At 42.6% G+C, this 142,141-nt stretch overlaps 7 protein-coding genes and 1 non-coding gene across 8 annotated transcripts in view; 4 read left to right on the top strand and 4 right to left on the bottom strand.

Moving 5' to 3' along the window:
* Positions 1 to 44,223: 44,223 nt before the first annotated feature.
* Positions 44,224 to 52,512, bottom strand: SOD2 (superoxide dismutase 2). The gene is made up of 5 exons (XM_041423695.1): positions 52,356 to 52,512; positions 51,000 to 51,202; positions 46,817 to 46,933; positions 46,069 to 46,248; positions 44,224 to 44,734 (listed from the first exon to the last, which is right to left on the bottom strand). Exons 1-5 carry the CDS (start codon positions 52,382 to 52,384, stop codon positions 44,589 to 44,591), a joined length of 675 nt encoding a protein of 224 aa, XP_041279629.1. The 5' UTR covers positions 52,385 to 52,512; the 3' UTR covers positions 44,224 to 44,588.
* Positions 52,513 to 55,452: 2,940 nt separating this feature from the next.
* Positions 55,453 to 81,023, bottom strand: LOC121346132 (WT1 associated protein). The gene is made up of 8 exons (XM_041423640.1): positions 80,806 to 81,023; positions 76,658 to 76,695; positions 76,519 to 76,574; positions 71,610 to 71,668; positions 69,904 to 70,031; positions 63,374 to 63,552; positions 58,487 to 58,641; positions 55,453 to 56,676 (listed from the first exon to the last, which is right to left on the bottom strand). Exons 2-8 carry the CDS (start codon positions 76,685 to 76,687, stop codon positions 56,093 to 56,095), a joined length of 1,191 nt encoding a protein of 396 aa, XP_041279574.1. The 5' UTR covers positions 76,688 to 76,695; positions 80,806 to 81,023; the 3' UTR covers positions 55,453 to 56,092.
* A 6,499-nt stretch (positions 81,024 to 87,522) lies between these two features.
* ACAT2 (acetyl-CoA acetyltransferase 2) lies at positions 87,523 to 96,321 on the top strand. The gene is made up of 9 exons (XM_041423619.1): positions 87,523 to 87,936; positions 88,026 to 88,160; positions 89,312 to 89,493; positions 90,326 to 90,443; positions 91,208 to 91,351; positions 92,389 to 92,511; positions 93,197 to 93,351; positions 95,416 to 95,526; positions 96,077 to 96,321. The coding sequence occupies exons 1-9, from the start codon at positions 87,888 to 87,890 to the stop codon at positions 96,242 to 96,244; spliced, it is 1,185 nt and encodes a 394-aa protein (XP_041279553.1). The 5' UTR covers positions 87,523 to 87,887; the 3' UTR covers positions 96,245 to 96,321.
* A 186-nt stretch (positions 96,322 to 96,507) lies between these two features.
* TCP1 (t-complex 1) lies at positions 96,508 to 105,126 on the bottom strand. Its single transcript, XM_041423618.1, has 12 exons — positions 104,949 to 105,126; positions 103,341 to 103,426; positions 102,465 to 102,593; positions 101,989 to 102,086; positions 101,556 to 101,666; positions 100,707 to 100,888; positions 100,010 to 100,136; positions 99,501 to 99,676; positions 98,667 to 98,790; positions 97,542 to 97,734; positions 97,067 to 97,230; positions 96,508 to 96,812 (listed from the first exon to the last, which is right to left on the bottom strand). The coding sequence occupies exons 1-12, from the start codon at positions 105,019 to 105,021 to the stop codon at positions 96,596 to 96,598; spliced, it is 1,680 nt and encodes a 559-aa protein (XP_041279552.1). The 5' UTR covers positions 105,022 to 105,126; the 3' UTR covers positions 96,508 to 96,595.
* LOC121346326 lies at positions 103,998 to 104,133 on the bottom strand. The gene has a single exon (XR_005954064.1). It is a non-coding gene; the product is annotated as a small nucleolar RNA SNORA29 (small nucleolar RNA).
* A 1,323-nt stretch (positions 105,127 to 106,449) lies between the features above and the next one.
* On the top strand, positions 106,450 to 109,377 carry MRPL18 (mitochondrial ribosomal protein L18). The gene is made up of 4 exons (XM_041423620.1): positions 106,450 to 106,607; positions 107,037 to 107,217; positions 108,683 to 108,917; positions 109,175 to 109,377. Exons 1-4 carry the CDS (start codon positions 106,556 to 106,558, stop codon positions 109,244 to 109,246), a joined length of 540 nt encoding a protein of 179 aa, XP_041279554.1. The 5' UTR covers positions 106,450 to 106,555; the 3' UTR covers positions 109,247 to 109,377.
* Positions 109,378 to 110,011: 634 nt separating this feature from the next.
* On the top strand, positions 110,012 to 121,756 carry PNLDC1 (PARN like ribonuclease domain containing exonuclease 1). Its single transcript, XM_041423617.1, has 19 exons — positions 110,012 to 110,482; positions 110,982 to 111,039; positions 111,156 to 111,229; positions 112,149 to 112,182; positions 112,303 to 112,426; positions 113,051 to 113,139; positions 113,416 to 113,516; positions 114,817 to 114,896; positions 115,881 to 116,018; positions 116,622 to 116,691; positions 116,946 to 117,031; positions 117,258 to 117,313; positions 118,357 to 118,424; positions 119,270 to 119,323; positions 119,539 to 119,581; positions 120,109 to 120,208; positions 120,600 to 120,775; positions 120,941 to 121,039; positions 121,567 to 121,756. The coding sequence occupies exons 1-19, from the start codon at positions 110,407 to 110,409 to the stop codon at positions 121,631 to 121,633; spliced, it is 1,593 nt and encodes a 530-aa protein (XP_041279551.1). The 5' UTR covers positions 110,012 to 110,406; the 3' UTR covers positions 121,634 to 121,756.
* A 16,007-nt stretch (positions 121,757 to 137,763) lies between these two features.
* The window catches only part of MAS1 (MAS1 proto-oncogene, G protein-coupled receptor), a 7,182-nt gene continuing 2,804 nt past the window's right edge, over positions 137,764 to 142,141 (top strand). The window contains exon 1 of the mRNA XM_041424035.1: positions 137,764 to 137,784. Within this exon, the coding sequence (XP_041279969.1) occupies positions 137,764 to 137,784 (21 nt within the window). The remainder of the gene's footprint in view (positions 137,785 to 142,141) is intronic.

Genomic DNA, 142,141 nt, shown 5'->3' with positions numbered 1-142,141 from the left:
ATATACAGGTAAAGAAAAATGTTGTGTCAAGAAAAAAATATATGGTTATATTGCTGGTTAATTTTGTATATTTCTTAGATCAGCATGTCTTTTAAATCCTTTTACAGTCTTTCAAAAAATCACCTTGCACTAAGGGGAGTTAATTCTGTTAGATAAATGTGTGTGGATAACTTGCTGCTTTGTGGTTGATGGGTGAAGGTGTAGAGGGGTGATGCCATTAGACAGTACTTCTCCAGGGCTCCCCAGTCAAGGTCATGAAGAGCTCCCAATGATTCTTCATTGGCATTGGAGAAAGGAGAGTCATGACCCTCCTGACCCTTAAAGCAGAGTGTTTTTCATTTCTGCTGTTTCTCATGTTGATACCTCATCAATGCAGGCTGCAAGGCTGTGAGAGAGTACCAGCAGTTCAGAGACCTTTCTTCACCATGACACTTGACCCATTCTTGCTCAGACCCATAGTGCACGTGATGCCTTAAGGCTGGGTATGGAGCTGCTGCACTTGAACATCTCAGCTCTTCCTCATGCAAAGCCTTTTCCCTTCCCAACACTACACACCATCCAGGAGCTGGTATCCCATTCTGAGAGGGTGGCCACTGGGATCCAGCTTGACAGTGACTCCTACTTGATGTGCTCTCAGTAAAACGTGAGGGGACTGACCCTGCAGCCACACAGACCTTCTTACCATGTCATTATCAGATCCATGCTGTGGCTCGCTTAATTGACTGTGGTTGTGCCCTTGGGCTCAGTGGAAGTCCATCTGTTGGAGCAGAAATCTCTGGGAGGAGGGGGCTGGTTCTCTCATTTCTGGATTTCTTCCTCTGGCTGTGCCTTGCAGGATGTCTTTTCTTCAGGTCTCACTCTGTATCTTTGCAGCAGTTTCATGTCTCAAATTGTGATGATGCTCCTTCAGTTTTACCCCTCATGGTAGCAGGTTTGTTTTAGACACAGTTGGCCAAAGCTTTAGCAATGTGTTAATAGGAATGTGAAGCTGACATTTTCTAGAAACAAACTCAGGAACCACCTCATCTATTTTCAGTGTCTAAACTGAAAAAGAATGTAATGTGTAAACATACAGTGTCAACTGCCACAAGCTATTTATTTATTTTTTTTTTAATCTTTAAATGTTAATATTAAAAGCTCTTGGTCATAAGATCGCAAAAAATGTTTATTTTCTTTTAAAACAAAAGCATTTTCTGCATTCTTAGGAGATGATTTTTGTGACAACCTGTAGTCAAGCCTTGAGATATTCAATCCAACATGTTATAAATGCATATTCATACCGCTCTTAATAATGAAGCTAATCAGCATGTTATTCTTTCTCCAAAGGATTAACTTTTTCCTTTGTCAATTTGACTTTTAAAAACATCAGTCTCAGCACTGGGTAGACTGCATTAACAGAAAAGATGAAATCACTTCATGACAAATACTCAGTGTACTGTTATATGCTATTATTTAGAAGTCTAATTGCAAAATTCAGCTTTTACAAGCAGGACGCTGGCCAAGCTGCTTAGTTACCAAATGTGTTTGCATTTGTGTTTACAAACTGAACATCCCTCCCTTCTTTTAATTAAAAAAAAAAAAAAAAAACTGTTGTAGTTTATTAAGCTAATCCTGCACTTGCTCGCCAAAGGTTGAACGGGAATGTCTCTTCCAGTCAATCACCAAAATTAGCAGTTCTCCCCATCATCCCTTTGCCACACCCTGTGTCAGTGGAGACATCTCCACCCCACTCAGAAACGAGCCATCTCCTTCAGACAAAAACATGATGTATGCTAGAGAAATCTGCTGGGCTTTGGCAACTGCATATTTCTGGGCACTAGAAAAGCTCCCATGCTTTTGGTGTAAGGTGGGGGGCGGGGGGGGGGTGGTAATTCTTCCTTATCTGACAGGATTATTGTGAAATTACTTTATTTATGTTTGTAAGAAAGTCCGACATTCTGTGCAGTCCGGAGGAGAAGAGACTGACAGAAAACAGGGATGTAGCTCTGCAGGGGTTGCTGGGAGCTGCCTGGAAAGAGGGATGGATTGGTCCAGCAGAAAGGACATACCAATGGGATGCAAAGCTTCAGGAGAAAGTCAACATTCAAAGACTAATTTTTCTAAGAGCTGATGGAAAACTAGCAAAAAAAACCCCTCCGACCCCTCACCATTTGTTCCCCCCCCACACATAGCCAACAAACAAACAAACCAAAACCAAGCAAAACCACAAAACCAAACAAAAAACACGACCAAAAAAAATCCCAAAACTCCCAAACCCTCACAACTTGTTCATCACATTACTACAGGAGACACAAACCAAGAGTGACAGACTGACTGATTGGACTGGCCAACACTGTAACATCACATTTTCCGAGGAGGTAATGCTGGAAAACAAAAGTGAACACCGGGGGCAGTCAGCTGGGATTATCTGTACTGACACAGCTCCTTTGGAGAAAAACCACAAGTGTCACATGGCCCTAGGACCTCTTTGGCATGTGACAAACATAAATGAACAGAAAAAGGGCTCTTTCTGCTCCTTCCCTTCAGAGAGGCCTTTCCAGGCTTCTCTGTCCCTGAAGGAGAAACAACGCAGTATAGCTTTGCTGGAAAGCATGTAAACAGATGTAACATCAAATACTCATTTAGCCAAGCACTGAATTTTCCCTGGCACACATTACTACACAGTTGCAAAATTTCTTATGACTCTGTAGGGGAGATTCCTATACTGCATGATCAGAGACAAAATTCCCACCCACTTCAGCAGGGCTGGAGTTTTACCCAGTCTCCCATTCCTTCATGCCTTTTTCTGTCTGGAGGGGGAAGTTTACACTAATCTTTCATATCTTGGGCTGATTTCTATATACACTCAGTTACAAGTGCCACGGCTTGGCACTGCACCATCCTTCAGGTGCAGCTCCCCATCTTTTTGCCCTTACAAGAACAGCAGCCAGAGCTGAAGGAACATCCTATTGCTTTCAATAAAAACACTCCTGTGACCTTCAGATTTTTCAGGTTTTTTTATTTGAAGGGAGTCACTTTAATTTTGTATTATGTGACCTGTATTTCAAAGTACTTTGTACCCTTGGGGATCTGGAGTAAATTAAAAGTTATCATAAGCTAGAGGACTTATATAAGAAAAAGTGCTTGCACTATCTGAGCAAATATGCAGAAATCCAGACCATTGCAGGGTTCTTGCCTTACAGAAATCCCACCCTTGATGCGCAATAGACAACAAGGTTACCTGCCAGACATTTATTCTTCTTTCTCCTCACCATGCACAACAAAAATCAGGGGCTAAAGCACAGTGATAAGATAAGGATAAAGGTGACAGCTCAAACTACTGTAGCCAAAAGCTGGCAAGAGTCCCCATGATTCCCCATATCCAGGCAGTCTGGTGGAAGTCCTGTGGCACCAGATCCCTCCTCTGCTGCCCAGCACAGGAAGAATGAGCTAGAGAAGAGCCCTGCTGGATGCAAGTCCTGCAGTAGGGCAGTCCATGGGACTGCTGCATCTCATCCCACTGCTGGGGTGTCAGGAAGGAGTGCCCCATTCCCACAGGTTGGCCAACAGGGAAAACCACCAGTAAAGCTGCTGCAGCATCCCAGAGAGAAGGAGAAGTTCACCCTCCATCCCAAAGCACCCTGTGATCACAGCCAGGCACCAGCCCCTTCCAGGTGCTGACACCAGCAAAGCCATTTGCTGCTGGGGTCTGATCCAGGTGTCCTCACCACTGCTGCAGAGCATGTTCCTGGTGGAGCCCCATGATCTCCCTGCCTGTGGGAGCCATCACCCTGCACCCCTGCTCAACCCACCTGGTCCCACCTGGCTCCAGGCCAATCTCCTCGGGATGCCAAGGCCACCAGCTCCGATACCACCTCAGAGATGTGCCAGAGAGGGCTCTGCACTGCCTACCAAAGGTGCTCACCAGACTTAACGAGGGCAGGAGGTCCAGAATGAATGCATTTTTAGTATGGTTTCCCTAGGAGGAGAAAAACCACCACACTAAGAGAGAATTTGTGCGAAAGTTGAGCAGACACATGCAATGCTTTGCAAAGGAGGCTTGACTTTAGGATTAGATCATTTTAATAAGCCACAATAGCTGTGTCTGCCAAATTACTTGCCATGTTCAGGTCCATTGAAGGACCAAGCAGTGAAACCTGCATGCTGTATGGCAACCCTAATTACTTTCTACAAAATGACATTTACCTCCATACTTTACTTATGAATGGTCATCTGACCAGTTCAATTAAGCAGCACTTAACTGATGTTTATTGCATTTGCATGTCAGTGTTACTCTAATACACCAGCCAAAACCGGTGTGAAGAACAGTGAAAGCCTCAAACCACAAAAAAGGGGAAAATTTGTTTTTACAAAATGAAGTAAAATGAAAACTATTCTAGACATAGGATTGAAAGTTTTTTGACACAGGGACAAAAACTACTCTCAGACAGTGTTTTAAATAAAAAAACTATAAAGAAGGACTGCATATCTAACAGAATAAAATGCTAGCACAAGAATTAGTGTTACCATAAAAAAAGGGTAAGCACAAGGAAGCACAGTCTGTAGGGCATAGGAAAGATGAATTAGTCAGTAGAGAAGCTTATAGTTAAAAGTTCACAAGTATAGAAATTAAAAAGGCAAGTAGTTGTAAAGAAATGATTTTTTTTTTTACCATATATAGAAGGTAGAAGGATAAAAACTGTGGCTGATGTGCAAAATGGAGAAGGTTGAAATGAGGGGTAATCTAGACAACTCTTACAACCTGAGCTTTTAATGAAGATGCTGGTCTCGAACATGGGAACAAAGATGTAATGGTTGACCCTACTTGGAGAGAGCAGGTTCCCAAAACTAGGATGTAAGTAAATTTGAAAGAAGATGATGCATGAAATGTCAATGGAACATACATTCCTTCCCCCGTAACCCTGGAGAACCTACAACTGGCAAAGGGTGAAGGCAGAGTAACTAAGGGCGCTGTGACAAGCAGAAAAGGCAATGAAGCCTAAAGTATATTTAGTAGGGCTAACATTTTGGGGTACAGGAAAACTGCTTTCTGGAAGAAGAAAATTCAAAAGACTCATTCTTTTTGACCTCAAGTAAAATATTTCCCACTGCATTTCTTGTGGGGATAGCTGCAAGTGACAGCAGACTAAAAGCAGAGAACAGACTGTGTTGGAAAGGATTGGTGAAGTTCATCCAGTGGAAAGTGCTGGATCTCATAGCAACACTTTCAGAAATGACCTGAATGACCTCTTACAGTTTTTCATGTGTTAATGAAATTTTTGCTAATTCAACATCGAAAGGAACTGCCAAGAGGCAAGGACTGCAATGTCATTTGGGAAAAAACTGGATGACCTTGAAGTCCGGAACAATAGAAATTAAATTACAAGTACAAAGTCATATAGTTAATTCTAGTAGGAAGGATCTCTGCTATATCCCAGATGTGAGATGATGGAGGAGACAGACTGAAGTGTATTATTTAGGGTGATGTCAAGCCAAAAATGTGGTGCATCCATAAGAACAGCAGATATGATCACAAGAGGAAACAGATATTTTGAATACAAGGACTCATGAATCAGTGGGATTACACAAAGTTCTTGTGACACCTAATTTGTACTGCTGTGCACCATTTTTTTGTAAGGAGTAAATTAAATTGGAGTAGTGCTAAGCAAGGTTACTGGGGGGATGAAATGACCAGAGAAGTTATTCTACACAAGAAGAACAGAAAAATAAGGCTGAATGTGTGCAATCGCTCTCAAAGCTGTATCAGTTAAAACACACCATGGATGGAATATACCTTTTTTTAAAAGAAAGGTAAACTGCACAGAACCCCAAGTCAATAAAAATGATCCTTAAGTGACAGGATTTACTGCAGACTGCTCTGAAAAAAGATTTGGGACAGGCATGTAGGCTTGAAGCAAAGCTGATTCACTGATTCTACTAGTTGCTTTCAACAGCAGGAGAGAGGGAAGGGGAGAGGAGAGGAGAGGAGAGGAGAGGAGAGGAGAGGAGGTTAAGATGCAGTAGGAAAAAATTTACCTCTGAACTGCAGCTCTTACTTCACTGTAGAGGTCATTAGGTTCCAACCCCACCCAAGGCAGCTGTGCTCAAGTTTTTCAAACCAAGCCCAAAGCTTGTGACTGTATTTGGCTAAAGGAGAGCACAGAAGGCTGCCTGAAAGGAATTCTTGGAAGGAACAGGGAGGGTGGAAGAAGAAAGCTGCACATGACGTGCTGGTCAGGGAGGATGAAAAGGGGCATCCACCAGAAGCAGAATAATGGAGATCCAGCAATGGCTGGAAATACCTGAAAATCAAATGGATAAATTAAAGGCATCCAATATGCAGCAAATGGGCATGCAACAAGTGTGCCTGACAGAAATAACCCTGAATACCTCTTCAAAGGCACTTTTTTTTTAATAGAAATGAAATTTATGATTCATCTGGTATTTATTTCAATGTTATTTTATTTTGTAAGGAAATGCTCTACATTTCATCTAATCATTTGCAAATGGATGGAAAAGGTAGGATGTGTTTAGGAATCCCCAATACATGCTTTACAAACAATCCTGCGACTCACCTCTGTCATTCCTCTGCTCCGGGTGAGTCACCAGCAGACATAAAAGACAAGGAAGGAAGCACTGGGGTTAATGAAAAACAGCCTGCTTGCAGACTTAATTCTTATGTTAACAATCAAAGAAAACAGAAGATACAGTATTCCTTCCAAAGCAAAAACACTCCATTTGTTCAGAGCAAGCCAAAACCAAAACAGGAATAATCTATTCCCCACAGTGTTGCAGAGGAAGAAAAATATAGAATGAATGTGTTATGCATAGGAAAAGCCCTGAAATTTCTGTAGCACTGTCAGTGGTAGCAGGAGCTGGTATGTGGGTAAGGAAAGCAACTCCCAGCCATGGTTATTCTTTGAGTGGGTCTCCATGTGCACAAGCCACGGTCACTGGGTGACCCTGCAGATTTTCTCAACATCCAGCAGTGATGGTGAGTGTCCAGCAGAGTGGATGTTCATTGGATACTGCTATCATCATTCCCATTTGAGCTGCCCTTTTAATTTATTAGGGTCCTTCATTTCAGAGATGTGTTTTTTCTAGTTTGCCTATATCTTCTCACCCAGTAATGGTGGGTATACTGGAAAACACAGAAACTGGAAAAAGGAGACCTTGCAGAGGAAAAGGCAATGAAGGCTGACCACCCAAGAAGAGCTACTGCATCCTGCGGCCCTTATTCTCATTACGATGTGTTAATCAGTACTCGTATCCTTTCCTCTGTACTTCTCCTCACAAGCCTTATTTAGTCAGAGGATCCCAGATAATTTCAGCAGCATAAAGAATTGCCCTTTCCAAACAGGCCTGCCCTGGGAATGTATGCCAGTGTAAGGTTGTCAGGTGCTGCTGATGCAAGTACAACACCACCAGCTGTTGGGACAGCTGGGCCCTGCTCCCAGATGGAGCACAGGGCTGCCTTGGTGGCACTCTGCTGGCATGGTCAGCAGTGCCTGCCTAAAATTACTGCTGCATGGTGTGCTCCTTCCTCAGAATTCCCAAAAATGGCTGTGCTGGCAGAGCTCTTCTGTGTAGAAACCTGAGCTTTACATCTCACCCTGTTACATTCCCTACACCAGTCAGAACAGGATTTCATGCAGCAGGAATAGGTCCAACACCTTGGGCCATCTCTTTCAAAATAAATCTACAGATCCTGTCTGTAAACTATCTTGTGTGTCTACAGCAAGACAAAACTCAATCAATCAATCAATCAATCAATGTACCTATCTCAATCAGCATCTCCCATCCTTTATCAGCTGCTCAATTGATAAAATATTCACCTGCAGTCAGGTCATTAAAGGGCAGTCTCTACTTCAAGCCTACATTGGACTCACACCTCTGGATCTACCACCACTGCTGTGCTTCTATCACATCTGGCCAAGTGTGACTCTTAATTACACACATTCTGTCAGAATGCATTGCTGCTAACTGGAAAGGAGGCTCCTGCAGATGAAAGACAGAAATTCAGATGCCAAAGGAATCATGCCTAGAGAAATTTCCCCAGAAAGTCTATTTCTTAGCCCACAGGTCATATTATTTGAAAACTTGAAATTTATATAATCTTCTGAAATTGATAAAATGTCCTTTCCTAAAAGGCAGGTTACTTCAGGGCCAGGCAGTGAGTTAACTTTCTGTAGTGCAAGTTACTTCTCCTCCTAAAGTCCTGAACCATGAGGCTTTGCGCCCAGTATCTATTTCACTTACTGGCCTGCTCAAAGGTCTTTATTGTCTGTTAGAAAGAGCTTCAGCTTGTTGAAATTATACTGCATCATAGCTGCCAGTAAATTCCTCATGCCTTTCCTCGGCATTCAGTCAAATAAGCAAATGTGTGAATAAAAACCTTTTCCTTCTTAACAAGAAATCTTATAAACATTAGAAAAACAAATTACATCTTTACAAGTACCAGATAAATAAAACAATATCTTAAAAAAACTGTACTTCTGTAGGAAATATTATGAGATGTTTACCCTGAAAAACAATTGAGAGCATTGACTTGTAAGTGTTTCACTAGGCTAAGAGTATGGAAAAAAGTTGCAGCAGTGGAAACTGCAATGTGCATCAGGTTTGTTTAAGCATAACCCACCCTAGAGATGAACACAGAAATCCAGACAGTGAGCATCCCTGCCCATTCTGCTCTGTGTCTGTCCATAGGACAGAGCAGCTTCTCTCCTGTGAACAAAGCTTTTAAGTGAGATGAAACCACTAAGCCTTTAGACAGTGATTAGCTCTCTTTTCTTTCACACTTAACTATGACCAAGCATCCACACTGTGGTAGGTGATGCTATTTGGACCTGGTGATTCTCCAATCTTTAAGTCCCTTTTCCAAAGGAATATAAGGCTTAGAAACAATATGGGCAAACCTTCCTCTACAGGGGTGGCTGCAACACTGGTGGGATAAAAAATGTTTTTCCTGATCTTCTCTCTCACACCAACTTCCACTCCAATATGCCCAGGCATCCTGGGATGAAGAAGAAGTGGTGCCTGCCACTGGTGTGGGATTGGGAGCAAGGCCATCCCTGCAGAGGAGGTCTGTGCAGGTGGCACCATCACAGTGGCAGAGAGGGGGACCAGGAGAGGATACATTTATGATTTCCATAATATGAAACACCTCTAGAAGAAACACCTGAGCAGGTGCTACGAGACATAGTACAGTTCAGCACCTGGCATCCCTCCATTAAGAACCCAGCAGCTCTGTGATGCTGATGAGAAGTGCTGACCTACATCTGCTGAAAGGCTGGCACTTTTGTTTTGTCTCTGAAGCAGCTCCAATTCAGAGTGATCAAAAACATTCACAGACAAAGCCTGTGTGTCCTTTTTCGGGGTAGTGTTGATATTTTTGATATGTCACACTGATAGATCAATATCTGACTGGAGATTTCTCCTCTAGTTCTATTGATATTATAAACAAGAGGACAAAGTTCATTTCTTTTGCCTCAAAAACATAAAAGCAGACATAAATACATAGCAGAGAAGAGATCCACCCTGAAGCCTGTTTCCTTTATAAGTGCTAAAAATATTTGAGTAGGTCTTGATACAGTCCCACAGAGTTAAGTCATTATACGATATTGACTTTGATGTCATAAATTTACTATTATCTACTGACATGTTTTATGATAGTTTCATACCATGATTGACATAAACCACTACAAAACCTCATATCTGAACTCAGATCAAAAGAGATTATGCACTAGCTCAGACAGATGCTCTTTTATTCAGTTCTCTCAGAAATGCCTGGAATTTCTATGGCAAGCCTTCTTGGGACTTTCTGCAGATAGCTGGTCATGCACTGAGCATTCTGCAGATTTACAAAGGTTCCTGCAGAACTTATGAGACCTGGAAGGAAACTCATTTTCCATAGCTCAGGCCACATTTTTCTCTTGGAGAGCCCTGCATTCCATGGGTTTCACTGTCTGAGTTTAATATATATGACATTCAAGTTTCTAAATGTGTTCTCTATGAGGTTTTTGTTTTTTTTGTTTTTGGGGTTTTTTTTGCTACCACAAATACTTTAAAGCAGGCATCATGATAGGAAAAACACTGTAAGACAAGTGTTTGATGATAGAAGGGTGAAGTAACAGTATCATTATTTCCCAAAGGCCGATGCACTCAGAGAAGACTGCACAAGATGGCCATTCATTTAGAAAGGAGAGTTAATAGGAGATAACAGGCAAATTTTTTTTTGCTGGAGCCTGAAAGTCCCAACCCCTAGTGACCACCAGCTACCCCTGGTTTCAAGGCTTCTCAAGGTGTGGCACTCCTTCTGACACAAGAAACACCCTCTCTGTCAGGAGAGCAGAATTGGAGTTTCTGAGCATATTGACAATCTTTACATTTTCTGACAGACAATACCAACAATCACAGGAGGAGTTTCCCTTGAGCAGCAAAGCAGCAAGTGCCCTATTTCATAAGCCTGGAACACAGAGTTATTTAGATCAAAATTGGATCTTGACACACATTCCCCCCTACATACCAGTAGAGCTGGGGCTGAGCACTGGGACTCTGCAGTGACTTGCTTGACTTGTGCTCCACAGTCTCTATGGTTGCTTGTAAAAACTTACTGCTACCCTCTCAGCAGTGGTTACTGCATGTGTTGGTGAGATCTGGCAGCAAAAAATTGCTAAATGCACAATGACAGTGCAAGACAGAGTCTTGTTTTCTGTGCAGTGCATGCCACTAAGTTGATGTCACCCTTGGGGACAGGGACCTTGCTATGGCAATTCTGCGTGCAAACCTTTGTGGCCTTGCTGTGCCTCTGCACAGCCTTGCTGTGAGGTCCAAGAGCTGCAGAAGAGCCTTTCTTCTCCCTCCTCCTCCTCCTCCTCTTCCTCCTTCACACCTTGGTCACTTGGCCCCCTCAGCCAGCCAAAGGCAAACTCAGAATCCTGGGAAGATCCTAGTGGTACTCACTGTTTTCACAAGTACCCTTAAGTCACTGGCCACGTCAGCAAAGCCAGAAGGCAAAGCCCAGCTGCAGGAAGGTTTGCTAGAACTTGGCAAGTACTTGGTGATGGCTATCTCAGCAAACACTCAAAGCCTGACCCCCTTCCCAAACACTGGCAGCTTCCAGATGGAGGAGTGGCCATTCCAGGCTGTCCTGTGCCCAGCCCTGCCAGCATGGAGGGGAAAGCTGTGTGCTGGGGAAATAAGGTGTCCCAGGGCTTGGATTTGGTTGTGATCCATCCTCCCTTGGATGCAGGCAAGGGCACTGAAATAGGCAGAAGAGCAGTTCTACCTAAAACACATTTCTTTACAGACAGCAGTGACATGGAGAACAGTCCAGAAATATGATGTCATCCTTTTTATCATCCGTAAATCTCCTGCTTTCTGTACTCCTAGCCAACTCTATGACATGGATCAAAGTTTTCTAGAAAAGGAGTAGGAGTCTACTTGCTATTTCTCATTAAATACCCTGTGGGTCTGCTACAAAGGGGTATCAAACACCGTTTATCCAAAACTATAAATCCTGTAGGATTTAACATAGGGATTAAGATATAGTTTCAGTGCAACTCCATTACATGTGCTGTAAGAGAAATAATGTTACCCTGAAGGGATGGCACTTGCAAGTTTTGAGGAACCAGTCCCATAGAATATCTCGTTTGCTTCGTATAAATACACTCACTAAAGTCTTGAGCCTTTAGCTTTGCTGAAACCATCAGACAGATAAGTGTCCCTTTTATCCAGATAAACTTCCTGGGGGAGGAGGTGTCACCCTGAATTTTAGGACTGGTCTCATGTAAATGCAGCACTGTAAAGCAGATTGAAATATGATTCAGGAGACATGTAGGAAGACAAAGATAAGGTATGTCCCCAGTTAAGTATCTTTTTATATAAATATATTTTTGATCTAAGATACTGGTGTCAGTATCTAAATATTTAAATGCCATAGGATTATGAATAGTATTATAGTATTGAAATTGCACAGTATTATAGCATTTAAACCTCATAGCAAAAATCCATGTTTAGCCAAGGTCAAAGAGCAGTTGTCCACTACATGAAAAAGGAACACTCAAGAATGTGTTCATCTCTGTTGCAATATATTGCCTCAGTTTCATTGGCAAGTTAAAAGAAACATTTAACTGGCAATGTGAGTGCAAAATGTTTCAATGTGAGTGCAAAAATGAGAACCTCAAACATTCCAAAGCACAATGCATCCAGCCCAAAGGGACTGTCCTAGGGAGAGCAAGATGCTTATCTGAAGCAGAGCCTGAACCTATAGTCTCCAGCACTCCCTAAATTACCTTTGTATAGAAAAAAACACTGTGGGGATCCAATGTTAATGCCCTGATCCCACCTCCCTTCCTGTGGTACCTTGTATTTGTGACTTTTGCACATTTACGAAGAGTTTGCTAAAAGCAGTTTGTGGGGCAATTGTCGCTGTGGGTGTGATGTGAGGTTGATGTCTGCCAAGTGTGGGGCAGGAGGAACAAGTGTTCTGCTGCCCTTTCCAGACTGAAGCCTGATCTTTACTGCTGCTCTTGTGGACTGGGCTCGCCCCACCACATTTACACCTGCACTCACCAAATAAAGATGAAATTCAGGTTTATTGTTCTTCTTCACAATATGTGTGAACTCAGCCATGCAGAAAGGTGCCAAAGGACCTGAGCCTCAAGGTGCTCTCATATGTTTTAGAAATCCTTGAAAAACTGCTCATACTTATAAGACTACTAGCCTTAGGGGACTGCCAAAGTTATGGTTACCAACAACATAAATGGCAGATGCATTAGAGAAATGTGACTTTGCAGCAGGACTGGCTGCCAGAACTAACTCCTGGAAGCATTTTCTGACTCACTGGGTAGCCTCACCCTTGCCTGCCACGGTTGTCAGGCACAGCACATGACCAGCTTTCCATCCTGCAAAATCAGCAGAGTGACAGGAGCACAGATGAGGCAAACACTGGAAAGAACAGGTGTATTTTTTGGCTCCTGCTGGGTTACACACATCCATCCTCAGCTGGAATCTCATGTACAAAAACATGCTTGCCTTTGAGCCAGGAGATCTGTACCTTGGTAAGGACCAACATCAGTATGTGTGGGTACTAGCAAAATCACTTTTCCTTCCTCACTTCATTTCAGCTTAGTGGCCTTCCCTCCATTCAGAGACAGATATCTTTGACTCTTGTCATGTTTAAAATCAGCAGGAAAATCTATAGTGTTTATCCAGTCTTGTGCAGGAAAGGCATTTAGGTATTTTCTTCTGAAGAGCTGTGTGTATCTTTCAATACAGCGAAGGCAAAGATCATCCTCCAGTTCTCCACATGATCTCACAGCAGTTCTGCCTATTGAACATTAAAACCAGGCTTTTCTTTGAAAAGTAACACACCATGCACAAATCAGTCCTCAACAGAATGTGCATATCAATCTTTCTTTGCCTGCAGAAAGGATGGAACGGGAGATACCTGTGTTGTTGTGTGAAAAGGAAAATTCCATCTCCCTGCTTCAGGGAAAATACCTAAGACTGATCCTGAGGATTCTGTGACCCACCAGCATCCCCATGCCTGATGTATGCTGCCAGCACACAGTCCTTACCAATATGTGTGAAGTAATTTTAAAGGGAGATTGCTCTGTGGAGGAAGAGCTACAACACCGTGACGCCATGGACAGTCAATGGATCTGCTCAGAGCTCAGCGGGCATGACACAAAGGTGCTGTCTTGTGGGGGTGTGGAGTGGGAGATGCCTGTCCTTGTGCCCTGCAGCCATTAGCAGGTTATGCTGGATCAAATGCAGCACAGATGTAAGAGAAGGGCACAAGCAGGTGTTGGATGCAGGTGCTGGCACTGCTCAGTTTGGTTACAGCTCCCTCTCCCCCTACACCTCACCCCTTATCTCACCTAGCATCAGTGGCTATCCACAGCCATGTTCTCAGTAAGCAAATGGTGTTGAAAATCTGCATCACAGAAGGTGTAACTATTTAGGCTGTTACTTGTTGGTATTCCTTAAACAGTGTATCTGGCTATTCTCACAGCTTGTGAGGCTGGAGCTCTTCTGTTTTTTACTTAGGATGTTTACAGGAACATCAAACAAACTTTTTGAGAAGTATAGATTATTCATATTTATTTATATCAACTAGGTGCCCAGAAATTCTAGGCATGGACCAATGCACAGCTTGGTGGGTTTTATTCAAACATAGAACAAAATGATTTTCCACCCCACTTCAATTCTGTGACCAAAACAAAAGAGAAAAACAGAGCAGGCACACATGGACCAGCAGGAAGCAACATCTGTGTATGACAAGTGTTTACTGTACAACTTGCTGGGTTTGATTGATTAAAGACTGTGAATGTAATTTTGAATGAAACATCAGAATCAAACATAGAATGGTTGTGCTGGGTCAGTATAGGCTGCTGAGTTCCTTCCCAGTGTTCCCTCCTCACCATTGTGCATGTTCATCTCTTTGCTTTTCCAGCTCCAGGGCTGACACCTTTGCTGGACTTCTCTGTGCCAATGGGTGTTCATGCAAGAATGACAGCACCTTCCCATCTATCTTCCTTGCCCAGAACTCCACATTCAGAAGAAGCTTCTTGTGACTTAGACACCAATCCCAGAGGTGGTTCAGATCCACACACAACTCCCAGCTTGGGAATTTCCTCAGACCTGAGTGACAGCAACAAAGCCCAGGTTTTGGCATTTAATTTATATAAGCTGTACATCATAGTCAGGTGATGGTGGCTTAAAACACTCTCAGAGGAATGCAGAGCTGTTACTGATTCATACAGCTGCTCTGAAGAAAATTCTTTCCTTCCTTCCTTCCTTCCTTCCTGAAATATCTTATACCCATCTTTTGGCTCATTCACTTTAACAAGAATATTTAAACGCAGTAGAAGAAATGCAATTTCTGTAACACTGCTTCACTTCCAGAAAGATACTCATGGAAACAAGACACAGGTGTGCATTTCTGCCTGTGCCTACACATCAGCTGCTCTTTCAAAGATGAATCCAGCTGTTGTTCTTAGTTTTCCATTACTATTTCTTGCCCTCCCAATGGGTTTCAAAAGTTAATAGAGCTTCTGCAAAATGATGACAGTGTTCCCTTTTCTTGAATAACAGGAAAATCTGATATTCATAGTAATGATTTATTTGAAAAATCTTTCCACTCACCTACAGTTATGAGTAATACTTAAACATGCTGTAAGATCATCAGTCTGAGACATCTGAGCAAAAATTCTTCTTTCTCTTATATTTTACAATGCAACTGAGGCTAAGGAGATTTAATAAAGACATTTATTAAAAGTGAGCAGTGTTGGGGGTGAGTGTAAGAGCACTTTACAGGTGCAAAACGTCTGTCACCTGGTCATCCTCTCAGCAGATGCAGGTGGGTGGCTCCAGGGATGAAAATGCTTGCAAATATGGCAATCTCACCTCCTGAGAGTCAGAAAAAAGTAGGGATCCATTGCCTTCCTCTCAGGCATTTTGCTTGTAGTTAATTTCCTTTCTTTCTTGCACGTTATTGAAATAACACATTTAATCTGGAGTCAGAAGGGGTATTTCCTGCCAAACTGTGCAGATTTAGTTTGATTCTGCTTCACTGGGTGAGAAGTTTGATTCTGCTTCACTGGGTGAGAAACCAGACTTCCTTTTGTACACTACTTCAATCCAAAGCCAGATAATTTTTTCCTTTCATCTGGCTTGACATAGCCTCATGAAGAACAAAAAGCACAGCCATGCCCCACACCACCAACAGTTCAAGTGCAAGGGGAGAGGCAGGAGATGAGCACAACCCTCTTGACTCCTCCTGTCTTTGAGGAAGTGACAAGAGTGGACAAAGTCTGTCCCTGGTCCCCATATTTATGGCAAGGGCTGTTGTTCCAAACGCTGCTTGCCTTGGGCTTGTCTTGTCCCTTATTCCATTATGAACCTTTGTGTGGTGTCTGACATCTCATGGGCACCTGGGATGAGACAATGACTTGAAAGACCATCTCTTTTCAGATATGCCAGAGACCAAAACAAAACTGGCATACTGACTAAAATAAAGAGGATCTTGGTAGTAGTTGCTGAGTTTCTTACATCTCAGTAGCTGCCCTCCATCCTTTCTGTACCTTGGCATTTAACCCCATCACCAGGTGTTTCTCCCTTACAAGTGAAACACATCCATCTCAAGCTACAAGGATGTTTCTCTGGTGCATTGATGAGGAAGATACATCTCACACAAATACACAGCAGCATTACTTGCTGCTCAGCAGGTGTCCCAATCCCCTCAGGATCTCCAGCCACCCCAGTCTGCAAGCAGAACCTTCACAATGAGCAAGAGGAACCACAGGCAGCATCCTCCTGCCAACCCTGTTCTGTGTTCCAATTACCTTGTGGGTGCCTCTGCCCTGGCACAGGTACCCTGGTGTGGGCAGAAAGGAGAGCAACTTCCCCCCAGTGGTAAAACAGCAGCTTCCTCTCTTGTGTGCACATCTGGAAGCATCACTAGAACCACCCCAGCCAGCAGTGCAATCTCCTCCAGGCTGCTCAGGAGCAGCACAGCCATGTAGCCTGTGCAGGCACCTCATAAAGGGCAAAAGCAATTTCTATGGCAGTAGCCAATCTTTTCTAGAGGAAATCTCCCCCAAAATGCCTGTCTTGGGGTCTGAGTGCTTGGAATTTTGGTAGAGGGTGTTTAATTGATACTGAAGAGGAACGGTCAGTGAATTGAATGTTTGTGGCTAGAAGGGCAAGTGGTTTGGCTGAGGCAATCCCCAGTAATTATAGAGATCGCTGTAATTAGGAGGTTAATGCTGTCCCTGAAAAAGGAGCCTGGAAAAGGAGTTGTCTTTCTGCAGGGATCAGCAAGGAATTTCCCCTGCCATTCCTCGCCATGCAGAATTGCTTTGTGCAGAGGATGTCCTCACAGACATTCCAGCCTGGGAATCTGGTGGCTACCAGGGCAGCACAGCAAATGACCAGTGCTGAGCTCCAGCCCTCAAGAGGAACACCACAAACTTGAGACCACCATGGAAATGAGCCATGGAAAGCCTTTGTCTTACACCAGAAACCACAGCCATGCCATCACAGAGCATCATCTGCTCCAGCAGTGACCACCCCAGCACCCTGCTGTGGCTGCCCACACGGATCAGCATTGCTTGGCTTGTGGTACGTCAGTGCTCCAGTCCCCTTGGCAAAGTCACTCTGGTTTACCCAAACAGCAGTTCCAAAAATCTCCTCGCCTTCTCTTCCCCTGGCCCTACAGCAAGGCAGTGTTTGGGGAAAGTGCAGCTGAGGCAGGAGATGTTTGTCCTACAGCTGCAGAGCTAAGTGACAGCAAAGAGCTCAGGCAGCAAAGCTAGACCTGAAGACAAAGGTCTTGCTCATGGATCTCCAGCTTGCCAAGACCTGGTTTTGGGGTGGGAGATGACAGTGAGGAGGATGGCATGAGTTATCTTCAGGACCTCCTAGCCAGGTACAGAGCTGTAAGCATGGGCATATACTCTTGATTATACAGAATCATGTATGTATATATAACTATATACAGGTACCTAACTATATCCATGTGTGCCTAGAAGAGATCTCCATGCATGGCAAACCCATCAGTGAGCAGTTCTACTGTTGGAGCACGCTGAGACCTTGGCTCAGATCACATTATCTATAAAGAAGTAGAACATTATTTTTCCAACCTCTAGGCTGAGGTGACAGGCTGGGTTTCCCTCCTTCAGTTGAAGAATACTGAAATACTCAGAGGTCCCATGTGAAGGGTAAATATGCCAATTCCATTAACTACCTTAATCATTGTCACAGTATCACCATGAAAACACATTTGTCCAGAGGTCAATTTTTCCCTAATGGAATAAACAGAAGTATCTGTAAGAAGCATTGTGCCCCTTCCTCCTCCCACAGGAAGCTACATGAGAGACCAGCAAGGAGAGGAATCTAATGAATCCAAAAGAACCCAGTAACAAAAGCAAAGGTCTCTCTGCAGTGGCATGGATCCAGCCAAAACTTTCCAGCTCTTCAGTTTACCTTCAGCAAACACAAATCTGGCAGGTAAAAATGGAGAAGCACCTTGGGAGGAGTTGCTTCGAGTTCAGGTTTTCCCTTCCTCGTGCCCCACATTCCTTGGAAGCACACCAACAGAGATTTTGCTTTTTCCTGCAAGCCACCATCAGGCTACATGGACAGGACATGACAGCCAGCTCTCTGAATTAAAACAACAGGCAGAGGCTTCCCACCATGCTCCTAAATGCCCTGTTTTCAGTGTAATCACTTCAATTCTTCTTATTAAATTATCTGCCTACTGCAGCTAATCAAACAGGATAATGTTTTCTCTGTGAGTCAGGGAAGAGTTTAGTTTTGGTAACAATGAAATATGACAAACCCACAGTTTGCCTTTGGTAATTCAGGATGATACAGCCCAGAACACCAGTGAAATTTTTTGCCTGCCTGACAGTTACAGTCCAAATCTTCAACTGGGTCACTTAAAAAAAGATGGGGACAAAATTCCCCTCAGAAAACATCGTCAATGGAATTGATGAACAATCCCACACCATAAGATTGCTGCAGTATAATTCTCTAAACAGAAAAGGAAAACAAAAGAAGATGAAGTTGCTGAGAACCAATGGACAGACTGTGAGATTTTACCAGAAAATACCTGAGGGATAAATGCAGATGGATTTACAGAACCTGCTTCAGGACTAGCAGACGTACCACAAAGATGCATGTTAAATGAAAATAAATTGCAAGGTGAACAGTGGTGGAAAAGACAGCACTCACATAGTCTCCAAGGGAAGGCAGGTTGGAAGAGGTGCATAACAGGATTTCAAAGTATCCATATCAAGATTTCATTATATTAATGTTTCTGAATTCCTATTCCAGCCACTGAGCATAGTTGTAAAATATCAGTTAGCAGATGCTCTAAGTCAAAAAATACATCTCATTCCAACATTTTGGCAGCAAGTTACTAACAAGTTTGTTGTGTCAACGATATACATTCATGTTCAAATGTTTCATTTCATCTAAAGTTCACTTTTCACCCTCAAACAAGGATTAGAGTGTGAGCACTTTTAAACATCTAGAATAAAACCTTTTCCTAAAAACACATTCCTAAGCCCATTGCCCAACTGAACTTTCAGCTAAGCTTCAGCCAACCCAATAAAAGAAGTTATTGGCCAGTCACTAATGATTAATAATATGGTGTTGATAGGAAATATTTCAGGCAAAGCAGGTCCAGTGGATGTTCTTGCAAAGAGAAAGCCCTAAAAGTCCAGTTGCTGAAGCATTCGCACCCCCACACCACTGTGTCTCCAGACAGGACATCTCCTCTGCAGAAATGCTGCATTTTCAGCACTAGAGCTAAGAAACTTATTAGGCTTTTCTAAGTCTCATATGTTTTGAAGCAACAGGAATAATTGTTCTTGGCAAGCATTCTCTCCAAAATGTGCAGATAGTTCCTATACAGTAAAAACGAAAGGTAAAATTGCACTGTACAAGAAGGAAACTTATAAAACAGACCTTTCTAAAACAGAGGAGCCAAGCTAAATGTGTCTAGCAGTCTTCAGTAACCTGCTCTGCTTCAGCTCCTGTTGCCCAAACCACAGGGCAGTGCTGTGCCTGGCAAAACCCTGACTGCTCACGCTGTTTACCTAGGGATCCTAAGAGTCTGCACTCCCTCCAGATGCACCTGGAAGCAAGCACCATCATCTTTTCTGTGACAGGGCCAGAGGCTGCCCCCATGACACAGTTTGCTTGCAGAGCAGCACTTCCATCCATCTCCAGGCTCATAATCTTTCTTTGTTTTTCTAAAATCTCTCATGTCCTTTCTCTGAACAATTTCTTCCCTTCCCTATTGTCCTTAGGGGTCTCCAGAAAAAAACATATCTTCAGGCTTATCCTCCTTCCTACTTCTCCTGTGAGTCTACATCTTCTCTCTTTTTTTCTTTTTTTTTTTTTTCACAGGCCTCCTGCCCACTGTGCCTGTGACTGGATGAGCTCAAACACTATCAGGTCTTAGCTGCTCCATCAAAAAACTTCATTATGCATGATCCTTTGTCTGGCTGCTAGCAAGCTTATGTCATCCTCTTCTTTTTACTGGGTGGCACATCTCAAATCTGCCAAGGTGCATCTTCTTTCACGAACCAGCTGAAACTGCAAGTTTTTCATCATTTTCTCATGCAAGCAGAACAAATTTCTTTCACAACACGGCTTAAATTTATCCTAAGCATTCAGAGCAGAACTTTTTTAAAGAGTTTAACATAATACAGTGAGGTCACATGAAAAGAAGCATGACCAGCAGGGCGAGGCAGAGGATCCTCTACCTGTGCTCTGCTCTTGTGAGAACCTACCTGCAGTGCTCTTCCCACAGGAAGGAGATGGATCTATAGGAATAAGTCCAGAGGAGGGCCATAGGGATGATTAGAGGACTGGACCACCTCTCCTTTGAAGACAGGCTGACAGATTTGGGATTGTTCGTTCTGGAAGAGAGAAGGCTCTACGGTGACTCTTGAGCAGCCTTCCCATACCTGAAGAGGGGCTACAGGAGAGTTGGAGAGGGACTTTCTACAAGGGTGTGTAGTGACAGGACAAGGGAGAATAGCTTTAAACTGAAAACAGGCAGGTTTACATCAGATACAGGCAAGAAATTCTTTCCTAGGAGGCTGGTGAGGCCCAGTGGAGTTGCAGATGCCCTATTCCTTGAAGTCTTGAGGAGGTCAGGCTGGATGGGACTTTGAGCAATCTGAACTAGTGGAAGGGGGATTGGAACTAGATGATCTTTAAGGTTCCTTCCAACCCAAACCATTCTGTGATTCTATGAAGTGCCATGGCCAGATGTTCCCAGTGTTGTGAGGAGGATAGAGGGTACACAGCTTGTTGCACAGCTGCAGTTCCACTGAGGCCTGTCCCACCTGCTGCTGCACTTGGTGTCAGCAGCCATTGCTGGGTTAATCTGAACCATCTGGCTGCTGCCATCCTCTAACAGCCACACGTTTTCTGCATATTTTCTTGTCGTTGCAGTGCCGTGTTCCCGTGTCTTTGAGAAAACATCTGCCCTGAGGATCCCCCCTTTATAATACCTTTAAAATATGTCACCATCTGCTCACTCTTAAAATCTCTTCCTTTATCCCACCACAAGCACCTGGCCCCTCAGTGACCTACCATTTCATAGCAAGGTGCTTCAGCAGGAGCATTCATTTCTTTGCAGCACTCTCAGGTTTTGATCCGCTGGTTTGTTCAGTGTATAGCAGAGAAACGCCTCTGCTTTAGCAAATGCCTCTTCTCTTGACTGTTGCAGGCTCCTCTGCTTCTTGGCACTGGTGCAATGTCAGAACAAAGACCTGCCCCTGAAGCAGCCCAACTCCAGGCAGAAATTCCTTTGGTTCTTGCATTGTAACAAACCATTTTTTTCCACTGCCTCAAAACCCGTCTGCACACACACCAGACATGACCACTCTGACATCCTCACTGCTTGCTCTTCCCCTTGTTCCCTTGTTTCTCCTCTGCCATGCACATGCCACAATCTTTTGCTGCTCCCTCTAACAGCCCACCATGTGCTGTCTCCATTTACTTTCCCTACTTTCAGGCTCATTTTTCTCAAGCAGTAAAAGCCAAAATGCACTGCATGTCATGTCCTTTGAACATCACAGAGTGTCTGATTCTTTACACCACCCTGTTGAATGAACAGAATAGTTCTTCAATTCCCTATTCTGAAGAGAAAAAAAAAAAAAGAAAATTGATTGTGAGGGCCCAAAAGCTGTTTTCTCATGGCCAGTGGGCATGGTTTCCCATGTAACTGTTACTTTACAGCTAGTTCCTGATAAGAACAATTAATATCTGCTTTAAGATGAAAACATTATCCCCAGATCTTCTCCACAGCTCCGCTTTTAGCTGGAATTTTCTCATGTTTCAAAAGAAAGCCACGAGAATGTTCACAACTGCTAGGCAAACTGTTAGTGTTTTAGCTCCAGACTATCAGTATAAAGAAACACAACCTCTTTTTCCAAAGATTTGAGAGGCATGGAAATCTGTCTTGCTAATCTGTCTTGAAACAGAAAACAAGGAGTAAGCCTTCCCTTACATCTGTCAAAACACATACTTTAAAAAGTGCTAAATGATTTGGTTTGCATGCAAATTCAGAAAGATTGGAAAAACAGATTTTGATTTCCTCAAGTGAGTTTATATACTGAAGGCAACTGACTTAGCTAACTTGAAAATGTGAAGTATGGAAAGGATAAAACAGATCTGTAATAACATATCCTGGGCAAAAAACAGGGAGGAAGAACTGCCCAAAGAGAAGGATGTCATTAACACCAGCAAAAGGGTGACAAACTGGACTTAATACCACCAGCTTGCAGACTGGGAGAAATCCCTGGACTGGAGTGCTATGAGGATGAAGGACAATGCCCAGGCTGCTGGGACAAGCAGCTGACATGCAGAGGAGTCCCCTTGGCTCCCCAAAGGGGTCTGCTCTGGCAGTTGTGCTACACAGCCCCTTGGGCACCCCTCAGCAGAGCCTGGGGCTGATTTGTGGCAGGTGTTCACTTTCTGCATCTGAGAGCTGAGCCTAAGCCCAGCAATCCAGCTGGTCTTGGCTAACCAAAACATTGTAGAATTCTAGAGATAAATTCTAGCATCTCAGGGACTAGACGACATCACTGCTGTCATTGGACATTATTTTTGCTTGTTTGAATGCAGCATGCTACAGAATTATCTGTGTTACTGTGAAGATCTGAACCTGGAATCTTTGAGATAAAAAGAATAAATTGGTTGAGTCTTCCTTTCCTTTTTTGTTTTTTTTCATTTGCTTTTAATTTATTAAAATTCTTGTGAATTTTCCTGGAGATTCACCAGGAATAATTCCCGAGGGACTAATACTCATCATTTTTCTGGATCCAATTAAATCTAACATCCACTGCCCTCATCACTAACATATGTTCAACAGAGCTAAATATTTCATCTTATTGTAAATTGCATATAATTTGGCTTCTTTGTTTTTCTTTTGTGGGCACTGATAGCTGTTTTCTGCTCTGAATTTGTCATCAATAAACCAGAACTCATTCAGAGACAGCACTTAACTGCTTGTGTAAAGTAATCTATCAGAAGAGGTTCCCAAAGAATGTTTGTAATGGACATTACAGAGAGTTACAACTATTTCTAAAATGGGGGAAATGTTGCAGTTCCTGCCACTGTTCATTGCACAATTTGGCTTCTAAAAACACTGGCAAACAGAACTATGACACTGCCAACTTTTGCAATTGTATCATAGTTCCTAATACTGAATTTTTTTTATAAAGTCCCCACTCCTGAAAGCATATGGATTAGATGAAAATCTAAATTTTCATTTGTTATAAGCACACTGTCTTTCTAAACCACGTGGTTAGAAAAGCTTGGCAAAACATGGGTGTCATCTCATCTGGATATACTGTCTGTAACTTAGACACCTCACACAAGGAGGTCACCTACTCCACTCTACAGTCCATGAAAGAGGCTGATATCTCCACAGATTATCCTGTTGATACCTCTACAGATTATCCTGCCCTCTCTACTCACTGAGAGCTCAAAGTGAGTCTGAGCTCAAGGAGGTGGAAAGAACAGGTCTGCTTCTCCTCTCCTGTGTTCACACATGTCCTGCATTGAGCCCCTAGCAATTTGATTCAGCCCCCAGCAACTCGATTTCAAAGGGAATCCAGCGGTGGAACAAGAAACAAATGCATGTGGCTGTGTGGCCCCACCATCACCAGCATTCGCTCTCCAGATTGTGGTCTTGGCCTGAACCCTTGAATGCTGGGTGTTGCCTGACCCACAAAAACCATCTGCTGCCCTGGCAAAAGGCTGTAAGAAAATAGAGGTGGTGGAGCTGTGAGCCAAAGTGATGCCATGGGTGCCAAATCATATAGAAGAAGACAAGAACCACAGATTGTCACTTCAGAGATTTTTCTTAATATTAGGAAAAATCTTTTCCTCAGGAGGCACTGCAGTGCTGGAGCAAATCCAGGTACAGGTGTGCTTCCCTTCCTTGGGGGTTTCCCAAGGACTAATCTAGTCTGGTGTCAGTATAGAGTAGGGCTGAACTAGGTGACAGTAGGTGATCTTCAAAGTTTCTCTCCTGCCTGGGTCAGGAGATTTCATGATTTTCACTCAGAAAGAAGTGGATTTCCCATGAGTGATTATGCCAGCCCTCCCTAGAGAGAACTTCTGACACACTCCTCAGGTGCTGCTGGGAGTCAGCAGAGAGCCTGTTTTGAAAGGCTGAATTGTGAATGAATTGTGCTCCATGTGCTGGAACAGGCTCTCTTTTTATTTTTCATGCTCATTTTTTTCTTCACTTTCTTAGAGCAGCTGTGAAATAAGTCATAATGTTTTAAGAGCTCCCTTCAAAGAATGGTTGTGGCTCCTCTCCTCTCCTCTCCTCTCCTCTCCTCTCCTCTCATGTTTTATAGCCCCAGAAGGTTTGTTTGAGAGTTAGGGTTGTTTGATGATGACTGGAAATATTGTGTTAATAGAGGGAAATGCAAGTTATGTGAAAGAAAAGTATCGATGCTATGCAAATTTAGTAAAATACTATTTGAAAGAGTTTATCATAGGTAAAAGTGATTTTGAAAGTGATGGTTAAGAAAACCTAGCACTTGCTCTCACTTTCTAAGGAAGATATTGAAAATTTTAAAAACCCAGCAGACAAGTGGAAAACAAGATGCTTTTCTAGGTAAGATATAGTTAGACATGGAAGTTCCTTAAGTATGCTACTGAAAGAGCAGGAAATGCCATGGAGGAAGAACAGAGTAATTTCACAGTTTGAAGCTCAAAGCTTATCAACATGGGGAATGCCTCCCCATAGACCAAAAAATCACTGTATTCTGTTTCATGAAAACCCTAGATGCTCAAAATACTGTATTGAAAGAAAACACAGGGAACAAGAAAAATGTCATCACAACGCAGGTAGCAGGCATGTCTGGACCCAGAACTGGAAAGCAAGATGAGCTCTTTAAGGGCTGGCAGATCAGCTGCACAGGTTTTGGGGTGCAGCACCTGAAACACCACTAAAGACCTGCTGCAGAAAGCATGCAAGGCTAGCAATAAGAGGAAGATTTTTTTTTTTAAAGTCAAAAACTGGTACAAAAAAAGCAAACACAACCCTACCCCAGTGGAACAACAGCCTATCATTGTGCAGTCTTACCTCTCATTTGGCATCTCCACAGCAGCATTACCTCATCTTGGCTATTTTGGTTGTGGAAGAGCAGAGGCAGAAACATGCTCCTGAGGTCACATGCACACTTAGAAGTTACATTACAGAGTACCTGCGTTGCAGCCAGCAATAAACAACCTCTGTCCATGACAGTTTGCTTTCAAGTTGCCATGTGTCCAGCACATGGGGAATGCCCTGGGGAATCAACACACTTACGGGCAGAATGTGCAGGAACACACACCAGGGAGAGGCGTCAAGAGCAGTGAAAAATTCACCCTTAATCATCTGTGTGCTTTTCACAGGCTTGCAACAGAGTTTGTAAATGCAGAGCTCCCCCACCCCAGCTGCAGCAGGGTCTTGGTGGGGCATCCTCCCTCTGAAGGATAACTGGTGCCCAGGCTGGGCGGGAAATTAGTTTAACCTTTCATTTCTGAAGCCACAGCATTCACATTTGCTCAGGAAAAACCGCCACGGGAATCCAAAAGCCCTTCAGTGGTTCTCATGGTCAGCCAGGACTGAGACTAGGGAATGGTAATGCTACCCATCTTCATCCACAAAAGAGAGAGATGCTGCAGCTTTGGGGGCCATGCTGCCCTTCTCAGAGGGATGGGGCAGAGGCACCCTCGGGACACCCACATGGGCTTTCGGTGAGGAGCAAGGAGGAGGTCAAGCCACTGCTGGACAACGAGCAAAGTGAAGACCGCTTTGAAGGGTAGATTTGTAATGTTTTTTACATTACTTTGCTGGCTGGACGGCAGCATGGAGCATCTGTTTCCAGCTACAGAACTGCTAATGGAAAATACTCTGGTGATGGCAAAGGCTCCCTTCTCCCTCCCCAAAGCCTCCCCCCGAACTGCACAGGGCTGGATTGCAGGCCTCACTGCTCAGGGCATTTTGCCTGTAATCACTGGCAATGGATTTTGACTTGTAGTCCAATTATGTCCCAAAATTTGTGATTATAACAGAATGATTTATGCTGCAAATGAGAGAGCTAATGGGTCACAAGACTTGTCTTCCTGTGTTTCTATTTGTTTCCCCAATGTGGTTTTTTCCCTTTCACTTTTGGGGAGTTGGAGATTGGGTTTTGTTGCTGGTTTGGGTTTTTTTCCTACCAGAGGAGCTGCCTCCTCATGGCTTGACTGTACCAGGCAAGAGGGAGAAGGCATGCCGGTGGGAAGCAGTGACTCGACGTGTCTTGTATGGTTAATTTGTTTTAATTTATGAGCTGTAGGCAGATGGTGGCTGCAGCACATTAAAGCTTCTTTAGGAAATAACACATAGATTTTTCCCTCCGGTGCTTGAAAATTTTGCATCCTGAATAAAAAGTTTGAGACTGCACAGCCAAGCACCAGCACTGTGGTAGCACCTGTGTACAGATGATGAGCCTTAGGCTCCGTTGTTTTTGTTGCATGAAGGCAGCTAAAGAAAAGCACAAGAGCTCCAACAAAATCAGAAAAGCTGATGACAACAGATGCTTGCTCCCTCTCACCCTGTGCAACACTGTCTCCATATCTATTTATCTTCCTTGAACTGGTGAGAAACCTCAAAGGAAAAAGAGCAAAGCAAAAGCAAACAGAATCTTGGAAGAGAAGAAGAGCTGCTGCTATGAATAAAGGATGCCAGATGGGAAAATCACAGCACAGAAATGCAGCATGGATCACTACAGCAAGAAATATGGCTCTTCTGCTATACCTGGACCATGGGAGGCAGACATAGCTGCAGACACCGTGTGTCAGAAGCTTGGCATATACTATTACTCTTACTAAATATTTCATCACAGGTCACTTGGAACATCTGGTTATAGAAAATGTTTGCAAGAAGAATGAGAAGCTGTCTGGATCTCACTGCTGACAATGGTAGGAAGGCAGATAAAACCTTTAATTCTGCTCATGACATGAGGACTCCATCATCAATATCTTTCCACCGCAAACAAACTTGGCATGGGATGCTGCAGATATGAAAGTCCACTTGGGTTCAAGTGACAACTTTACACATTCTGAGCCAGAAATACATCAAGAGCCATTTCATACTTCTAACTTATACACAAATTTCTGGAGGACAGGGAAGCATCCCTGTGAATTTGTCCCAGTCTTACACAATTCCCTGGCTTTGAGTGTGAGTAGTGGCAGGGCTCGTTTTGCTGGGCTGGGTGAACCTCTGTTCTGACCTCTTGGATGGTCTACTGCTCCTGTAAGATGCATTTTATGACAAGTCTGGTAAATGATTGGTAGATCGTTTCCACATCTCCTCTAAGATCTTCCTTCCATGACAGAGCATATCAGATGTTACCTACACAGTAGTTTTCATTGGTATAGTAGCTATTAAATGTTTTAATGAGTCTGATTGAGCCAATGAAAGCCTATACACAGGCACAAAGTGCTGTAATACTCTATTTTAACTTGGAACTCTTTTTTTTTTTTTTTCATCAAATGAAAAGAAATCAGAATAAACCACTCTTTACCCCCAGTAGCCTACACCTATGCTGTCCTATATAGCCACACCAGTCAAACTATGCAATGTTAATTAATCCCTGATATTTTGCACAGAGAACAGGCCTTTCTTGCAGTTCCTTGGGCATGCTATGTTCAGCACCATGAAACTCCAGATGCAGCTGTGGACAGAAATTTTTGGGAGAATATATAGATGTGATACAATGTCTAGCATGTCACTCTGCATGCCACAGCGTTCCAGCAAACCCCTCTCTGGTTGTTGGGGCTTGAGATACTGCAGCATCAACACTCTGCACTCATGCCTCAGATTTGAGGAGGTGGAGAGATATCTTTTCCCTGGAAAGGCTGCTTGGAGTAACAGAATGCCTTCGAGGCATCCAGTCCCCATATGGGATGAGCACTTTGTTCCACTGCAGTAAGGAAATCAAACCTAACTTGGATTTTGGACTGTTTTAGAATACAAGTATAAATAGGAATTATACCCAACACATACTTCACTCCTTGCAGTGACAGAATGTGCTTAAAATTGTTCTTTCCATTTGTCTGTCCCTGCTTCCAGTAAAATGATTCAACCTTGCACACCATTCAGAGCTTGAACCTTGTGGGGGTTATTTTACGTGCACGTGTCTGCAGAGATGAGAAACTCTCCTGGCCATAAGGCTGTACTTGATGTGTGAAACAAAATCATATGGAAAATATATTGCAAAGAACCATATCGGGAATCTTAAAGCTTCAAAAAGGCAGTATTTAAAGAAGCTGACTTCTATTGAAGGGCAGTGCAGAAGAAGTTGGTAAAGACTCGTGTCCCAAACAAATCTCCAAACAGAAGACAACTCCCCTCATAATCCCAGCTTGATGTTAACCAGCCTCCTAACATTACAAGCAATATACACCCTGAGGTCAAAGCAACAGCTTTACCAGGTCAGCACATTCAAGCCAGCCTTGTGTTCAAGAAAAGAAAGCACTGAAAGCCTCCTGGGCTCATCACAAAGAGCAGGACTCTGCCAATCCACACCATCCAGGGCAAGAGCAGAGTTTTTGTTGGCACCACTTTGTGTAACTCCCTGCTCAGTGCCTGCTGCTCCAGAGCACGAGCACAGCCTCTGCGGGCAGGCTGCCGGGAGCCTGCTGCTGCTGCTGAGGGATGGTGACTCTGCCGGATGGCAGCACAGATCCATCCATGCCCTTGGCACCTGCAGGAGGCACAGCTGCCGTGGCCTCCCCCAGGCCGCAGCTGTAGAGCAGTGGGGGCAGAGGCCGGTGGAGGCTGATCCGTGTCCCTGCCCTGGATGCAGGGAGAGGGGAACAGAGCTCCCCCAGAGCCGTGGGGATACCTTTCCCACAGCCTGGGTTTCCGGGAGCAGCGCGGTCCCCATCCAGGGGCTCCTGCCAGCACTGCTGTTTTCTCTCTGGGCTCCTCTTGGCTTCCTCCTGTGCAGCTGTGCTCTCCACATCAGAAGGGACTTTTCATAGAAAAGTGAAATTAGCAAAAATAAAGATAGTTGAATGCACTTTGTCTCACCAGAGAGACTGCTTGTGGTTAGCAAATAGACATGAAATGTTATAACATAATTTCTAACAGTACCCTATAGAGATGACTTGTCTGTTAAACATGAAATGAAACTGGCAGGAAACCACCATATTGACTTAATAAAGCATAACATTAACTGACACCAAAAAGCAACTTAGTTAAGAAGTAGAAAACTTTACAACCTCAGTTATTTGAAAAATACAGAGGTAGCCCAGAAATTAAATTGAAAGTGATCATTAGGGTAATTTGCATTATTTAGTTCACTGCAATTAAACATGATGCCATGAATGCATTGGGTTGGAATTTCTTCGACTCCATTATTCTCCTGACTAGTCCTGATCAAAAACATATTAAAATACTAACTGCCAGTTGAAAACCATACACTTGGCAATATTCATTTAGAGATATTTCTAGCTGAAGCAATTAAGGCATCAGAGTTTATGAAGCAGACATCTTCCCAGTCCACAATGGTACATACATTCTTGATGTACTCTGTGGCTCAAACTGGATAACTAGAGGTACTGCCAGGGTCTAAGTGAGGACCAGGTATTGTTAAACCCTTCTGGTTTTTAACTGGGATTTTGCAGCTGGGATTATCTGGGATTAACTGGGATTTTGCAACTGGGATTTCTGCACCTGTGCCCAAAAAAAGGAGATAAATACAGTAACATGGTAGGAGGTAGTTTGTAGTTCATACCTGTGTTTCCGTACTGTGTTCACCCTGGTCCTGACTTAACTCCTTGTGCCATGGGGCCCAGAAGAGCCTCACAGTCTCCACTGTTCTGCCTGTCATGAGTAGCTTTGTGGAAAATCACAGGATGCTCAAATGGCTGGTGAGGTGGGATCAGTGTGAAATCACAGAGAGGTGAACATCACTTGTTCATGCTGCAAGCAAGCCTTCTCCCCTGTGGCAGTGCAGCTGTTACTATTTTAATTGCAATACCACACTCCCAATTCCTGGTTGTTTGGGAATCTAGAGTACCAGATCACCTCCTGATGGCTGGTGTAACTTCACCTTGAGGTGGTGCATGATCTCAAAGTATACCTTGAGAGCCTGTTCCATAACTGCACGGGCCCTGACGCTATTCCTCTCTATTGTCCCCACTGTCTGAGGTATCTCCTTTTTATCACATCTCCTCTAATAACACAGTTAGTCATTTGCTCACTTTTAGATGCACAGCTTCCCTGAGAGAATCAGCAATTACCCCTTTTTTTGCTTAAGACAAGCACAGCCCATGCTGGGGTATCAGGGCTGCTTCCAGCTGCCTCTTTGCCAGGCTGATGCAATACTTCAAACCCCCCTGGTGTGCAACAAGAAATGCAGCTACTGTAAACATTTCCCCAGTACCTAGACAGCCACAGAAAGAGAGAAAGGTGGGAGTTCTTTGGTAGTGTAAAGAGTAAGAGTCTAGTACCATGGATTATATAGCAAGTACCTAAGTCTCCTAAGTGGTAAAATATTATAAGGAAATTGGTTAGGAGAACAAAGAAATTATATGGAGTAATTGTGTAAGAGCAATTGATTCAGCCTTCCTCCTTAAACTCTAGAGTTGTGGTGCCATTTGTCTAAAGATAGAAGTCTTCAAATGCCAACACACAAACTTTTAATATGCTTTTTCCCTAAGGCTAAACTAAAGAAAAATTGGCTGCACTTTCCTGGAGTTAACAGGTCACATTTATCATGCTGCCACTTGTGCTCAAGAACTAGCAATTTAACTGTTCTTAACTGGCTTGGTTCAGCCCTCCTGAAACTGGAGATGGGCTGAGGTTTTTAAGCAATCTTATCTGCTGGAAGTGACTAATATTAGAATAACACAGGACTACAATCTTGGCATTCAGGAAGACTGGTGAGATCCTATCCCCAAATTCTCCTTAAATGCTTCTGCTAAGTTCAGTAGTGTTTGTGTTATTACTATGACTTTTATATATAGATCCCAGATAAGTTACCCACGAAGGAAAAGATAATTGACAAATTCTCCACTAGTCTTCTGAGTTGTTTTTTCCCCTCCTGGGATCAAAATTTCTTTAGAAAAAGGATGATTATTCTCTCCCCACAGCTATAAATTCCTCAGCCAGCTCCTCTGTTACCATGCAGTCTGCTGGGCATGTTCCAGAATTATTTCTGAAGTTTTCTCAAACTTCCATATAAGTCCAAAAATTCCATAGTCCCGCTCCATGCCAGCATGACAGTCGACCCTTACTGCTTGGTATAAATTCTTGAAACACTCAGTTCCGCTGATGCAGAACAGCCAGTTAAATTAAGGACACAAAATCCACATAGTGCTTCGGGAAAGCGCTGCCACAATAATCCCATCCATCTCTCCAGAAGCTGCAGTTCTTTGTTGCAAACCAACCTGCCCTAGAAAACATAGGGGCAGAAAGCATCCAGCCATCACCACATAGTCTAACACTGATCACCGCCAGAGGAAGAGGTGTTGGGAGGCAGTTATAAAAAAGAGTGGCCGAAAACCCCTGATATCTGTGCAAAAAATACATGAATGGTACAAAACAAAATAACTCTTCTCCACTGGAGGCAAAAAAATCACTCCCAGGCTACAAGTCAAGCATGACTTGAAGCACTTCATGAAAATAGATGCAGCATTCTCAGCACTGTGGTGTCCACAGTGAGGGCTTCCTACCAGAGCCTGGTGTCCCAGGCATGGTAGGCTCCCACACCTACCACAGGCTGGATGTGCAAGGCCAGCGTCTGCTCATGGCCTGTGCATCCCTGTTGCCTCCTAAAAGAGCAAGTTAGCCAACAATAACAGTGTCTGTTTGGTTGCCATCTCAGTAGACGCTCTAATAGAGCTAATAGGAAAAAGAAACCTCACCAGAGAAGGGAAAGGTCAGAAGGCTAATAAAATAAATGCAGCTATTGTGCGATCCCTTGGCAATTCATAAGAGAGTGTAATTTTCTCTTTTTTTTTTTTCTTCAACAGCATGAGAATCTTCTAATGAATCCAAAATGAAATTTCAGCTTTCATGCAAAGTTTGTGACTGTCAGTCGCACTGCAGAAGTAGGAATATTAGAGATTTAGGTCTATGCCTGTTAGATTCCCCCATTTCTTCTCTCTAGGTTTTTCTGAGTTTTTTCTTCCAGTCAGCTCTGTCTATCAGAGAGAAGCAGTGTCATACATGACAAAATGTTGGCCAAAAAGGTAATTTTACGCCAAGAGTCCTGTGTTGTTCTTGAAGGGCACAGCTGGCCAGCTGCTGCCCTTTTAATAGCACTGCCCATCTAGGTAAACCATGCTTGGTTGCTCTTTAATCTAGTGAGTGTTCCTCTGTTTATAGTCAAATACCTGCTAAAGTGTTTGTCTCTTCTAGGGCTTTGAGTCAACAAAACACAGTTTGATAAATGGTTTTCTTCCAAGCACACTCCTCTCCAGCACTATGCTGACACCACAGTGCTGCTGGATTCAGGGACTGCCATTCCTGAGTGTCTAAGGGAGAGTCTAAGATACCTATATCCTGTGTCCCTGGGAGTCACAAGCGACACACAGAGCTGGAAATTGATCTTCCTAGCAGTAGCAAAATCACTATAGTGCTGGAAAAGATGGCCCCATGCATAAGGGATTTAAATGCAGCTGCTGCCCCTTCTCTAGGAAGGATGTCCCTGTGCTCCTCTGCCTTCCAGGAAGAGTCAGCAACAGCAGCCTGGGTCTGTGGATGAGTGGGCACCTAGGGAAGGCCTCACTGGTACCCCAGTGGCTGCCCTGCATCCAGGCAGGACACACAACCAAGGCAACAAATCCTCCAAGGTGCTGCCAGCCTTTGGCTCTTCTCATGCCCAGAGGAGAGGGACAGACGTGACTCCAAAGCAAGGCAGCCGTTGTAAGGGATCTGAACACAGGCCATGGCATTAGAAATAGCACAGCACAAGCTCAGGGAGAAGGTAGCCTGAAAGGCTGAAAAATAAGTTGCATGGCCTCACTTAAGGAGGTTTGTTCCCAGGAAGCACAAGAGGAGGCCACCTGCTGCAATGACACTCTCTCAGATCTGCAGAAGGATGAACTCAGTCCAGCCCTCTTCTCGGCTATGGGCTCCTACAGAGGCGTCAGCTGAATCAGCAGCATCTGCAACTTCCCTAACAGCCCTAAGACACTGCCTAGTTTAAAAACCTATCAAACACAGGAGAAGGCTGCATCCCGGCTTCTTGCAGGCTGATGCAAGAAAACACCCAGGCTCCATGCCCTGGGGAGGAAGGAGGGCAGTGTTTTGGTGTGATACAATTCCCTTCCCAGCATACTAGGGGAGAAATTCACTGTACTAGAGAGGAAAACCCATCTGTCATTTCAGCCATCCCTCTACAGCAGTGGAGCTTTTTCCTAGGCAATGTTTGTTACTTTAAAAGGTCCACCTCATGGTTTTTCACAACAATCCTTACTGAAGTTATGCCAAGGTCACAAAAAACCTACATTTGTAGTCTCATCTGGTACACATGCTTCACAGGTAAAGATATATCCTGCCACAACTTAATTTTACTTCTTTTCTCTATAAAATCAACAGCCTGAGATTCTCCACAGAGTTAATGGGAGGCTGTGATCAATTAACAGGATATTAAGCATCACTCAGAGGTGCTTTTACCCTCTGCACACAGCTCTGGTGAAGGCAGGAGAGATGTAAGTACCAGGCTGATGACCATTCATTCAAAGAAATGCTGAAAATAAAGCAGGTTCCCAGATCTGCTACAAGAAAAATCTCATCTTTGGTTGAAGTCCCTGTTCATACAATTGGTGACAGAGCATGAAGGAGAGCTCAATTAAACAAAGCAAAGCATGGGAACATAAAACTGGTTTGTGAACATCTTATGTTTTTAGTCCACATAAAAACCTATTGTTCACCATGTGTAACCTATCCTCTTGGAAACCCAGGTCTCCTGCCTACATTAGAAGTACAGCTCCTTAGTTCTCCCTGAAAGTTTCCTATCCAAACTCTTCTATGGAAAAAAAAGAAATTATATTACATCAATGTGATTGAGAGGGAGATTAGTTATTGTTGCTTCTAAAACAAGATATCTTAATTTCTTTTTGAGGCTCTCTTGTATCACACAGAATTGGTTGGCCTTGGAAAACCTGGTTATTCCATACACTTCAGTGCAGAGGCTCAGACTAGCCACAGTCATCCTTCTCTACTGGATTATACACATTAGAAAGAGGAAGGCAAGAATTTGATCAAAGCTTTCAGCTTCTGCAAGGAGAGAGAACTCAACTTCTCATCAAGGAGGAAGACAGAAAGAGTAAACAAATGGTGTAGGAAACGGGAAAGGGAAGAAAAAGATTAAATTTACAGGCTTTAAAACACAAAGAGACACTGTGATCATCTATTTTGCATAAATATCTGCATAAACCAGGCCACAGCACGATTGATTACTTCCAAATAAATAGGTGGTTAGTTTCTCTACAGCTGTAATTACAGGTGTTTTCAGAAAAAAACCCTTACTTGTATGCAAATATAGCAATATTTTACCAGCATCACCCATTCACATTTTGGGAATATATTCCTATATCCTGTTCCAGATGATGGATGTGAACTTGTGCAAAAATACCTCAGATGTGGTTAATACATTCACTATGGAATCTCAGAAGAATATGGGATTTCCCAAAGCTCTTTGTTAGACAACATATATTGTTATTCAAACTACTTCTAAGTCAGCATCCTTCTGAGGAAGGGCTGTCTCAGATTTTTCTGCAAGCTCTCATTATCACAGCAGTATTTATGGCTGTGCCTCAGGGGAGCAAGCAGGCAGCTTCATCCATCCCACACACAGCCAGCAGTTCCTGGACCCTGCTTACACAGAGGGCTCTTTTAATACTAATTTTATCTGAGGCCAAGGGTTCAGGCAATGACCTTCTAGACACCACCACAGCCCCAGCAATAATTGCTTGGACTGTTATGCCACATTAAATTTCATAACCTTAATCTGCTAAGTGGAACTGAAAGAAGAGTGAGAAGCCATGAGGTCATAGCTGTTCTAATCCAGCCTTAGCAAGCAGACATTCACAGACCATCATCATGATGCTGGGGCTCCTAAGGACTCCGGCAGCTCCCAACAAAAAAATACAAAACACTTCTCAAGATACTCATGCCCTCTCCAAACACATACAAATCTGATGTGTTTTCAGAAAGCAGCAACATTTTTTCTGGTCTCTGCTGCTTATGTTCCTTCTGAAATGTATTGATGTCCTGTGTCTTAAGGAAATTGCAATTGAAGTTTCCTGTAGGACTTGTTAAGAATGAAAGTTTAACATGCTGAGGATGCAGGACAAGACCAGCAGGCATGACCTCAAGAACTTCAGCAGCTCTAGAGATGTCTTGAGATTTGCCTGGTAGAGAGTTCTCTGAAATGCAGCAGGCTTTTTACTCCATTACACTCTTGGCTATGAACACCACATGTAAACAATTTAATACAAATCAGAGAGAAATATATTTGTTCAGAATTTAGACCTCTACATACTGACATACGAGAGAGCACAAGAAGCAGATGGGGTTACCATTGTCTGCTCTCTCTTTTCCCACATGGCAAAGAAAGTGACAAAAAATGGATTATTTTGTTTCTATGGAAATAAATACCATCTCCTGCTGGAAGTGCTCCTCTCTGCCTGTGTAGACCGTGGCTGAACACAGAGCTGTGTGATGGATTCATCCAGCTGCCTGCTCTGCTTGAGTCACGAGGATCTGGGCTGTGCAGCTGCTGTCACTCAGGAAAGGTTGATGTTGGAAGCTGGAATGTCGACACATTAGACAATAAACCCCACAAAATGCTACAGGCTCTTCTGGGAGCTTTTCCTTTGGTGATAAGGACCAGCTACCTCTACAGAGAGCAGAGAGTCCCTACATATATTAATGCTGCCTAGTTTCATGTTACTTCAATTTGAGAGTGAAAATAATGTGGCTGTAGGATTCAGTCTGGTCTAAGTCAGGCCTCTCTGTTATTGACATATTTTCCTTTAAGATTGCTGCTAACAAGGCTAGGGCATGCTTGATAATCCTTGACTGCAACCTGAGAATTTGACAGATGATGGCAATGGAGGTGGTGGTTGTTTTGAGTGGATGGTGGTAATACTACTGACTTCTATGGCAGTTTTAAATCTCCACCAAAAATATCCTGCAACAGATAACCAACATAGCTTTCTACTAGCACCTTTTTTGTTTTGTTTTGTTTTATTGTTTTCCAGTTATATTATTTTTCTGATTCCTCTGTCTGGGCTTTTTTCTCAGAAAAGTTTTACAAATTTTTCATTGTTTTCAAGAACTTTGCACATTATTACGAAAGACAAAAACAGAGCCTTTTTCTTCTCTCTGTCTCTTCCACTGCATTTATTTTTCTGGTCAAGGTGAAGGATAAAGCCTGATTGTTCCTCCAACAGGAGGTGAGGTTATGTGGCTTCAAGAAAGAAAGTACTACCGCAATTTTCAGGCTATTGTAAATTTTTTTTTCCCTTGAAAAAAACCCCAAACTATAAAAAACTAGTGTTGGTAATTTCCAATAATTTTCTCCCTTTGATCTGCAGTCTGACAGGTAGTTCTTTCTCCTTTTTCACTTATTTTTCATGTTACTGGTTCCTACTTTGTGCTAAATTTAGTTTTGCACTATATTTAATTTTGCTCTCATTAACATAAGCTAAATGTCACTGCCAACTGCCACCAAGACAGTCATTCTGACTTGAGATGAACAAATTTTTTGTGAATTCCTTTGGAAAAGCAGCATTCCACAGCCTGAATGAATATCTGTGGAAGATGGAGTCTAAATTTGATCGTGACAAAAATCAGAAAATCAAACTTTTGTTTAGCTGCTGTTACATGTTCTCTGAGTCAGTCAACAAATTTATTTCATTCTTCTTCCCCTTTCAAGCCAATAGAAAATAGTTTCATGCAACTGAAAAATGCTTTGGGCAAGACTGGGAGAAGCAAATAACTTATTTACTGAATATGGGGTGTTGACTGATTCAAAATGTCTCGCCAATTCATCCGAAGTCACCAAATGCTTGGAGCTGGAAAGAGGATGTGGGGCTCAGTTAGTGGAATGACATCATGCTGAGGGCAGATGGCTCCACTTGAGTCAGGATCCTGCCCACAGTATTTTTTGGATATTCAGATTCTCCTTGTTAGGGGAGTACCTTGGGCACTGGTCTGGAGGGGGTCACCTTTACCTGACTACCTCAGCTAACAAGCAGTTCAGTCATTTTGGCTGCAGGAACTCAAAACCTCTGAAATGCTCCTGCCAGGGCAGACAGGGCACACCAGTGGGAGATACATGTTCGGGCCCATGTCAGCAGAGGAAGAATTCCATGCTGCTCTCCTGAATTTTGAAGCATCCGAAGTGCCTACCAAGACAGCAGAGGCTCCAGCACCCATGTCCTCCTTCTCTGTATGAACTGCACTACTATCCCACCCTTTCCATTCATCCACAAATAAATCAAAGAGGTAATACACAAGGTCTCATTTCCTTTCATGTGTGTGTGCGTGGTGTGTAAGGAAAGTAAAGCACATTTTTCCTGAATTTCTGTCCAGAGGCTAACCAGAAGCATTCACTTTTATTGCATCCATAGTGCAGGACTGACATTTCACCTCTACAATAGATCTGGGTAACTGCAAGCACAGTGCCAGCCCAAGCAAGAGCTTTTTAAGGCCAAGGCTTTAGTGATGAAGCATTAGGAGAGCCATGCACAAATGCTGCCTCTTGGATTACCCTGGAAACACTTCCATGTAAACAAAGTCTAATGGTGGACACCTTCTGTCCTTCCAACACATTGTCAGATCACACTCTGCCATGAGGGGCGAGTTCCTCTGCAGCACTCAGTCGTAGCGGGGAACCAAAGCATGGAAACCAAAGCATGGAAACCACATGAGCAGAGATTACATAGCCTCTCAAGTCTGGCAGCCAGATGTTGGCTTGCAAGAGTGAGTGCAACCAGATGGTTTTTCTGCCGTTTTTTTTTCTCCAAACATTCAGAAGAGGTTAACAGAATGACACACATAGAGATAAGTTTGTTATCGTATTTGGATATTTAGACACATACACATATTAGCCCCCTCAAAACTGTAATCCCTAAGGATTACAGGCAGGACTAGGATTTTCAGATGTCAGGTCCAGCTCAGACTCTGCAAGAAGCTCCAAGTGAGTAACAGCCAGACTAGGACTTCTCCATATTGCTGTTCTGATTTCAGGATCAGCCCAAGGGTGCCATCAACAGAATCCCTTTGCCACCACTTAAAAAACATGCTCCTGGATGCAGTACCTGGGGACAGCTCACCAGCTGGACATGGGCAGCTTTGCTTTTTTCTACCCATGCAAAACTGCCTTACAGTGAACTGCTTGGGATTTGGAATGAAAAAATACAGCAGGAAGATCACTGCATTGTCGTGACATACTGGCTGCTGATGCAAAATGCTCAGGCAAAGGAAAGAAGGCTTTGATGGGACAGTCCTGCATCCCAACATGATCTAGCTGTTGGATACTTCTCTGAGGCAACAGAAACATGCTACTTTCTAATGAAGCTGACATCAGAGCCCGCTGGAGAGAAATTTGGGCAGGTCAGCTCAGAATCAGTAGAGGCAGATGTTAATTTCAAGGATCAGTTTCAAGGCTGAACCCTCATCACCCGTCCACACCTCTATGCATTCCACAGTGTTTATGCCAGAAGCCACATCTGGAACAAAAACATTTCATTCCACTTAATGTCCTGTGCTTTTCCCTATACAAGACATGGGTTTGCCACTTACATACTCCATGTGCACTGCACAGTCTCACACAAGCTGGAGAGAATGCATTTGGGACAGCAAGAAATACCAGTAGATGGACAACAACCAACACTTAACTGCTATGACTTACATTCTAATGAAACAAAATCCAGGAACAACTCTAATTCCCAGCTAGATAATACAGAAAAGCAGCAATTCTGGCCCTGAGCTGCTTTGAACTGACCTGGATCTCATGAAGACAAGTGAAAACTCCCATTGGAGCATTTGACCCTCAGACAGGCTAATTCCAGCTGATTGTTCCCATTTTATTTAGTTATGCAAACAAGCACCAAGTCCTACATTTAAGCTTTTATAAATCATATCCCTTCATTCCCAAAAAGCCCAGGTGAGAGCTTTAGTTTTGTGACCCTTATTCTTTCATAAGAAAAATAAATAAGCAGAAACTAATTAATACATTTCTTTGTAAATACCAGTAAAACCTATCGCAATTAAACTCAAGAAGAGGGGGAGCCCAGATGGAAGAAAAAGTTTGAAGTCCTTCTAACATCTCAGTGACTTGGGAAACAAACTCAAACACTCAAGGGACCCAAGGGTCCAGCTCTTCTCCTGGCAGGCTGGCCAGGCTTATGTGCATCTTTTACAGGAGGAAGAAATCAAAGACAGTTTGATGATGCTTCCTTTGAAAGACTACATTTCCTCTCCTCCCTAGAGCCTCTTAACACATTTCTGCTAGAGGGAAAAGAGTGGCTGGAAATATCCCAGTGAAGCATTTAGTCAGAAGACAGATACACAGAGAGACAGAGAGCTTTCTTAGACAATACCTTTATGAGCCCAAAATGTTTTGTTTGAAACAGCCCTATGCGAATGACCTTTGGAGAAGCCTGAGGCTTGAAGCCCACAACAGCTGCCCTGACAGACAAGACACCAGACTTCCCTGACAGCTGTAGGGCCTGGGGAGCTTCTGGATTCCTGGAAACACTGACAAGTTGTCAATTCTATCCAGTTTTGACCACAGCCAAATTTCAAAATTCCTGAAAACTGGGAGCCCTTGCTTTTAGCTACCTCAGGTCTGAATTTCTAGAGGCAAAACAAGGGTTGCAACACCACCATTTCCTGTCAAGTTCAAATATTGTAATAGTACAAATTAGTCCTTCTCAGAATTGTGAGATTACCTTCAAATCATGACACTTAAATGAACAGATGTTCTTTTCTCTTGCCTTCTGATTTGCATACCTCTGATGCGTCTGTGGTATTTTTGTAGTAACTCCATAAAAACTTTCTCTTACAAAAACAAGGCAAAACTGAAAATCTTATGTAGTAATCTTCTGAGTGTTGCAAAGGTTATGAAAAAAAGTAGCTGCATCACCATGATACTTGCTTCTAGATCTGACATTTAAAACTACAGTCCTAGTGCCGGTAGCATAAAGGACAAGCCTTTAAGATGCAGCACTATGGAGCAGCTGGTGAGAAGGAACACAGCTGCAAGGAACACAACTGCAGAGCACACTCCAAAGGAAGTGGAGCTCAGTAAGGGACCTAGGAGAGGTAGGGAGAACAGACTTGGTTCCTCCTCAGAAAAAAAGGTGATGAAAATAAGAAAGGACTAAGGAACCGCAGTCTAACTGAAGATAGACCTGGACTTTTCAAAGTTTTTACCTTTCCAACTGGGACAAAACTCCCTCACAGGAAGTCAGATCCTGAAAGCCTCCAACCTGTCTGCAAATACCACGTGCAATAACCAGCAACTTTTGTATGTTTCCGCAGTTTCACAGAAATTAATAATTCAGAAAACTGTCGTTTCCTCCTCAAATTTCTGTGCAACAGGAGCCCATAACTACGGGGACTGCCAGTCACTTCACACAGCCCTAATGTCAAGACTTCCCAAGTTCTGTGCTACAGGGAGTTCTCTGAGTTCCAGTGATTTCCCATCAATCCAGACATGCTTTAAAACGCTGCTGTAGGACATGTCAAAGCTGCTTCTGTGGTGTCACAAGGCTGTGTGGGTCCACGGCAGGTCCAGGCAGCAGGTTTATTTTTGTGCTAATTTGTGCAATTTGTGCTAACTAGTCTATCAATCTCTTTAGGTGAGAAGATCCAGCGAAAAGCTGCTGTAGCAGCAGCCCTATAAAGCAGCACAGTTGTAACTGCAAAGCTCCATGCCTCAGGTTGTGTGTTCCCTGCAGACTTAGCTTAATTACAGCAATGTGACAGGCTTCATCCCCTGCAGTTAAATCTCTGGTCTCTGGACTTGAAAGACCATTCAGGATGTCAAGTGTGTCCCTACACAAACACACTCAGAAGCATCTTCACTTTAATTAGGAGTACCTCTCTCTAGCCTCTGCCTGCCTGGCTGTAGTTACAGTAAATTTTATATTTGACTGTATGTATTACCATAAACTGCCTACTGTAGAGCAGCATTCTCCTCCCCACATACTGTTCACTGAAGAGGATTACCTCGATTATTTAGAAAGTGAAAATCCAAACAGATCCCCTCCTGAGCAGGGAGAACACCCAGCCAGGTTCCTAACCTGACTCTTGGAAATTCAACTCAGACACCCAAGTCAACGGAGTAAGACAGACAGACACTCCCACCTAGTGGGGAAGGCACAGCTCAGGGTGTCCGGGACTGGAGCTGCTTCAGCTCTGCAGACTCACACACTCCTACCACAGAACCTTTTGCTTTTTGAATCAACAAGAGTAACAGCTATGACGAAACCTGAGAGCCTTACTTTTAATTATTAAGCAGAAGAAAAAGGCAGGTTAAGCCTACCAAGTTACCAGTACTTTTATCTCTTCAGTATTAGACATGACTGCAAACACAACTCTTTCACTCTATAGTAGGGTAATGATTAACTTCTGCAAGGTCAATGCAACAGGCATGTAAAATATTAGCAGAATGGCACAGTGGCATTTTACACCAACTTTGCGACCTAGAGAGAACTAAATTCTTGAATGCAGAATACAGACAAGTAAGTCTTCAGTAAACAAAGAGGCTTTAATATCTAGGAGAGCATACCAGCTCACAAGCTGTGTCACTGTCAGTATTTTCTGGAGACAGTCTAGGGGTTTACTGCTTTCTGGGGTTTTTAATACATGCTGTAGATAAAGGTAAAATAAAAAAAAAAAAAATTAAGGCAGCAAATAGAAGCTGGAGGGAAAAAGCCTCTTTAATCTATGTCCATTTCTGCATGCTCAGTAAAGACAGCCACAGACCCCTCCTGTTTCCCAGCAGGATGAAGGTGAGGGCTCACTGGGGCTGGCCGTGAATTACTTTAATCTGTTCTGGTACCGAATGAGATACAGACACTTTGTGATTCCTGTTAGCCTTCAAATGTCTTTTTATGGGTGAGCAAACGTCACAAACGTGCACTGGCATTTCCCAGCAGGGTATTGCCCTTTTGGACCCAACTGCATGTTTCTGAAAAACATTCAGCCACCAAAATCTGCAATGTGCAAACCAAAGTCTCCGTGTGCACCTGCAGGCATTTATTATGTGATCACACTGATGCACCCTGTTCTTTCAGCCCATGACACACTATCATTTCCCAAGTTTTGGCTTAGGTACTGCACATTGTTGCCCTCTTATTCCAAGTTTTTATTTTAACATCATGCGGCCTACACACAAATTAACTGTGTCTACAAACACGGCATCTTCATCAGTGACATGGCTAAGCCCTGGGGTCTGTCAGGATGCAATTTTACAACTCTTCTATTTGGTCCAGGTCAGACTAATCCAGCACTGTAATCTGCAAACTCAATGCTCCTGTCACGCAGATCAAGTCTGCAAATAATTCCATGCTCATTGATGATACTGTGCACAGTTCAGGTTGGAGATGACTTAACACACAGAGCTATTTTTACCACTGGGGTTAGGAAAGTCTAGACAGAACAAACTGTTAATTTCATGTTTGACTAATGGGTCTCACACATGTCCACACAGGGCATTTGAGATCAGCTGTAAGGCTTTCCCTGCCTGTTTCTCAATTCATGTAGGAGAGAGCCAGACCTTCCCACCTGCACAGCACCCACTGGAACACTAAGTGCTAGTTCTCAGCAGCAGTTCTGAGCTTACTGCCCAACACAGATTAGTAAGAGGTTTATGCACGTTCACTGCCCACTCAACAGCTTTGCCAGCACGCTTGCTAAATTACAGGCACGTATTTCACCTCATAGTGCCACAAGAACCACTTTTTCCAGATTTCACAGCAGTATGGAATTAAGACAGTTTAAGCAAGCGTTACTTCAAATGAACCACGTAAGAAATCTCTGTCCTTTCTGGTGGATCAGTTGTCCACCAGAACACGCATTAAATACTTTTCACTGCTTCACTGTCCCTACTATTTGCCTTCAACAGTTACTAAGTTCTCATCTTCCTATTCCAGACATTCCTTTTTGTATAGAGCTGAAGACTTGGCACATTCAGACCCAGACAGGACACCAGGTAGCAGGACTGACTCAGCAGCTGACTGGAAGCAGGAGACGAGTGGAGCTTCTTCTTAACCTGGTGCACAGCAGAAATTGAGCCTTATGAGCATGTGCTGGATCTCACACTACAGCCTTTAGAGCCTCAGTAAATGTTCGCTGTGTTTGAGGAGCCCTCTGTGGCTTAAAGCCTCACCACCTGGGGCTAACTCAAGCTTCCTCCACAGCTTAAGCACTCCTTTCCAGAGCACCACTCTACAGGCATATCTACCTCCTGCTCCTCTGGAGTGTGCAGAGTAGCAGGATGTCTGGCACACACCTTACGGCACTTGCCAAAAAAGCCCTGCCTCAGCAGTCACTCATAGTGAGGAGCACTCCACCACTCCACATCTCTGCTATGGGGTACTTTGATGTAGTTGTACTTCACCCTATGTAATGAGGAACAGACAAAACTCCAGTTTCCTTCACCTTCAAGCAGACACCATGATAAGCACAACATACCAACTATTTCAAGACCACGGGCATGCTCTGTTACACCACAAAGGTTACTTCATGCCTGCTTCAAGCATGAAGTTTGTTACTACTGCTTCAGCAGCACTGCTGTGCAGAGACAACTTCTACCTGATATATGCACACAATCAGCCCCTTTAGTTACAGGATGGTCTAAGACATACCTGAGCAGTTAGTATGAAGTGAGTGCCACATGCTGTCATTCAGGCCCTATGTCAACAATTTGCCTGAGCCAGTTTACAGTACTGTAATCTCTTACCCAAGGTAATGCTTCCAACGCTCATGCATCAGTGTGATACAAAGACTTCACATAAGAAATGCAGGAAGGGGTAGGGATGATGGAAGACAGTCAATTCAGGCAGGCAAGCAACACCTATTTCCCCTTTCATTTATCTTTCAACCTTTATGAAAACTCTGCAGCCTGTAATACAACAAACTACTAGACCAGATATTACTAAAAATGAGTCTCTTGTAGACAGTTATAGAAGATTCTTCTTTTGAGTTTTATTTGTTTATAGTAACAGTAGCACATATTTCCACTTAGGTATTTTAGTGCAACAAGGAAATCCATTAGGCTTCAGCAAGGTGACCTATGCTTCTATATGCAATGGAACAGATTGAAGTGCCTCTGTTTGTTGCACAACAGTTTAAAGCTTCAGAACTCTAAGTAAATACCTTTCACAGAATTAAACAAGCAGACACTTTGCTTGATTATGAAATGCTTTTTCTGGATGAGTGAAGTGCTTTCTGCAGTAGAACAATTCATTTGTAAGCCACAGGCACTACTACAAGAGTGGTATCAGAGTAGAACTGGTGACATTTTAGTAGTCTGTGCAAGAATTCCACTCTACTTTTTGGAAGTTGCATATCTTGAAGATACATTCTCCCAGTTGATCACATTCCAGATGGCTTTCAAATAATCAGGTCGAACATTTTTATATTGAAGATAATAAGCATGTTCCCATACATCAATGCCTAGCAAAGGAATGAGACCTGTGGAAAAAAAGAGGATAAATTTTGTAAATGTATGAAGACCCACTTTACATGTAAAGCTTTATACTGCATCCCCACATTGTACCCAGTTTCTGAGTCTTAACCTGCAGGAAGTCAAAGAGCTCTGCAGCACAGTGGTCCTTATTGCAATATTTTACAAAACTCTGCTCACACACACACTGCATAAACTCAAAGAGTTGTTTGGGTAAACACATCTGTAAATATTCTGGAAGTGCCTTGAAGACATAACTGAAATCAGATGAAGTAATTTTTGAAAGGTTTCTATCTTTTGCACACTTATGCAAGCACTTTCATGAAAAATTACATTACAAATGTTTCTTGCTATGCCAGCTTGCTTCCAATACTTTAATTACACGCTATTTGTTAAGTGCCTAATTACCTGCTTGCTTTTGTGCTAAAATACTCCTCACTGAATTTTTAATGGTAAATTTTCACAGGAGGGAAGGTGAAATTCACCCCCATTATAATCTATGTCCCTATACTAAATCTGTAATTTCTTTTCACCCTACTGATAGGCAATACACAGACTGCTGGCAATACATGAAATTCCTTGCCATTCTCTATGAATTCTGCAGAACATGTTTTAAAGGTATCTGCAAAATAATTTGGACAAACTGACACTACAGGCATATTCTCACTGGTCATGACCTCTTCCCTCTGTGAAGGGTGTCCAGCCTGCCATTACAACTTCCATGTCTCTCTAAGGAAGTAAGAATCTTGGAAAGAGATCATTGCCAGTACTATGCTGCTTGTCCAGCTGTAACACTTAACCACATCATAGACTAATTTGGTTGACACTCATTACTCTTATAAAGGAAGCAAATTATAAGGCTCCATTTTAAACCCAGTCTAGATATGAACAAGAGTTATTTTATTCATCTTCCCCTCTCCTGTTGTCGGGCCCCCACTGACAGCCCTGTGAATAGCTCCTCTGCCAGAGGGAAAAAAAAAAATCTGAAGGCAAGAGGCTTAATGTTGCTTGATATGTACAAGCTACTCCAGTTACTCAAAAATCCAAGGAAGCTAAAGCTAAAATATTCAGCAAGCAAAAAGCACTTTCACAATATGGCACATCTATCTTCCCTTGGACTAGGAGGACCCTTAATCCTCACAATTTTTTAAGTCCTGCTTTACAAATCCTGCTCTAAAAACTGAGTTCGAGTTTTCACTCCTGCTAGAAGAGACATTTGGTTTTTCACATCTATTCATCCATCAATTTCTTCTCAACATTGTCCACAAACCACTTTTCAGATGTCATACACTTGCCAATCAAATCTACAGAAGCAGATGGGAAGGAAGGAAAGAAACCTGACCTGTTGTTCCTTGCAAAGGGTCTTGATTTGCACAAGCTGCTATCTGTAGGCGCCCCTGCTCCTTGTTATAGCCAAGCCACCCCCAGCCTGATCCTTGGACACCAACCGATACAGCTGTCAGCTTCTCCTTGAAGTTTGCAAAGGAACCAAAGTCACGCTTGATGGCTTCCATCAATTCTCCTTTAACAGAAAAAAGCACAGAAAGATCACAGGCATATAAACCTCTTGTGAGCTCTGTACTAAAGGGCCTTTACCTTTAATTGCAGGTTAGTTTAGGTAATCAGTACTCTGTCCTCCCCAAGGGGATTCCTTCTTTTAGGCTTTAACTGTTTAACTATCCCTATCCAAACTGGAGCACAACTCAGCCACTAGACTGAGTGGGTCTGCAGCACATTTATTCCCTTCCTGTGATCAGAGTACATATGTAATTTAATTAGCACGGCTCTGTACAACTATTTTCTCTTATGAAGGTGGCAAGGGTATATACAGCAGTAGCCAGGTATTTTGCAGTGTATAGATAATCAGCTCTAGAAACTAAAAATACTTTGTACATTACTTATTTTTTATCCTTTTGGCTTAGATCCAAACCCCCACCCAAAATACCTCAGAATTTTTGTAACTGTCACATAGAAAGGTGAATTAACTCTGAAAAATAAAGATCCTTTAGACTCCTTCAAAGAGAGAAAAAAGCATCAATTCTACCTATTAATTAAAACTAAGGCAATAAACCACTGTAACATGCACTAACCTTTAGGTTCCCCTCCTCCATTAGGAGAAAGGTTTGTCCAGAAGATACTGTGATTGATATGACCCCCACCATTGAACTTCAGTGCAGGCTGAAGTGACACCTGAGTTGTAACATCACCTAAGGATACAGAAAATAAAAATACATAAATAAAAACATATTTTAATAATATCATCACCACAACAGGCAGTAAGTTTCTATTAGGCCTCCATTGATATCCAAAATCTTCCTACAAGCATATAACTTACCAATGGAAAACGTAAGGTTTGTACTGTTATCCATGTTTTAGACAGTCATAGACAAACTCTATTAAGGATTTATTATCTTTGACCTTTTTTATGCTGTAGTAAGTGATCTGCAATATTAAAACTATCAGGCAGCTCATACTACACACATAAGACCTACTGCCATTCTACAGCAGAATAGAGCAACAAGCACAGCCAGAACTCTTTGCAACACAGCACTTGTAAATTTGTCAGCATCATCACTACAAGGAAAGAATATTACTCATCCATCAGCTCACTGATTTGCAAACTAAGCATTTTTAAACTTCTTAAAACAATTTACAGGGCAACCAGCTTCTGCTTCAGAAAAGTTATTAGGTACAGTGAGCATATACACAAAGTGTTCTTCTCCTTCCTATATTTTGTTTCATTTGGGGCTTTTTTGGAGGGAGGTACTCATAGAAAAGTGATCCAAGTAATTTTACTACACATGACAGAATCCTGCATCTGAAACCAAGATCAAACAGCTCTGTACTTCCTCTCTGTCCACAAAATGCTGTATTCCTTGAAGAATTCACTGGTGCCTTGTGTCCCTGAACAGTGTTGCACAGCTTCAATACAAGTCTTGTCCTTACTATTTTGGCTTTTAAAAACACTGAAGCATTTCAAAGGTTTTTAAAGCTTTTTCCACCACTCCAATACATCCTTTAGTAAAGAATCAGTGGGGGACCTGTTTTCTCCACTCTCAGGACTGAGTGGTAGAAATTTTCTGAGTCACCTCAACACAGACATGAAGACAATCCTCAAAGTAGTACACCTCAAAGCAATAGCAATCTGTTACTAAGGTGATGCCTCAGGTTTTAACTTTTACATTTTTGAGATCCTGTGCTGCCTTAGTGTGTGGGTCTAAGCTTCATATTAGGGGATGGTGAGCTCTCTTCACAGAGCAGGTAGACAAAGCAATTCCTTCTCTAGCTGGGGACCCAAGGACAACTGATCCAGATCTCAGGCCCAAAAACATAATCAATGGTGGACCAAAGAGAGAAAAAAAAGAAGGATGGGACTTCATGGGCTAATGCTGTAATTGGACAATTAGCTCCAATATGCTAATGGACCAGAACTTATAAAAGTGAGAGACCCCATGACCAGCTGTCCATTATGACCATTTTGGGCTCACCTGGGCTGTAGCCCTGGCTGGGCTCTTGTGCTGCTCAAGGTGGATCTGTTGAGGCTTCCTAATAAATACCTACTTTATTCTTTAGCTCCATCTAGTCTCTGTTCTAGGACAGCCTTCACAAGACATCAAAGGTTTTAATTCAGGATTTCATGTTCTCAGCATTTCGTCACAACCTTCAGAGAGGAGTGTTGCACTGAAACAAAGCATGCAATGCTTTGTTTACAAAAACATTATTTGCTGGATTTAGGTATCAGGTGAAGGATACGAAGTCTCTCATGGCCACTCAGATGGCATCTTTGGGACATTTGTCTTGAATTTTGCATGCCTTAATAACACTTTCACATCCATCCAGAACATACAACATACAGGAAGCCAGAGAGCAATCAAAAAGTAACTTAGAATGCCTTTAATGTGTTCATCACTCTTTATTTCACCATTCTTTAGAAGAACCCACTCCTCAGGACCACTAGGAACCAGAGATGGCATTTCACCACTGTCCTTGAACAGTACTTGTGCTGCTGAACTTTGCACATTGGGGGGGAAAAAGCAATTCAAAAGAGGTAATTTGCAGAGGTAAGTTACAGCAAAAGTATACTGGAATTTATTTGTATGTAATCCATGGACAATTCAGTAAACCAACACAAGAAGCTCGAAGGTGCTCAAGAGAGCAGTCAGCTCAGTTTCTCAGCTTAAGTAATTTGTTTCCCTGTAAGAGTGCAATCACAGGTTGCAGGATGGTCAAAGAAGAGCAGGGAAAACTACGGCAGGAACAAGTTTACAATGAAAATGAGATTTGAGTTAATATCCTTCAATTAGCAAATCTGACACATTTTGATGGGCCAGTAGTGAGGACCAGTTTATGCTGGCACAAAGTCCTGCGCTGTCACAGAACTGTAAATTCATTTTCAAATGAACTGACAATGTAAACCAACAGGATGGCTTTGAGTTTTCCATGCAAATATAGATAAATGAAAAACATATTAAAGACAATCTGAAGAGAATACTTTGCTTCCTTTTGCTGAACAAGAGACATTGACAAGGTTCTGCTGTCCAGAAAAGCTGTTGGACAGTGATCAGATGTGCCATGTAATCCAACACTGATACACAGCCCAGCAAGATTTTTGACTGTGCTCAATTTTAGTATGAAGAAATAATGACAATATTGACAGAATGAGGTGGCAGTTCAGACTTTGCCTCGGTCTTAGAATTTTTTCTAATGAGGGTCAAAATACTGTACATGGTATACTGAGATACCAATTAGGAAAAAAACAAACTAAAAAAACCACATAATCATGAATATCCCAAGTAATTATTTGTCTGCTTTGGTGTGCATGACCACAACCAGTAAGTCATCCATTTGGAAAATAATCTCTGCAGAATCCTTAAGGAAAAATTAATCTCTAAGTAAAAAACATTCCAACACAAGTGATGAGATGCTATCAAAAGCTGTAATTCCTAAAAAATAACTCTAAGGATCCACAACACTGCAGGTGCTTCCAGAAATTCTGTGTCCATTAGTGGCTGAAGCTTTTGTAATTTAACAGCATCAGTAACAGCAGCAGCACACACACTGTCTTCTAACATTTCAGGTTCCCTCCCCAGTTGTGTTTGCACTAATTACATCTCCAGAATGCACCTTTCCTGGATCTGCTACTGTCAGGGCAAGGCAGCAGTCAGCTTGATCACCTGATTCTTAATCGAATCTCATTAGCTCATTAATTCAGACTGCACAAGTTATTTTTAGGCTCACTTAGGTAAAAAGTGAGCCTAAAAAGTTTTTTTACTTGAAAAGCCCCATTCTCTATTCAAATACACTGGCAATTAATTATCAAGGGACACATGGTTCAGGTTTAGTCAGATATCAGCACTTCTCACTTTCACCCAAGTCCAAGCAGTTAAATTACACTGTGAAGCCACCCAGCAAGCAGATAGAAGCGAGTCTATACAGTAATCATTTCTTTGAGATAAACTGATACTTTTCAAGATCATCACACCAGCAAAAAAACCCAGAAAATATTCCACCTTCTCTAAAAAGACATACATGTTATTTCACACACTTTTATCAGTCCAACTGAAAGACTCAAAGTTTAGAAAAAACGTATCTCATGTTTTAGCATAGTTCTGCCACCCCTGCAAAGTTTTTGCAAAAGGCAGAGTACCTCAAATTTTGGGATCGCAACAAAAAATTCCATCATTTCCTGCATATTTGTGTGTCTCACATGGGCTCATCACCTACACAACCCCTTAAATTGATGCAGTGATATAACTGACCCCAAAATCAGGTCTCTGCACTGTGCTGTACACATTAGCTGCATGTTTGTCCTACCTCCACTTGTAGGCAACCGAGATTATTTACCAACACTGAGGAGAGCATCTGATGTGAAAACTATCACAGCACACAAATTTCACTTTATCTAACTTTGCCACCAACCTTTTATTGCAAAGTACTTGTTCAGCAAAATGACTGCAATTTCCTAATTATACAGTCTTTGTTCAGTTCAAGTTACTAAGTATGGAGTATGGACTAAACCCACAACAATCAATTTTTTATTGAGTGGAGTTTTACAGCACTACAGAGAACAGAATTCATGCTTTTTACTTACATTTGATTTCCAATTATCAGCACCACTGAATCTACAATAAAAGATTTTCCCCTAATGATACTGCAATGACATAATCAAAAGCTTTTAAAAGAATATATCTCACTTCTTTTTTTTATTTTGTTCTTCTGTATCATCTACACCAATAAGCTTCCATCTCACCTGCTGACTGTGGAGATACAAACCTTTTGCCACTGCCTCTTTGTACTTCTCCTCGACAACGTTCAGGTTGTTCACGTAGGTGGCATGATGCTTGCTGTGGTGCAGCTGCATGATCTCTGCATTAATATGAGGTTCCAGAGCAGCATAGTCATATGGCAAGTCAGGAAGAGTGTGCTTTTGCCTAGAAACCAAGCACCCCAAAGGTGCTACCAACTTGGCACTGCTTCTAGAAAAAGGAAAAAAAAAAAACAAACAGAAGGAAGCAGTCTTATTCAGTAAAACTTGGGCTTTACCCATGAAATAGACTGCGTACACTGCTGTTCTGATCAACTGCTTTAAATACCTGGGGTGATATCTCAGCCAAGGAAATCATATTTCCATTTCTCAAGAGTTTAAAGCAAGCATACTTGGCAGCTTAACTGCAAAGATGAATTCACACAAAGGTCACATATACAGGGCTTTGCACTGCGAAGCTGCTGCTTCTCAACCCGAGCCTCCAGGCCACTGCAAGAGACTCATGTATCCTCCCAAGCGTGCAGGTCAGGGAAAAGCAGGGATAGCAATGCAACGCCAGTAGTAACCTGATGACATTCAAAGCTTCACCTAATCTTTATTGATTAAAAATAGAAGCAAAGATGTCACCTCAGTGTCCTTCCCTCGCTATCCACGAGGTCCGTGCATTGGGAAGTAAAGACGCTAAAACACCCGCACAGTCACCGCGCTCCCAGACTGAATCTCCCCAGCATTTACAGACATGCGTTTCCCTGTCCGCACAGGGGGAACCGGGAAACCACGCGAGGCGTCACAGCCGCGATGCCCGGCACAGACACCGCGCAGGCTGCGTTACCCTTCCCCATTTTAACACCTCGCACTCGTCATGCGACACGACAAGGGCCTCGACGAGAGGAGAATCGCCGGCCGGCAGCGGTCAGCTCTGAGGCCCGCCGCCGGATGGCTGGTGACCTTGATACGCCAGGGACACAATGCGAGCGAAGCCCTCGGGACCCTGAAGAGCGGCCGAGTGCGGCGACCCCGGCCAGCAAAAACTAGAGACTCTGGCAGCACCGTGCCAGGCCACCAGAGCTGCTCAGCGGACGGCGCGGGCAGAACCTGAGAGCGCTCAAGGACGACGGGCAGCAGCCCCCGCCCGGGCCGGCGCCGACCCAGCGGGGCAGCCAGCAGCAGCGCGACCTCCCTGCGCGCGAAATGGCGGGGGGCAGACACCGAGGGGCGAGAAGACGCCCCTCCCGCCGCGTCCTCTCCCGCTCCCGCCGTCCCGTCCCCGGCACGGCGGCGGAGGGCAAGGACGGTGCGGCCGCCGCCTCCCGGCGCGGGGCTCTGCCCAGCCCGCGCTCTCCCCGCCGCGGCGCAGCTCTCACCTGCTCGCGGCGGCAAAGCGGCACAACATGGCGGCGACTGCAGCCGGGCGCGACTCTCACGGCGCAGCCGCGGCCCGCCCGCCCTCCGCCCCAGCCGCGGGGGCTGAGCCCGGCCGAGTCGCCGGTGACACACCCCGCGGTCACCCCGTCCATCGAATTGCGGCAAATACCGCTTCCTAGCAATGGGTGTAGCTCGTCCTTAGGAACGTAACGCTCCTAGAATCGTTTATCTTAAAACTCAGGCCCGCAGTAGTTCCAGGCGAGGCGAGGCTGCCTCACCGCCCCGACGAAACAGATAAAATGCGGCCCGGTGCTGTGCCCTCGACAGGATACAGCAGCACGGCAGAGCGCGGCTTTGAAAACCTGCCGTGCAAAGGCATGGTTCTGGCAGCATAGAGACGGCACGCTACCGTTGCAGCTTTTTTGTCTGCGACTCGCTTTTGTTCGTTCGTTTCTGTTCTTTTACCCATTTTTTGGGCATCTAGTTTTCCCGCCTGTAGCAATTCAGCGGCCTCTGGTGCTCATGAAAATCCTTCACCCAATTTAATGCAAGTGAGTCCAAAGACCCATTAAAAACTGGCTCTCCAGCGAGGTCAGGGAGAAGATCATCCCTCAGAGATAGGAGGCACTCTGCAGGCAAGACAAACATTAGGTAAAATTTAAATGGCATGAAATTAATCACTGCTACCACAAAACCTTCAATCATCATATTTCACCTTTCTAAATATGTATAGCCTCAAGATTTCTAGCATCCACATTTACCAGACTACAAAAATTCAAATTACAAAAATTCAGTGGGGGCTAAGCCTGAACAATTTTGTGGGGAATAAATAACCTCATATTGCCAGTTGTGAAGAAATCCACCTGGAAAGACCCACAAAGGGAATCCCAGCGCCCAGAAGACACAGTGCTTCCAATCCCTCACTTCTAGAAGCATCCTAGAAAAGGACAGTAATTTAGTTCTTCTGATGAGCCAGCAGTGCTCATGGGAACCTGCGCAGTGAAAATAGCTGCTTTAGCAGCAGCTAAGATAGAAGGCAAATTGTCCAAAATCAGCAAGTTGTTTCTTCATCCCTGACTACTGAAAATACATTCAGAAAGTTATATAGGTTATATCTAATTTTAAAGAGGAATATTGTATTTATTCGATCAATAAAATGTCATTTTTTGTTAAAAAAAAAACAACTATATTCAGGATTATTAAGTGTCATAATACAGGCACCAACAGCCAGGCAAAACCATTAATATTACAGGCTTTTAGTAATTAGCATTTGCATATGCAGTATCACACTGCAGTTCACTAATGCTTGTATCAAGTGTTCCATGAAAACAAGTCAATTATGTAATTATATTAACTGGCACAGTTCCTGGGTTGTTTTCATTCTGGAAGAAAAAAAAAAAAAAATCACACAAAGCACCCCAGTCTGCTTATTTAGAAGACATCATGTAAGCAGAGGATGACAAGGGGAATGGCTTGCTTTACACCAGTTTTTTTTTTTTCAAAAAGTTAACTTGAAATCTGATGGTATAATTTGTATTTCTGATTTTTTTTTTTTTTACTATTTAAAAATTACATAAGACCCTTGAGAAAATAAAAACCTTATGTAAAGATAATTTTAAAGTCATGAATGTCCTGTAATAACAGAGTAAGTAAAAAGTCATCACCACCTAAGACCTATGCTTTTTTTTAACAACCACAGATTTCCTCACAAGGCTTTTTACCTTTATCACATAAAGCCTGATTACTATATTGCATTATCAGCATTTGAAGCTTCTTAAATATACTGTATTTTACCATGCACAGGATCCAGGATGTACATATATGCACATGCTACATAACAAGCAATATGATGTTAAGATGAAATAAAATTCATCATCAGGGACCTCTGTGATCCAAAAATTCCTTTGGGTGCCAGATGCTAGTACATTTTAGTATAGGTATTTGTTACTTCCCTTTCATGCATTCTACCCATTCAACTGCTATTTTTCAGGCAATAAGGCCTGAAGCAACATTGAAAAAGCAACAAAGTATCACCAATGGAATTTATACTTCCAGTGACCACTACCAAGTGATTTTAGAACATCGATCTGAACCCTATGAAATTAAAATAGCAGTGATGCTGGCTATGGTCGAGCATGTTTTTTAATACAGACAAGCACAGCTGGTAGCATTTTAATTACATCCATTTGTCTTGCAGATATTAATTTGTGCCACTTAAAAATACTACCACTGAAGCCCTTCTATAAGAATTTACTGTAAATTTACACCAAGTCAAGCGTGCTCTAGAACTTTTGAGAAATACTCCTTTCAATCAAGTTAGTTTCCACAGTGAACTGCAAAGCAGTTAAGCTACTTATTATTTTAGTAGCTACATATGCATTAATTTTATTAGTCATCTGGTAATTACCAGACTCACAGGTAGAAAAATGTTGTGGAATGGAAACTCTTCAGTCCACCCTAAAATATACCACTAAGGACCTTTGTCTTACCTTGAATAGTGCTTTTTCATCTTCCTGCCCATGTGCTACCAACACTAAACTAGTAGATAGAAAATAAACACCAAAAATCCAGGTTCTGAAATTCATACCTCATTGCTACTGAGCAATAAATAGATATACTGAGTATATTTAATTAAAGGGAATTCTTTCATTCTCTGCACCTGTTAAGAATGGTTTCCTCAGGCAGGCATTTAAAAACAAAGTTATCCAGTTCAAAAGGCTGAATTGCTAATTCCTTATGTTTTATAGTTTAATTTGTGCATTTACCATTAGGTACTTCAAGCTTTTGGTTTGGCTTGTTTTTTGTGTTTTTCTGTAATCATTAATAAAACCAAGTTCAAACTCTAAGGTTTACTTTTATTAACTTCTCCTTTCCACCTCCCCCCCATCCCCACCCTTTTTCTGCCAATAAGGACAAAACCTTTGGAACAAACACTATCAGGCTGTCTTGAAATTAGTACTAGAACACACCTACAACTTCACATACTGGGCATACGCTGTATCAGAGAGGATTGACACAAACTCAACTCAAAAGCAAGGACTATAAATACACTGCATACAAATAAACCATGTAAGCCAATGCAGAACAATGAGGAAATTACATTATTAAAAGTTTTTATTTAGGTTTGGTCAGTACAGGTAAGATAATATTGGAGTCACAGAGCAATATGCATCAACAGGATACAACAGTTCTTAAAAACTGAGTAACTATGCACACAATCCATAAACATTCGGTCACCTAAGGAGAAAATGCACAGATGTATGGTGGGAAAAACTGTAATTAACACTGAAACTACTACAGGACTCCTTCAGTAAGTCCATCTTTTTAGTGATAAAACTACTGTACTGGGCAAACTTGGCAGTCAAACCCACAGCTATTATGACAAATCTTGAAGGTGGTGTTAAGTATAACAGTATGAGTAAGAATGCCCTTACACAGCACAGGTTCTAGATATACACAGATTTGTACAGACATCATTTATGTTATACTTTATGGAAATAATTTCCATTTCAACTTCACATTAACTCATATAAAAATAACTTGAGCTACACAAACATCCTTTTAGCAACATTCAACGTAATTAACTGTTAAAATTTCCGAAGTGGCAGAGGTATTGAAGCAAAAAGAAACCCACAAAAAGGCAAAATTGTGACAAGTATGCACTAATTTAAACGGCTTCTGGACAGTATCCTCTCCCAATTTCAATGACACTGTATAAAAATTTTGCAGAAAAATGTTACAAAACTGAACCCTGCACATTTACACTGGAGTCCAAACCATTCTGGACATGACGAGAACCCACAGTTCTGTTACCTTTCATGCTCACTGTTTTCTCCTCTTGAGGATCATGATTGGAGTCTGTGTCATTTGAGTGGTGAGTGAGAGAGTTTTCACTGCCAGTGGGAGAGTCTACACTTTCATACCCAGTACTGAGCTGGTTTATGTAGCTACCACTTCCTCTACCAGTTCTATCTTCAGAGTGGTTGGATAGCTTATTACCATTCCCTGGAGAAGCTGGGAAGTCATCTTCCGTGCCGCTACCCTCCCTATAAAATCCAGGCCCAGACGTCCGCTGATGGGAGGAGCTGCCATTGCTTGGTCCGTTTGCCAGGCGGCTGCAGTCTTTGCCCGCAGCCTCTCCCTGCTCGGCGGGCTCAGAGGATGGAGTCCTGCTGGTACCTGGGTTGGAGGCCTGGGACTGCTGCTGCTGGTACTGTGCCAACTGCTGCCGAGTCTCCTTCAACTGCTGCTGAAGAACTAGAATGGTACTCTGCATACCCTCTACCTCCTCATCAAGCTGGATGATGAAGTCATTCAATTCTATGTAAAGAAAACACATTTGTTGCAAACACTTAATAGCCCATATACAGTTTAAATCTCAGACAAGAAATGAAAATCGCATAACTCAACATTTTATGCTGTAATTTTTCAATGAACTATTTTCAGCCATCAGGTATGCACTGGTTTTCATACTCTGCCTCTGAAGGAGAAAATGCTTAACAACTGTGGTATTGACCTATTCTCTGTACTGCTATTCAAAGCATGTGAGAAAGATAAAACTTCTGGGCAAGAAAGGAAGATATTTGGAAAAAAGCTCGTAATTAATATTTTGCAAGTAGATCCTAATGTGTCTACTTTTACTCAAATGTAAATCCCTGGCAGAAATACTGTAAAAGTGACCATTAACTATATCCATATATAAGAAATCCGAGTTACTGCAAAACCCCATTCAGTAGCCAAAAGTAGTATTTTTCATCATCTTTCAAGGAAGTTTCAATTCTTACTGTGTTTAATCCATTAAATCCTTCAAGAGAGGACACAAAAAGACCTTCTTACCAAGAAGAGTGTTAACAGATTTCACAGGTGTTTTGGTATTTATGTGTCAGAAAAAGGTTTTTACATTTAGTATTGCATTCTGGAACAAATTTGGCCCCAAAATAGTGTAATAAACACTGATTCAGTGTTCAGTTCAAGTGCACCATAGGTGTGCCAGAGGAAATAAAATGTGAACTGCTTAACACTGTAAAAATTTAAAAGAAAGTGTTCTTGCTGCTACAGAAAATAATCATTAGGAAAATTCTTACTGCAGGAGTACTGTCATCTTGATTCACATATGGGCAAGAAGCAACCCAATGCTGGAGATTACTACATTCAAAAGTAGCAGTCTTTAAAGAATGTCTACACTTCCTTCAATTATGTTCTTGGTAAATGAAGTGCACTATCAAAACAGTAGTTACTATTCCCACAAAATGACACTATACAATCATTTACTGGAAGAGTTCTAGTTATTTTACACTGCTATTTTCTCAAAGAGATGAAAATATGATTGGGGAATATATATTCTTAAAAACGCAGGACATCTCAGACTTAGATGAGATGCCATATTAAGTTTCTGGTATCTTACAATCTTCAGATGTAAAACAAAAAGATATTCAGGTCTACGTGATGTCTATATAGGTTATATCCCCAAGGATTACCCATATAGGTTATATTCAGATAACCTAATCTAACATTCTATGAAGAGTCACTGACACTACACAGAATTTGAGACTGAAGACTTTTAACCTGCATTTTCCCCTCCATTTAAATTGTGCAAGAGGTCAGAGTTTTTAGATCATTTCCATTTAAGTTTACAGTGTCGCAAAATTTTGACTATAAACACGATAAGACATTTTCATTCATCTGAGTTACCAAAGGGGGGGCAAAAAAATCAGTTTTTCATATTCTTAGGCATTGTTGAAAAGAATTTTTAAAATAAATTCCAAATGAGTCAGAGTTAACAAGAAGCTTTCTGTTCTCAGTGCATGCCTAGGCTATATGTTAACAGCTTTCATCCTGCCAATTCACCAGTAATGTGTGCAGTCTAAACATGCCCTATTAAACAGAAGACTTACAGTATAAAAATCTCTATTTCAAATACTGCATTCCTGGAGCTGTAAATCCCACCAGTGCCCCCAAATTTAAGGAATGTGTTTAACTAAGACTACCAATTAATACTTACTATTGTCATATTTTACTCAATACTGCCCTTTCAGTATGGCAAAGGTGATTTTGTATTATGTATATCATCACAAAATCAAACTTGCAGAAGTGCAAGGCAACTTCTATTTTCGTTAAAAAAATCCCTTACCATCCTGACTGCTTTTAAGTTCCTCACTATATTTCTTCTGTAAAGCCAATTCTGCCTCAAGCTGTGCAATACGTCCTTGGGACAGCTGCCTTCCAAGCTCTTGATTCTCCTGGATAAGCATTCGACACTTCGCCATTAACTTTTTCCCTGTTTGGCTGCAAAGGAAAGAGCCATCTATCACAAAATGAATACAAAACCTTCAGTTATCTTCCTCAATCACGAATAAAGACAAAAAGGAGATGCGATTTCTGCATGTCACAATTCAAGGAACATTATGCCTCAACATAATTGTCATAGCAGAAAGTCTCCCTATAGTTACCACATGCTGTTCCAACGCCAGTTGATCTTCTGTCGCTGTCCCACAAAGTGCAAGGCAAGTTTTATTACTGAAAATATGAATAAGCATATTGTACTTTTTTAATATCAACATCTGGATTATCAGTATGCACAATCTTGCATGTGCTAATTCTTAATGGAGTTAAATATTTGATTAAAGATGTGTTTTGCAATTCAAAAGATCAAGGACTGCATAGAAACTACACAAGCAAATTATAAGCAAAATCATTTCCCATTTGTTGTAGTAATGAAATTTAATAACAGTTTGGGTGAAGAGAAGTTGCTTGGGGGAAATAATAAATCTCGTGTTCATTTTTCATACTGACAACTGTTTTTCTTTAAGAGGCTTAAACATTCATTTAAATGCTGTCCAGGTACTCTTGTTTAAAAAAATGAGATGTCCATTTTTCAACTCAACTTATATGTTTGACAGTCACATGCACAGTCTGCTTCATGATTTCTATGGTCAGCATTTCTTAAGTACATCTTGTATGGTGAAGAAGCATGAAAATGTAGCTGAACATTGGAAGGACATCAAGGAAGGGGTATATTATCTATCTACTTCCTTTAAAATGACAGATTTCAGATTGTAAGTAATGATCATTAGGACACTCAGTTTCTGAAAGAAATGTGAAACAGGTAGAAACTGACAAGATCTTCTTTACTAAATCAGTAATGTTACACATCTTTAATCTTCATGATAAAAATCTCATTGTAAAGCATTATAGGAAGTAGTATGCAAATTAATATATAGGCAATACAGCTGACTCCATGAAAGAGAGAAATTAAAGTCCTTTAGGACTCTTCGTCTGCCAAGTCAGGATAGCATCCCCAAACCTCCTTTTAATAGGCTCAGCACCACAATGAAGCTGTCTTCTTTTCTATAGAAGTGTAAGCTCTGGCAAAACCCCCAAACTTGAACAGTTTTATTGTGAATTTAATAGCAAGACTTGCATTACTCTTCAAGACCGAGAAGGTCATTTAATTTTTTGTATGCTTTTAAACAAGTGACAAATACTGAAAAAAACTGAGGATTAAAAAAGTAGAAGAGCAAACTTCTGCTACAATCACAGCCACAGTTCTCTTCTGCAACCAAAACACAATAATTTAAAACAGCAATTCCTTATCAACTACCTTCTGAGCACTCAAGCCTTAAACAACTTTTAATTTCTCTGCCAACTCAGCCCCATTTAACATTTTTCAACTGACTTTCCCAAATCTTTCAGATGGGCTGCTCCAGAAGGAATCTGGCTGTGTAAAGTCCTGGAGGCCTGAAAATCTGCTAAAGGCAGCAGCCTGTTTTCTTTCTTGATGTGATGTCCAATGCCAGGTCCTTGAAGTTTAAATTGTGCCGACCTAATACAGTCCAAGTCGCACATTTAAGATGCAAGTTTCCTTAGAGATGTTCATTCTGTGCAAAGCAGGACCACTTTGGAGATAACCAATGTGACAGATCCCAAAAGTTATTAGGCAGACATGATTTTTAGCCATTTTCAAATTCTTGTTAATGTATTCACCATCACTACAAATAGAAAAAGTTTACAATGCTTAAGTCATTTAATGCTTTTCTCTTCACAAACCAACATCAACTGCAGAATCAGCAAGTACCAGTTACCTTGGAATTGGGACAATTTTAGAATCCCATTAATATCTTCAGGTTAACTCCTGCCAAAATGTAAAATATTTATTACCTGTATAGAAATTTGCATAGTTACCTATAATGCTATTTCTTCCCACCAAAATTTTTCCAGATGTTCTGAACTAGTAGAGAATAACCCTTGCAATTTATAAAAAAAGACAGCACATCCAAGAAAATTAAATACAGTAACTACTAAAATAATTCCTATGAACTGTAAAACTAAGTTCAGCACTGTTTTCACAAATCCTCTTGAACATACATGCAACAAAACCTGTAAGAATATAAATGGTTAAATTTCAGAAGATTAAAGTTTGTTGTACTAGGCTTACTGCAAAATGACATTTCAACTAAATTTGATTCAAAGTTTACACTCTGCTTAATGATGGTTAAAATGGCTTAGCATAGCCATTCCTTTGATTACATGTCCTTTTATTTCCCCCTTCAGACATCAGCAATGTTTATGCTGCACAGCCTTATCTACATTAAGGTCCAGAGCTAGCTCTGCTTAGGGCTGCATTAAGCATTGCAAGTTAATGTGTTAACTACCCCAAGAACACCAGTTTAAGATCTGAATAGGGCCATTGCCTCTTTTAAAAACTAGGCCAGATGCCATGAAATGAGTAGTTGTGTACAAGGATGGACAGTCAGAACAACAATGGGGTGAGGAGGCCCAAGATGCAAAGAGAAGGAAAAAATCCGACAAATATTTTACATGAGCCAATTTCTTCACTTTTCAAGAAATAAAACCAGTAAAATCCTAACCAAATTAACAAATCCTCAATTATTTACCAGGAAATAACTAACTTTCTATATTCCAGGCACTGCATGTATGAATTATGTGCATTCACACCACTGACTTAAAATTAATTATGCAAATTAGGGATGTTGTAGCTAAAGAAATAACATTTTCTTTTGACACCTGGGTTTGAAAGGATGTGGCAAGTCACTTGTCTCTCCTCAGTTGTACTCACACATTCAGAGCCTGAAGACTTTAGAAAACAACCAAGCTGCATCTAAATGTATTAAATAACTTTCTGAATTCCGAGTTAGAAACAAGCAATCTGCATAGCATGCCTCTTTCAACATATTGTAGGGAGCTTTACAAATGGCTTGGTAACACAAACATTTTATTAATGTAAATCTTACCTCTGTTTTGATGCTAGATCAATAAAATCTTAGATACTGCTATAGCAAAATCATTCCAGATATATCAGTTTTAAAAAGGTAAGTTTTTCTGTGGATTTTTCTTTTGGTGTTAAGTCACTACTCATGCAAAAATAAATAAACCTGCATAAGTATACTACTCACTGATCCAGTATTAATCAGCTGAAGCACAAACAGTTAAAGATACTTCCAAGTCAAAATTATGTAATGGCATCTTAATAAAAGTCAGCAAAACTGTTAGAATACATCACCTTCTGTGACAGCTGAACGTCTCTTTAATTTAAAAATGTATTTTTTAAACTGAGTCATAAAACGTTGCCCAACTGTTTTGAAAAATCAACACCTCAGATTACTAAATAGAAGTCTATTTGCTATGGGAAAAACAAAACACAAATGCTACACCAGATCTACATTTTGCTTTACAGACCTTAGACATGCGCTCCCAACTGTCCCAGATTGCTACTCTTACAAGTAGCTTGGGACGACAGAACAGTGGCATCAATAGAGTAGCAAAAACTCCTTCACTGAATCCACCAAAGAAAATGCATGCATTTAAGGTTTTTTTGGTTTGTTAAAATACTGACTTTGTTTTCAGCGAACGAGACAATGCAGAAGTAACAACCTGTTCAATTCTCGTTCATCCCAGAAGTTTCACGATACAACAATATAACCAGAAGTGTTCCTTGAACTATGTATTACAACTATTTCAAGGCACATTTTATAGAGAAGCACAATACAAAAAACCCCAGGTGTACAACGGAATAAAAACACCCCACCAACACTGAAGACAGTTGCCATCATGTGCCTTCTGTATTAAGCATTTGAGATCAGTTCTTGGAATGAAGATTGAAAAATTCTCATTTCTGCATGAAAACATGCAGTGAAATTCTTATCACAACCAGTTTTTCTTATACATGCTAGTTGTGATCAAATATATATTGCTTCAACAATTTTAAACCTGCATTTAGATGGAACGTACATTTTTGTACAGTCCTAATTTTGAGGCGTCCACAGTATTACCAACCATCCAGAAAACAGTTCATTATTTAGCAACAGTGACTTAAGGCTGCATCAAGTGCTAGAGTGCCCAAAGGCTAAACAGTCAAATGTGTACACTACCACTGTTGTGATATCAAATAGCACTCTTGTGGCTATTCAAAACTGGTTAGCAAGTAAATTCTTTAATGCAAAATTCACCTCATCGAGTTTTGACCCAGCAGTTCAGTGAACAAGCAGGAAGTCCAGTCTTATTGGCAAAACTGACTTACAGTGTCTCTAAGTCACTAGGCTCAAGGTTAAGAGCGAAGCATATTCCACTTCTACATTTTATGGGAATTTTACATGTTCAATTCATGATTTATAATCTCTAGGTTCTCTCTCCTCCAAACTGTCTGTAGACACAGTGTGCCACAGACTTAAGACTTCTGTTTCTCCCTCTATTTTCTTCAAATAGAACAATTTTGCAATGTCTACATGTTCTAGAAAAGATTTTTTCGAAGACGGCCATTTCTTCAGAATAGTCCGACGCTGTCAGGCCTCTGAAGCAAAGGGGAGAAAAAAGCTGAAACACAAGGTTCATCTGGTAAGTTTTACATTAAGCATTACAAGCTGGACAGTATAAGAATGTGGCTTTTGCCTCAAAACGTCTGAGTCTTGGTGTGGAAACGAGTACTTGGCTGTCCCACCATAGCATTCTCGTAGTGGGACTGTCAGGGAAGTCTTGACTGGGGAGTATTTGTTTTGTTTACCTATCAGGCGTAAATTTCCAGGCACTCAGTTCATTTTGGGCTTGTTCCAGTTTGTCTTTAGTCTGTTCCAGTTCACCTTTCATTTTTAGGAAAAACAAGTTGATGGCTGGGTCTACCATTGTTGATCGCAGTTGCGCAACACTAGGCTGCTGGACTTGCTTGAGGTACTGAATCTGATTCTGCATAAAATAAGAAAAAAAGTCTGTTATTCATACAACATTAAAGAAAAATTATAATTTCAATACCAACAGTTACTCCAAAGTTACATCAAGGTAGCTTGCCTTCTTTCACAGTATGACCTGAAAAATGCAGGATAAAAACCACTTGTGCACATCTTGCACCCTCGTCCATGTGCCTGCTCAGCCAAGCCCCCATCCTAAGCACGCACCATGCTTAACCTTTCAGGGCAGATTCCCCTCCAGATCCCAAGATTTTCTAGGTGTCAATTTAAATTTGTCAGAGCAGTATCTGGAGAATTAGAACGCTCCCTTTCTTTTCTATCGGCCTGCACTCCTTCTGGGGAACAAAGGGCATATGAAAAGAATTATCTGCTTAAAACAGTTTATTCCCACTAAAGTTCAGTGGAAGTTATTAAGGAACATTACAGCAAAAATTGAAAAGAAATATTCACAAGCAAATAAAAAGGTTTTTAGAACCTTCTAAGGTTTTTTGCAACTGCAATAGTCCCTTATGATGCAAGGGCGCACATTTCTTAAAAATTTAGAAATATTAACAGCAATTAAAACAGATTTTGGTTGGATTTTATTCTCTTTGCAAAACCCATAAGCCAAAGAAGTTACAATTTTATAGGTTTGAAACAATTTTATAGGTTTGCAAAAGTCAAAATTTCAGAAGTAGTAACTGAGAGGTTTCCTTTTACATGTAGTATTTATTGTCCAAAACAAATGTAAATAAACAGACTTTACTTTAAAAGTTTCTTCAATTTTAATCCCATCACAACAGACGTATTTAAAAGTGTACAAAAAGTACATGTTTAGAACCCTGCTAATCACCAATACTGCATCAGCCTGCACAGAATGTGTTGATTCTTAAATTCGATTTATTATGCTCCCTCTATCACACGCATTTAGGCAGTCCTGCAACCAGACTTGAGAGCAAGAGAGTTTAACTGACCAACTCTAAAGAGAAAGAGTCCCCCTGCACTCTCTCCTTTCCTTGGGGGACACAGCACAGCCAGCAGCACTGACAGCATAACTATGTTCCTGTACATGCAGTTACTCTCTTATGGGGTCTTTACCCAGCAGCGGTGAAGAGGAAGTACAGAAGTCCTACGTAAATTCAGTGTGCAGTAGCAACCTCAGTCACTTCCAACTTGAGTGTAACATGTTTCAATTTATATATTGTTAAGTAGTAAAAATTCCTGGATTTAATTTCAAGTGGTTTCAAAGGTACTGGAATAACAGAAGTATTTCCTCTGACAAATTAATTCGGTATTATAAAAATACTTAGCTACTTAAAAGTCATCATACTTTAAATTTTAAATAGACAAAGTTCTATGTATGCAGAAAGAAATATAAAGGGAATAAAGTACTGCATATAAATATTTTCAAGAAATAAAGAATTCAAGGACCCACATACAATGTGGGTAATGTACCTAGAAACAGGAAATCCAGATTAAGGTTATGCTAACATTTCTTGGATGGCATTTTCCCCTCTCGGGTCCTTTACCTCACTGAATGCAAAATATATTGCTCATTGAATAAACATCAATTTTATTCATTGTTACTGATGCTTATTTTCTATCCACTCAATTTTTTGATTCTTTTGCTACTGAAGTATTTCAACAACCTGTCAATTCTTTGTGATGGCTAGAGCTAGTAGACAGTAAAATGGACAACTTCACTGCCAACATATTTCAGCTATATAATCATGACACAGCAACATTGTTCCCAATCCATTTTTAAAGAGCCATCACTAACAGGAGGGGGGGGGGGGAAGGCCATGTTCCCTGTCTTACCAAGGCCCAGCTTCCTCCCTCTTCCACTGTAAATCTAAAACCTGTAACAGATTCCCTGGATCACTAGCACACAGAATGGCTGCCGCTGCTCCTCAGTTATGCCAGAAATGTACTTCAACACTGCGGAGGACCCAGCCAATGCTGTGCAATGCCAGTCATTTGACAACCACAGGCGTCTCTGCAGCTCACACTCCTGAGCCCAGCAGATGGCACCTGCACAGGACTTCAGCTCAATCATCATTTCTAAAGCAGGCATGCAGAAAATTGTTAAGCTTAACAATCCTTGCTCATTCCCTCCCCAAACTTGAAAGACCATTCATTCCCTCCACTTCTTCCAACTTAAATTTTCTCAATTCCTCCTCAAGTGCTTTCTGCAGTTGTTAACTCCACAGTTCTCATCTGTCAGGCTTTTCATCCATGAAGACCTAACAACCTCCTCCCAGTATAACCTGCTCCTAAAGCAAGCCCAAGTGTCTTCCCTTTTCTGCCCATTTCCTAATTACATCTGCCTTCCTGCTTAGCCAGTCCAAACCTCACATTCTTGCTCCCTCTAATCACTTTCTGGTCTGAGTCACCTCCCACCGATATTCCAGGTGGTAAGGGCTAGGGAGTAGGAGAGTTTGCCTACAGTCAGGACCAACTTCAGGCTACAGCTAAACATACAGGAATAGTCATGTCCAATGCCAGACCCCAGGGAATGGGCACTTTAACACCTGAAATGCCTACAGACTGTTCATATTCCCAAACATGAAAGCACACACCAGCTGGTATTTTTCAAAAGCCCATCAGATGGACAAGTAATTTTCACAAACAGAATAAAAATCTTGCTTTCAGCTTTCTCTCTGTTCCAACCCAAGGCAGGAGAGCACTGAAAGCAGTCTATTTAGAGGACATCAGGCAGTGTGAGGTTTTGTTCATGTTGATTTTCATTATTTTGTTGAAGACAGACAATAACATTTTCAATCCCCCTAGTTCTCACATTCTTGGAAACAGTTGCATGCTTTCAGCTGAAATCATCCAAAGATAGCTACAAAGAACAGACTCTCTAAACATGACGAATTTACAAAACAGATCACAGGTGCCTGAGAGAAAGCATAAGCAACCTAAGTCAGATCAACTGTATATGCTTCTTATAAGGAAGGAATGAAGTGCACAACTAAGAAGAGAAAAAACACAACAGAACTGTAACCCAAACCACAAGAGTAATGACTACTACAGTCCAACTGCACCCACAGAAAGTTCTACTCGTTGTTATCTGTTCCATGAAAAACATATTTGAGGAGCAAGTATTTCCAAATGTCTACCCACTTACTTACTCAGTAACTGTGCAGTAGCCTGGAAGAAGGCTAAGCCTTTCCCTGAAGTGGCATTACCTTGACCAACACCTCTGCCAGAAATAAAGCTTTATGTAGAAACCATAGCCAATACTTTATCCACACTCCCCCAAGAGCATCAACCTCTTCTAGAGGGTTGTTCCTCCTGCGAAAAGGTAGCTCAAGGCTGCTGCTGACAACAGGGCACACAGGATGTTAAACGCCTGAACTTCAAGGTAGCCCTTAGCAACCCTAAAACCACAGAGTAACTCTGCAGCACCTGCCACAGACTTTTACTAAGCTGCTGCTCTAAAGAAATCCATACATTCTGCTGCTAGACTCAGCACAGAGCACTAGAGACAATGGAGCTATGCCCTCCCCTCCCATCTTGTTTCTTCAAAATCAGTACTGACACAGAATAAGGGCAATGATTCTGCTACTCTGACAAGCACACCTACACTTTAAGATGACAACTGGTGACTTTTGTAAGCTGAAAACACACTAAAAAGCTACTATTTTAAAAAAGGGTGAAAATTAAAACACCAAAATAGTTAATCACACCCTATTTTAAAACAGAGCTACTGTACTTTAGTAAGCAAGGTGTTCGACACAAGTGATCAGAAAACTCAGTCTTTGCCAACTACTAGCAGTTGAATACGGTATTAAGTTTTTAACCATTTAAATCTGAAAGCACTAAGTTTGGAAAAATGAAATTCCCCAAAAACACATCTGCAGATTTTCAAGAAACTAGACACCGTTAGTCTTTCTAATTATAATGTCACAGGAAACACTGAAGGCTTACATATAAAAGTATGGATTATTAAAGAATTGTTAACTATAATAAAAATATGGAAAAATTATTTTATGGATTAAAATAAGGCATGTCAAGTAACATCACATGATTAATAGCTTATTAAATGATTTAGCAACCTGTAGCTTAGCTTTGCATCCTATCCAACATATTTTTCTACTGTTACTGTAGTGGAAAAAATAGTCCCTAGTAATACGAAGCCAAGCAGTCCTTCAGACCTTCTTGAAACTATGTGCATTTTTAAACTGGAAAATACCTAATGGTGACCATATCTGCATTATATACCTCTAGTGTATCCATTTTACACCTCTTCTTCAAGGATGCCTCTTCCTACCTCCATATACTGTGGAGATTACATCCTCAGTGTTACTCTTGAGTCAAGAGCAGGAGAAATATAAGCCACCTGAGTGTGTGGTCATGTGTCTTTTTTGTTTCTTTTTGGTAGGTGTTACCCATCCTTTTTTCTTTTTTAAAGTATACTGAAAATAAAAGCTCCTCAGAAGTTCTTCTAAACAGATGTTCTGGAAAGATTATGTGGCTATAAACATCTAACAAAGTGTAGCCAAAACCCCTATAGCCTTCATGATAGTCAAATTCAAAGCATTAAATACTTGAAGTTTATAACTTTAAGGGAGGAAGAAAGGCAAATACAGCACACACAAATTTGGTTTTGGTGAAAATATATTTTTTTATTTATTTATTTTTAGTATTTACTACTTTAGCTATATGCTAAGAAGTTCAAAAGAAAAAAAACCTGGTATTACTGCTGTTCCACATGGAAGAATTTATCAGTACAACTTCACAAGTGAAGCAGGACCAAGGCAGTAGCCTTACAACTAGGGAAGTGTTGCAGTCCAGTACCAGAACAGATCTTCACTGGCATCCTGGGCTGCATTAGCAGAGTGCTGCCAACAGGCTGAGGGAGGTGATCCTTCCTCTCACTTGACACTGGTGAGATATTTGGGGTACTGGGTCCAGATTTGGACACTGCAGTACAAGAGTGACACAGACATATATCATGAGGAGGCCAATGAAGGGCTGTGAGGCTGATTAAGGGGTTGGAGCACGTGACACACAAGCAGAGGCTGAGAGCGTTAGGACTGCTCCATCTGGAGAAGAGAAGGCTCAGGAGATGTTACCAGTGTGCATAAATACCTGATGGGGAGTAAAGAAAGCAAAGCCAACGGTGCCCACGGAAAGCACAGAAGGTGATGGGCACAAACTGAAACACAGGAAGTTCCACTTAAACATAAGAACACACATCCTGCTGTGTCAGTGGTTCAACACTGGCACAGGTCACCAAAGACTTCCGCAGTCTCCATTTCAGGAGATGCTTAAAAGCCAATAGTGTGTACTCCTGAGTAACCTGGTCCAACTGACCCTGCTGTGAACAGGAAGGCTGGACTGCAAATCTCTTCCAACCTCAATGATTCTGGGCTTCATTTGTTGCCACTGCAAAGTAAGGTTAATCTACTTTACTTTTTTTTTTCCAGTTTATAACACTGCGAACTAAAGTGATCTTATGGTCTTAAGAGCAGTGAAAATACTGTGTACGGAGTTCAGTCACACTACTGTGACTGAACTGCTCTGAAAAACTTCAGGTAAAAAAGAAAGGAAGACTTAAAAAGCAAAGGAAAGCTACAACACTAGTCATTAGTTTTGCACAGAGCTTGCATTTTGCTTAAGAGAAGCTCTGAAGAGTATATTACCGAAACTAGCAATAAGCTTTTTACAATCCTCTCAGAAGCCGCCAGATTGAAGCAGAATGAAAATCATGTTAAGAAGGTAATCCAACATGAGGTAGTTTCCAAGAAACCAAAACTAAACACAGATGTAAAAGGCACAGAAAATGGCCAGAAATGAAGGACAAGAAACAAAGATGAACAAAATACATATTCAGAACAGCAGAAATTAAGCAGATCTGCCAAATTTCGAAAGAACTTGGAACAAGTCAGTAGCAACTTCACCTATCCAGCCAAACAGACAGAGGCTTACAAATAGGCTTACATTGTCACCCAACAGCAATGTGTCAGCCTGAAACCTCCCAAATGAAACCAAACAAATGCAATCATACCCTTACATTTGCTCCTGACTCTAATGATACTCAGAAGTGACATTTTTGTAGATGTGCACTGCAGATAAATGCTAGAAGAAAGCAAGCACTGCACATGCAAGAATTATCTTGAAGTAAACCAAGCTACAATCACAACTGCTGCTGAAAATCAACAGCAATCACCAATATTAAAAAACCCCAAACTCTTAAGAAGTGATATTTACTAATTCAATTAAACTACCCTGCTGTGTCTTTTAATGTAGAAAGTGTGATGGTGTAGCTACACAAAAAAACACTGCATAGCACATAGGTACTGGCTCAACAGCCCACGTTGCTGCAACAGTTTCAACACACTTATCCTTTCTAAATACTTACAGTACACTCTTGCATCTCCTGTTCCTTAGTTGCCAGCCTCATCACCAGAATATTTTCTCTTCGAGCAGACTCTTGCTGTTGCTGTTTCAACTTCTCTTCGGATTCTCTCAGCCCCGTCACATCATTAGCTAACACAAGCAACAACACAGAGAAAGCATGCTTTATAGTACCCTCTCACAGGAAGTTTTAAAAAGATAGCTAAAAGAACCTAAAAACCAAATTCATAAACAGAAGTCAAACAGTTACACTTTTTGCAGGCATGTTTATAACTAGCATAAACAAAACACAAAATGTCATTAAGTACTGGAAAAGATTAAAAACAGGTGGCTTTAGAGCCATATTCCTGGTCCTTCTGTAAGGCTTACTAAAAATTTCAAGATGCTTCCATGTTTGTATAGGAAATAACTTTGTGCTGCAAAACCAATCTACAGCCAGTAAAACACTGCTGTTTATGGGCAATCCTCAAACTGGCCTCAACACTCCCTAAGAAAACTGTAAGACATTCAAGAACATTCTGTCATAACTAGAATTCTGATCCACAGACATTTATGAAAAATCATATATGAAATACAAGAGAAGGCAGCACATTTCCAAATTGCTCAAACAAAAACACACGCAAGCAACTCAATACCAACTGCATACACTGACTCTGCTACTTGTCATATACAAGACAATTAAAACTCTGAAAAATTTAGATTTTCATTTTTTCCTAATTTCTGGAGAATAATCAGCTGTAAATATAACCTGAACATCAAAAATTGCTTCAGGACAATGATTTCTAAATAAATCCTTGCAGATAATTCATTAACACTGATTACTATGGCCTTTCCAAAGTCAAGAAACTATGAATGTTGAAACAACTTATTTATCTATGTTTAGACAGTTTGAGATGTGAATGGAATCACCTGTTTCCATTTGCTGTATTTTATTCTCTCCAAAATCCAAAATATTATGAGACAGCAGTAGAAGAAGAAGGTAACAACAGCAAAAGAGAGGACATCCATTTGGACTGACAGAAAAATACCCTTCAAACTCAGTGGTATTACATCTTTAAGTATTTAGACTGAAAAGGTGAATGGAAAACTAGAAATATACCATCCCTAGCTGGCAAGGTAATTTTTAAAAGTGACTTAGGATTGGCTGCTCAGTCACTCCCAGAATGTATTCATATTTTATCATTTCAGAGTGGGGTGTTTTCCCCATATTATCTTCCAAAAGATCAAGTTTTAATGACCATGTAAGAATGACAATCAAATCTGCCTAATCAGATCAAACAATCCTTGGGGACTCATTTTAGACATTTACCTCTAAACACTGTTTCCCCTCCCAGCCTTACAATTCTGTAAGACTACTAAAGGCACAGACATTGCTGGAATGTTTCAGTAGACAGAGTTTCCTTTTCTAATGGTAAAGTTCTGAAAGTACACCTATTTATGGGGTTATGCTTTGAATCTTTCCTCTACCCAGCAGTCTGTGTCCTATAGATGGTGGGAGAAATTTGCAACTGGAAAAGTAGTTGGTAAGGAAGCTGGGAGAGGCTGAAAACTTACAGTAGAAAAAAAAAGGGGCTCTTTTCCTAACAAGTAACTGACATAACAGATTATTGTATCTTGCTTCTAGCACTTCTAGAAAGCACACATATTACTTGATCACTCTGCTTTATACATTCTAATAATGTGCACCATTTTGGAACACAGCTAACTTACAATTAAGGTCTGTGTACTTGCCCTCCAGAGCTTGTACGTATGCTTCATATTGTTTCCACCTGTCACAGATACAAAAAGAAAAAAGAATTTTCTGAAACTCTGTTTATTAAATCAAGGCATCGCATTCCTAAGCTTTCAGAGCACACACTGATACCATAATCAGAAAATGTCAAGGAATTACACAATTGCACAAAAGACAATTCCAGTTTTAAAAAAGGAGCTTTTAACTGTGGAAATGGTTAAATTTGCATCTCAGAGGAACAAAATGGTAGTTGTGCACTACAACACTTAAAACTGACATCTCAAAAATCAGTATTTTAGACAAACATTAGGATCAAACACTACTTATTTTGCTAGCTTATTCTCACAGCAGAGCAATTCAAACAAAATTCTGTAACAGAAAGTGCCATACAAATACAACATTAAGTATGTTACCAAGTGAACAGGACAAGCAGAAGTGTATCATAATACTAGAAATGGCAGTCTAGGTTAAGCAGTTGTATCAGCTCATTCAGGTTAAGACCATTCTCTGATTACATTCATCATCCATAAGCCAAACAGTTTAATAACTCTTTGAAAGCAGGTTATTTAGGAAATTCATCCGCAGTCAAAAAACATCACCTAAAAACAGCATAGCATTTTATACAAACCATCAAATCAGTAGCAAATAAAGTCTGCTGCAAAGTTTAGCATGAAATGCTTTATGAAAAAGTTCACAGCACGGTGTTTTGGGATTTCTAAGTAGCACTCTGCACTACATAGTAGTACTATGTGTGTTCCTCATGATGGTACAACTGCACACTATAAAGAAAATTCATCTAATAGCTTACCACTACAGGGAAGGTGTCTGTTCCCTCCTCCCCATTACCTTCTCTCCCTGATGCGTACTTTATGCCAGACTCATCACAACTGCTCCATTTTAACTCTCAATTAAAGTAGTGGTGTAGGTTAGAAACTATAAAATCTACCTCTAGGTAATTTGGACCGTTAGTGAATTCAAACAGCACATTAAAGTGTCTAAAAAACATCAGAGATCTGTAACAGCAAGCAAGACCACATCACTGGGAAAAGGAAACGAAATAATGAGATCTCTTCCTACAAGCAACAACGAAATTTTACATCTCTTCAGCTGAACATCACAACAGCATGAATTCTCAAAGCTCTGTAAGAGAGCAGCAGTATTCATACTTAACCCTTAAACTAATCTCTCTGCTCTACGAAGTCCCACCATTTGACCATTCAAAATTCTATGTTAGTTCAGGAGATTTCAAGGTCCCAGAAGTAAAACTGAAATGGCCTACTAAACAGCAAATCTAGAAAGAAAGAACCTAATTTTACATTAAAAACCTGACATTCAATAAACAGTTGGTCTTCAAATACACAAAACTAGTTCACTTTTAAGTTACACCTCACAGCCCAAACCCAGTAATTCTCAACTCGTGAGACCTGCACGCTCCCCTAACAGGAGCAATATACAGAGCAAGTGAAATGAGGACATCACACATGTTAAGTAGATGTGCCAGACCACTAGCTGAAAAAAAAGGAAAAGAACCCCCAAAAGAACCACCCACAAACAAACCATGTAGCCTACGGTCACCAAGAATGTTGTAGATAATAGGTCTAAGTCACCTCTCAACAACTGCTAGTATTTAGGCAAGAACCAAATTCCTGGAAAAGAAAACCTAGATGGCACTAGACCATGACATGGATTTCAAGTCATATGCCTACCAACACCTCTAGAAAACACACCTATTCAGATGTGGCATTTTGTCAAAAACCTGGTCAAAACTTGCAGTTCAAGCAACTTGTATTGGGCCTGGCTGAGACAGAGGTAATTTTCCCAACAGCAGCCCTCACAGCACTGTGCTTTTGCACTCATAGCTAGAATGGTGTATACCAGTGTTTCAGCCACTGCTAGAAGTGCTCACGCATCATCAAGGCATGTTTTCCAACATTCCCCCCTCACCAGGATGCCAGGAATGGGCAAGATCTTGGGAGGGAACACCTTGACCTCCTTGCCTTGCCCCAGATTACACCTTGCAGCACATCTGCAGCAGACTAAGGCAGCTCATTGCTGAATCTGAGTGGGGGAAGAATGACAAAGGCTAAAAGGTAGATTTTTTCCTCCCATCAGTTTGCTTTCCACTCAATATGGTAGTTTATGTCCACAATCTGATGGTTCAAAATTAATAACCTGAAGCGCTTCACTGAAGTGCTACTTGGAAAGGCATTCAAGAACAGACACAGGAGAACAGGGAGGACACTCCTGAATCTGTTCTGTGTTCAAGAGATTGCTTACAGTCCCACAAGAATTGGAAGGTAACCAAGCAGCATTATGTCAGTTACTTAATTCTCCTAATCCTCTAAAAATATTTAGCAGTCTTCATAGAGGTAATTTGAAGCTATGAAGTCCTTCATATATAAGGAAAAGAAAAGAATACTTTTTCTTGAAGCACCCATTTTTTATGCTGAACTTTGGGGTTCAAAGTAAGTGATAAGCAGTTAGGGGTTAAGACACACACTGAAACCAGGCCATTCCAAAACTGATGGGCTCTAAGTCTCTGTTGACTGAAGTTTAGTAAAAGCACTGTATTTCCTCAGAAATACTTGTGTATATTGGAGTGGTTCAGTGTTTTACCAGGTAACTACTCAGCTAAACAATGAGGGCAATACCAATCAGATTTTCAGCTATGATCCACAGAATATTTCATTACCATATTCCTGGCTCTTCTTTCTCTCAGGAGCTCCTACAGTCAAGCTAACTACTGCACTTAAGAGGGGAAAGTTTAAGATGCCTCCAGAGCAACAAGTCATGAGACAAGCAGAAATTCAAGGTCAGGTCTGAAGGCTCTGTGTTGGTCCTGCTCATGTTTAGTCAACAAAAGTTATGATGAACAAACCTAAATTATGTACTTCATGGAAAAGAACAGTAAAATTGGGACTCACGGCTCAGAAACTGATAAACCCCCCCCCCATTTTTTCTATATATGTATTTCATCACTGCAACTGTACAGCAATGGTGACATTACCTAGAAGACTAAAAGGTGATTACACATGTCTGTCTCAAAAAGCATTTGCCTCATGGAAGCATGGACCAAAAAACCACATTCCAAATCTTAAGACAATCTAAGAGGTCAACACATGCTTTTCTACATCTCAAAGTAACAGAAATGGCGTTGATTAATATATGTGTAATATTTTATTCCAGCCTAAGAGCAAGAGGTCAACACATGCTTTTCTACATCTCAAAGTAACAGAAATGGCGTTGATTAATATATTTTAATAATAAAATATTATATTTTTTAATATTTTAAAAAATATTTTATTCCAGCCTAAGAGTGGAGCCAGCAGTTAGTGCAATAATCACTAGTTTTACGTGAAATCACAATTAGAGGTGAATCTACTAGAAAGCCGTCATTTGCTCCCCACACAAAAAGTGTTTGAAAGACTGATCTATGCAAACTAATAAAATGGACATAACTGAAATGGAATTTAAGTTTCCATTTCTGGGTCTATCAAACAGTTATTCTCCTTAAATCCATCAATGCCCTTATTGAGAGCATGTTAGTTTTAGCTCTTCTACACACTAAGAAGATGATTCAATAGCAACACAGCGGTCAATAGCAAATTCCCTTCTGCCTCTTGGTTAACACAGGTGAGTTGCTGACATACTTTACCTCCTTAGGTGTATTCCATCACATTCTCTCCTGAACATGCGCTGGAAATTCATCCCTTCTATGTAACAACTAATGAGTGCGAGTTACAGAAACTAATTACAACTGACAGCCTTTTTGTTTCCACACTATCAGTCAGAAAGCAAGCGGCACAGAATCTATGCTTCGGTACTTTCACATGAATTTTATCACAGGAAGTTAAGGGCACAGCTTTGGAAACTTGAGTTTTCTAAGAAAAGGATCACAGGGCCAAAATCACTTATGAAAGAAGCACTTTTTCTTACTGTTTAAATACATTTTTCTTTACAACCCAAGACTGGATACTCAGAGGCAGACAGAAACCAGTTTTAAACAGATGGAGCCAGACTGTTTACTCCCTGGAAAAAAACTGTCACCCCAAAAGTAACTGGCAGGATAGTTTACCCAGACAGGAGGGTAGCTGATCACCATGCACACTAAGTGCTGTATATGTAACCCCATGTTTCTACACAATTTAGTCTTTGTCCTATGAAACAGCAAAATTTACTAGAGACCCTAATAACTTGGTGTACAAGAAGTCAAGAACTAATGTTTACCGCAATGCAAAGACTATTGCAGCAGATAAACAGATGCCCCACAGAAGGCTAGTCTGGCTAGCTCCTGGCTTACGAATCAGGAAATTCAGGCATACAGAGACAAGTGGCCTGAGGTGGTTTTTTTAAGCAGGTGGTATGTGCAACAGAATTCCCTATAATTGTTCCTGTGATGACACTTAAGCTTTCTAAAAAGTTAAAAAAACAGGCAGGTTCTTGCTTATCAAAGTTCTAGGCAACAAAAACTTCATTTTAACATTTTTCTGTTAATATCTGAACATGTGAAGACAACTGCATGAACTGAGAAAGTGTAAAAAAAGTACTGCAGAAGTAAAGAGTTGACATTTTTCTGATGTCTAAAATAGCTTGCTATCTATCAAGGAATGTAAGCAATCATATCTTCTATACTTATGAGTGAAGAAAAAAAATACTTGTACTCATGTTCTACAAAATACTATTAAGGATTTTGCCTCTTGGGAAAAAGTGTTCCCTCCCAAACTACAAATATTTGAGACAAGAGGAGAACTTTACAGAAGAGATACCTTATGAAAAAAATAAAACTGTTTTTCAGAACAAGGATGCTAAAAGACAATGAAAGAGTAATTTCACACATCTTCCACAGGAAGTTCACTAAAATGTTGAGATGGAAAAAGGACTTTTTACCTTAGGATAAGCTCATCTCTAGGCAAAACCTTAAAATCTGCTTCACTAAGGCGAACCTATGAAGCAAAAAGAAAAGCACAACTTATCAAGCTGTCCTGATTATCTGGAAGGGTGAAGTCACAAGTAATTTTACACATACCTTCTTAGGGAGAGGTTCTTCATTCGTCATTGTGAACTCTGAAGGGAGAGGAAAAAAAAAAAAGAGTTTTATTTAGTGTAAACAGAACACTGAAGAAGTCAGAAACTTATAGCCCTAATCGTTTTGGTTTGCAATATTACACCACTGAAATATTGGTTTCACACAATGCAGCACCAGAGTACAAAATAATTACGTATGTCTGCTCCTGTAATCTAGACATAGTCAGATACACTTTTTCTAAAAGTTACCTCAAACTTTCTATCTAAAAAGCCAATCAGTAATCAATCCTTCCTATTTAACTAATCAAAACCACCCAACTTTGAATCAAACTGACATTTAGTATATGTCTACATCTACATAACATCGTATTTTACAAGGTAAAGGATAATCAGGGTGTGAGGAAAGCAATTTATACTACTGGTCCTCCTATTTGGAATAAAAGAGAATAATTTGTGAACATTACAACATGTTCCTGCAAGTACTTATTCCCTTAAGATTCAAATAAACAGGAAGTACTGTTATTTTAAAACCCGTGCAAATATTCTCAGGAAAAGTAGGATGCAAAATAAATGGCTTAGATAGGCCATGAAACTGAATTCCTCTGGTGCATACAAAGCACAAGAGGACTGCATTTTGCTAGGTTAAATATTCACGCTGCCCTGAGTTACAGGACATGCTTCCTTATCTCTTAAGAGTAATACACAGTATTTTCTACAACCATGATTATATAAGAAATACTGAGTTCCTTAATCTTACAGGCATTCAAGTAACAATAAATGCAAGGTTTGCTGGAGGCATGCATCTTTGCAATATGCTTTCCAGTGGAAAAGTTGCATATAATAGTAAGAGTTGAGAAGCTTATAAAGCTACTACTGCATATGTACTAGGGAAAGGATGTGTCAACTCCTTAGTTGTGAACATTTAGCTTTAAAGAAACAATGCTCTTAAGGATTAGATATTATATTTTTCTCAATGATTTTTATGGATTACCTTAGTATTTTCACAATGACACTCAATGTACCAATTTAACTTTTCCAAATCCTCAAACTGTTGGTCAGTAAGACAAGCAAATACATTCCAATGAAGCAGAGTGTTTTCAAACCGCACTGACAGCACTACACAGCACCCTACCAAACAAGGTTCTGGTTCACAATAAACACTCACACTCCCTTCCTATAATAAATACTGACATTAGAACCCACAGAAAGAAAACATTCAGTAGAAGCATCTCACTAATGAATGGCAGCTTCCTGTTGCTAGGCTTAGTAACACACAGGCACCTAAGTGCTTCCCTAAACTAAGACGTCCCCTTCACTCCCACCCCTTCCCTCCTGCTCACAAGTTACTCAAGCAATTTGCTTGAACTTCTGCATGCAGCTTCTTATATGAAACTGTTTTACCAAAAACATACCTCAAATATAAAACACAAGCATAAGAGGCTGCTGACACAAATTGCCACTGCCCAATTCAATCATTCAGAGTAACTTGAAATTACGGAGGGAATGCTTGTGACCCTTGTATTTAGACTGCCTACCTTCCCCTTCACTGTAATTTTTCCAAAGATTTTTAGAGCTTTTAACTCCTTTGGAGTTTGGAAGTAGTCTTGAAGATCACAGCTAGTGTTAAGTTCCTGACAGAGAGAAACATGCTTTTCAGATGTCACACAACTACAGCTAACACCGATTAAATGGTGCACACATGTCAAGTCATTACGTGCCTGTTCCCCAAAAAAGTACCAGAAGCACACAAACACCAGAAAACCTGAATTTCCCCCAAAGACCTGGCTTGTAACCCCTGCTGCAGCACGTGGCAATTACAAACATACAACTGCTGTCACAACCATGACTACAAGAAATCAAAGGTTGATGCTTCAGTGCAAAGGTAGTCAAACCTTGCATCTCCAGACCTCACACAAAATTCCAGCACCAGATCAGGCTACTCTAACCTCTGCATCCAGCACATCACCGTTTACGGAACTACCTCTTGTTTTCAGACAAGAGCACGAACGACTGAACTTATGACCCCCTGCATTACAGAAGTTACTGCCTTAGTGCCACCTATTATTACTTCCTATGATAGAGCCACATACTAAAAAATAAAAACACTAGCTAAAAATATTCTGTATGTTATTCAGGAAAAGTTAGGTTGATAATACCTACAGATAAACACTTAGTGCTCTTTCCACACATATGAATTCATCTTGCTACTGCCATGCAACAGATTTTTGGGAACCTGGAGTAACTCAGCAGAAGCTTGAACATTTATTACTGCTCTATGCTGCTGTCCTTGTGCTCCGTGTTTCTCAGAAACAGCAGCAGCATCGGGCTGGCTACAGCAACTGCCACGGTGATTGCCCTTAGTTTTCTGCTAACGAACAGGTGAATCTGCGTGCTGCAGACAACAACTGCAACTGAAATGTTCATTCTCTGCATCGAATGCACTAACTTCTCAAGCACTGCGCAGCAAGAGATGCTTCTTATCACTCGGCTCGCCTCCAGAAGAGATAATCTCTCTCCTACCCATATCAGAAATATCTTGCAAGAACATGATGAAGCGTCACTTTCTACAATAAAAAGAATCAATATAAACAACATTCCTGCATAACTGACTGGAATTAACACAATTGCATTTTGTGATTTATATTATGAACAGCTTAACTGTACTATGCTAACTAAGCACTTTCATGATTTTGCAGAAACAGTGGCTGCCACACACCACTCCTGCATGTCTGCTCCTGGCAACAAGCAACACAAAACCATACACCATACTTAGACTAACATTATCACAGGCACTAAAATAGTTTTTTTTAAAAACTCAATGTTTTAGGCTTCTATGGCAATTTCAATTAAAAGAAATGTGAAACGAGGAAAGTACATTTTAATTTTAGTAACTGTGATAGAAGTCTGCACACCTTTTACTACAGCGTTTATAAAACGCAGGACTTAACTTTTTTAAAAACTTCAATGAAGAAAAGTAACTGAATCAGGTATGAGGCTTTACTTGTTATACTCAAACTGAGAGTTATTTTAATGATACCAAGAAAAGAGTTCCATGGAAAAAACCCCAGTATGGGCTCCAGCTCCCAAAGCACATATGTGTGTACATATATACACAAAACATAATTGACCAAATCACAGAATCGTTAGGGCTGGAAGGCCTCTCTGGGGATTACACAGTCCAACACACCCCCCTCCATTCCTATCCCTACCAAGGCAGGGTCACCTAGAGCAGGTGACACAGGAACGTGTCCAGGTGGGTTCTGGATGTCTCCAGAGAGGGAGATTCCATGACCTGCCTGGACAGCTGTCCCGAATAAGTGTGCTTGAGATTGCTCAAAAATTTTTCGGCTCACACTGCAGCCTGGAAGGGAGTTAAGGGGGAATGCACCACCACAGCAGCCTGTTCCAGTGTTCTGCCGCTCCCAATGTAAAGAAGTTCTTCCTCATGTTCATGAGGTGAAACTTGTGTTTCAGTTTATGGCCACGGACCCTCATCCTGCCGCTGGGAACCACTGAAGAGAGTCTGGCACCCTTCACTTTAAGGCAGCACCCGTCTTTAGGATATTTGTATGTATTGATGAGAGCCCCTCTCAGTTTTCTCTTTCCTAGAGTACACAGACCCAGCTCACGCAGTCTCTCCTCACAACAGAAACATTCCAGACCTCACATCATATTTGTGGCCCTCTCCCCCAGTAGCTCCGTGCCTTCCTCGTACCTAAGGAACCTTCTGACGTTTAGAAAGAAAAGCCTCTAGTCCTGTAACTGCTCAGCCCTCACTCTCGCCTCAGCAACCGCGGGGATCCCGCCCCCCCCGCGGGCCGCAGGTGTTTGACAGACCCAGCTGCTGCGGCCGCCCCCCAGCCAGCAGCGCCCGCCCCGCCGCCCTCGCGCCTCTTCCACAAGGGAAGCAACAAACGCGGCTCCCGCGGCCGGGGGCGCGGCGGCAGCCCAAGGCCGGGGGAGGAGGATCCCGGCCGCGCAGCCAGGCCGGGCTTCGGGGCCTCGTACAAAATGGCTCTAAGTGCTTCCGCTCCTCCCCCCCGCGCCCGAGGTGAGGGATGGAAGCGCCGCTGGGGTTCGGCACCCCGGGACCGCGGGCTGCCCGGTCCGTCCATCCCGCCGGGGCGGAGCGCTCGCACGGCCACTCACCTCCCGCCTGCGGCGCGGAGGCCCCGCGCCCCTCGCACGCCGCTTGCCTGGGCCGCGCTCCGCCTCACATCGAGCAGGGGCGAAACGCCGTCACTTCCACGCCTGCCGCCACAAGCTCCGCGAGCGCCGTCGCCACCAGCTCCGCAGCCAGGACGGCCGCACCTCCCCCCGCCCGAGCTCCCCCGCACGCCGCTCCCGCCCGCTCTTTATTTGCGGGTTCTCTGCGCTACAAAATGGCGCCCAGGGAGGAAATGAGCGCCCGCCCCGCCCCGCGGCCGGCGGCTGCGCACGCACCGGGCGGGGGGGTGGCGGCGGCGAGAGGCGCCGGAGCGGTGCTGGGCCGCGGTGAAGGTACCGCGGACTGCCTGCGGAGCGACCGCTGCGGGGGATCACCACTCGCACCGCCGGGAAGAGGCGGCTCCCGTGGGTTATTAGAGCGCCGATTTAAAGTCCATAGGCCGAACGGGAGGCGCAGCGCTCCTATCCGTGGGGTGCCGCGCGGCCTCCTGTCGGCGGGGGGCGCCGCTGTCCGGCGGGATGGGGCGAGCTGCGTCCGCCTCCCGCCAAACCGGCTGAGGGGAGCGGGGCCCGGCGCCTCCTGGGAAGAGCGCTTGGCGCCTTTCCGGAAGGCTGGCGGAGAAGATGGGATCTCTGGGAAGGAAAACTACGCGCAGCAGTAAATAAAGTGCAAGATGGGTGCCGGGCTTCTCGGCGTGAGTGCCGGGGCTGCCTTCCCGCCGGCCGCCGCTATGCGGCGTCGGTGCGAGTCAGTCTCCTCAGCCACTAATGAAAGATAAGGACTTAAATTCCGGCTGTTTCCAACGAAGTGACGCATCAGTTTCCGTGTTGAGGAATACAACCCGATAAAGTAAAGTTTGCCCTCCGTTGCGGTCTAGCAGTGAGCTGGTGCTTTAAAATAAAGTTTATCTTCTTGCTATCCGTGATTTTGCAAGCTGTGCTGTTGGGTAAATACTTTTGCCTTTTGTCGGCTAAGTCGTAAAGCTGCTGCAGGCTAAATTAGTCTGTTGCACAGACGATATTGATTGTCACTCACTCTGTCAGTGCTGAAGGTGCTCCATAAATCTCTCCTCTTACTGACAGCAGAAACAATATAACCACGACAGAATAAAAGTGCGAGTGGTCCCACATCCACATGTATGCGTGTATATGAACACACGGATTTTTCAGTGGGAACTTAAAACGTTTATAAACCACGCTGCAAGTGATTTGACATAGCTGCCTGAGCTAGGGTGGTAAGGTGACCACAAGGAGAAAGGACCTGAATAAATGCCTTTGAAATCTTACCTCGTTTAAAAGTCAAAAAAAGATACACTGTGATTACTGTGCGGTTACCTGCTCCTGCTTTTGTTGCAGATACTTGTTTTAAGCATTCATGATACCATCTATAACAGAAATTAACAGATTAAGCCATCCCAGGATATGGCAGCAAGAGAGATGCACATTAGAGTAGGCCTTAATAAGAACATTAATGTAGCAAATTTACTTGATTTCCTTGTGTGCAAACGTAAACATTACAATACTAAAAATGAATATAAACCAAGCAGGAGAAGAAATTGAAACTTTTTCTACATAAAATAGATGCAGACGTATGCTCAGGGCTTCTTATATTCTGTGTATAACGTACCTAACATTTTCTGTGTATCAGTGGTGACTTAAACTCATGATCTCCCAGTACTTTGTCCAGAGTTTGGCTACTTTTTGTTATGTTCACAAACCAAACCTCCTTTGTTCTTCTCAGTAGTACAGATGAAGGTCTAGCTCAGATACCCTCTAAGGTGTAGGATGGTGAACCTTCCACAATTGTGTTCATGCGCACATAGAAAGTATTCCTGCATTTTTTTAGCCCTTGTCAGCACCTAGTTATTTTAAATTTATCTTTACAAGTGTAGATTACATTTGTGGGAAATATGCTAGCTGAGCAAGAGGCAAGCAGCCAGGGACATGTAGAGATAAGTGGAATCAGCCTGCAGAGCTTAATATTCTGGGCTGCCTTCCTTCTATACTTTCAAGTTGGTAAGTGTATTATCAAACTACACCTATAATTTTTGTTTTGGGAAATAAGGGCAACAATTTGATAACCAGTCTTCTGATACTTTTGGGAAGAGGACCTTTAACTGAAGTACTCTTTTGTTCTGTTTGCACATCACATTACACAGTGAGAACTAACCTGGGACTGTTTAGTGCTGCTGGGTCAAACGTGTCGACACGCGCCTTGGGTTGTGTTTACAGTGTGGCAACTGGAGTAAATTAGCTTTTCAAGTGATAGGTGATATCATAACCCCCAGCAGCAGCATTGGTCTTTGGATGAGAGGTCATGTCCTGATCTGTCCAAGCATCAACACAAAAGCCAAATTCATATATCGATTATAATGACAAAATGGAATAGGAACCAGATTATGAATGAGTGGGCAGCACAGCTCACCAGGTTTTAGGCTCCTTGAATGATGGTGTGTTACTCATTAACTTAATTGTCCATTAACTGGATGGCTCCTCCTTGGTTTTACTGGCTCAGTTCTGGGTTTCACATGGAAGCCATGCAGACCAACACAAATACTACGATGTTTCCCAGCTCTGAGAGATGCTCTTTGTCCCCAGGGCTGGCAGGCTCTGAGGGGAAAAGCTTCCTAGTCTAAAACACTTGTAAAAAAAGTTAGTCTGCAGGTCAGGGAACTGAGGAATTAGGAGGGGGAAATTACATAAAGCCTTTTTCAAAAGTAAAAAAAAAAACCAAAAAATTGGAGTACTGTACATATTCTTGGTATTTTAAAGGACCTTGAAATATCAGGAACTGAAGAAAGGCCAGTTGGCTATTGCAAATGCTGTCCTTGACTTGCAAGGACAGGAGATGCAGCAAGGCAAACCCGTCGTACATCTGCAGCAGAGAATGAGCTCTCAGGAGCCCTGGAAAAGGCTGCTGCAGCCTACAGGTATGGGAGAAAGATAAAATCTATGGATTGCACTGAGAGGAAAGTGTTACAGGTCCTTCAGCTGACTACTAGGTAAAGATCTAGGCCATGGAAAGCCCAAATCTGACATCAGAGAACTCTCTCTTTTAGAGAAGCTTCCTAAATGCGAGACTGCAGGCTTAATGTTGTCTTTATATCCCTGCTAAAATGCTTATATGTGTCTTGGTGGAATTATCACCTATTTTTCTTACCTCTTTACAGCAAGATAAAGAAACTTCTTCAGAAAGCTCTTGCAATAATTACTTTTTATTTAACAGCAATATATAGATAGATATAGATATAGATATAGATAGATATAGATAGATATTGATACAGTGAGTGAACTCTGGAGCCTGTCCTGAAGACATCCCCTGACTAATAATCAATCCAGATACAATTACAACCAAATGGTGACTCAAATTCATTTTTAGGGATGCTTGATAAATACTGCAAGCTTGCATTTGGAGTACAGGTGTGCATACAGTTGCTAAGGATATAAGCTCAGGTAAGCTCAGGTGTTAACTATACCTTTTTTTTTTTTTAAGCCATAGAAAGGCCAAGATAGTTTTAGGAGTGCAAACATTTTCCTGTCTGAGGGGAAGACTACATTTTTTAATTAAGCACCAATTAGATTACGAACATTGCCTTACAAAAATGGATTCAAGGAAAACACAGCCAAGGATGTTTCGTTACCTTGATTTCCAAGGATCCTGTCAGTCAGGTGGGAGATTGAGAAATTTTAGAAAATGAAGCTCTTTACCTCACTGGGAAAACAGTGTGTCTGTCTGTTTTTAAAACATGCCTTATGTGCTGAACCTACTCATAGACAACTGAATGTCAGTCCACTGCTAAGAAAACCTGGAGAAAGAATGAATAGTCTTTCTACACATGAAGAAAGGTCTTAAAGTACTAAAGGCGTCCAGGAAGACTGAGTTCCCATAGCAGATATTAGTGTATAAGCAATATTTGTGTATAAGGCTTTAGAGATTTTGCTGTCACAGGAAAGTTGTAAAGTCAGTTTAAAAAAATAGAATTATCTCATAATGAGATTTATTGATTTAAAGTAATTGGATTTTGGTTTTTTTTTTTTTTTTTCCTTTAAGAGGTGCAGTTTATTTTTTATTAAAATCACATTCCCAACAAACCTGGTTTTGCCAATATTCGTTGACAAAATGTCAGATTTAAGGAAAAAAAAGCAAGGGCTTTGCATTTTGGTAACAATACTGATCTTTTAAAAAGTCAGTTTTAGAAAAAAGTTCTTTAGCAGGAGAGTAAATTAGTGAACACTGAACTCCTCTAACTTTTCTTCTATTTCTAATAAAACTGAGCCACCATTAGCAAATGAAAATGCAAAAATCTTTGCACCTTGAGTATTTCGTCAAAGGCACTTGTCCATTTGATTGTGTTCATAGCAAAGTAGTAAATAAACTTTGTGCAACTGATAGCAGATAAGATTTCTGTTCTGAATTGATTACTTCATTTCCCAGAGTTTAGATTTCTGAGAAATGGCAAAATGTACCAGCATAGGGCAGTAGTTTGTTATTGAGTATTAGGCTGCTCATTAACTACATTGAATTTAAAAGCACAGCTGCCTACTCCCATTCAGTGTTTTTTTCTGCATTTAAATAACTTAACTTTGATTTGTACCATGCATGTTTCATAATTATTTGCCTTTTTGTGATTGCTACATTATTTTGCTACATTACATGCCCCTTTTGTGCTTTTGGATCTCAACCTTGGACACCATCCAAGCAGAGTTAAATAGAATACTGCAAACCTGATAGACATACCAAGATAAAATTCATCTCTGTTGTTTTTGGGTGCCCCAACCTCACAGCCTGGTTTGTCACTAATGTTGAGCTGCAAAACTGTTCTGCTGGTTGGGGCTGAGAGCAAAGGTGCAGCAGGTCAGTCACTGGGGTGAGCTGGCCTGAAGGCCCTAAGGCTGATTCATATTTGAACTTTTTCTGTCTGCTTGTGAACTTTGGGGAGGGAAGGGGCTGAAACCTCACTTCATGTTCAATTCAATATTTGTATAGTTTTAAATTCAAAAGAATCCTGTTCATAAGGATAACTTCTGATGTAGTGTCAGTTGTGGACTTTGAGCACCTGCTGACATTTAATCTGAGCTCATCTCACATTATTGACTTTGTATTTCCATCAATGGTCTTAAGTTGTAAGCAGTCAAATGTTGCATTAAGAATGACATTTTGGTGTATGGTACAGTTGATAAACGAGGTCACTTGGTGCTGCCCTCATATGTCTGTCTTACTCTCTACTGAATTTTGAAAATGTGCAGGGACTACATTCAGTCATGCAGGGTTGCTCAGGAACTGTACAATATTTTTCTAAAACAATCACTGTATTGCTTAAAATCCTACACTCCTGAGTTTTGCTTTTATGTTAGTTCTACTATTTGCTTAGTGATAGCCTTTTGAAAAGACGCAAAACATGTTTTTCCACTCCAGATTTAATCTTACATTTTTGCCAGTTTTATCAGCTTCTCCGAGTGCACAGCATCATTAAAGAAAAGCAGTGCTGCATACATGTTGCAAATTAATGCATCCTTTAATGCATCATCTTAGGAGACTGGTACATCAATCTGCCTAAGCATTTAGCTGCCTGCGGGATTTTCCAGCAATTTCCTTTCCTGAAGATATCTGAGGGGATTCATCTCTTGCTGAAAGCTGGAAACCCCAAAGTAACTGAAGAACACATGGTTTTCTGCTTAGGCCTTATCCTTCACAAAGACCAAAATACCTAAAAGGAGGAATGCATTTTGAGTCCTGCAGCATGATTTAACAGAGCTATTGGTGAAATCTAGGCCAATCTTGCTTTCCATAGCTGAAGTAGGATTTTTATCCCTATCTAGTAATGCTGTAGGGTTTTTTACATTTTAAAGCAAGAGTAGAGGCTGATAGGAGTCAGAAGAATCCAACTCAGGGATCGTAGTGCTCCTGTTGCTTGTTGTGCCCTCACAGAAGGTTCAGATGCATTTTGTAGATGCAGATTTAATACTGCCAAGTTCGGATTAGCCAACATGCAGGATGTACCACAGGTGCATTCACTGCATATATAACCACATTTATGTTTGTCAGTGTTTGTCATCACATGCTGTGTGCTTTTTAGGACTTAATTTGTATTTCTGTTCTCTCTGTGAAAACTACAGAATTTTACTACCTGGACAGAAAAAAAACCAGCCTCCCGACTTTGTAGCTAAGGTAGGAGCAACAGCACATTTTCTAACCATCTTCTTGGCCTTCAGATGCAAATTCAATGCAGCTGCTTCTTTCGCTGGCATATCCCTTAGGCCAGGTATCTGTGAATAAGCAAGATACCTGTTTGTGTGTGTGTGTATGTATATATATATATATGTATGTATGTATGTATGTATAAAATATAGATGTCAGGCTTCTGCTGAAATTAGAAAAAAGAATAAAAATCTTAAAATATATAATATTAGAATATTTTAATATTAAAATATTAAATTATAATTTTAAACATTAAAATATTAAAAATATTAAAAGGGTGTTGGTAATCTCTGTGCATCAGTTGCTGAGCAGATCAAACCAGCGATAGGCAGTTTCGTGTAGATTTATTCAAATTATTATTCTTTCTCCCTGCTCACGCAGATCCTAAGAAATGCCGTCATGAAATAAACAAACTGTCCTTAAAGCCACAATATGACAAGAGAGCACTTGACCAGCACGCTTTGTTTTGTGAATAAATAATGCAGACGGAGCTGGCAGGCAGCGGCTGTGCGAGCGGGGACACGGGGAAGTGCCCGGCCGCGGCAGCGCCGGCCCGCCGGGCGGAGCCGCTCCGCTCCTGGGAGGGGAAGGGGAAGGGGGGGGAAGGGGCCGGGAAGGAATCTGCCAAGGCCGCCCCATCGATCGCCTCAGGGGGCGGCCGGACCACGCCACCGCCCGCCCGGCCCCCGCGCTGTCCTCAGGAGCCCGGCGACGAATCCCCGGCTCGGGCTCCGCGCTGCCGCCCCGCCCGCCGGCGGGCCAGGGGCGGGACCGGCGCCGACTCCGCTTTGGCTCCGGCCGCGGCCGCCGCTCCGCTCGGTCTCGCTCCGCTCCGCTCCGCTCCGCGCCCGCCGCCGCCGCCATCATGAGCGCGGATCCCGTCGTCTTCGTGTCCGCCGCCAGGACCGCCGTGGGTGAGGCAGCGGCAGGTGGCGGGTGCTGCCGCCGGGGCCGGGCGGGTGTCCGGGTGCTGAGCGCTGTCCCTCTGTGTCCCCTCCGCCAGGGTCCTTCAACGGCGGGCTGTCGTCGCTCCCCGCGCACGAGCTGGGCGCCGCCGCCATCCGGGAGGTGCTGCGCCGGGCCGGGCTGGCCCCCGAGGAGGTGTCGGAGGTGATCCTGGGGCAGGTCCTCACCGCAGGTACGGGCCGGCGGCGGGACCGCTCCGCCCGCGGCAGCATCTCTTCGGGGCTGTCCCATGGAGACGCTCAGGTTTCACCTTCCAGGGCGTTTTGCCTTGCCATTGGGAGCACGGTTCCTTAACAAAAGACTTGAGAGTCATCGTGGCTGCTTCTCCATACGCTCTGGGTGACCGAAAGATGGGTTTTTGGAAAGGATGTTGTGGGGGATAGTTCGGGTTTTTTAAATCCCTGAAGTAGCCAACAGCTATGTGTGAATGTCAGTTTCTTTGTTACAGCATTCTTCTCACCTTGATCATCTCAGCTGCTGAATTTAACATCTTAAGTAATGATAACTGAGATTTTGAGAGCTAGGCCTGCATTTGTGCTTGTCTGCAGGACTGACCTGCAAGATCTTGTGATGCAACTTGTTTGGAGACAAATATTTTGATTTAATGAAAATGTAACTGGCAGGGAATTGTTTGTTTTGAACTTGCTCCTGCTTTTTCCAGGGTAATGTTTAATCAGTAGAATCATAGGCAGCTTTGTGTTTTAGACGTGGAGGAAGGAAATATATCTTTTTGTCTTAAAGATGATTCAGATTCCTCTCTATTTTCAGCTTGCTGAATGATGTGCTCTCCTTGTCCTTTTCTTTGTGTACAAAGAGCTTTGGCCTGGGGAGATGCAGATGAAGACTGTTTTCTTTGAATATAGTGCTCCTTTTATCTCCATCAAGATCACAACAAAGACTGGAAGCTTTCAGGTCCATCTGTACATAGTTGTGCTTTTGGTTTCCGTATGAACTTTCAGGGAAAGTTAACTGCTGGTGGTGTACAGAAGATGTCAAAAAGAAACTCTTCAGAAAGTAGCAATTTAAATGATTTCTCATTCTACACATACAACAGGCTAGGGCTGATCTGAAGTAGTGTTTCCTCTGACCTGGCATCAAAAGCAGAGTTGTAGATATAAAACTATCAGTAGCAGGTATTTATTGATTAATATAAATGAAAGAGGTTATCTGTTTAGAGACTACTGCTGGGCACTTCTCTACCCACCAGCTCAAAGTAGGAGCTAGCTCTCAATTTTTGTGGAATCGGGGTATTATGAACAGTGACAAGGCAGGCGTTTGTGTTTTTAAGAACAGACAAAAGCAAAATGCTGCCTGTTCCCACAGGTGCTGGCCAGAACCCCGTCCGGCAGGCCAGCGTGGCAGCGGGAATCCCGTACTCCGTGCCTGCCTGGAGCTGCCAGATGATCTGTGGGTCAGGCTTGAAGGCGGTGTGTCTGGCTGCTCAGTCCATACTGATGGGAGAGTCCAGCGTCGTGGTCGCAGGGGGCATGGAAAGTATGAGCAAGGTAAAGCAGAGGGTTAGACTCACGTTGTGCTGCTGTCCTGGGAGCAGAGAGCCCGATGCTGAAACCCGGCGTTTCCAGGCTGGCACCTGGAGGGTCGAAAGGGTCGCTGTGCTTGCGAACGAATTTACAGGTGCAACAGTTGACTTCAGCCTCTTAAAAAAAGACTTCATACTGCAGCTGCTGAAAAGGTGCCCTGCAAACACACACTGCATTTAAAATTCCATTTTCATTTCCATCTAACCCTGTTGTGGTGAATGATTTTCCTGTGACATATCACAATAGACAGGGTTTTTGTATTGCAAGAAGCCCAGAGAAGGAATAACTGAAAATGTTATTGTTTGCCAAGAAATTAGAGCTTGGAAAGAAAGCAAAGCAGTTTTATTTCAAGTTGTTCATCCCAAGGCTGTATTCAGGAATGGGTCTGAGCTGGTGATCTGATTCCCAAGAAACGGATGGCCTCTTCTGCCAGGGCTCAGCTGCCTGTGCTGAAAGTGATGTTAACATTCCCTGACAGCAGAATGCAATTGGGAACTACCTGGAGCAGGCTAGTAAGATGGGAGAGCTACAGGCATGTGGCCCAGGAATGATAGATTTGGTCTGTGGAGAGGAAACAACACTTGCAGTGTGATGGTCTCTAGGGAAATGCACAGGCCACATGGCATGCCAGCTGGCAGGCTCTGGAGGGACAGGCAGAGCGGGCAGCTGGAGAGACTGCCAGGGTTTGGGATGGGTACCTCCAGCCACCAGGCAGGGCTCTGTCTCTGCAGTGGTGTGTCTGAATTGTGTACTGGAGATGTGAACATCTCATTCCTTTCAAAATACGCTTTTGCAGGCTCCTCATGTCATTCACATGCGAGCTGGGGTCAGAATGGGAGAGGCTTCCTTGCAGGACACTATAATCCTTGATGGCCTTACAGATGCTTTTTATCAGTATCACATGGGCATAACAGGTAAGTGATGACAGTCCATAAAATGAAATTATCAACTGCAAGAATTCATTGACAGGAAGTTTCAGAAATCTGAAGTTACAAATAACGTGTTTCAAGCTGTCCTTATGTTGTAGTCATGGAAAAGAAAGAAAGAGAAATACATACTATTGAAAGGCATTGGAGGCGTTTTCTGTTTTGTTTGTAAAGCTGCTGCTTTGGGTTTTTCTTCTGTGTGAGCTAATCTCTCTGCACGTCTTCTACATCTGAGAAATTAAAAATATGAATAAAACAATCCCTGTATGTAACTGGAGCATTTAGCAGCACAGATTTACAGTGCGGGGGGGAGTTACGTAAAGTGTCCTGTGGAGATGTGTGGTTCTGCAGCTTCAGGTTATTGCACCCTGGTTGGCATGGTCAGCCAACTGCTTTTCCAGACCCTGCTTATGAAACAGAGTGACTTCAGAACTGTTCCCTTTCCTGGAGTGGCTGTAGGGAGATCTGAGCATAGTACTTCAGAGAAGCAATAAACTACAAAAGCTTGTTTGCATTTGTATTTAATTTGATAATATCATCTGGGAGGAGATCCCACACAGAAATTTTCACCCTCAAGTGAAAATCCAGTAGAAAATCATGAGTAAACAAAATGAGGAAGTCAGAATGAAAACTGTTCAGTGAACTCAGGTGCTTGCTACAGCAAACATTAATGACTACATTTGTGCTTACTATTTTGCAACTTAAAATTTTGCTATTTCCTGATGGTGGTTTGCATTTTGTTCCCATTTCAGCTGAAAATGTGGCCAAGAAGTGGCAAGTCAGCAGAGGGGAACAAGACCAGCTTGCTGTAGAGTCACAAAACAGGGCAGAGGCAGCACAGAAAGCTGGCTATTTTACAAAAGAAATTGTTCCTGTTCTTGTACCTTCAAAAAAAGGTAGGTACGAATGGATAATGAGAGCTGATTTTAAGGAAAAAAAATCTATTTTCTGCTATGTCTCCTGTAATCAGTGGATGGTTTCCCACTTACACAGCCTTTTTGTTGGCATCTGGCCTGTTGCTCTCTTCTTCAGCTTTCATGTTATGTTTTAAATAAGCGAGAAGCAATGCAAATGTGGAATATCTCAGTGTAGCTTTCTGCGAACAGTACTAGTGTGTTTCACTGGAGATAGAATAACAATCTAGACAAAGCACTGACTTAACGTAGGCTTGGATATGGTACCAAAATCAGTGTTGTTCATTTTCTTAAGATTTTTGCTGCACCAAACTTAAAACAGTCATATTGATCTGGCAAACCTTGCCCACCTAGTGAAATACAGAGTGACAATAATTAGGGTTACTAGTTAATACGTAGTCAGGTTACATATGATGGGTATGTTTCTCTTTAGATTTGTGAGGGATATAAACACACCTATTACAGTGCTTGAGCCAAGGTCTGTTTCTAGAGCAGGGAAATTCCCCAGCTCCTTGTGAGGTACGTGCAAAAACAAATTTTCCAAAAAGAAATCAAGAATCAGTTCTTCAACAATTCCATTGAACAGACTCTGCAGAAAAAGTCCTGGCATTAGGCTGGCTACAAACTATTTCAAGATACCAGTTTAGATGATAATATTCAATGACACTTGGCTATTCTTTGTAACGAGATTACTAGAAGTATCATTGAAATACAGCCTTCTGCTGAAAGAGAAGGTATTGGGTTAGGAACAGCTAGAATGAAACTGACTTTTACACAACTAGACAGCTAGTGTTTGTTATAGAAGACCTGAGCTGTCTGCCCTCCTAGAAAGACCTGGAGGGTTACAGCTGTTTGTTAAACTGCCTTGAGTTGGCAGCTGTCTCCAGAGTAAGAATGCCTTGTTGGTTGAAAGGAATATGGTGTATATTCCCACTCAGCATGTTGTTTTTGCTGTCTTTTTGTTTGAGATGTGTTTGTGTGATTAGGCAATCTGGTGAGGATAATGCTCTGTTTTGCAGGTCCTATAGAAGTTAAAATAGATGAACACCCTCGACATGGGAGCAGCCTGGAAACAATGGCAAAGTTAAAGCCCTGTTTCCTGACAGATGGAACTGGGACAGTAACAGCAGCTAATGCTTCAGGTTGGTCCATCTTACTTAAATGACATGGAAAAGAACAGTAGCTGCTTGTGGCTCAAGGCAGGGTGTCTGCAAGGGGTGTGGCTGCTGTGTGTTCACTGCTTTGCAGGAAATGGCAATGTGTTTGACAACGCAGGTAGAACTCCATTTTAGATGTGGTGGGGGATTTCTTTACAGAGTCATCTTTTGTTTCCTTGTTTTCTATGAAACAATACTAAAGTTTGGACAATAACTGCAATATTTGATAAGCTGGAAGGAATATTTCCTTTTAAAACTGTCTAAGGGTTTCTGACACTGCAGGTTTGGTCAGTGGAAAACTTAACAATTCATGTTTGAAAACTAATCCTGTGGGACTGCCACAAGCAGCTTTTAAACATCTTTCTGTGGCCTTATGCTGCCCCTTTCAAAGCCTGCCTAACAAGTCTGATATACTTCTTTTTCAGATTTTAATTCTTCCACCTGCTGCTTTCTAAATAGAATCACAAATGTGCCACATTTACAGCAATATAGTTTCAAGTGTTTGTGGCAGAGAACAGACTTGGCTGCTATGAGCAGTACCAACCTAAAGCAGTAAATTATTTGTGATTTTTGTTTTGTCTAGATTGTGATTTTATGCAAACAGGAGAAAGTGGTACAGTAAAAGCCATAAAGTCCAACAAATACATACAATTTGCTTGTTATTCCACAGGTTTAAATGATGGAGCTGCAGCTGTTCTTCTAATGAAGAAATCAGAAGCTGCTAGGAGAGGTCTTATGCCTTTGGCTCGGATTGTATCTTGGGCTCAGACAGGTATAGATCCATCTATTATGGGAGTAGGGCCCATTTCAGCAATAAGGAAAGCTGTAAGTAATCACTTATCTATGTATCCATGATGCTAAAACTCTTGGTTTTAATTGCTTTTTGTTTTCTGGCCATGTCTTGGTTTTGCCCTGTTCTAAAGAAAACTTAGTAGGAAAAAAGTAAACTATGTGAAAAACAGACTCAAAATAGTGTAGTATATAAGATTAGGAATCCTAGTGCTACGAAGCTAGTACCTACTTGTTGGGAAAAGAAAACCCCAATGGAGGTGTGTATAAATGGACTTCAGAGCATAAACTAGTCAGGTTTGTGGAAAGGTACCTAGATAACCTAGGAGGCTGAAGATCAAATTTCAGGCATGTGTGTAACTAACCTAATTCGGTGATACAGTTCTGATGCTGTGTCTGGCCAGGTTAATTTTCAGATCATTGCCTGAATGTATTTGCAATAGTAGAACACTGAGGGAAGGGCCACTGAGTGCCATCTGCATTAGCAAATGGGACAGTGCCCTTTGTGTTTCAGTTTGGTCTGTAAAAAGCTTGGAGCTTACAAAGTGGATTCCTTTCAGGTGTAACTGAACAGGAAGGTGCATTCCAAAAACCACATCTAACGTGCTCAGAGCATTACTGCACCCACTGATGTGCTCAGTGGTCAGTCTACAGGACTCACCCCCAGTGAGCAGCCCTGCTGGTACCACACTGCTTGCTAATACATCCATAACCCATAGCAGCCCCAGCTGATTATTTGTTAAAGCTTAGCAAGAAAAGAGCTAAGAACAGATTTGCTTTAATGTTCCTTATTTTTTTAATACTGTGGAAAGGCTTTATTTTGTTCACCTCTGAAATGTCCTGGTGATGTGGAGGTCTGACCTGAACTCACCCAAGCTCTGTGGCTTTTGACAAGAAAATCAGATGTAATGCTAAAGCTTTTTCTTACCAGATTCTCAAACTGTTCTTTTAAATGAAGGGTGCAGTAACTGCATATACAATACAGTTTAAACTACAGTATAAACTGTGAGACAGACAAGCTGTACTTACAACTGTATATATACTATGAAAAAAGGCACACTACTTCATAGAGCATGGTTCTAATAACACCAAGGTTGCGGCTTCAATCCCTTTATGGGCCATTTATGTAAGAGATGAACTTGATGATCCTCATGGGTCCCTTCCAAGTCAGCACATTCTGTGATTCTGTGATTAAACTTTGTAATGTGTGTTACCAAATCGTGTATTATCACTTCAGAATTTTAGAGTAGCATGTTATAGTAAGAGAATAACTATGTTATACATTAAGTGTTGCAATAACATTGTGTATCCCAAGCTTTTCCCACAAGAATGGGATACTCCATACTGTCTATTTTATCTATAGAAAAAGGCTTTCCTCCTTGACTGTAGCCTCAGAGGTGCGGCAGTCTGGCCTAGCCTTGCGAAACATCAGTGGTGATGATTCTGCTGATCAAGTATTGCTCTTAGAAACAAAGTGACTGGAAGTAAACATGTACACATGTGAAACATGCCTAAGCCTGTACCAGAGTAGGCAATTGCAACACAGGTTTCTCAAGTGAAAACATGAGCCAAACCATCTTCCAGAATAGTCAGCTGTGAAAAGCTTAAAGTGCCACCTCTCAATGTAAAGGCAAGAGAGGCTGGACAAATCAGATGTGGCACTGATCACTAATGGTTGACACCTCACTATTTCCTGTGTAAAAGTCTCTGTTAATAAAGACTCCCTAATGGAGTCAGACTGTGTCCTAAAAAATTGTTTTTAATCTGTTAAAGCCTGCTTCTGAATCCAGTGCTTGTTGTAGTAAGGGCACCAGGTACAGTTTGATTCTTACAATTGCACCACCACTGCTACAACGTGTAAAATTAGTCAAGATTTTTATGAGCAGCCAGCATTATTACAGCTCATTGTACTGACTTGTCTGACACTGAAGCCTGTAGTCTTCAAGAATTCTGTCATCAACACTGGCTTGAAAACATTGTTTTCTTTCTACTTTGTTAAAGTGGTAGCTTCAAATCACACAATTTGCATCTTGAAAAGCTTCCTCTGGTGCTAAGGAAGAGCTAAAAGATAATAAGGTCATATTTGCACTGTTTTCTCAGATTGACAAAGCTGGCTGGAGTCTGGAACAAGTTGACCTGTTTGAAATTAATGAAGCCTTTGCATCACTATCTCTTGCGATAGCAAAAGAACTGAAAGTGAATCCAGAAAAGGTAATGATTTGTAGGCTGGCATTAGTTTGCCTCCTGTAATTCAAACTCATCCCATACTGTGCATGTGGATTTTAAGGATGAACACAGCTCTCTTGCAGTGCCTTTGGTGTAAGCAAATAGGGTGGGAGCCCCAGCAGGCATTTCCTCACACAGTTCTGTCCGCTGGCTGTGCTAGCAGTTTCCCAGCTGAACAAGTTCCAGTGTTGTTGCAGTGGATTTTTATACATATCTAGGCAACTGTTCAAGCATACTTAATTCAGAATTTGAAATTGCTGCTGCAATTTGTATTTGCCACAGTATTCTTTCAGTGACGGCAAAAAGCATGGTATTATTCTCCCTAAATTCACCTATCTTCAGAGTGAAGATAGCACTCTTGCAGAAGTACTGATTATAACCAGCTGTTGCATTCATATGCACTTTGTTGTATGAAGTGAGGCTTGGGGTTTCAAGCTCACAAATAATTAAGGGCTAGATCCCAGTGAAGTCATTTATGTTGAAAATCAGCTAAGCCAGGTGAATGTTGACTGTGTTGGCTTTTTTTCTTTTTTAGATCAATGTACAAGGTGGAGCTATTGCTCTTGGCCACCCTCTGGGCGCCTCTGGTTGTCGCATCCTCGTAACTCTCCTTTATGCACTGGAACGAACTGGTGGGAAACGTGGTGTTGCTGCTCTCTGTATAGGAGGAGGAATGGGAATAGCCATGTGCGTTGAGAGATAAATGTGAGGGAATGAATGAACAGCTAGTGTAAACTAGCTTTGAAACGTTTTACCAATAAACTTCTAATAACATTTTAACAACACATTTTGTTTGTTTTGCCTAAAAGTAAAGAAGCTTACACCATTACTTTTTGACACTTAACCACTGACTCGAGTAGGAGGTCAGTGGTTACTGCAGGCACACTAGTTAACACACTCTAGAGCCTAAATTCTCACTGCAAGAACCAACCTTGCTTTCAAAAATTAAGTTTGTTCACAAGAAAATAGCAGCAACATTCAACCACTTGTTTTATTAACATTTTAGTTATAAGAGTGGGAAGTGTAAGTGAAACAAACATAAATAAAGCCTAAGTTATTCTTCAAGTGCTCCAGACTGAACTGCATCCTCATAGCACCCTCCTCTCTCTTCTTTAGTTTCCGGGTGCAGTTTAATAAGATCATCAATTCGAAGAATAGTAATTGCAGCTTCTGTTGCAAACTTGAGGCTCTTAGTTTTGACCATGGTTGGTTCAAAGACACCAGCTTGCTTGTTATCACGAGGTTTTCCATTGATCAAGTCAAGACCAATCCTGCAAAGAAGGAATGCTGTCAGGTGAAGAGGGATAAACAGTAGAAATACAGCTGGGAGTATGCTGGGTAGCTACTGCTTCATTACAGTAATACATACACACAACTGAAGGGCAGGGGCAAAGGAATTCACTGATTAAAAAAAAAAAAGTATGTTAACTATGCGAATCACAGTTCAGTAAACTGGGAGAACAATTTTCCTTCTAGTCACCAACACACATCACTTTTACCAGCCTTCTACCAGACAGATACTTGCCATTTCAGATTTTTGCGATCTGGGTTAACTTGAGCCTCATTGTGGAATGCTCTCAACTTCGCAACAAGATCTGTGGCATCCTGAGCAGCATTTACTGCCAATGTATTTGGAATTACTAAGAGGGATCTCGCAAATTCTGCTATTGCAAGTTGTTCACGTGATCCCTAGAAAGAGGAAAAAAGTTTTTAAACCAATAGCTACAAGAGAGGAAAAAATACAGCCACAATCAAGAACAGCACTAATAAGTAGGGGTTTTCACATGCAAAACCTGTGTTTGGGTCAAAGAACCACAGAATCTAATTATGGGAGAAAGAATTAACTCATACCCTCCATTTTAAAGAACCATCTGATTCTGTAAGATGATTATGTTTTCATGAACCACAGAAATTACTTCTAGTAGATGAAAATAAATGCTTGGAGATTCATTATGCAAGTCTAATGCATACACACGATTGCTTCTTTGAGCAAGACTTACCATGCTAGTTGCATAATTTTCAAGATATATTGAAAGTGCTGCCTCTACAGCACCACCACCTGGGACAACAGACTTGGATTCCAAAACCCTTTTGACAACACAGAGAGCATCATGTATAGATCGTTCCATTTCATCACACATGAAGTCATTGGCTCCTCGTAAGATAATCGATGCTGAAGTACGAGCCTTTGTACTAAGAAGAAAAGGAATCAGAAGTCAGCTAGCTGTGTTGAATGGAATCTAGATTAAAATTTTTCTTGGTAAATTTTTTATTCTGAAGCAGAGTTCAGTTGAGCCTCATTATTTCAACATCTAAAAGAAGATCTTAACCTTGTTACGTTCCCTTGCAGGATACACACATTGTAACTTAGTCACCATTTTAATTTCTAACGTGTGCATCTAGTTTGAATTTTAATCTTTTAAAGAAAGCTACCTGTCAAAGTCAGATGTTTTGCCATTGAAGAGGGGAAAGCGTACTTAGATAGTAAGAAAGACCCCTTTTGCACAGCCCTCAAGTAAGTTAATGACTGCTAATGTTACAGAAAAGACTGTCACATGTAGCTGACACACAAGTGCCATGGGCAGAGTGTGTCATTCATGCTCAAATGACACCACAGGAACATGAACGCCCAGAAGGCATACTGAAGGAGTGGAAAAGTTATTACCCAAAGCATGTTCTTGTTAAATGAATTGATATTTAAGTCTTCAGGTACCAGACAGCAGTGACAGCAGCACAACTGAACATGGTCTTTCACTACAAATGGAAAGATTTAGCTCACACCTCTTTATTCAGATGAAATTACTCAGATGGTACCTATTTCCCTTTACTATCTCGAAAGGGAAGCCAGTTTAGAAACATTTGTTTATAAACAAAATTTGAAGTAAAAACTGCCTAGCAATCTAATTGGTTCATATACTGCAGTTCACAAAATGTATCCAGCTCCAGCAGAAGAGATTAAACACTGATACTTTCACCTCTACTTTGCACTGGATTTGTGTATAACTATTTTCCCATGTGTATAACTACTCCAACCACTCAGAAAGCATGAAGTAAATAAATGGAATTTTATCTCAAACTTAGTAGAGAACAAATACAACATTCAGTATTTTTAAAAGGATCCTTACTTCTTGATTAAAATCAGCTCATCATCACAGATTCTCTCTTGAATCACTTCCTCTGCCTGTCCCAGCATTAATGCCTCAAAACTCTCCTCACCTTCCAGGTTTGCAAGGGTTGAACATATGGTTGCTTCAACAAACAAAAAAAAAAGTGAAGTTAACATTCAATTCCGGCACATCATCCTTTGCCCACTTCCCAGAATAGGTGTACAGAAAGAAAAGCAGAAATAAGACCTCTATTGAATAGACTTTTCTTAAACAATGCTTCTTGTTGTCAGGCAGCAATTCACTATTTCTAACAGATAAACTGCTCCTTTTATTCAACTTTTACAGCACTTCTTTTTTTCACAGCCAGTACAAGTTCCCATGCTTTACCACAATGAAAACATTTTCTTCCACATTTAAGAACTGACAGATAAAAATATGTACAGCACCAGAATTTTTTCAAAGTATGATTCAGTGATTTAGGAGTTCTTCATTCGTCTTGACCTATCTAAACAATGTACTTAACTGTCTAAACAGAGGCTTATGAATGCATGCATAATAAAGACTTCTAAATAAACACAGATTATGGCTCCTATTTCCACAAAAGGCCAGTCTTCACAGTGCAAGGCAGCTTCTTCTCCTCCCACTCCTCCCCATTCAACAATCAAGTCTTACAATACTACTTTGACAAAGGTCACTTAAAAGCAACAGTAAAGCTATAAAGTGGCTCAGCTTTACTCATCCTGACCTTTAATGTTAAGAACCAGTATTTTAAAAATGAGTTAAGAAATACCTTAACAACAGCTTCTGCTTTAAGAATAGATTTATAAACCAGTTTTTCTTACATAGACATACCTCCTGATGCCTTAGCAATCCGCTTAAGGTCCTTTTTTACAACTCTCCGTACTGCCATTGCTCCAGCATCAACAAAGTATTTCAGACACATATCATCAATACCTCCAGTGGTGAGAATCACATTGGCACCAGTGGCCAGAATCTTCTGGATTCTTTCTTTGGTAATATCTGACTCTCTGCAAAGATTAATGTCAAAGTTATAAAAAGATACTAAAAAATATACCATCACATCTTGTCAGCCAACTTCCTGAAACCTTAATGCAGAGCTCTGCAAGAATGGACCACTGCACAAACACACTGGCATTTCTTGAAAACTGACTTAACACTAGCTCTGCCTCCAGAAGTGAAGACTTCTTCCATTACTATTTGGTATTGGTGGGAAATGTTAACATTCAAAACATTTTTTACCTCTTGCTCTCAGCCAAAATTAGATTGAGCCACCTCAACTGAAGAGACCAAATCAAGCCTGTGAAACCCCACTAACCTCAGTTATTCAAGCTTCTACACACCTCTGCCTTATCTGGTCCAGCTTCTCAGGGTCTGAGATAACAACCTGAACACCAAGCTTCATTTTTGCTTTCTGCAGGCTGAAGTCAAGGCATGCAATCTTTGCATTAACTATTCTCTTGGTCATACCTGATGAGGAAAAATAAGCAAGAAGGATTTTGTCAAATCAATTTAACAGGACATCAAGTCAGCATTAGAGATTAAAATTAACATTACTTTCACATTTCAGATTACTGTTTGCTTTTCCACCACCAGTTCTGCCCTACTGCAGAAAAATGCCGATTTACCTTTTTTACATACCTCCCCAAAATGTGAATGACCATGACAATCTGACCTATTGGTCTCACATCCTCTAAGTGACCTAATCACAGCTCTGCTAAATGGAACAATTCCCCACAAACCTGGCAGTGGCTCCCCACAAGGGAAGTGTTTAAGTTCCACCAGATCACAGTGCTACCTTGCTGACACTCATCTAGGGAAACTACAGCAACTCACCACCACTTTGTGGATCACTGCTAGCTAACAGGCTCTAGTCTAAGAAACACTGGTGAAGTGCAGTATTTTGTGTTCTTGTTAAATTGTTCTGGAACTGAAAACCCACATGATTTGCAATGAACACAGCCAGTAAGGAGAGCGATGCAGAAGGACAAATAGGACAGAGGTGACAGGGAAGATTTCTGCAACACAGCCTGTTCTTACCCTGAGAGCCCACCACGCAGTTCAGAGCGTAACCGTTCACGAGAATGCTCTCCTTCTGGCTGCGGCCGTGGGCCTTCAGAACATTAACCGAGTTGATGGGGTACCGAGCCTGACCCTTCTGGTCTGTGTATTTAACTGCCAGTGCGGCATCCACCACCATGTTAGCAAAGAAATCACCATCACTGAGCGGCTGTTAAGGTTAAAACTGAAGAAGGAAACTAGTATTATGTTTAAGAGGAAAAAAACAAAAAACAAACCATGAACAGAAGTAACTGACAGCGCCCAAATTAAGTTTCCCAAAAAGAGCTTCAGAAAGGCATGTAAGTGCTAGCTCTCCTTACCACTTTCTTAAAGGAAAGAGTCATTCTAAAAGCTGAAACACTGGTAGGAAATTATGACAGACTAGTATGAAACCTGCATTTTACGTACATTTTGTTGCTAAAGAAAAATACATATCCGATGGTCAGTCTGCACAAAAGCTAAAAATGCAGGTTTTTCTGTGCCCATGGAGTAAAATTCAACTTCCTTTCCTCTGATTCACTCCCAGGTACTTCTGTAACACATTATTCTATTCACACAACTCTTTATCTAGTCTCCCTAACAAGCAAAGCAATTGTTAGGAAACAATATCCTTTAAAAGCTATCATGATGTGCAAACCCAGATTTAAATAAATTGGGAAGAGTTTGAACATGCTTTCCTATGCCAGGTCACAATACCTGTTATAAACACAACAGCTTCAATGTTGTGTCACGTTCATAAAAACTGCTGCCAAGGATACTCTAGCCTAGCTACCAAAGCTCTCTAATCAATCACTCTCACTTCACTCACTTGATCAATTTAAAGGATACACTCCTATGATTTTCGAGGACATTGATGTTTTAGCAGCATTAATTAGGCACTCCCTGCCCAACTCATCTGTGTTAATAACAAGATTTTCATTGATGTAGCGAACAGCTTCCCTGTAAAATAAAGACAAATATACTAGTAAAGAATCACCCCCACAAAAAGACAAAAACTTACACGTTTTCAGCTCTTCTAAATGTTACCTCCAAGAACAAAGGGATAAAATCAATTGCTCTCCAAGGACAGTAATGTGACTGTCATTCCTTTATGTGATTACAGAAATACAATTTAAAAAAATGAAAACCCACAAGAAAATCCAACCCAAACCAACCAAAACCCCAGCAACCCTGCAACAAACCACCATATTCCACTTGGTGCCAAAAAGCCTATATTAATGCAGTCACAAAATGCTGAAATTCCACTGTATCAGTTTCTTACTTGCAGGCAAGTCGGTATCCACCAATAATGGAGGTAGGATGAATTTTCTGTTTCACCAGCTCATCTGCATTTTTGAGAAGTTCTGCAGCAATAATTACCTGTTTGAAATACAAACACTAAATATGTGCATTCCACAGAAGCAAAGTAACTACCTTGTGCAACGCAGAACTAAGACCATTTTCTGATGTGAGGTGAGAGCTACCTAATTCCAACTCCCACCAAGGTATCTAAAGTCTCAGTTAAGTTTTCAACACTCAGTATCCTTGTTCATACTTCACTTCTTGCATTTGTTAAAAACTAAAAACCTAAATTCGGCCTCTGTGACCAACTTTAAGGATAGGAAAAATCAGTAATGAAACAGAAGTGAGCAAATTCCTTTCTGGAGCACCACTTTGCATATGGAAACTAGCATCTAGGAAAACACCAAATCTAAACACTGACTTTTGAAGTATCTGCCTGTAAAACTTGCTACATACCACTGAGGTGGTCCCATCACCAACTTCTTTGTCCTGCAGGTCTGCCAGCTCACAAAGGACTTTTGCAGCAGGATGTTCCACTTCCAGCAGTTTCAGAATGGTTGCACCATCATTAGTAATGGTCACGTCCTAATTTTCAGAAATCAAATATGCATATGATGTATATTTCTACTACAGTTTCACTGTTGCATTTCATAATGCTCATACAGAAAGAAATTAATTATCCTTTGTGATTGCCCATAAAATAACTATTTATAACAAAACCTTCCTTCTTTTTAATGTGGAGTCCCATTCTAGCAACAGAAATGTTACCAGTGCAGAATCTGTATTTTCTTTTGATCAGAAAACCCTTTATGGTGCAGAAACTCATCAAACATTTTACAAGTACTGGATAAGTAGCCATGCAATGACTTCCCTCCAACACAGTATTTTATTACATAAGCCTAGAAAATGACAAACTTTCTTCAATTACTTGAAATATTTTAAAATACAAAATATTGCTTAAAAATTTGTTATTAATTACTTGAAATTCTTTTGTTATTTCTCCTTATGTGGAGACTAGGATATACAAGTAAGCACCTGTTAAACACGATTTAAGTGGTGAAACTCACTTCTTGCCATCTGACCAGTATTTTAAGTGGTTACAAAGACTTACCTACAGAAATTAAATACATGTAACACATACATTACCACCACAATACATTAAACTAAAATGATGTAATACACATTACACAATACTCAATTTTACCACAGTTCCCCTACCCCTCTCAGGATAAAACAGACACATTAGGCCTACAAGCACACTAAGTGGAACTAAGATTCCTTTTACAAAGGAATACAAGTCCTCCTGACACTTCTTAAAGTAACATTACTTACCCCAATATCATCCACCAACATCTTATCCAGACCAACTGGCCCAAGAGAACTCTTCACAATATTGGCAATAGCAGATGCAGCAGTAACTGAATACAGGAAAGAAGTAAGAAAAAACAAGTTTTATCTTCCCAGCTTTAAGATGATTCTGAGGTTTGTAAGGAACAGTGCCAAGAAACAACAGGTCAGGAATGTGACAAGTGATGTAATCTAGCATTATATTTCAGCCTAACTAACCTGAAGCTTTACCTTACTTTTTTAAGCTTGCTGCTACCAAAAAAATACAATCTGCGCCAAACCTCACTCTTCCTTCTAGCTGGTTTAGCTAACTAATCTGGCAAAACTGACTGACCCAAAAAAGAATGCTTTCTCTGCTGTCTGGGTAAGATGGAGGACAGGACTGAGGTCAGAGGAGCAGTGGTGTTAGATCAGGAGGGGCTGGTAGCACTGCTGCTTTTCACTGCAGCAAGCTCGCATTCAGTCCTCAGTTCTGGGCAGACGAGAACATCGGCATCACCACACATCAGTTAGTAAAACATCTTCTGGTCCTTATCAGGCCTGTGACTGACACAAAACATTTACTTCTGCAACTAAGTCACCGAAAAGTGACCTGTGAGTCACTACCAAAACAAGACAAAGCCTCTAAAACACTGGCTCATTTAAAGGTTGTTTTGCCATTTTCATATAGGAAAAAGATACAATCAACCTTTTCCTTCAGACCATGGCAAGTTTTTCTCTATCCCACAAGCATAGCCACTTAATCTAGAAATGGAAAAAGTGGTAGTTAAATGGGAACAGTTATAACTCTGAAACCTTCAAGCAACACAACAATTTCTTTTGCTAAGGCGGATTAATGTCAGCTTTCTGGAAGAAACAACTTTGTACCAAAGGTGCCATTATCACGTAGAAGCTCACTCTTGAATTAAAACAAGGCTCGTAAATTTTAAGTAGCTGCCTAAAGTACCATCAGAGCTACACGAAAGAATCCCAGTTTGATCGGGAAGCAAGTTTTGGCTTCTTCCTTTGTCTTTCGTCTACTCAGACTCTGAGATGGGCCTCAGAATTTGCAGCCTTCCCCAGGACTTGGGGTTCAAACCCGAGCAATGGGTAACGTGTTTGAGAAGCAGTTACAGACACGCATTTCGAGGCTGTTCCCCACTTTCCGAAGCAGCTTATTCCCTGTGCTGTGGGCGGGGACGTTCCCCAAAAGAATTCTCCGCAGGCCTTGCAGGCTTAGGCCCTAGGTGATCGGGACGGGGCAGAGCGATCCCTGCAGCAGGAGCAGCAGCCGCCGTGGCCCGGTGTGTGCTGCTAGCACGGCACGGCACGGAGGGAGGGGGACGCGGGGCCGCGTCGCCACTCACACTGCTGCAAGCCGCTCACACTGCTGCAAGCCTGCCCCCCTCCCTCCATCCTCCCTTTACTCCCTCCCTGCAGGCAGCAGCGGCCCGGGACGGCAGGAATCTATCGAGAGGAGCGGCACTTCCCGGGCAGAGCGGGGCGGGTGAGCACATGGCCGAGGCGACCATGGCCGCGCCATGTTCGCTCCTTGCTGCCCCTCCCTTCCCCCCCCCCGCTCCCCCGGCCCTCGCCGGGGCGCGCCGCCGTTACCGTTTTGCGTGCGGACCGTGTCGCCGCTGGTCCGCTCGCCGAACACCGCCAGGGGCCCCTCCATCGTCGACATCTTCCCGCCCGGGCGCGGCGCCACACGCACAGGGAAGGGACGGGAGGGCGCGGAGAGGGGGGATGGCCGGGGCGGCGCGAGGCACGCTGGGAACGCGCCCCGCTACGCGCGGGGGCGGTGGGGAGGGGCACGCCCCGCGGGGGCGGAGCCGCATCCCGGGCTTGTCCAATCCTGGGGCGCGGCACCGCCCGGCCTCGAGCCGCGATTGGCGGGAGCCGCTGAACAAAGACGCCGAGAGAAGGGGCGGGCCCGGGGCGCTTCCACGAGCTTCTAGAAAGTGTCGCGGGCCTGGGCGCGCAGGCGCGTGGAGTCCCGCCGGTGGTGGGGCAAAGAATGGGCGCGGGAATGGCGAGACCTGCCCTGCCCTGGGAAGCACCCAGCTTCCCTAGTGGGGACCTCGGCATGCCTGGCCGTAACTGCCCTTCTCAAACACGTTACCCATTGCTCGGGATTGTACCCCGAGTCCTGGGGGAAGGCTGCAAATTCTGAGACCAGTCTTGGGTTCTGAGATGGCAAAAGGTGAAGAAGCTGAAGATCTGCTTCCTGGAGAAACTGAGATTCAAGCTGATACTTTAGGCAAAACACTTCTAATAGGAATTACCCTAAGTCATGACTGTGATTGCACTTGATAATGGCACCATTATATGGTTTCAAGGTCTGTGAGCTGTAACAGTTCCCGTTATCCTACTATTCTGTGGCCAGGTTAAGTGGCGCTGCTTGTAGTACAGGGGGAAAACTTGCTACAGTCTGAGGGAAAACCTCAGGGAGTGATGGGGAGAGGGGAAACCTGCAAGGCCCAGGGTGAGTATGTAACGATTCGCAGGGCATGGTGTGAACAGGCTTCTTGTATTTTGACAGGCAGGTACCTCGTGTGGCCAGGAGCAGCCTCCACCCCCACAGTTGTACCTGGCTGCTGTGGCAGTGCCCAGAGTTCCCCTGCCAGCTGGTGCCCGGGTCTCACCAGGCCTTCATCCTCCTTTCAATACAATGTGCTCTTAGATGGCTCATCAAAAGCATTTTCAGGACTACAGCAGTTAAATACAGCTCCAAAGTAAGGTTCCTGCGTGGTCATGCTTGCAGCAGGATGCTTTGAGAAGGCAGAGAAGCTCTGCTGTACCTTTGTGCCGCAGGAGCACAAGGAAATAAACCTAAACCAGGATGATGGTAGTTCCCGAAACACCTATTGTTGCTCTTTACCCACTCCCCTTTCCTTTCCGCGCCTTGGTCCCTCTTCCGTTCCCGTTCCGGGCAAAAGTTAAAAGATGACCCCCAAGTCGGGCAGTGTTTTTTGCTCTGTTTTGTGAGACGCGAGTACCACTCAGGCGCCCTTTCCGGGCTTGCGGGCGCCGGGGTGGCTCAGCCGGCAGGGCGACCCCGCGTCCGGCGCTTCCGCCTGACCCCGCCGCCGGCGGGCGGAATTCCCGCGGCTGCTTCCGCGGGAAGCGCCGCCCCTCGCGCATGGCGGCGCCCGGGTGTCCCTGAGCGGAGCGAGGGGAGCGGCGGCCGCCCGGCGCTGTGGTGGGTCCGGCTCCCCATGGCGCTGAGCAGCCGCCTGCTGCTGGCGGCCGGCGGGCTCCGTGCAGCGGGTAAGCCCAGGGCTCACCGTGCCGCCCTTTTCCGGCGGCGGCTCCGCGGCCCCCGCGCTCCGCTTTCCTGGCGGTTGTGCCGTGCCAAGGATGAAGGGTTATACCTTGTTGTTTGGTAGCGCTGTCTCTGGTTTCTTGTGTACTTCAGTGTTTTGTAAAGCTTTGGATCTAGGGATCGCCTGGTCACGCGCGAGTTTATATTTTTATATATGAGTTTAAAAATGGCGTTAGTATACTTGCAGTTGGCCTCATAAATTGGGGAAACAGGTTGAGGTCTTGTCATTCATCTGTTAAGTGCTTAAAAAATAAAAGCAAGATGATTCTGCTCTGCTGACTTCTGTCAGCTGTGTCATTCTGTACCGTATCCGTCCTACTGTCTGCACTACTGGTTTTTTAATCTTTGATTTTTTTTATCTGCTCTCTCCCAAGGTGTTCGTTTTGCATCAACTACAGCCAGTGTCAAAACTGAGACTGAAGTGGACACAAGTGAAAATGAGGTTGTTGCCCCAAACTTCACTAATAGAAATCCCCGGAACTTGGAGCAGATGGCCCTGGCTAGGAAGGAGCGTGGCTGGAAGACAACATGGCCAAAGCGTGAGTTCTGGCACAGGTAAGTCAGGAAGTTACTGCCAAAAATGAAGACTCTAAAAGAAAAAAAACCAAAAAGCCACCAACAAAACAAACCCCAGAAACCCACATACAAAATGTGCATTTTGGGTTGCTGAATCAGTTAGGACATTAGTGTTTCTTAATCAGCAGGCATCCTCTGTGTTCAGAGAAGAGTGGACTAGTCACACATGAAAGCATGTGCGGTCAAGATTTTTCCATCTATTGTTAAGGCAACAGTAATGTTGCTTAAGCAACAGCTTTTTAATTTAGGATTCTCTCACTTCTGTGCTTACCATGCTTCGTGGTTTTATTTGAGGCACCACAATAGTCTGTTTGGAGTTGTTTTATGTTTGTGGGTTTTGTTTTGTTTTAATTTACTTGTCCTCTGGAAAATAAGTTCATTTTAAGCTGGCATTTCAAAGCGTTTATTTTGCTTTTGTGGGGAGAACCCCATTCAGGAAAGCTGATACTTTCTCAGTGCAATAAGAAATAGTTTCTCCTAATAAATATTCTACTGTTATGTGTGGAGGCTTATGAGGTACTTTCTGCCCACTTGCAGATCTCAACAAGTTGCTGTGTCAGATCTCAACACCTGCTGTGCAGCTCAAGCTTTTAAAGGATTGCATAGTGACCCCAAAGTTCCATTTCTGTTGAAGCAGTTCCCCATATATCTATCTCTTCCACATTGTGCAGGTGTACAGTGCTTGGTTTGGAGCATGTGCCGGTTTGAGGCAACACAGGACTGTGGCCCTGAGTAACTGATGAGAAGTTGCTCTTGGAATTTCACTCTTCTGAGCTAGCAACAGGAGTTGTGTGAGTCAACACAGGCAGGACGCTGGAAGGACTGCAAAACTAAGGCTGAAATGCAAAGAGTACATTTAGTTCATTACCCTGCTACCTGAAGGATCCCAAAGGAACACCCAGGTGGAGACTCAGGTGGGAATGCAGGCACTGTTAGTTCTAGTCTGTGCAGCTGGTGAGCCTGCAGTTGGCACCCATTTATTAAGGGCATTTAGGTTTACCATCATGCTATGGTCTCCCCTGTGTTTTTTGTCATCTCTGAGCTTTGATGATCTGTCTGTCAAAACAGGGAGCTCAAGCATGTCCAGGAGAGAGCCTCCAAGGCTCTTTGAACACCTGTGTTATCTCTACACAGAGATTCTACTTCTCAAAACAGTCAGAGGATAAACAGCAGTAGACATAATATGTGGGGTTTCCCACAATGTTCTTCTCCAGGACTTAGCATTCCCAGCTGCAAGGACACTTGAGAGAATCCTCCTCGATATTCTTCCGCTTTTAACCCTTTCCTCCCAAAATGAGTCCTGTTTAGTGTCTTACTAAGCAAAACTTGTAATGTAATATATTAATACAATCAATTTTATTTCCTAAAGGGAGTAATTTAAGCATTTGACTCTGTCCTCTGGAAAAGACATTCTAATCCTCTGTTACTTCTTTCCTGCACTCAGATTACGGCTTGAGCGGACACAGCATTACGTAGAAGCTTTTGTCGAGCGCTCCAATGGGGATGTTGTGCTATCTGCCTCTACCCGAGAGTGGGCCATAAAGAGACACTTGTACAGTCCCAAGGGAGTGGCTGCATGCAGAAACCTTGGCCGTGTAATGGCACAGCGCTGTTTGGAAGCAGGAATCAACTTCGTGAACTTTAAAGCCATTATCCCCTGGGAACACCGTTGTGACTCGGCAAGTACCCACCTACTTACCCCATTGGCCCTTCTTTCCTATATAGGCTTTAATTTTACTTCTCTTTACCTTTAATTTTCTTATGTGGCTTGACAATCCCTCCTTGCAACATTCAGAAGGGCTTTGACAAGCTGCAGTTCCTGATATTATGCTTCTATGAGGCTGTTAACCTCTGGCCCTCCATATAACATGTTCCCACTGATATTTAAGTCTGCTGGCTTTCTTTTGTATTTATTTGTGTCTATCTTTTAAACAAGATTCAGGAATTTGAGAAAGCTATGAAGGAGGGTGGTGTTGTTCTGCATGAGCCACGAAGAATCTACCAATAAAATGGAGATCGTTGGGAAGACTTTCCAAGGAACAAGGATTTCTTCTTTAGGTTTGTGTATTGGCAAAGGGAAGGTCCAGAGCTGGAAAAAGTTGGAATGTGACTTCTTATAATAAAATATTTTCACATGGATAGGAGTGTGTCATCTTCTTTATTTTAAAATGATCAACACCTTTAATGCTAGAATAAACTTACCATAGTTCAGCTTGACAGAATTTATTAATAATTCAACATTTAAAAATATATTTTTATTTTTAATATTTGATTTTTTTTTTGTTCCAGCCTGAACTCTGGAAATGCTTTGATATTTGATCCCTGTACACTGCCAGTCGAACCTAGCAAAGTGTAGACATTACATTAATGTTTAGAACTGTGATAAAGATGTGCAAAGTCTTAGTGAAAATGTTAAACTCCCAACTCATCTTTGCACCTTTCTTGCAATCCTGAGATTCTAACTGCTTAACCACATGGATAGGTTTAGAAGGGGAGCTGCAGAAACTCTTTCTATAGGGAATAAGAAGCCCCATTCTCCCCTTCTGTGTCTGCTGCTTGGCACAGGCTGGTGCTGTCAGCATCTCTGCCTGCTGGCTCGGCACAGCTCCCAGCTACAACCAGGCTGTGAAATCCCCACAGACAGTGTGTGGAAGCCTCTGACAGGCCAGTTCAGGGCGGCCAGCCTGGTCAGTGCAACTCCGGTGCCTGTGTCGGGGTGCTGTGTCTGCTGCCTTGTGTGTGCGCTCTGGGGCAGGAGAAGGGAACGCCAAGGGTCAGTGCTGGGGTTCAGCAGCGTGCAGAGTGAGCCCGGCCCGGTTCTGGCATCTTTATTAAATCCTCAGACATAATAAAAAAAAAAACCACTGGATTTTTACCTAGTTGTTGGTTCATAATAATAACTCTCAGATAGTGACGGCCGCTGTGCGATCTGTATTTCCAGCAGACGCGCAGTGGGAGCTGCCCCTGCGCTCCGTGTCAGCGGGGGCTGTGCCGGGCGCCTTCGCAGCCTCTCCAATTCCCAGCCTAAACCTCCCAGTCCTTCGTTCCCACCGCTCGGGTCACGCTGGAAGCTCCCGAGGCGCTGCCTTTCCCACCCCTTAGTGCGGACCGCCTCGCGGGGCAGCGCCGGGCACGCAGGCGCGCCGGGCGGGCCGCGGGCGGGCGGCGATGGACGTGGGCGCCGAGGACTTTGCCCAGCGCCTGCCGCGCCTCAGGCGCCGCATCCTCGATGCCACATTCGTGGGTGAGCCTCGGGGGCGTCTCGTGTGGCCCCCAGTGCTGCCGTCGGCTCCCGCCCGGCCGCGCAGAGGGGCGGCTGGGCCCTGCCCGACGTGGGGACCCGGGCACTGAGGGGTGTTGCAGCCGATAATGGCGCTGCTGCGCCCAGAACAGCGAGCGCTGAGGCGCGGGGATGCAAACGGGGAAACGGAACCCCGACTGCGGTGCTGGCCTCGGCTCGGCCGGCTGGGGGCCAGGGGTGCTAGGGGTTCGGGGTGGGGGCACGAACACAGCACAGGGTGAGGCAGGCTCCTCCTGAGGGGCTGGGGGAGGTGTCCCTGCCTCATCCTGCCACAGGAATGAGGCAGCTGGAGGTGCGACCCCGAAGCTTTTTCTTTTGAGCCTGCTTCCTGTGGTTTGACAAATGTTGCGGTGAAGGGAAGAATGTGAGAGACCCCCGTCCTGGTGGTGGTGAAGCTCATGCCTCAAATTCAGATTCTCTTGTGTTCTTTCCACTTCAACAGCCCTTGATCTGGAGTTTACTGGTTTGCATTCAACTTCCCTACAAAACAACGAGCCCAGGTAAAGCTGTTGGAATTGAAATGTCAGGGAGACTTGTTGCTCTAGCCCTGTGAGAACAACCTGTGCATAGCAACCCTTCTTATGTCCACTCTCCCCAATTCTGGTTTTGTTCCTAGCCTGTTTGACTCCCCTGCGGAGCGGTATGCGAAGGCCAGGCAGAGTGTTCAGCGCTTCACTCTTGTTCAGCTCGGTAAGTGCGGCTCTGCTCTCCCGAGGTCGTACAGGTAACTGGCCTTTTGCTAACAGGTGAGTCCTGCAGGTGGCTCAGCCTTAATTCACTCATTCCAGAGATGTTTGCTTGTTGGGTTTCCCCCCCTCTGATATTTAACTCTATCAGCTTTTTAATAAATAAAGTCACGTGGGCTGTATCGTTTTTATGGGTCTAAAGTTGACTGTATGTAAAGGTCACAGTTAAAAATACAAGGCTTTTAAATCAGAGGATGCAAGTAAGAAGCAGCAGCTCCTTTTCAAAGCAGTGTCATTTGATACAGGGCATTATGAGTAAGGGGACTGTGAGGAAAATGAAGGCTGCTATTTCTGTTATTCCTAAAATAACAAACCAGCATGAGGAGCGGTCTGTGAAGGAGAGCTATTGACAGTTAAGAACCAGTAAGGAGTCAAGAAGACAGCTTGAAAACAGTTTGACATCTTGTTCAGAGTCTTGGGGTATGTACGATCATCATGTGCCTTTTAGGGATTAACAGAAGAAAAAAAAAAAAACAAAACCTGAGAAGTAAAACCCATGTTTCAGTCCTCTGTGGTGCCCAGCTTGTTCCAAACACAAATGTAGTGTAGTTGGACCCACAGACTCATCTGTGTATGCACAGTCAGAGGCTCATCACCATCTCACCTCTTGCCTATTGCTCAGTGTATTTGTTGTTTAATTCAAATTTGACTCATTTTCCCACATAGCAGTGAAAGCTTGTCCTGTGCAGTTCTCAGGAATCCAGGGAGTGGCCTGGCAGTTGCTGCTAGGATGGCACAGTGACATTCCTGAATGGAAAGCATGTATTTCTTGAGGGGTTCCCCACATCTCTCATCTAATTTGCACACTGTCAGTAGACAGCCAGCTAAATGCTGCCGTCTCAACAGAGGTTTCTTTCTTGCAGGGCTGGCAATATTCTCAAAAGAAAATTCAAACAAGTAAGTAAAAAAGTTTTCTGTTGCAATGAGGATAGTGCAGTAGAGATTTTATGCATAATTTCCTTTGGGCAGAGTTAATTCTATAATTATCTTCTAGAGATATTTTTCTTTTCATTTTAGGTATGTGGTGCATTCGTACAACTTTTTTCTCTTTCCCTCAACTCTGGGAATAAGGGATGTCGAATTCACCCTCTCTGCATCTAGTATTCAGTTCCTGTCTCATTATGGCTTTGACTACAACAAGGTATGTAATCTCTGCCAGAAATGCAGAACAGAGGAAATCTGTGCAACTGCAGAAAAAATCAGATTGGTATCCCTAAATGTTACGTTTCTAGGGTAAATAGCATCTTCCTAAAGTATGAATGCATCATGCAGTTTGTTATCAACAAGGGGTAGTGAGTGCTCTTTTTTCTGAACTAATTTAAAGGCAATAACCACATCCTTGGCAGCCTCAGATTCTCCTGCCTCAAAAAAAACCCCCAAAACCTCATCTTTGGTAAGCTAAGGATTTGCTAAACAAACCGTGGTGGGTGTCTTTACTATCCATGAAGGTGTAGAAGTATCAGTTTACCAGCATCTTATGTATTGCCACATTTCCCATAAAATACAGACTCTTGTCATCCCATGAGTCCTGTTTTGCCGTTCTGGGCAGGAAGCATCCCACTTCTTGACTCTTAGAAGCATCTTATTAAAGGAAAAGTAAAAGAAGAACAAAAAAATTGATTACCATTGACAAACATCCTTTTCTTTCCTCCATACTTGTTGGATTGCCTACAGTTTGTTTGTCCTGACTAATCTGCTGATTCTCTAATGTGCTGTGAGAAAATCCAGGGGAATGTAACCAACTTGGCGTTTTCTCTCCCGTCAGTTCTTCAAGGATGGAATCCCATACATGAATGAGGTACAGGAGAAGATCCTTAGGCAGCAGCTCTCAGCAGGTACCTGGAAAGTCTGCAGGTGAGCACTTCTCAAAGAGGTGTCTCCTCAGTACTGTGCCCATGGCTCAGCTTCACTCAGATCACGTTTTGTAGAAATACTGAAACCTGTTGGACTGAACGCCTCGCTGCCAGCTGTTCCAGCATGCCACGGTGTCTGAAGGAAGATCGAGACCACAGGATATTATGTGGAGAATTGGGTGCATGTTGGGAAATGAAGCTTTTGCATTCCTACAGCAAGGCACAAGGCTTCACCTGTAAAGAGCATTTCTTACACTGCCTCTTTCCCCTCATCCAGCACTAGTAACAGGGATGTCCTGAAGAAAGCTATTGATGAAGTGACCTCTTGGATAGCTGCAGCTGAAGAAGAGGATACTATGATCCTTCAGGATCTGAATGGTATGAAGCTGTGTCTCTCTTAGAGAGACTATGGGCTCTGAGTGGGTTCATAATTTCTTGTGAACCTCTGGGGCTGTAACTGTCCTTTCTTTTGTTAAATTGCTCTATTGAAAGGGAAAGCACCAGTGCCCATCCTGCCTTTACAACTCTTAACCCCAGTTTATACTTTAGCGTCTGTCAGGAGTTCATCTCTGGGCTCTTGTGCTTTGCTCTGTTGGGGTGGTAGCTCTTTCTGAAGCAGAAGTGGATGTCTGGATGCTTGGAGCATGCTTTGTGGTAATTGACTTCCATTTTGTGCTTTTTCTGAGCAGCAGCTGGAGAATTTGTAGTTACTCTGAATCAGGATTACATTTTACATGCTTCAAATTCTGGGTGATCCAGTTTTTTATTTTCTTCCCCTCCTTTCAGTTAAGTCCCTCTCATTGGAGCAACAGGGAGCCCCATAGAGACACATATATGCCAGTGGGAATAAACAGGTCACTTAGCCCCTGTGTTAGGTTTTGGGAGCACTGTAGCAGAGCTGAGGAGCTTCTGTGCTGACTTGAAGAACTGGGAATTTTTGCAGGGAATAATTTGTAGGTTTACACACAGAACCCAAAACTTAACCTTGTAGGTCTGGGAATATAATATAGAAAAAGTTAGGAAGAACGCAGTGTTCAAGGCTTTGTCTGTTGAGTTTTTTTGCAGAGTATGCAATAAGAGGGATGGAGACTGTGCTGTGCTTTTTATCTGCTTTGTCAACTATATATGATACTGATATTTTAATAGAGTGTGGCACTGGTGAGCACCTGTGATAAGAAAGACATTTATTTAAGTAAGCAAGAAGACTGATTCAGATGTCTCTTTTAATGCTATTCAGAAGAGGACTGGGTTAGTTCCTTGTCAGCTGTGGGGGAAAGTGCATTGGTACCCTTTGTGTGCTTGCTCTGAAACTGTCCCAAACAAGAGAGCGTCCTTTTCCTCCCTCTTCAGTTAGTCTTTTCCTTTCCTCCAGGAAAAACAAAAGCTCATTTGCCTGTGATTTTTGGGGGTTTTTTTTGTGTTTTGTTTATTTCTGTGGGTTTGCGGTTGTTGTTTTCTTGGGGTTTTTTGTGTGTGTGTGTCTATGTTTTTTGTTTTGTTTTCTTTCAGTCACTGTGTGTGGTAATGTATCAGGATCATAGATTGAGGAATATTTTCTCTATGTTGGGGGAAAGACATGTCAGTCCGTCTGTCTAGAGGAATGGCGTGTTTTCCTTAATGGGCTTGTCTGCGCCTCTGAAGCTTCTATTGCATTTTTTTTTTTTTTTGTCTGTCATAGGCTATCATGTAATTGAAGTTCAGCTGGTTCTGAGGCAGGCTCTTGAAAATGTTTGGACAGAGCCTCTTGGAGACAAGAAGGTGAGATGGAAGTGTCGACCTTGTGAAAAAAGGATTTCTCTCTGGGCAGATAGGACTGGCATTCTTGCAGGGACTCTGAAATGTTGCTTGTACTTTTAATGATAGGGTCCAGGAGGAGGAGAAGACAATGACAAATTAAATGTTGATTGCAGGATCCTAAGAAAAGGGACACAGAAAACTGAGCAACTCTGGTTTCTGTTTGTCCAGTATCCCCAAAATCCTTTTAAATGGAAGTGCTTGTCCTTGAGCACTTCTGGAGGTACTCTCTCCATGTCTTTAGACTTTATTGAGTCCCTCCTTCAATACCTCCACAAGAATGTACAGTTTTAGCATTTTGTGTGGTTTTCCTTTGCTGACTTCTGCCATGAAGTTGCTTTGAAGACTTTCACTCTGTGACTTGCTGTTTTGCTATTCACTACTGGTATTTTACATTCAGTGCAATATTTTCTGCAGTAAAACTATGGTTGTAGACTTCTCATACTATGGGTTATGGGTATGATATCAGTCAGTTGCTTAGAATTAGCTTACAGAAATCTTTTTTTTTTTTGCATTACTCCTACTTTAGTCTGATAACCAGTGCCCCCAGACTGTCAGATTTACCCAGTCTTCTCATCTGAAGCATTGCCTTTGGCAACTCTGCTTGTATGATTGCTGTTTGTTTCTGGGTTTTTGGTACCATGAACTTACCATATTGGTATCAAGTTAAGTTGAATTACATTAATTTGTGCTCAGAAAAGCCCTTTGGTAGGAATCATCCTCTTAAGTAGAGAAGCACAATTAAGACACACTTTGAGCAGGCCTGTTTAGTTACTTGAGCACTGATCTCCATATGGAAGTGAGACAGTCCCAAGGTCCCAGGGGATGCAGTTTTCTGTCCTTCAGTGCCTTGAAGCTGAATTTGACCTCAGCATTACTGAACCCCAGTAAGCAACGTACATGCAACTAACACTGGAGGCTGAGATACTCAGTGACTGTTCTTTTTAGGTGATGGTAAAAAAAGTGAGTCCAGAGCATCGTCAGTTTCTGGAGAACTCTTCTTATGACCACTGTCAGCAAAAGCTCATTCTCCTGTCTGCCCGGGGCTTTACCAACCTCTTCCAAATGCTTGTTAACGTCAAGAAGGTAAAATGCCTTAACCCTACTCTCATTTTCATATTTTTTAAATTTTGCTGTGTTAAATGCAATATTAAAAGTGCTGGTGTTACTGTTTGAGTCACCATCTAAGAAAGCTGAGCAGATTCTTGCCTTTTGGGCAAGCTGTGCTTTTCAGCATGCGTCAGATCAGTTTATTGGACCAAGTGGACCATTGGTTTGACTTAGTGTGGAAATTGTTATGTTCTGTATGCAGCTTGTCAAATGGATTTCAGCTTTAGAGGACTGTGGGTGACGTGCAGCAAAGACCATCCTTATCCTTGCGAGTGAGCATATAAATCTGATGTCTGGAACCTTATTCAGCTGAACCCTGAATCCACTTAGCTCCTTAGGTCCACTGAAAATAGAATGCTGCTAAGAAAATACCCTCTCAGGGAATCCACAAGTCTGATTTCCTGAAGGCAGTAGTCCTCCTGTGAGCCTTGCGGCCTGAATGACTCCTGTGTGAGTGTGTGTGGATGTTGTCTGCTGGAGGAAAGGGTTACAGCTGTTGAGTGTGCCTGTGTTGTTCATCTCTGAGCTCTCTTCAGAAATGTGCTCCAACGGGCTGATGTGTTTGTGTTCCTCCCGTAGCCCCTGGTGGGACACAACATGCTGATGGACCTTATGCATCTTCACGACAAGTTCTACAGGCCCCTCCCAGGTACTGCTGTGCGTAGCTGCTGTCCTGGGCTGCTGCCTTTGCACTGGGGGAGGAACAGGAGGTGCAGTGGCTATTTGCCAACACAGACACCTGCAGGGCTTAGCCAGCAGCAGGGCTGGTTGCCTCTTCTGAGTTCTGAATGCTGGAGATGGCATCGTTGCTTGCTGTCACTTATTTTTCCTATTACTTTGCGTTGCATTGGATTTTCCCCAGTTTCCTGATGCCTTTCTCCACTCCATGTGCTTTGCTTTCAGAAAGCTATGAGGAATTTAAAAGGAACATTCACAACCTGTTTCCTGTCATCATAGACACCAAGACTGTAACAAAATCTGTGCAGAAGGTGAGATGCACAGGTTTTTTTGTTTGAAATTTAAACCTGTGTTTCACCCAAGAGAGAGGATATCTTTCCTCAGTGCCCTGTGATAATAATGGAACTGCAAACAGTTCTCAGTATTGCCTTGGGAAGTTCTAATTTTAGATCTCATTTAACAAATTGGCAATGTAAGTAGCTGAACTCACCATAAGGTCTGTCGTGGTTGGTTTTCTGATACACTGTTCTTTTATAGAAATGTCTGTTTCCTCGAGTATCTAGTCTTTTGGAGGCATATGCAGTTTTGTCCAGGTAAGTGGTGGCCAATAGAGCTTTCAGCAATCCCTGTGTCTTCTTTGGAAAGATATTTCACAGTCAGCCATTTCCCATGTTCATACTTTCCCTCCTCTCAAATGCTTTTCAATTGGATCCTTGTCTTTCTAAATTTAAGAGCAAAGGATTTGCACATCTTTGTTATAAAGAAATTGTGTAGTAAATTACTTGTTCTGAGTCTCTTTATGCATTGAATTGCCATTATTTCATTGGTTGCAAATTTGGCTTGCATACAACTGTACACTCAGCTTAAGAATTATGTTGCTTATGCCACGTTCTGAAATGAGTAGGTTGCAGTTCATGGTGAAAATACATCCCAATTTCAAATGCCTGTCCTAAGGAGGGCTGCACTGAGCCCAGAGCAGTAACTAAATACACTGTTCAAAAGGAGGACGAGTAGATGTTGTACCTCATGAGCATAGTCCTGATGTAGTAGGAGACTTACTTCACACTTCTTTTGTGAATTAATTTTTTTGCATGTCAATTTTGCCAAGGAAAGGAAAATTTTGCCTGTTTCCTGTTACCCCCCTGGTCCCAAGAAGGAGATGGAAAATTAATATTTTTTTTTAAAACAGTACTGGGATTCTGAGGGTTTGTTTATTAGCAATTTCAGACTGCATCTTCTACTTGACTGTTCTTTGTTTTATTTCATTCATTCCAGGGGTATCTCTTTAACCTCCAGGGTTCCCCATTCAAATAGGACCATCTAGTAAACCTCTTTCCTGCAGTTTTAGTTCTGCTCACTTTTTTTTTGTTTTGAATGCAATTAGAACAAATTTGCTGCTCACAAGTTTTGAGTGAGGGAAGAGACTAAGGAAATATTTAGGAGTTAGTTTTCAGGAAGAAAACTGGTAGATATTACTCAAGTAAGTATTTTTGCCTTTTCCTGGAGGCCTACCAACGTTCATTTTAAAGTCTCCAGTAGCGTTTTCTGAAATGAAGCTACAGGTCACTAGAGAACAGTAACTTTTCTCTAACATACTGAGCAAGGACAAAAATATCACACATCCACTTGTCTTCAGCAGCAACCTGAATCCCAAAGGTCCACCGTGCCCTGTTATAGCTCTTGCAAGTGGCTGCTCAAGATACGGTATGTTCTGAAGCAAATTTTCAGAGTCAGAATGATCAAAAGAGTTTTGTTGTACTCTGTGGGTGACCACATACAAAGCATGAGGGAATGCCAGTGTGTCTGTTGAATTTGCCCAGAGCTGCTGAGACACATTTTTGTCCAGACCCAGACCTGGCTCCCAAGACGTGTGTTCTGCACATGCCTGGTAGCTGCTGAGGGAAATGCAGGGCAGGTTTGCCTCATGCTGCTGGTACAGACAGCACTTACACTGTGTTGGGCTGAACTGAACCTGACTTGGGCTGTGAAGTCAGGAGCCCTTGGAAGGGGCAAGGGGAGGTGGGAAACAGCTGTCTTAGAAGGGAAGGTAGAAGGAACTAATGGCAAAGTAGCAGGAGCTCAGTGGCTGGTGTGCAGGATTAAGTGATGCCTGTGCAGGAGGTTGTGTCCAGGACATGGTGTGATACTGGCTGTGAGGCAGATGTTTTCTGGCTTCTCCTGGCAGCATTGTGTCCTGCAGCACAGGGCCTCCTGTGTTTGAAATGGTTCCCATACCATCAGTAACATAGACGACACAGTTTGGGTTAGACTTTCATAAAAGTTAAATATTTTAATGTGCATCTTGCTAAGCTTTTCAGGCATTCATGTAACTGCTGCTTCTTTTTTGGTGTTGTTTTAAAATGCATGCTAGAAGCACAGATTTTTTACTGGGTGTAAAGTTTTCAGGGTGAGGAAGGAAACAGAGTTGAGGGGAGGGGGAAAAGAACCTTCAGAATAGTGGATCTTACGAATTAGGATTTTGCAGTGTAGTAGTTTTTACAGCATGCTAGATGTGTTTACTTCTTCCTGATTTTGTTGGACACTTACAGCTGAGAAGATACTTCCTCATGAGGCAGGCTATGATGCATTTCTCTGTGGTTCAGGTAAAATGCTTCTTTAAAACTCCTTCAGAGGTTGTGTTGGGATTTGGCAATCTTTTTGTTCTCTCTAGATCTATTTGATGCTAAGAAATATTTGTTTATATACAGTCTGTTGCTCTTAGTAACTTAGCTGCACTTCAATGCATTTTTGCTTTCTATGTATTTAGCAGTGTTTCTCTAGCTTTCTTCTCATGTCACCTCATTATTCCTTTCTCTAGTTCTTCTGATGTCAGCTCATTTGCTACTGTGCAAATCCACAGAGTGAGTAATGTTTAAGTGTTGAATGAAAATTGTATTACATGGGATGTTTTTCCTATGGAAAACAGTCTTCCTTTTGGTCTGACTGACTTTTTGTTTCACAGACTGGTCTTCCTTTTGGACAAAAGGAAGTGTTATTGGAAATGTCATGTTCTAATTAGATTTTTATTTTATAAATCTGAAAGTAGTAGTTTTATGTCAAAGCTGACATTTTAAAAATGAAATCAGGGGCCATGTGATGGCTCAGAGGTTGGGAAATGACATTGTGACTTCTTTATTCTTGAACAGGCTCTCTCAAGTTCAGTTCACTTGGGTAAGGGTCAAATAATTTTCCATTAGTTTCCATTTTTGAAATCTCTGTGAATCAGTGCCTTCAGCTGAGTTCCCTTCCCTTTTCTTGCAGCTTTATGACTTCTGTAGGAAGATACTAAGATCTAAAATACCTATTTTGTCACTAGTTGAAGAGCTTGAACTATAGCAGTGCAGTACTGGAGAAACAAAACTTTGTTCTCTTTTGTTTTCTGATTTAGTGATGTGGTGGAGGCTGAGCCCTCTTTCTCACAGTATCTCACCGTGTTGGCTGAGGACGTGAACAAAGTGAATTTCATCCGAGGTGGTGCTTCAAACATTGTGCGTATGAATTGCAGGTCTGTGACCTGTTTGTGGGGTGCATAGGTCAGTAGCCTACTTCATAGCTTCCTCAGAGGAGAGGAATCCACTGGTGCTGGGGCCCACCTTGGCACTGCTTTGCAAAATGTATTTATGCTGTTATTCTGTAAGATGGCATTAGCCAGTTTACATTGCTGTTTCTCAGGTAGTTTCTCAATGGTAGTCATGACAGTTTGCTTTTGTGACAATATTTAGATGAACACTGGGACAAAACAAAATTAATTTTACACCAACAGCAGTATTATACAACCTGTCATTTGTTTGTCATGTTCTGCATATTTTCTGATTATATTAATAGTGGCTCTATAGTGATTCCAAATTCAGATATGTCTCAATACTGTATATTTTCCAGAATTTTTCTGGGGAAGATTCTCCTTGCCATCATCCCCCTGCCTTGGTTGTTCATGTCCGAGGCTGGCCAGGGCTGACCGAGGAAGAGATTTACCAAGAGTTTAAAGCTTGTGGTCGCTTTGATGTCAGACGGCTTTCAAAGAACCAGTTCATTCTGCTCTCCAGTAAATACAAGGAGTAAGTGATCAGAAAACCTTAACTTTCAGTCCTCTTTTCCTCTCATCCAGGCCTTTGTCCCACCCTCTCTCTGCTGTGACAGCTCTTGGATAGAAATTCCTGCCCTGAGCTGTGGGGTGCTGTAAGCAGCCTGCGGGCTGAGCTCAAGCCGTGCTTTCATTGCAGCGTCAGGCTCGTCCTGCGGAATTACAGGCACCACCCTCACCTGCAGGTCTCCGTGTACCGCCACTGGAGGCACTCGCCGAGCGTGAACTGCCTGCTGCAGTGAGTTGCGGGATCGCGGGAATGGGGTGGGTGGGGAGAAGCATTACTTTCGGGTCCGAGGCCCTGGCACAGCAGCAGCCTGCGTCGTGTTTGCAGTGGATTCAGAAGCAGGTGCTGAGTGGCTGCTCGTGAGCTTTCAGCCCTGGGCTGCTGGACTTTAATCTCGCTCGTTAACCCAGGAATGCTACCCCAAGGACAGCACAAAACTACGGATGTGCTGTCACAGCAGAGAGGTGGTAATTTTAATGAGCTGTAGCACCAGCTCTAATAAGCTTGGTGAGAGGGAGGCAGAATCTCAGGTGTGGGATGGATCTGGGTTTTTTTCTACAGCTGAGTTGAAAGCTCGGTAGTGGGAGAGAATTCCAGATTCAAAGTGCACCCCTCTTGTGAGGTGGTGACAATGAGGCTCATGAAGGGTGAATTTCTGCCTTGATGTGGTTTGAAAAAGAATCTAAGCACTTAATAAACAAAAATTTAAGCCGTACATATAGGTAGCCTAACAGCATTTTATTATTCTTATCTCTTAGAATCTCTGGTATTGTGGCCCTGTGGTCTCTCTTGGCCTTTGTGCTTGGAGGAGCTCGCAGCTGTTGACTCTGAAGGACTACTGTGGAGATGGATGTGAGGAACACTGATCTTATTTCTTGTGTTTGTCTGTTTTGTTTTGTTTCATTCAATAAAATGAGGGAAAAAAAGAACAGAAATAAACCCAAAACTATACTGTTTGAATTGTTTCCTTGGAAATCTGTTTTTTAAAGGTGGTGTGTTACTTTGCAATTTGTGGTATTTTGTAATCTGCTCAAAGCATCATCTCCTCCTGAAGGGACATGATTGTTTCAACACCTAATTTTCTTTGGTCCTGTGTAGGTTCTTCACAGCTGCTCATACCCTCAGTTTGTTCCTAGTGCCGGTGCTTGCTGCATAAAACACATCAAACACATTTTTGATAAAGTTCAGGAAGTTATGAAATGAAAGATGCTATTTTTAGCTTCAGTTGTAAAGCAGGGGAAATGTCATTGTTTACCAAATGAAAACGGGCAGAGTTGATGGAGAAACCACTCTTGGGGCTCATGACAGGTTCTGGGGAATAGTAAATAATTTGCAGTGCTGTCAGTGCAGTATCATGCACTGGTATTTTCAGTGGCAGTATAGCTGAGGTTTGACACAGATAAGTGGCAGGCATTTATCAGGTTCCAGTTTGTGGAGTATACAGAGGTCAGGTGAATCAGCACACATTTCTGCTGGCTTCCAGTGCTCAGCATGTGAGCAGTCCTTTGTCCAAAGTAGCATGAGACATGCTTTGTGGATCTGTCTCTCTTGATATAGCTGGAGTATTTGTCAATCCAGGGAATTTGGTCTTCAGAGATTTTTTTTTATTAATCACCTCTTCTTAAAAAATAACCTGTTGATCCAGGTTTCCATATAATGGTTCTTAGATGTCATTAGTCAGACTTAATTGGATGGGCCCATCCTCACGTAATAGGCAGAATTTGCCTTTAATTGACTGCAATGTGGGAGTTGCTGCAGGGGACCTTAAGGCAGCAGCACAGCACTGCGGTGTGCCTGAGGATCACATGCTCTCTGCTGCTGGGGGCCTGCTGCTCTTGACGGGAGGAGGGCAGCACATCTTCACATGTGCTTCTTGAGTTCTGCACAGCTGTGGTTTACAGCTCCTGTTTCATAAACAAGGAACTGACTTCTTGATGACCTTTTCCATAACCTTTTAGTGATGGGGTTCGCTGTCACAAGTGTTCCTTCAAGTACCAGTGTGTCTCCCTGACTATTCTGTAATGTTAGTTTGTCTTCTAGCATGATTAGACACCCCCCTTATGTCAAGGAGAGCACAGACTCTTTGTGTTTTGTAGATTTAGGAAGATTTTCACTGGGTGTTACATACAGTAGCATGGGTTTTCACATAAAACCACTTTTCTTGGGAAACATAATACCCTTGTTCTCTGAGGTCTGGATTCAGCTATCTATTTCAATGTGGGGAGACAAAGTCTCACTTGCATCTAATCTTTACAGTCTGGGGATTATGAAGATACAGGTGCTATTACCTGTGAGAAGCCCAGGAGTTCCTAAGAGAGCATGCACTTTGAAGGAACAAAGAAATTCTTCTGTCTTTAAATTTTGTTCCTCCCATTTTGTTCTCAGAGTGGCATACAGACACATAATGACTCAGTTCCATGCAGTGCTGTTCTCTCTCTCAGTTCACTCTCTAGAGAAGCACACTTCCCTGTGGACAAAAGTAGAGATCCTCTCACACTTTTTGGAAAAATAGGCTATGGGTCTGACCATGTGTTTTCCATTTCCAAGAGACAGACACACTGCTCATGTAGCAATGTGGTGTAGTGAATCAAAACACTTGATTTTCTTGCTTTAGAGCTGGGAGAAGTGACAATTGCTCTAGAACTACTAGATATTCCTAGTATAAATCAGTTAAGTTTACATGCAGAGTGAAAACATGAAGAGATCAGAGTGAGTTGAGTATGTCTTGATTTTCCAAGGAAAGATTTTACAGAAACAAGTTGCCTTCCCTGATAGTCAATGGTCACTCACTGCTTAGAGCCTCTTGAAGGATTGATTGAGATGTACTGGCAATCACTTCCAATGAAATGTGTTAGCTGGGGACTAGTCAAACAAATCAGAGCAGAGACATTTGGCCCAGGGAACAGAGTTGCAAGTTTTTCTGAGCTGCTGTTGATCAAGACACAATCTTCCTGAATACATCAATCTGGCCATTCCAACCTCAGCCGTTGCTTTTCCTTCAGACTAGGGAATTCTTACTAATTGAATTTGGAAGTATCCAAAGTTTTTCAGGTTATGCCTGTTCTTGCCTGTCTCCTGCAAGGAGTAGGAGATAATTTAGATTCTTGTGAGGCCAATTCATGGTGGTGCAACCTGACTTGAGAATCTGGCCCTGAAGAGATGCATGTCAGAGCTTCTCAGAAGAGATGTTCTGAGGGCTGGCAGTTCAGAAAATCAAACCTATCTCTCTTAGACAATGGTAAAACCACAGCAGAGTCTCTAGCAGCAGTTACAGCACACCTGCCTCAGCTCTGTGAAAAAATTGTACTTCAGCTGCAAGGTTTGAAAGGATAATTCCAACCCTCAATGAAAAAAAATGTTAAAATTCAAGGTGTGAAGGTGTATGCTAAAAATATAGCCCCGCAAATGAAACACTACAGATCAGAATATTTATTTACAAGAACAATTTGATTTTTAATACATTGACTTTTTTTGATGTGTTCAAGATGAAATATGTGGGTTTTGATATAACATCTCTACTCCAATGAGAAGGCATGGAAAGGGCAGAACTATTTCTAAATATTCCTTTGTTCTTGCTGCAGATCATGCCTTCAGTGGTAATAGGGCAGATTCCCGCTGGCACTGGAGGACAGGAGAGCAGGATTTACCTCTCTGAAAAGATACTTCTTCCATATAGAAGAAATTTTTTATAGTTCTGTGTTTTCAAATGGTGTGAACCAGCAGTTCTTCTTCACAGAGTGTTTTCATTCAAAGGACATCATAGCAGAAAACCTTGGGACGGCGAGGTTGCAGATGTCTTGCTGGATGAATGAAGTGCAACAGCCTGGTGCCAAGTGCCAGCAGCGCTCAGCCCCTTGCGGGGAGGTTCCTTCACAAGCCAGAATGGCTTTGGCTGTATTGCAGCACCACAGCTGGGTCAGAACTTTGTGTGCTGATGAAGAGACTGACAGAGTTTCCATATGCCTTAGACATGGGAAAACCCTGCTGTGCAACTGCTCTGTTAACACATTTTTGTGGTGTTCTTTTATATACGGCAGCAAATCTGACTTTTGTTTTCTGGCTTTTATATCCCTTTTTCCCATAGCTTTTCCCAACAGCCCCTCTCCACTGGTTGCTGTAGTCCCAGCACTGGAGAACCCCCCAGGAAGGCTGAGTGAAAGGGCAGTGCATGAAATGCCATGGGTGTATTTCTTTCAAGAACCCTTATGCTTAAGGAAGAGGGGCTGATTGTACCCAGCCTGACACAAGGGACCCTTGGAAGGGGAATGTTGCGTCAGCCCAGTGCCATCTGAAAAGCCTTTCTGAAAAGGCCACAGAGAGCAGCGGTGCTGGGGAGAGCCCAGGCCTCTGATGCCTTGGTCTGCTGGAGGTGTGGCATGGCTGTCACCTCTGCTGGCTGTCCTGCAGAGCTGTCACCACACATCCCCAGGAGCGCTGGTGGAGAGCGACCCGCACGAGTGTGTGTCAGTGCTGTGTTACAAGAGCTGTGGCTGAGCAGTGGGGAGGGGAGCAGGACCTGTCCCCCCAGAGACAGGTGGAGCTTGTGGCACAGAAGAGCTGTGGTGCACGGACTGGAAGTAGAATGTATGTGGGCAGAAGCCATGAAAAGATTTTTTTCCAGAGGCCCCCAGAGGATGAGTTTGTTGCAAGGCAGGAGGCCATGAAAAGTGGAGAAGAGTTGTAGTAGTCAGGATGCATGGAGGATGAGGGAGAGCTTATGCCCAATGTCTCACTTCATGCTTTCTCTTGCTGCAGAAACTACCTTGTTCAAGCTTGTGGTTTTAAATAGTTTTAACAAAACCAGTGCTTAAGTGTTATGGGAGTGCCTTTGGGCTTCCCTTCTGGGGAGGATCTTGGCACAGTCCCATCTCTGAGCAGTACCTGGGCTGGGGTTACTCCCTTTTAAGCACAGACACAGTATGCAGAAACGCTCCCACCTGACATCAGACCCCTGCCCTGCACCTTGGGCAGGAGAATGAGACTCAGACAAAGCAATTCAAATCCCATCAGCATCCTAACAAGCAGGTGAATAGTTGAATCCTCTTGGACTATCTCCCCAGCCAAATGAGCATATAAACAGAGAGATGTTTCACCAAAGGTAAGATGGAGATGGGACTCCTGCACCACTTCCTCCCCATGCAGGACAGCTAAAGACCCCCTCCAGACACAGGAGAGATTAGCACTCATTCTCCTGTTTCTGCAGATGGCTGTGTTAATCCATTGACCTTCCATGGTCAAGCTTTAAAAGAAAATGGCAACAGCTAGTGTGTTGGCAAAGAGCCTCATGTCATTAATGTAAGTTAGGCTGGCTTTTAAAATACTTGTGGGATGGAAACATGTGAAAGGTAATAGACACTATGCAGGGGAGACACATGGTGCCCTGGCAGGGCACGTCCAGTTAAAAAGGAAAATTAAAAAGAGCGCTATTTAAAACTTAAAGATAGCTTACTGAACATCACCCAGGTGCACACAAATTAAGGAAATCCTAAAGTACTTCTATGTTTGGACCTGGTCCACCCATGAACACTCCTGGAGTTTACCTGGGTTTATAAGCAGTGGAAGAGTAATCTGCAATCCTCATTTTGAATTTTGAAGTAATACAAACTATTTTACTGGCCCCATAAAACTTGGCACTAGTGTTTGGACAGATCTGTAACATGTTCTGACCTTGCTTGAAAAGGTGCTGCTAGAAATTCCTGCTTTGCCTCCAGCTTTTGGTTAAGAGATACAGCTAGCTGTCTTAATTTCTCAACACTTAACAAGATGCTTGCTTACAAGTGCAGCCAGCCTAACCAAAACAGGCAGTCATTCCAGAACTCATCTGCCCTGTGCATGAAATGTGCACAACTGACTTGGCCATTCCTACATAAGTGTGAGGATTTGCAAACCCACAGGCTCCCACAGCTGCCTGCAGTGCTCAAACTTTGCCCCCTCCCCTGGGATGCAGGACAGAAGCAGCTTGATGTAATTGTTCCACAGGGCCACTGGGTCATGGGAAGCAGTGCCACAGGAGACAGGCTGTGCTCCTGGGCCTCCCTTGGGGTCCCACAGCCTCCAGAAGCTGGGCAGTCTCCAGGGGATGGACTGGGTCTGGCTGCCCAGTGAGGGGTGTCTGGGGGCTCGCTCCAGCCAGAGGGGGGATGATCTTGCTCCATGGCTTGCATTGATAAATGTCCTAAATGTACCATAACACGAGAGTACTGCATGGTGGTGGGGGAACAGAACTGCAACCAGAGCTCTTCCCAATTCCACAGGCACCTGTCTCCATCTTTAGACTCCCAAGTACTTGTACAGTCTGGCTGGCACCTCTGATTCTACATCTGCTCCCTACTGAACTTTCCCTCCTTTCCTTGCATGCTTCCAGCGGTGTCACTGCTGAAGGAGGCACCTGGAGGAACAAACAGCACCTGTCAGTGGCTGCTGGCTCACGGTGGGCTCCAATCGAGCAGGAGGCAGGGCTGTGGCTTCACGAAGCACCACCCCATCCCCTTGCTACAGGCAGTTTCCCGGGAAGATGTGCTGGCCTGTCAGCTATTTCTATGAGTTTTGTGCCAGAGCAGTGGCCATGAGCTCCTGGCACACATGCCAGGATCAGCAGCCTCACTGCTGCTAGGGCAGGAGGACCCTGACCCTGAGATAGGCTCAGCTGGCCAGAGCATGGTACTGATAACACAGAGCCTGTGGCTTCAGTCCCTGTATGGGATATTTGCTTGAGAGTGGAACTCGATGATCCTTATGGGTTCCCTCCAACTCAGAATATTCTGTGAATCTGTGAACCCTGGTCCCCCCTTCTTGCAGTTTTTGGCCCCCACCACATCCCTGGAGCAGCAAGCACAGGAGAGAGATGGGCTTTGCTCCTCAGTAAGGAAGAGGGACTGGGAGAAAAAGTTGGATTTGGAGAGAAAGGGCAGGAATAGATGACTGGGAGCTGGAGGTGGTGTGAAAGGGTTTGCTGATGATGATCTGCAGGGGGAAACAATCTTTAGACAGAAGGTTTTGGCACTTCAGCTGCACATGAGTTTCTCCTCGCTGAGGTTACCACTTCTCTCAGGGTTTTGCACATTCACCCTCTAATCTGCCACATTCACCACAAATCCCACCAGAGATGGGCAAGGGGGCTGGAGCAGCTGATGTGTGGACCTGCCAACCTACAGGAAGGGTCAGTGTTTCTTTCCTACTACTCTCCTCCTGCAACTCTGAAGTTTGGAAATGAATGCAGCTTCCTCTGTAAGTATGGATTTCCCCTGATACCAACAGTTTTCTAGTGTAGGGATGGTGCTGGCTCTGTGTTCACAGGTCTCATTGTCAGGCAGGTATCCCAGGACGCTGAATACATCCAAGGCTGCCCTCCTCTGCACCCAGTTTGTCACAGCTGCAGGAACCAGCCTGGACTGGTGCCAGTGCCCTCTGTGCTGAGCTGGCTTCTCTACCCCTTTTTAGACAGCTCAGCTGGCTAGTTCAGTGGGGGCAGAGACTGGGAGGAAATTTCTCTTGAATCACTCTAGCAGGGACCCTGTCTGGTTTTAATTTTCTAGCCAGAGGCAGGGTGCCTACCTGGTAGGGTGGATTGAGCATTCCTTCCTTCGCTCCTTATTCCTGCAATATCCGAGCATCAGCTTCCTGTTCTGTAGGGACAGGAATTCCACCTGTGCTCCATTTTTTTTGAGATGTGAAATGCTATATCTTATTTAAGTTTAGAAGATTTAGTGGGTTTAGGTGTTTTTCCAAGAAATCCCAAATACATCGACAAATGGAGTTTTCACCACAAAAACTGGGACTATTTTTGAAAACAAAAAAAGTAAGTCCACCTATCTTCCCCTCAAAAACTTCTTTCCCTTGCCAATGGCCAAATGCTTGATTTTGTCACACTGCAAATCTGATACCACCACCTGCCACTGGTATCACCTGTCCCTCAAATCCACTTGTGCTGAAGACTGTGACTGTTCTTGGGTAATCATGTAGCAATTTGCTGTCTTTGTAGTCTTCAAAAATCTGAAAAACTCATCCACCTGCAGAGTGCATCTTTTCAAGAGGGTGTAGCTAAACCTCTGGCTTTCCAACCCATCCTGGCTCTGTTTCTGCTCTCACCTTGCTCCCCATGTCCGATCCATTAAGGCTTTCTGCAGGGCTCTCTGAATGGTTTCTCCAGTTCTCATCTTCTTTCATGCCCTGACACAGAGGGAGGCCAGGGGTTTTGCACTGCTGGTGATGCTGAATGAAGCAGAAATGTACACAAGCCTGAGTGGCAGCAATGCAGGAAGCCTTGGTTTCACAGTGGCTGTGTCTGACAGCACAGCAAAGATGAGGAGTGTCATGGCACTGACCACTATGGCCAGGTCAAGCCTCATTTGGAGGCCACTTTTAGACAGTGATGAATGAGATCAAGCTGGAGAGAACTATGAGTGAGTTAAAAATGAGCTAATTAATGACTGAAGATAATGATTGCATTGTTGCTCCTAGAGCCCTTAGTAAACAGTTTGAGAGACCTTCATTTCTTGAAATCCTCCTGAAACCAAAGTAATGTAAGATGGTTCTCTTTTGATAAAGACCCAGGAAATATAACCATGTTGGCCAATCACCTGAATGACAATGTGCTTCATCAGCTACTAGGTACTTAACATGGAAACCAATCAGATAAAATCCTAACTACCATCAAAGAAAAAAAATCAACATCTGGATAAGGTCTTGTTTATGTAACTGAACACTTTGTAATTTTTTTAGAGACCACAAAGTCATTGATCAGTGGTCTGTGTCTCTCTGTGTAAAAATGGTAATTAATGCCGTGTTAATAGAGAAATATATAAAAGATCATGAAGATAACTCATGGTATCATTCAATCTTTTGCCTTTTGCTATCTAGCATAGTTTGCTCATACTTACATAGACTTGGAAAAGCACAAAGTACCAAGCATCTTTTACCCCATTTATGGTAATAGCAGCTGATAATGTTCAAAGTTTGGTGGGAATAGGTGATACATTTTCCTTAAGTCATGAACTTTGTTGTAATTTGCCTCCAAGGACCCAGCTGGGGTTGCAGCACTGATCTCTCCAGCTCTGGTGGGCTGATTTCAATCGGTTCTCTATACCCATCAGAAAAGGGGAGAGCTTGGTTGTGTCCTGGTCTTGTGCTCCCTGAGGCTGTGTCTCAAGGCAGGGAGACTCTGCATCAATGCCTCTCTGTGAGGAAAGGCTGAGTACTCAGCTCTGTCACTGTGACCTTCCCCAGTGTGTCCTGGTTGTGATAACCTGTCAACAAAAGCAAGCACCTTATCAGTCTGCTTTTAGAGACCTAGCAGTGAATGTGCAAGGGCATTTATAGAGAATATAAGTAAGAATAAAACCCTACCATTGCTCTTTAAAATAAGACTATAAAAATTAAATTTGGGATGAAATCTTGATTTTGGTGCATTTGATTGCTGAGTTTTAAATGAAATGGCAGAAACCCTTTAGGCTGTAAAATACTTATTTGTGTATTCTATTTATTAAAAAAGACACAGAAAAAAAATTGACTACTAGGTGGCATTGATTTAAAACAATGAGACAACCAGTATTATAATTCAAATTATTTCTCTTCTCTCGTAAGCAAAGTGGCTCAGAGGTATTTGCTAAGACTCTTGCTTTATGCTTATGGCACCCACACCTCCCATCCCCATGTCCTTCTTGCTGGGGCTGAATGTGAGCCTTGTGGCAGCCTCTTGTGTTTTTTGTTTCCTGTGAAGGAGGAACTGTGGGCACAAGGGTGCATTCTTGATATTACCTTTGTTTGAGGCTGCTCTGGTCTCCAGGTACCCGCAGGAGACAGCCACCTACCTTCTCACACAACTCTTGCTTGCCAGGCCTGAAAAGGGAAGCAAATGGGGTGCTGAAGGCTCCACTGGTTGTACAGGAATGGAAAGTCACAGACATACTAATGAACTAGATTAAAGCCAAATAAGCAGACTTTATCAGTACCACTCCTGCACAAAAAGTGCTTGAATCCAGAATTCCTGAGGGCAGAAGAGATGCAAAGGATAATATGCTTTTTTTTTTTTTTTTTTTTTTTTTTTTTTGCACTACACTGAAGTAAGATCCTTAATGTGCTCAAGAGGCAATGCAGGACTAGAAGGGAGCTCTTTGCAAAGCTGAATTTCTTGTTATTACAATTAAAAAAAAAAAAATCCCGCCTTTAAGCTGATCATATTCTTTCCTGAAAGTATTCAGGATTTTCTGCTTCTTCTTGTTCCAGGCTGTCCAGAAGCCATAGTCCTCTGGCACCAGATCAGTTTCCAGCCCAGTTTCACTGTCATGCTAGAGGTGATACACTCCTGTCAGCCAGGCCAAGTCACTCTGACACTTCTAGATAATGTCCAACAGAAGTAATCCTATCATTTCCTAACTGGAGGAAAAGAGTGTGCTTCACAGGCAGTTTTCCTCAGTTTTTCAGAACAAAAAGTGTAAGTCAGCATTCAAACAAGTGTCAGGCTGGGTTCTGCTCCCAGTCAGGCCAAGGGATGAGCTTTGCTGGAGGTTTCAGTGGGAACTGCTGTGGTAATTAAAATGTTTAAGATGTGTGTTAGACATAATTATTTTTGTCTTGAAAAACACCAGCATGTTACTTTTTGCAGATAATGGGTACTTATGCATGTGAAGAATTGCAGACATTCAGTGGCAGCCACCATGCTCATGGTGCGGGGAGACCCCCAGCTAGTCCAGCTCATGACTTTGCCAGGTGTGTTAGTGGTGTTCCAAATCTAGATGAGCCATGAGGGACGAAAGTGAAAGATAAAGCTGAGGCAAGTCACCACATGCACTTGGACAGGCTCTGGGGCTGATGTTTTAACTGCAAGGAAAGCATACTGCCTCCAAAATGGTAACATTTCTTCAAAGCTCAGTGTATCTAAAGGGTTAAAGCGACAGAGAAGGTTTTCTTTTCTGCCTCAATTAGGAAAGAGAAGAAACTTCTGAGATTCCACGTTTTGTGTGTATGTCTGTGTCCTGGAAGACCTCTACCAAATAAAGACTTTACATAAACAATTGGACAAAAATAAATTTTCTCCCTGAGGTAGAAGGAGCACATTGTAAGAGGAGGTGAAGGCAGCCCCCAAGAGCCAGTGGGTCAGTTTGGAATGAGCATGTAGACAGAGAAGAATTTAAATTGCTGGTGGTGTGATAGGAGAAGGGTCTGAAGCAAGTTGTGATCAGACTAGTGGCTTGCTGAGTAGAAATGCAGAGAGGATGTGGCAGGGAAATACTGAAGATGCCTGCACTCTCCACACTCTCCATATTGGTTTTACTCATGCTTTGATGGCTCTGTCTGCACTGAAGGTATGGAAAAAGTCCCATGCCTGTTTGACTTAGAGTTTTTTTTTTCCTTTGCATCATTCTTCTTTCCATTTTCCCAGTCTCTCAAGTCTTGTCTGGCACTTCAGGCTTTCAAAAGAAGAATGTGAACACCTCAAGGGAGAGCTGCAGAAGTGATGAAAGGAGAGAGCAGAAAAAAAAAAAAAAGCCATAAAGAAGGAAGAGGGAAATAAAAACACCCAAAGCTGTGGACATTGCAGTAATATGATAGACAAAGGAGGCAGAAGAGTCATTTCAGTGCTGCTTATTTTGTTCCTTCTGCTTGGTCCAGTTCAACACAGGGCTGAAAGTTTGCAGCCAATGCAATGGCAGAAATACTATTTTAAGGTGTGTTTGTTTTTATATCAGCTGTCAAACAGTTGATTCAGCAGCCCAGGCCCTTGCCTAGCCCCAAGAGGACATCTCTGGCTTCTACAGCCATCAGTTTGTGTAGCTATCCAAGAGCAGAAAAGACCAGGGCAGACGCACAAAAAAGAAATGCTTCCCCTCCTTTCCCCAGAAGTGTTTCCGACTCCTCATCTGAGCTTGGCTTTGGTATATGAGAAAGAAATCACCCTGGAAGAAAGGGGCCACCTGTGCCTATTCCAGAGAATTCTGACTCTTAGGCAATACTTTCTATGGAAATAAAGACTTTGAAGTGCACAAACACATAATTTGCCTAGTGGTGCTACAACAACCACGTCCAAGAGTGATACCAGCCGGTGACATAATGGTGTATTTGAGATGTGTGAGGAACAAGCGAGGATATGAGTATTGCCAGTCACAGATCGTGCCAGTTACTGCAGTGGGGAAGTGCTCTTGGCTGTGAGTTAGGGCAGAGACTGTATCTCCTCTTGCATTAACATAAAGCCTGTTCTTGGAAGCCAGAAGGGATAATTAGCCTTAATCAATCACGTTTCCTGCCATGGAAGTCTGTTTCACCACTGACACAAGGAGATGAGTGCTTGAAAAGCCTGGCCTTGTTTTGTCTGGCACAATGTTCCTTCAGGAATCAGGCACCTACAGTTTAATGATCACCCCGAGAAAGATTTACATTTGCAATTATGGAACAGGCAGCACCACCCCTCAGCTGTTTCTTCCCAGCTGATGAAAATGTGAAGACTGAAGAATTTAAGCCTTGTTTGAATAAAGTGCCTGAACACAAGCTAGAATTTAGGTGGCATTTAAGACATGTTCTCATGCCATCCTGACTTGATCTTGCCCTTCAGAAGAGTTTGTGGTTTATGTACCATACAAAGCCTTCGTATTCAGAGCCTGCACCCTGATCCCATCCTGAGGTGCAGATAGCCACTTGCTTGAGTAGCTGAGAGCATGCAAGAAACCCTTGTAAAACTAGTTAGCTGGGATCAGGCAGCACCTGGGGCTCATTCCCTGGTTTTGGGCTCTGTAGTGTAGTTTAGCTCTGCCAAAACAGAATTAGTAGATGCTCACTGAGACTATCACAGGTGATAGCAACAAAAACCACCCCATGTTTACAGATTCTGGCCAGCATCTATTAATATTGCCTCCTCTGTCCCAGCAGAGTCGTCAAACCAACAGCCATGGTGCAAGAGACACGGACTCCAGTGACTCATCTGCCACGTGAGGGGTGAGCCCCACTGCTGTGCCATCCTGATGTGGTGCTGCATGAGGCTCTGCTTCAGGACTCTGTCACTGGAGCTACCTTCCAGCATGAACGCTGGCACTCCATCTCAGTGCAGTGTCAAAAGACAGCTCTGATTTTGGTCTTCAGCCATCACAGTGTCTCCAAAACTTTCCAGTGAGAAAAAGAGATAGAGATTATCAGGTTATTTTACAAATCTCTTAATCTACTTTTTTCCTCTGACTCATATGGCTTATACACAACCAACTGTATTCTAGTCTCTTGCTGATTCTTCCTTCCCCCATCTCTGTCCCTCAGAAAAATACCCCAGTGCCAGATACACCAAGCCTTTCTTCAGCTGGGAGAGTACTAAGTTTAATTTTGGCAAGATAGGTGTATAAATATTATGCATATAATGTGCTACACAGTCATCTGGGTGATTGGTACACTTGGGCTGATGAGGAGGAGCTCTGTAGCTCTGTGACTGACACCTCTCTATCTCCTTCCACAGACCCATAGCTGGAGGAAGACTGGAAAATAGCTTTGCTGAGAGTATGTCTCAGATTAGAGTCTGATCTCTTTGTACCACAGCAGAACAATCCACATAACAAGGTAGTTGCAGAAAACTTATTAAGTGTATTGAAGTGTGCACTGAGTCATGCTTGTAAACTGTGCTCATCCACCTCCCTGAAAATGTGTATTCGTCAGTGGGAATGTGGCTGCATGTAAACCACAACAAGGCATTAAGAGATTAAGCCAGGATCAGAGAGAGGAGAAAGAAGGAAGAGGAAAAAAGATACTGAGAAAGAGAAACAGAACAGATGATACAGAGCTACCAGCCTTCAGTCTTTTGTGTGTAGGTGCCTTGTGAGCAGTGGCAGTGCAGTGACAGTGCTTTGTTGCCAGAGCTACGTCCGTGGGACTGTGTTGGCCTGGGGGCTGGTGGTAACCTGAACATTTCTATTCTGCACAGCTCTATCAGGCCCACTCCATCCCTTTGTGCACTTATGGGTGCTCAAGCAGACACAACTGCCCACCTGGGACATGCCCTGGAGCCCTACCTGCATCTGCTTCCACTTCCATCAGCAGCACTTATTGCATGGACAAGAGCCACACAGAGATGCTGCTGTGCTGCTCATAGGGCAAGGAAAATCATGGGTCCTTGTCGTCAAAAGATAAAGGCAAAGTATGACCAGGAATAAAAAATGTAGTCCTGGGAAATGTGTTCGGTGGGAAATAGAGGCAGTGGTACTCCCTGGAACACCTAAATTCAAGGTAAATATTTTCTATTAAATAAAGACTGAAACTTCAGTTGACTCTGAACATATTTTAGTTGTTGAAGTCCCTGTTAAGGAGGGGGAGAAAGCAGTGGTGTCTTTAACCCCTCCAGCTCAGAGGAAGAAGAAAACTTATGTTTTAATCCAGGAAGAAGTGGAATGCCTTCAGGTTCTTTACCTCCACCTGCAGTTGGGTTGGTTGTTGTCCACTACACAGCTAATGTAGTGTTATCTCAACTCTGCCCCCCAGGCCAACACAGGGCAAATACTTTGTTACCAAATCAAACTATGAATAGAAGAGGACAAGTCAATGCTGTTTCTGAAAGCAAACTGAGGGCACGACCAATATAGGTGTTTATGCTGGAGCCTTGGCAAGATGTACTACTACATCACTGTAGGAGACAGAAATCCTGAACTTGAAGTCCTCAAGGGCAGCCTGTTTTCATGTGCAGGGCCTGAATTATAACCTGGCTTAATGACATGGATTTCCATGTGATGACTACCACAGCTTAGCATCCAGTCCCATTTCTGTCGAAGGTATAAAGGAGAAAGTTGAAAAAGGTGGAAATATGTAAATAAAAAGCCAAGACCCCTTGCTTTTTCTGTAATAGAATCAAACTAATTTCTTATTGTTCTTGTGAGGTTGAAGCAGTTGGTGAATTCCTTGTATTTTTAGTATTTATATTACTGTATTAGATAAGTGTCTCACAGATTTGAAGTTGGCGTCCCAGTGCTTCCATGCTGCTCCCATTTTGCAGAGGAGGAATTTTGATGATGTTGAGGCAGCCTGAAACAGAGTAATCCCAGGCCTCATGATTTCTACCCTCACGGTCATTGTCCTGTACTCTTGCTACACTTTAACAATTTCATTTTTCAGAAAATATAATGGCCTTTTTTATATTTTAGGACTCTAGATTCACTCCATGTATGTATGTACACTTGTTAGAAGAGACAGTTCAGTGTTTTCATTCAGTGACCTTCTGACTTCATGCAGTAAACCCACTGCATGAGCTTGTTTTGCACTTGTGTTCAAGATACATCACCTTGAAAAATAAAAATTATCTCAGAGTCTCTGTTTTGTCTTTGGAAAGAGACGGGTGTTAGAGGCAATTTAGAAATAATAGAAGAACTTTACTCAAAGGAAAACATTTAGCTACTTGAGCATCTTCATTTAAAAATTCAGCATTTGGGAAAAATCCTAAAGCAGGAGGAAATATTTCCCTTCTGCAATGATATTTTGATGCACTGTGCTCTGGTTCTTCTCTATTAGTCATGCTCCCAGCTGGAGACCAAGAGAAAAGAGGATTGTAATGCAAAGTCATATTCCACGGTGCACTGTGGGAGGTTCTGTTCAAAAAGGAGAAATGAGACATGAGAAAACTGGGCTACAGTTTCCCTGTAAAACCACAATGTGATATACACACACCCATCACAACACTGAAATTTTGATTTTTTAAATACTGAATTAATTCATCAACCTTTAGACCACTTTTACAGTTTTGATGGAAATTCCTTCTTTAAACCCCACCAACACATAGTAATACTCACCTCATTCAGGCACGTAATTTTAAAGCTTTTGTTGTTTACTGCTTATTATCTAACTACAGTCATACATAGTAGTTCCATTTTCAGCATTTCATTAGATGACTTGCAAAGATGTGGCCCTAAGGAGTCGCAGACCTATCCTGGCTTGTTCCAAAGTGTGTTCAGAAAGGGCTGTTAACAATTCCTGTGTCATCTATGTAATTTTTCTTAAACTCCTGGTGTCTCCATACACCAGTTATCATCCTTTTAAACAATTTTCCAGTACAAAGAAAACCTCAGCAGTATAGCTATTTCTCTTGTGCAGAGGACAGGGAGACAGGTGAGCCACCAGACTTCTGGTGAAAAATCCTGAGTGTTCAGTGAACTGACCACAAGAGACACAGGTTTCACAGTACCATGCATCAAGCATCTTACTTAACCACCTATTCCTGCAGTACCGAAAGCAAATAAAGAATAATGGCTAATTCCTGTGATAGGTTGGAAATGCATGCAAATGATAAATGATACAGATTAAAAGACAAAAGACAGTTTAGTACATTCAAGATTAAAGATTATTTCAGGGTAATCTTTCTTACGAGGGCAGGCACTTGACAGACATAACTTAGTCTGACAAGCAACACTGTTTCAAGAAGAATTTGGACATACCTTGCTGGGAACATCCAGAAAAAACATGAGTTGAAAGAGAGAGCACCACGGTATCAGACCCTTCTTTCATTACCTTGATCAATAATACAAATGTCTTACTCTATATGCACTACTGGTTAATTGGCATTCAGAGCTTTCCTTCCGACATTTTATGATGGGAAGCTCTGACTCATCTCTATCATGCCTCAGTCACATTTTCTAATGTGTAACTTCTGCTTTGCACAACTAAAGCTAAAGAGGTTTAAACCGCCGATACTAATCATATACGCCAGGTTATTAGTGCCATTCTTACCCTGTTGTCTCCCCAGTGGTGTCCTGCATTGTTTCCCATATACAAAATGAAAATGTAGAGAGAAAACGCTGTTCCCTGTATTGTCTTACACTGCATAGCAGTGGTGGCCCTCATGCTTGGTTGCTGTTGGGGCTGCCAGCAGACAGATGCGGTGTATCTTCTGTTTTGATGTGTGATGAGTCTGGGTTTGGTGCAAGCATTTGTGCCATCAGTGACCAGAACAAGAGGGAAATGAGACTGAGAATGATTTTAGCAAAGGTAGATTTCCACTGGGGATGGACTCCACTGTCTTCAAGGTAAGAACAACCACCTGCTATTCATGTTATGGCTGAAGGGAGGTCTGCAGACAGCTGGAGAGCCTCTGAAACACAAGGGTATAGGGGATAAAGATGGGCATTAGGAAACCTTTATAAAAAGTAATAACCTTGTCATTTTGTATTCATTTTCCCCAGCTCACAGCAACACTAAGAGCACCTCACTTCCTGATGATATTCTCTCTGATTTGGGAAACTCCCTGCAATTTACTCTGGCTGCTTCCTCACCAGCTGTGACGTGACACAGAGGCATGAGCTCAGATCCAGAACACCACGTGTGCTGCCACCCAGGTGGGTAAACACGGACATGTGCTATTGTGTGAATAGGTCTGTACAGCTTCTGTAGACAAATTGGCCGATTTCCCCCAATGGGAAAATGGAAAATGGACCCATTTCCTCTGGTTGTGGGGACTGGAGCCAGCTGTGTCCCCCCAAAATTCAGCAGACACGTTGGTGAGCAACACACACCCCGCCCCGTGGCTGCCAAGCTGGAGCTCTGCTCCGGCTGCTGCTGGCATCACCCCTGAGTGCTGAGCCCTGGCTTGCCACCCAGAGCTGTGCAGGTCAGAAAAAAGAAGGTGTGGCTCTAGTCAGGAGCAGGAACATCTCCAAATCCTCCCTTGCTCATGAGATAGTCAGTCCATAAAGTTAACACGTAAACAAGTCCTCTAACCTTCCACCAGCCTGGGCAACACCACCAGAGTAATGGGTCAGACACCTCACTTTGCTTCCAGAGATCTGCACACCAGCTTGGGGCTCACCTGGCCCCATATTTTTTCTGCTATTAATTACCCTTTTCTCATCAGCATTTTCAGAGCAGAACCTAAAATTCATGAATCATTCAAAAATATCTCTGACAAAGAATAGACAAGTAATCTGAAAACAGCCTTGCCAAACTATTTTAGGAGCCTGTATGGTCCCACCACCAACTATAAACTGCCCCATCTCTCACTATATGCTTTATTCTTTCTTCGGGTAAGGTTCTTCCCTGTTTCCCACAGCACACTTGGATTTCAGGCCCTAATCCATTTTCATAAACATAATGTGGTGGATCTAAACCACCCACAAAATAATATGATTAATTCACCTCTACCAACTTTAGCTGTCAAAATTTCTCAGTAGGGTTACAGGATTAAGCAGGAATCCTTGATTTTGAGTCTGCTATTCCATACTGTTCTCATGAAAACACAATTCTGTGATTGCCACTAATAGGATTTTGCAACTGGCCTTACAGCAACTGAGCAGCCACCAAGGAGTCTTCAGCCTTACACCAATTCGGTCATCTTTGTCCTATGTTTTCTAGAACTTAAACTCCTACCATGACCTTACTTTTAGCTATTAATAGATGACCCGTGTTGGCTTCAAAGCTTGCTGGTGACATGTATTTTCCCCTTGTTTTGCAGAAAGCAACACTCAAGCCAGCTTTCACGCCTGTGGCCTATCAAACACAATCCTTCAGTTACCACCCTATAGGGAACTGGTATATGCTAGGATCATGGCTGGTATGAGTAGGATAAAAGATGTCCAGCAAGTTCTGTGGTGAATTTTGGGTTAGGGTAACCTTAATTCTTAAGTTTGCCCCACAGCTAACTCCTACTTTAATGACACTCTCACATCACCTACTGAGGAGTATCCATAAGTCATCATGATTCTTCCAGTCTCTGTGAGACTTAAGGGGTCCTAAAACTCTTAGGATCCAGGCATTTTGTAGAGTCACAGAATGGTTTGTGTCGGAAGGGACTTTAAAGATCATCCAGTTCCCATCTCCCTGCCATGGGGAGGGACACCTTCCAGTAGATCAGGTTGCTCAGAGCCCTGGCCAACCTAGTCTGGAACACTTCCAGGCATGGGGCATCCACAGCTTCTCTGGGAAAGTCATTCCAGTGCCTCACCACCCTCACAGTAAAGAATGTTGTCCTAATATCTGATCTAAACCCACTCTCTTTCAGTTCAAAGCCATTTCGCTTTGTCCTATCATTACATGCCCTCGTAAAAAGTATTTCTCCAGCTTGCTCTCAGTGTGTCCCATAGTCCTCTGTTTGCACCCTAAAGCCTCCTGTTTAGTTTTTGGCTCTCTTACAAACCCTGTTTCTCAGTGTGTCCTTCAGCTCTCTGTTTGTGGTTTGCACCCAGACCTTCAGTGTTCTACACTCTGAAATATAATCCTAACTCCTAACCTTTGTTAGAGCTGAATAATTAAGGAATGAATTTCAGCTGGAAAGTGGTAATGACTGAGTGACCATCAAGAAAAACTGCACTTCCTGAAAGTGCTACAAAGCTCATCCCTGAGGCATTTTGGTTATGGCTCATGTAAGTATAAAGTGGGAGATCTGACTCCTGGGTACACAGAGGCTTTTTTTATACACTGGCACCTGTACCTACTACATAAACCCCCCTAATCTGGTTAATAAATCCTAGGTTGTTGGGTTGTGTTTAATGAATGAATTGGGAGTTCTTTACAGGTTGCCTTCTGCTTCCAGGAATTGGAGATGGGAGAACATTAAATTATTCAAAGACTCTAAGAAAAATGATAAAAGGTAACACTACTAGCTTCCTACATACTTTCAAATGTTAGTCGATTCAGTTTACATCCACTGCATCTGTCCCACCAAGTTAGTGTCAGAGAGAAAGATTTTAGAATAAATTAGCATTCATGTGACATCTTGCTGTATATTCAGTTTAGATCAAAATTACAAGAGTTTCCATACTGCCCCACATATCTTTACTGTCAGTATTAATTTCTAGTCCCAAAATCAGTTCAAGTTCCACATTGTGCTATTGTAGCCCCCTTGTCATATCTGAATACTTAAACTGATTCAGAAATAGCTGCTCCAACTCTGGGCAGCATCTGATATAAAGACTGCTATTTGACCTTCCTCTTACTCCCAAAATCACCAAGGATAAGGTGTATTTGTGACCCATTCTCCCAAGACCAGGTTTCACTCTGGTGCCTTGGCTGTGTGGATGGTGACTGATGGTGCTGCAGGGATCAGTCATGAGGGAGGTGCTGTGTGCCTGAGGGAGGTCTCACAAACCACCTGCCTCTTGGAGACTGGGAAGCTTTTCCAACTTTGGACTGCAGTGGGCTGCAAACACAAGTACCTGGTCAATCTCGACATGTTAACATATTCCTGTAATGACTCTCTCATTGTATGCATATTTCCTTTTTGGAGAAAGGAGCAGGTTCTTTCCTTTTTCATAGGTAGCTGGAAATTTTTGGTACCATAGGTGTTGAATGCAAGGTAGGTTACAACTTAAGCCAACAAAACCAGTTAGAAGTTGTTTTATTTCACTCTGTTCCCTTCCTAACTTTATTCTGACCCTCCCTTTGGGGTCATTTATTTCTCACATTAGTTAGTTGCTCTTCCCATTTGGGGATTTGGTAGTTTAAGTGAAACATTTAAAGGAGAAGACCAAGCAAACTCTCTCCTTATTTGGCTAAGAATGTTTGTTCTGTTAATATCTGAATGTAAAAACAACCTAATACTTGGGGCAAAACCAGGGGGTATCCTCAGGAGACTGTTCAAGCTCCTAGTTTTGTTTGAACTTTTCAGGGGAGACTGTTTACATCTCATTAAAAGATTTTTGTGTTTGGTTGGGTTGTTTTAGAATAATCTCAAGATATAGATTTTACCTAGAGGAATGGATGTATGAGACTAACATAATGATGGGCTATATTCTTTGCTCTGTGATCCTTTCCTTTCCTTTCCTTTCCTTTCCTTTCCTTTCCTTTCCTTTCCTTTCCTTTCTTTTTTTTTTTCACTTTCTCTTTGTCCTTCTCACTTTCTTGTTTTCTCGTATCAAAAAATATGAAACAAATTTGCAAATTGACTTTTTTTTTAGATGGCATGTGATGGCACAGTTCTAAATTGAGATTTTTTTTCTTTGGATCTTAACATCCCCAAATAGATTTTCTACTCCCTTCATGTTTGTTTGTTTAAACTAGGTCTCTTGGTATTGTAGCAGCTCAGGACAACTTTCCATATACTGCCCTTCAGTTCCCACAAGAGTTAAATCCCAGGCTTTCAGCTAGATGAGTTGCCAGCTACTGAGTGATGCCATTTGAAGCTCAGCCTCAGATGATGAGCCTGGGACCCTTTATTTGGCATGCCTCAGACTTTTGGAGCAATGGGAGGATTGCACTCTTCTTTTTGAGTCATGGTCAGGGTCACTATTTGCTCCCCCTCTTACCAGAGGCAAATGGTTGGAGAAGGTGAACTTCAGCTTCTTCAAGGAAGTTCTTCAACAGCCTCAGGAAAATCTGGACAAACCATGGATGTATCTGGAAGAAGAGGATTCTTTCCATCCTCATCTCTGAATGCTGTCATGTGGGAATGAC

This window comes from Onychostruthus taczanowskii, unplaced genomic scaffold (genome assembly GCF_017590055.1).
Source record: "Onychostruthus taczanowskii isolate IOZ18803 unplaced genomic scaffold, ASM1759005v1 scaffold8, whole genome shotgun sequence".
Classification (NCBI taxonomy): Eukaryota; Metazoa; Chordata; class Aves; order Passeriformes; family Passeridae; genus Onychostruthus; species Onychostruthus taczanowskii.
Note: the sequence above shows the minus strand (reverse complement) of the source record. Positions and strands in the feature narration are given on the sequence as shown.

What these genes read in the sequence shown, in the direction of transcription:
- MRPL18 (XM_041423620.1), top strand. Translation starts at nt 106,556, where the DNA reads ATGGCGCTGAGCAGCCGCCTGCTGCTGGCGGCCGGCGGGCTCCGTGCA. An exon ending in AAGCGTGAGTTCTGGCACAG is followed by an intron (nt 107,218 to 108,682) that starts GTAAGTCAGGAA and finishes TCCTGCACTCAG; the next exon opens with ATTACGGCTTGAGCGGACAC. An exon ending in GGGAACACCGTTGTGACTCG is followed by an intron (nt 108,918 to 109,174) that starts GCAAGTACCCAC and finishes CTTTTAAACAAG; the next exon opens with ATTCAGGAATTTGAGAAAGC.
- LOC121346132 (XM_041423640.1), bottom strand. Translation starts at nt 76,687, where the DNA reads ATGACGAATGAAGAACCTCTCCCTAAGAAG. An exon ending in AAGAACCTCTCCCTAAGAAG is followed by an intron (nt 76,575 to 76,657) that starts GTATGTGTAAAA and finishes TTTGCTTCATAG; the next exon opens with GTTCGCCTTAGTGAAGCAGA. An exon ending in TGGAAATTTACGCCTGATAG is followed by an intron (nt 58,642 to 63,373) that starts GTAAACAAAACA and finishes TTTCCTTTGCAG; the next exon opens with CCAAACAGGGAAAAAGTTAA.
- ACAT2 (XM_041423619.1), top strand. Translation starts at nt 87,888, where the DNA reads ATGAGCGCGGATCCCGTCGTCTTCGTGTCCGCCGCCAGGACCGCCGTG. An exon ending in CGCCGCCAGGACCGCCGTGG is followed by an intron (nt 87,937 to 88,025) that starts GTGAGGCAGCGG and finishes CCCCTCCGCCAG; the next exon opens with GGTCCTTCAACGGCGGGCTG. An exon ending in TGAAAGTGAATCCAGAAAAG is followed by an intron (nt 95,527 to 96,076) that starts GTAATGATTTGT and finishes TTTCTTTTTTAG; the next exon opens with ATCAATGTACAAGGTGGAGC.
- SOD2 (XM_041423695.1), bottom strand. Translation starts at nt 52,384, where the DNA reads ATGTTGTGCCGCTTTGCCGCCGCGAGCAG. An exon ending in TGGAGGAGGGGAACCTAAAG is followed by an intron (nt 46,249 to 46,816) that starts GTTAGTGCATGT and finishes TTTCTGTTAAAG; the next exon opens with GAGAATTGATGGAAGCCATC. An exon ending in CCCTTTGCAAGGAACAACAG is followed by an intron (nt 44,735 to 46,068) that starts GTCAGGTTTCTT and finishes TTTTTTCCACAG; the next exon opens with GTCTCATTCCTTTGCTAGGC.
- TCP1 (XM_041423618.1), bottom strand. Translation starts at nt 105,021, where the DNA reads ATGTCGACGATGGAGGGGCCCCTGGCGGTGTTCGGCGAGCGGACCAGC. An exon ending in GGATACCGACTTGCCTGCAA is followed by an intron (nt 101,667 to 101,988) that starts GTAAGAAACTGA and finishes TTTATTTTACAG; the next exon opens with GGAAGCTGTTCGCTACATCA. An exon ending in GATCGCAAAAATCTGAAATG is followed by an intron (nt 96,813 to 97,066) that starts GCAAGTATCTGT and finishes CCTTCTTTGCAG; the next exon opens with GATTGGTCTTGACTTGATCA.
- PNLDC1 (XM_041423617.1), top strand. Translation starts at nt 110,407, where the DNA reads ATGGACGTGGGCGCCGAGGACTTTGCCCAGCGCCTGCCGCGCCTCAGG. An exon ending in CCTCGATGCCACATTCGTGG is followed by an intron (nt 110,483 to 110,981) that starts GTGAGCCTCGGG and finishes CCACTTCAACAG; the next exon opens with CCCTTGATCTGGAGTTTACT. An exon ending in TCAAAAGAAAATTCAAACAA is followed by an intron (nt 112,183 to 112,302) that starts GTAAGTAAAAAA and finishes TTTTCATTTTAG; the next exon opens with GTATGTGGTGCATTCGTACA.